We start from the raw sequence: 142,459 nt of genomic DNA on the forward strand, positions 1-142,459 counted from the left end.
TAAAACTTGGTATTTATTACGGAATAAAGTATAAGGGATAGTGTAGCTTCTTTTACTAACTAGCCGACCTAGATTAATATCTGATATGTCGATCCCTTTTAACCCTAGAGAGGAGTCTTCCTTTAGGGTTCCTCTTTTTCTAACTCCGCGCTGTCCTCCTAGATTAATAGAACCTCGTCCGCTTTTACGTTTATTAGGTAATCCTTTATATAGTGACCTTTCTATCTATAAGAAAAGCAAGCTCCTTAATTACTAAGGGCCTGTATATAGGGGTTGCTGTATATAGGCCGAGCATTCGCCGGACCTATAGTAGGGCTAGCCGCACGGCTAGCTGCTGAATTGGCGGTAGGCTGTATGGGTGGTACTGCGGGGGTTGCTGATTGTGCTAGGGTATTGCGGGCCGTTCTTGTATTGCTTGTGGTCTAATTTAAAGGGTTTCTGGCTTTATACCATTTAGCGCGTGCCTTAATTCGGTAAAGGCCTTGGTTAATAGCTAAGCACTAGTCCGTAAGTTCCTTTAGCGTTTATATAGTAGTAAAAACTAGCAGTATGGCTTGCTGTAGGTCTAGGGTAAGCTTATTAAATAGGTCTAGCATTAGATCTTCCTAGGGAATTTAAGCCTGGCCGGCTAGGTGCAGAAAGCGGGTTTAAAAAGCTAAGAAGGTCTCTGTTGTTTTTATATTTAGGCTTTTATAATTAAGTTGGGCGTTTTATACTTTAAAGGGGTCCTTATAAATAGAAGATAGGTAGACAATTATCTCTTCTTTAGAGAGGAAGGGCTTTGCTAAGTCCTATACGTACCGCAGACGTAGGTACGTTTATGCGTCCCCGCCGGTACGGCTAAAGACGTAGGCCATTTTAGCCTAAGTAGTAGGGAAGTGGTCCGTATTAACTTTAAGCTTATCCTGTAATTAAAGCTTCCAATTGTTAAATATAGGGTTGGTTCCGTCTGTAAGTAATAGGGGGTCCACGACCTTTGCGGACCGTAATAATGCTAATACTGTATATTGGGCTAGAGCCTTAAGGACTATAGCAAGTCTTTAGGTGTCTAATAATTCCTCGCTAGGCGTAGGGGGTTCTCTGGCTTTAAGCAGCTCTTAAAGTTATTTAATTTTAGCATTGGCTGCTGCGAGCTCCGCTTAGGAGTTTAAGTTAGTTACTATTTTACTATCGGAGGTATTCAAGGGTTCTACGGCTGCTTTGCCGGCTGCTATATTTCTTAGCATCGTGGTACGGTTATTAGGGTAACCTTTAGTAGGATTCTACAGGGGTTCTAGTCTGTGCGTATTCTATAAGTCTTATTATTCTTTTCTATTCTTCTAGTTCTAGTAATATTCTTTAGGTCTAATTCTGTGTTCTATTCTAGTTTGTGGTCTGTAGATATATTTAAGTTCCTTCTTAGGAAGAAAGGGTAGTTAAGCTTTAGATAATATTAGTAACTTAGTTAATTAAGGCACGAGCACGGTAAGAGGGACGCGTAAGCCTATATAATTGGTAGTTTATAAACGAGGATCTAAAGCTAGAGAAAGGAAAGGAGAAGAAGAGCAGCGCTAGTTGAAGTAGGGCGGTCTTCTAGTCACGTGACCGCGAAGTTCTGCCAAGTTCTGCTAACCAAGTTCTGCCAAGTTCTGCTAGGTTCTGCCAGCGAGGTCGCAAGGTCGCGGTATCGCGGTAGGCCTGCAGAGCCTGCAGAGCTCCGTGCACGGCTCCGTGCGGCTACCCCTAAGCTTTCCGCAGACTCTTAAAGCTCTATATTATTAGTTATCCTTAGGATATTTAGATAAAAGTGGTAGTATTTTAAAGCGCTGCGTAAGCTCTATAAATCTATATAAATAGAAAGTTTATTTACGTACTATTAGGGGGTGCATTATAAGTGTCAGTTGGTCGCGAATTTGATGGGGTAATTAGGTGACCCGTTTTTTTAAAAGTAGAATTAAACCAATCCAAACTGTCGCTCAAAATTAATTTAGTACAATAGAGATTACTATATAGCGGCAACTTGTTAAAGAATAGATTAAGTAGTTATACCTAATAGTTTAGTTAATTATAAGTGTTAAGACTCGCCACCACTATATATTAAGGTAAAAGGAACGCCGAAGTAGTTAACCCGCATTAAATACTAATTATAATAGCACCTTAATAACTCACTATATTAAGAAGATTGGTTTAACGTTCCTCTATTAAATAAACTGGTAGTAGTTAGGTAAATATGCTTAAGGCTGCGCTATAAGACACTGGAGCACTATAACTACAACTAGTTAATATTAGAGTACCCCTACTAGTTAATATTTAACCTATAGAAAAGGTATATAGCTATTATTGCCTCTCTCTAAGAGGTATAAGTTCCTTATTATCCGATAGCTTAATAGGGTTAGACTACTATAACTTCTATAAGGTATATAAACATTATTATCTCTCCCTAAAAAGCGGGGGCTACTTATTATCTAACTACTGTAACTACTACGACTACTAAAACTGCTAAGACTACTCCTAGCTAGTATTACCCTTATCCTTATTACTACTAATTATAATTAATTTACCAGTATCTTTACCACTCTTATTACTACTAATTTAAGTTAGCCTACTTAAGGAGCTAAAGCGGATAGTATATAATTAAAGAGGCTAGTAACAGTTAACTAGGTCGCGGTTTATGTCCTAGGTTAACTACTAGCCTACTTAACCCCTATAAGCGACTACTACCCACCTATCTATAGCGACAGTATTAGAGGTGCCTATTAACCAGTCCTTAATATTATTTAGAGTTACTATATCTATGCCCTTAGGTGGAGTCTAGTCGTGGAGCCTGTTAGGGTAGAGGTAAAGCAACAGCTATTACGGAGGATTGCGCGAAAAGAGATTTCTCCTTCCTTTTTGGGAAAAGCGCGGTTTTGGTGCCAAGACCCCACTAAAAATCAGCTCAGTTAACTTAATTAAAGCTTTTGACACTAATATATTATCTATATAGCTTCCAAATCGTGGTGTTCTACCGTTTAACATTTACGTAATTTACCTCGTTCTATCGCACCTTATATTCTATAGGCTTTCGAGGTTTTTAAGGCCGTAACTGCCTCTGTTGCTCTTGACTTTCCGCCTAGCTCTCTACCCGTTTAACTACCTGATTGCGATTATTCCTCTAGCGTCTTTGATTGTAAAGCTGTCGATCTACAATTAAGCTAGGGCCTTAAGTATTTTAACGTGGATTTAGAACGATTATATTAACCAATTTTTGCCACTCTTCCTTAGTAATTTCCTTAATTTCCTTACGGCTTTGCGTAGGAAGGAAGAATTATAGGTAGGTGTTAGGTAAACTATAGTGATTACGCAACGTCTTATAGCCCGTTTAAAGCACCTTAACAATTATAGGAAGCTTGCGATTGGCTTCTTTATAGAGCTGCTTCTAGCTTTACTACCTTTCCTTTACTCCCTCTCTATAATTATTACCTCCTTTAAGTTCTATAATCTTTTAAATATAGTAAGGGATCCTCTCGATCTACTATTAAATTCGCTACTACTTAAGATCTTGCTAAGCTCTAAGCTAAGCCTTCTCTACAGCTGCATAAGAGGTAGGTGGGCCCCTTTTTATAGTGACTCGTTTTAAGTAGCCCTAGTAAGGCTTAATTATATTTAGATTAGGCGAATTACCTAGCTAAAGAAGACGTTAAATCTCGCAGGCGTTAAAGTAGGTTTAGTAAATCTTTATAATATAAGAAGTAGCCTTATCTTCCTATATAATTGTATTAGGATTTAAGCATATAAGGCTCTAGGTAAACAGAAGAAGTTTTAGTATTAGGATATTTATTAAATATTACTACTAGTTAATTCTACCTCTATCTAATTAAGTAAAAGCTCTGTATAATATTATAAACTTTTACTTAGTACGTGCTTCGCTTATGCACCTATTATAATATAGTTCGTATACTCTTCTTTTAGCGTTTTATTATTTCTTTTAAGCCTTATATAGTAGTAACTCTTTAATTAACGTCTGATACGGATCCTATCTAGGCCCACGCAGACTACTCCGTTACAGGGGGAAAACTTATAGTTTACATAAAGAAAACCCTGTAGTTAGGGGAAGGAAAAACCCTATGAGCCACCTTAGTCGGATGAAAAACCCCGAATTACTATGTTTGCACGTAGTGCGGCCCTACAGGCCTACAGCTACGTCCTCCTCCTTAGATGTTTTAAACTCCTTAGAAACCACTACTTCCTTCTCTAGCTTATCCAAAGCTAGGGTTCACTACGTCCTAGCTAGGCCTTGCTAATCGATTGCCGTACGCTTATAGTTGTGTCCCGTATCTTAGCCACCCCCTATATACTATCTCTTATTAACCATTACCAATACGCCTTGCCTCCCCCCCCCTAAGGCCTATCAAAGGCGTAAGGGGAATTCATCCATTCTACCATCCTAATACTAAAAGACGAAAGCGGGATATATATATGTGTATCTGGGTATCTTTTATGCCTAGGCCCCAGTCACTCGGCCCTCTCTAAGGGCACTACTCCGTTAAGAGGAGACAAGGAAAACCGTACGGGGTTATCCAGCTGCCTTTTAGTAGTATTATGGTAGTACGGTAAGTAACCGCATGCTCCGCGGGCGATTGCCTTAGGGGTTAGGAGGGGCCGTATATTTGCTTATCCGTTCGTTCGCGCTTATCTGTTTGTCAATATGAGGTTATTAATGCTTTCTATTGGGGTTTTTGGGGATATTATCGAAAACTACTTATCCATGTTAGATTATACAGGTGCCCTGGATAGAACAGTATAGTAGTCGTCGTATTGTAAAGGGCCAACAGTAGTGGTTTTCAAGATCTCACCATCCGAAAATTTTTTACCACCGCCCTCGACGCCCACAACCACCACCAGGTCCTATCCGCACGCTATGCGACGTCTCTGCGTTGGCTCTGGATCTGAACTTCAAAGACTAGGTTCGTAGCCGTCACCACGTATAGGTGCAGAGTCCGATTTTGACGGCCTTAAGCCTTATATACCTTTAGCTCTAAAGCCTAATTCCAGATCTTAATAATTAATTTTAATTTATCTAATTCCTTCTTTATTTAAGGCTTTTAAATATAATAAGGACCTTTAAAGTTATACGTAAAGCAACCCCAAAATATAAACTTAGAGTACCCCTTCTATCATTTTTGTACATAGCTGCGTACGTAAGCCTTGTAAGGACGTCGCTATACCTAATAGCCCCCTCGGCGGTGGCCTAAAATAATACTTATCTTATCCAACTAAATTACAGCCTTCTAATCTTCTAAGGTCTAATAACGGTAGGCTAATATAAACTTATATCATTCGCTCTTTATAGCTGCAGTTAATCCAGGCTTCCTTATTGGCTTTGTTTTACAGTAGCCGTATTTTTTAAGTATAGCTTAAATAGACGATGTAGAGAGGCCTATTTTATAAGCAATCCTTCTAGTACTTTTTTCACGTCCGTAACGATTGCATGTGACAGCGTTGATAACTTTTTACTTAAGATTAGGAGTAATCTTTTTCTTACGCCCTACGCGGGGCTTATCCCTAAGGTAGTTATTAAGGAGGACCCAATCTGCACGCTAGCCATTCTCTACTGCCTTTTTTAGTAGGTTGCTAATGTGCTTAGTGCTAATTCCAGTAACTTAAGCGATCGCTTTTAGAGGAGTACCTAGAGCTCTTATTACTATAGCCTACGCTCTTATTTTAAGGCTGTAGTAAGGCATTTTGGGCTTAAAAAAGCGTAAGAGATATATAGAATATAAGGTGCGATGGAATGAGGTAAATTACGTAAATGTCAAATAGTAAAACACTACGATTTGGAAGCTATATAGATGATATATTAGTGTCAAAAGCTTTAATTAAGTTGACTAAGCTGGTTTTTGGTGGGGTCTTGGCACCAAAACCGCGCTTTTCCCAAAAAGGAAGGAGAAATCTCTTTTTGCGCAATCCTCCGTAAATCTATAACTTTAGAAACCTAGTAGTATATATCTTAAACGGGTTAAGATAGAGGATATTAAAAAAGTTAACGTTAAGAAGAAAGGAGTTAGGATAGCTAGCGAAGCTATTAAAATTATAAATACTAACTATAATAAGTAATCTACTATAAGCAGCTAGTAAGACGGTTTTCTTAAGATAATAATATAAGAAATATTAGGTATAAACTATATAGTAACTTAAAGGGGTAAACTTTAAGGAGTAAGAAGTTAGTAAGTAGTTATTAACTATAATAAATAAGGCAAAGAGAGTAGAAATAAGGGTAGTCTTTAACTAGTAGTTATAGAAGAAGTAGTTAACAATAAGCTAAATGTTACGGACGCTTTAAGTATAATGTTACGACTACTTAGAGAAGAGTTGAAGGAAGCTAGTTGGTTAATACAGGCACGGACTAGGATGGAACCCGTGGAACTATGTAACGAGGAATAGTAAGCGAGTTATATAATGGTTAAACGTGTTGGCTGCATTAAACGTAAGGGACGTCACGTCTAATATAGATAAGACGTATATTACGTATAAGAAGGATTTTATAGGAGTACGGTTGTGTATTTAAGGACCCTTAGTCCCTACCTAGATAGTTCCTTCCTTGTAGTAATTCTTAGAATATAATTAGAGTTAATCTATTAGGCAACCACTCTACCAATTGTTATTATGTTGTTAACTATTATCTTTACATTTCCTATATACCTAGCCTATTAACAGAACCCACCGTAGTTCCTACTATAAGGTTCCATTATATAATTACTACCTAGTTATAGTATTAAATATAGAAAGTTAAATAATATACTACTAAAAGCAGCTACTACAACGCCATTAATGGCGGCAACTACTTTAAGGTTAGGGGGTGACACCAGTATGGCGGACACTAACTCGCAATAACCTGTGACGGTAGGATAATTACAGGAAATAGTGGATTGATTAATAGAAAATAATATGGTACTTAAGAACAGACTTAACGGAATTAAAGCGGTAAAGGTTAAGTTACCATTAATTAAACAATTCTTAGAAGAGAGATTAAAGCTTAAAGGATTTCTAATGTAAATGCATTTTAAAGTTATGTAAGAAGGGGCTAAGTTAGCTATAACAATGGACTAGATAGCCTATGCAGGACTATTCCTAACGGGTTAGGCACTTAAATAGTTTAAACCCTACTTAATAGAAATATAGACTAACGGAATAACTACTACTAATTAAGAGGTACGATTTGTGTTTTTTAGCTAAACAGGATTCGCGGAATAATTAATATAGATATTTAGGGACCCAGAAGCAACAACTATAGTAAAGAGAAAGCTTTAGGACCTAATATAGCGAACTTTAGCAATTAAGTATATAATATAGTTTTAAATACTTATAATATAGATTAAATAGAACAATAAGGCGCTTATAGCATAGTATAAATAAGGACTTAAGGCTAAAGTCTAGGACGTAATTATTCTAATAGAAGATGTGGACACCCTAAGGGAATTAATAGATTAAGCGATTAAGATTAATAATAGGATCTTCTAAAGGAAATAGGCTAAGAAAGGCTAGGATAGAGTTTTATAGTTGTATAAGACGTAGAGTACGTAATAACTAAAGCTAAGTTAGAAACTATGGTATGGCGTAGAGTTAATGGACCTAAGTGGTACTAAAGAAGCCTATAAGAGATAGAGTAAGAAACTATAGAAACCTAGAGGTTAAGGATTTAGTGATTATAGGACTAAGGAGTAGAGGCTAAACCAGGGATCTTAATAGCAGAAGATATTTAGGCGGACTCTATAATAAAGTTAATAGTTTAGAGACGGAGCTTATATAAATTGTGGAAAATAGGGTTACTTTATAAGGGATTATAAAGATGGTTAGAGTTACTATATAATAAAGGGAACTAGACTAATAGTATATAACACATATGTATAGAGGGATAATAGTATACTGCGAGGAACAAAAGAGTGTTTAATTAAAAGTTTTATGTTTTGTTATAATAACGTATACCAAATTTATAAAGACGCTAAGTACGGCATAAGCTATTAGCCATAAAAGCCAGAGTTAAAAGGACTTAAAGAAACTAAAGAGTTAGATAAAGAATAAGATTAACTCTATAAGCTAGATTAAGATATTACAGCAATATACGGATAATAATTAGTAATAATAATAATGGAGTTAGAGTACTTATTAATTAATAGCGATAAGGACAGTAAAGAAACTAACTAGGGGTATCTAAACCTTAATAACGCAATAGAAGTAGAGACTAAGACCGCTATAGAGTAAGGTTTAGTAACAGGTATTATAACACTATTAGACACGGCGTCCATCGCTTTATAAGACGGAAGGAGTAATATTTAGGGATAATTAAGCAAGTAGATAACTGCTAGTGCTAGCTTACCACTTAATAAAGGTAAAAGGCCANAGNCTTAAGATTCTTAANANNAGATAANAGANNNNTAAGATTCNTAANACNNGATAAGNTAAGCTTAANGACNTATAATAGACANNAACNAATAGAGTAGAGCAGTAGCTTAGTTTAAAGATATATAAATAAGCTTAGGGCAAGAATTCCTAATAATATAAGATTCTTAAGATGAGATAAGTAAGATTTAGGACTCTTAAGATAAGATAAGGATACTAGTTAAGCTTAGTTAGACTAAGGCTAGAGCTAAGCTTAAGTTAGAAGTAAGCTTAGGATTAAAGAATCTAAAGGGTTAAGAATTTGGAGCACGAATTAGAATACCTATAAGTAAAAGGCAAAAAGCTTCTTTATAGATTAGAGAATCTGTAGTATAAATAGTGATTAGACTAGGAGATAGATATATAGACCTAGAAGACTTACTAGGGGAATATAGTGTTTAGTCTAAAGATTAAAAAGTTAATACCAAGATTAAGAAGCATGAAGACTTTAAGAATTTACTTATAAGACGTAATATAAAGGAAACTATAGAGGAATTTAAGGCAAGAATTACCTTATGGCAAGAACAGAAACTAAATAAGAGGTTTAGTATATTAAGATGTATAAGGGACAGAGCGCTAATATGAAGGATTACTAATAGGCTTAGAGTAGGCATACTAAGAGCTAAGTGGCTTACTAAACTGGAATAAGAAAAGGATCTAGGGATTTCTACTAAGTTTAAGAAATAATATACTAAAGGCTGTTATAACGTAGTAATAAAGAGATATTTCCTTACGGACGAGCCATATATACTTAAGTAGCTGTACTAAAAGTGGTATAGATAACGACACAATAATAAGTAAGAAGATTTCTATATATAGTTGGACGAAAAAGTTATCTAAAACTACCCGATTATAGAGAAGGCTATAACTTATATTAAAGGGGCCTTAATTATAATATTAAAGGATTTAGAGGAGTAATTAAAGGATTAGAAAAGTAAAAGGCGAATCTTAGTACCCGTAAATAAAGTTGCAATGCTTAGATTAATATAAGAAAGGTTTAAACTTAAGAATAAAGACGAGCCGAGAGTTAACCTAAGATATTAGGCATATTATATACTATTATAGATAGTATACGTGGATGATATGTGTAACATATATAGAGCACTAAAAGATAAAAATTGGAAGTATTTAATAAGGATATATTAGATAACGGATAAAGTAAAGTATTAAAATGCTAAGTATATGCATAGTTAGCACCTAGTAGAAGTTTAAGAATAAGGGGACTTAATACTTTAACCAGGAAAATTCCTTATGGAAGAATGCCTAGAAGGATAACAATAGTAGGAATATCTAGAGAATACCTATTTATGGCACATTAAAGATAAAAAATAAACTAAGTATTGGCCTAAGTTGGACTAAGTATAAATAGGATCTAGTAGCTAGTAGTTAGGAAAAGTAGAGGCCTACAGGACTAGAGGGAGCTAGTGGTAGAGCCTTAGACCCTTAAAGGAATTTAAGGATAACACCTAAATTTATAAGTAAAATGGCAAGATTAACAGTTTAAGGTATTAGTAGATAGTGGAGCAATAAGAAACTATATCTCGCTAGCAACGGTTAAAAGAATAGGGATACTATATAGATAGAAGGAATATTCTTACCTATTAGTAATAATTTTAGGAGATCTAATAGCCTATAAAGGAGGCATTATTAATCTTAAAATAGGACCTATTTAGTTAACCATTAAAGGAAGATAAGTCGAGATATCTTTTAATATATTACTATTAGGGAATAATAAGGTAGTATTAGGAATGCCTTAGTTATAGGAATATAATCTAAAGATTGATTAAGTTATAGGTTAGGTTAATATTAGAGATATACAACGCTATAAGATGCGATAATAAGCTAAGTTGGTATAGTACTAAGTAGGAGTAACCTATAAAGAAATAGAAAAAGGGCTAAGCTATATACTGAAAAGATACCACAAATATGGTAAGAAACTATGGTTACCTAAGAGCGAAAAGCTGTTAGAGTATATAGTATAGGACTATAAAATAGAATTAGAACCAGGAATAAGTTTAAGGTTTTTTCTAATCTATAAGCTTACTAAAGAGGAAGGTAGAGCATTAAAAGAGTTTATCTAAGAAAACTTATAAAAGGGATACATTAGACTATTATAGTTATTAGTAGGTTATCCAGTACTATTTATACCAAAAAAAATAGTAAACTAAGACTGTGTATTAACTATAAATAGTTAAACAGCATTATTAGAAAGGATAGGTATTTTTTACCCTTAATTAGCGAAATCTAAGATAGGATAGATAATATATAAATCTTTACGAAAATAAATCTAAGATAGGTGTACTATTAGATTAGGATTAAGGAAGGCAATAAATAGAAGGTAGCCTTTAGATTAAAGGAAGGACTATATAAACTATTAGTTATATAATTCGGGCTTATAAACACACTAGTAATATTCTAGAAGCGTATTAATAATATATTAGGAGAATATTTAGATGAATTTGTTATAGTATACCTTAATAATATTATTATCTACTTAATAAATAAGGAAGAATATGGAGAATACGTTAAATAGGTCTTAAAGAGACTATAGGAAGAATAGATGCTAGTAGTAATTAAGAAATGCGAGTTCTTCACTAGGAAGACTAATTTTGTTAAATTTATTATTAAACTAGGCTAACTTAGTATAGATCTAAAGAAGATTAAGGCTATAGTAAATTAGTAAGAACTAGAGAATGTTATGTAATTAAGATTGTTTTTAGGATTTTGTAATTACTGTAGAAGGTTTATAGCGCAATAGTTAAAGAATATTAAACTATTTACGCGATTAACAAAGAAAGAAGAACTATAGGTATGGGGAGAGGAATAGCGAGAACTCTTTAAGAAAGTTAAAGAGTTGTTTACCCAGGAGCCAGTTTTTAAGATCTATTAACTAGGACTAGAGACGGTTGTGGAAATAGATGTATTAGACTTTATACTAGAAGTATATTTTATATAAAGGCATCTAGACGGATGGCATCTAGTGGTATATTATAGTCGGAAGATAACACCACTAGAGTTAAACTATGACATCTATAATAAGGAGTTATTAGGTATAGTTATAGCACTAAAGGAATAAAAAGCATTCTTATAAGGCATAGAAAAACTATTTATGGTTAAAACGGATTATAAAAACCTAACAGAATTTCTAATAATAAAGGAACTTAACTAAAGATAGATTAAATGGGTAGAGATGCTTATAGAATACTATTTTAAGATTTAGTATACTAAGGGTATAGATAATACGTAAGCCAATACGTTAAGTTAAAAAGCTAAACTATAAAATAACGATAAGCTATTAGGGGCTTTACTATAAAAAGATATAGATAGACTAATTAGGTATAATTATCCAAAAATTGCAGCAACTTAAGAGAATAAGTTAGAAAAGGTCTATAAGACACTAAAAAGCTTTTAGGTATAAAGAATTCTAGAAGTATAACTAGAAGATCTACAGTCAGATATATATAAAAATTAAGAAGTAAAGTATATCCTAAGAAGTATAGCGAAGTAGTTCGTGGAGGACTTCTATAAGGGACTAACTTAAGGATATAATAGAGCTATAGGCTTAGTATTAAGACTTTAGAAGGAGTATATTATTAATAGAATCTAGAAAATAGCTAGAAGAGTTACTAAAGAGTATTTAGATTGCTAAAGGAATAAATTAATAAGGTATAAGCCGTATAGAGGGCTATAACCTATTAAAATACTAGAGAGACTATAGGAGGTTATATTATAGGACTTTATTATTAAGTTACTAAAGTTAAGAGATTCTATTACCGGATAAAATTATAATATAATCTTAGTAATAGTAGATAAGCTTATAAAGTGGGGATACTTTATAGTATATATAGAGGAAATCTTAGCGGAAGATGTTGCTAGAATCTATATTAAGGAAGTATTTATAAAATATAGAGTACTAAGTAAAATCATATTAGATAGAGATCTAAGATTTATAGTAGCATTTTAGGAGGTATTCTTGGCGGAATAAGGAGTTTAAGTAGCAACTTCTAATGTATATTATCCGCAGACAGATGGTTAAATGGAAAGATTAAATTAGACACTAGAGCAGTATCTAAGGCATTATGTTAATTATGTATAAAATAATTGGGTATCGCTATTATTAGTTATATAGTTTGTATATAATATAATACTACAAGAAGGAATAGGTATATTACTATTTAAGGCGAATTATAGATATAAGCTAAGAACATTATTATCGCTATATTAAGTAAAGAATGGAGACTTTAATAAATCTTTATGCAAACCTTACGGAAATAGCTAAGGCAGTATAGTAAAGAATAAAAAGGTACTATGACGCTAAGAGATCTAAGGGACCAGATCTTAAGGAGGGAGATAAAGTATGGCTACTATATAAAAATTTTAAAAGTTAACGACCGAGTAAGAAATTGGACTACGTTAGATTAGGACCTTTTGAAATTATATAGAAGATTTCACTAGTTATGTTTAAGTTAAACTTACTAGCTAAAATAAAGATCTACCCTATATAGCATATCGCGATGCTAGAGCCAGTATATAGGAATATTAAGCTACTAGTTTACGAGGCAGACACGTATAGAGGTTAGGAAAAAGACGAATAGTAAGTTTTAAGGATTATTGGTTATAAGGACATCGACAATAAAATATAGTATAAGGTTAAGTAGATAGGCTATACTAAGACTACCTAGGAGCTACTAGAAAATTTAAAGAACGCTATAGGAAAGGTATAGGAGTATTGGAAGAGAATAGGTTAGGCAATATTAATAAAGAAGGATTGTTAAAGAATAAGTTACCTAAGGGGGACCTAGGAAGAGCGACTGCTAAACTACTTGGAGTTGTTCCCCTTACTATAGGAGGAGAATTAGTTCTCTTATTACCTAGTTCCTAAAGACCTTATTAAATAAGTTTTTACTCCTTTAAATAAACTTTCTTACGGATATGTTCTAAACGCTAAAGATAAGCGTAAGCTAGACGCTAAGCTTTAAGGATACGTGTAAACTTTTCTAAGGCACGCTAAACCTTAAGCAGCGTAGAGGCCGGCTTACTATTAAGCTTTATAGCGGTAGATTAAATACGAGACCCTATAACAAATTACTTAGGGAACTTAAAAACTATTAAGAACAATAGGACGTGTATACTTAATATTAGATATAGAACGAATGTTATATAATAAACGCATATTAGCGTAAGTGCATTTAGAGTAAGAGAAAGGCTAGCGATCGGAAGGACTTACAATTGTAATATAACTTAACCCCTCTTTCGCATAATAAGAGTAAGGAATTGCTATTATTTTACCCAGCGATAGTATTAAGGAGATGGTATAAAGGCGACGCTTAATCTAGGAGAGAGAAGAAATTGCTTTAGGTATAATAAGTAATAATATTAACCAAATTAATTAGATGGATATTATACCTTTAGTAAATAACCTAGAGATACTAGGTATCTTTAAGGACAAAGATAAAGAGGAGGGAGATGGTGTTACGGACGCTTTAAGTATGATGTTATAACTACTTAGAGAAGAGTTAGAGAAAGCTAGTTAGTTAATATAGGTATGGACTAGGATAGAACCCGTGGAACTATATGACGAGGAATAATAAGCGAGTTATATAATGGTTAAACGTGTTAGCTGTATTAAATATAAGGGACGTCACGTCTAATATAGATAAGACGTATATTACGTATAAGAAGGATTTTATAGGAGTACAGTTGTGTATTTAAGGACCCTTAGTCCCTACCTAGATAGTTCCTTCCTTGTAGTAATTCTTAGAATATAATTGGAGTTAATCTGTTAGGCAACCACTCCACCAGTTATTATTACGTTGTTGACTACTATCTTTGCATTTCCTATACACCTAGCCCATTAACAGAACCCACCGTAGTTCCTGCTATAAGGTTCCGTTACACTAAATAAGTAGTTAGGGGGGTGGTAAGCGATAAGCTAAATAGGTAGTTAAGGGGTTAAAGGGGTAAATTGCAGTAGTTAATAACCTCTATCTTTAGTATAAAATATATTATTTATTGCCTTTATATAATATCTAAGTACTAATAGCTTAATAGTAGTAGTAAATTGCTCCTTATCTTTAGATAAAATAGAAATAATCTTATTAGGTATAGCAACATTTTAAATATTAAATAAGTAAATCTTTTCTTTAAGAAGCTCTATACTATTAGCAAAAATATTAGCAGACTTAAATTAACTGTTATAATTACTATTAACTGCTTAAATATGTATATAACCCTTAGCCTAGAAATAGTATATAAGACTAAATATATTAGCAAGTGCTGACTTTTTACTATATTTAAAATTGGCTCTTTAACTAAATAAAGTCTCTAGTATAGCGCATAGTTAAGAAATATATAAATTAGAAAGCGCAACCCATTTAAATATCTTTTTAATATTGTAAGTGGAGTTCTTATATAGTTTTATATTAACGGTATAGAAGTAGGTAATATACTCTAGGGCAAGATTAATTGCTTTAAAGGTATTTAGTTAACCTACTAGATTTACTAGACTTAATAATAAAATTAATTATTAAAGCTTAGTAGTCGCGATTTAATTTATAAGAAGCCATTAAAGATAAAGCATCTTGTACCCATACTATAACTACTTAGCCCTATAGAACTAGATAAAGAGTAAATTAATAAGTTAGCGGATTAAACTAATATTACTATAATGGATAGTATGCTGTAGAACTATAAAAGCTTTAACCTATTAGAGATACCAATATATACTAAAAAAAACTCCTTATTATTATGCCCTTAACCAGTTTAAGCAAAGTAGGTAAATACTTATTATTATATATGTTTAATTAACTAAAGAAATTAAGATAGAGTTAGCTATATAATAGTATTATTATAGGATTCTTTCCTATTATTTTTCTTGCTATTAACCCTTTACAACTATCCCTTAGTACTAAGTATGTTATACTAAAGTGCAACTACTTAAGCCGTCTAGCCTTATATAATTAATAGCTTAACAAAATTAATTTTAGCATTTTTTATAAGATTCTATGCCGGTCCTAGTAGCTAATATTATAACGGAGTATAGCCTTTAAGTAAGTGCTAGGAGGACTTTCCTAATAAGTGCAAACTATAAGGTAGAGGAAACTTTAAAGGATAAAAAAAAAATATAGGTAGCCTAAGTAACTAGTCCTAATAGTTAAAAGCTTAACTAGTAAGAGACTGCTTAGTTTTTACGCTTTTAATATACTTAACGGTCTTCTAATCGCCCTAGGTAAGCTAAAGGCGCTAAGTAAAATAACCTAACTCGTTGTCCTCTTTAAGACTAAGTTTATAGATCTAGATATCTTAATAGATACTATATATACCTTCAATTATACCCTTATTATAAAAGATCGCACCTAGCTATTATAGAGTAGCCTTTTAAGAAGATAGCAAGTTAAGCTTTAGTACTATAGGAAAAAGACCTAGCTTAATACTAAAAATATATTTAACTGCTTATAAATAAAGCCTATAGATAGCAGTAGTAATAAAGTATATTAACAACTGCTATAAGATCTAATCCCATTAAAGACCTAGAGATAAGATAATATTATTAAGAAGAAGCGGTTATAATAAGTTAAATATTAACTGCTTAAGGCTAGTAGTTAGAATCTTAAGATAAAGGATAAGAAGCACAGTAGTTATGTTATATATTTTTATTCTAGAATATCTAAGCACTTAATCTCTAATATTGTCTTTAAAAGTAAAATTATTATAGACTAGTAGCGCTTAAGGATTAGCTATAAGGGTTAGTGGCTTATTCTTTTATTAGTTAGTTATATAAAATATAGGCTAAGGGGTTAAGCCTTCCTTTATATTATTAGCAATATCTATAAAGTATTAATTATTATATTTATAACTATTATAGAGACCTAGCCTAGCTAATACTTTAATAACTTAACGCTTAATACCACTCTTAATTAAGTAAATTCCTAACATTTTTATAAAGAAATTGGCAGTAGACCGCGTATAACTCCTATAGATAATAGAAGTAATTAAATATAATTACTACTAAATAATCTTAGAATTGCCTAACCCTTTATAACTACTCTAGCCCTAGCGTTAATTGCTTATAAGCTTTTTAAGTAGAGCAGTTTATTTAGAAGTAGTTAATTTAATTTTTTCTAATACTTAAGAGAAGTTAACCTTCTCTATAGAGGTAAAGTGGTTAAACTTATTAAAATATAGCTGCCTAAGCAGCGTATTAAGTTCTTAGATAAGTTTTATTGAGGAAATATCCCCTACTAATACGTAACTAGTTAATTAAAGGGCTATATAAACTTCCGCTTGTTTTAAAGCAGAATATAATAATAAGATCCGCTAACTAATATAAAGGCCACCTAATCTATTATTAACACCCTCTATAACCCATGCCTTAAAGAATTACTTTATATTAAAGTTATTCTACTACTATAATATTTATATCGCTTAGAGCTTTTAGCGCTAAAAAAACGGTTTTGCTATTTCCTAATTTATCTTTAAGATAATAGAGGTATAGAGGACAGTATTAAGGGGGAAAGGAAGTTAATATTAGAGAGTGGGGAGGATAAGAACGCGTTAGTATTTACCTAAATACTAAAAGCGCATAACTTGGGAGGAAGTAGTATTCCTATTATAAAAAAGTAATCGATTATAAAGGAGACTGATCTAGCTTAACTTATTAGTTTATTAGGTTAAATAGGTATTATTAAGGGGTTAAATATATAGGTAAAAGTGTCTCTTATATAAAATTATAAAAATTAAAGTTAAGCCTTACTAAAACTTGCACTAAAGGCCCTTAGATAGTAGGACGAACTTAAGGTTAGTAGATAGCTAATTGGTTAAAAAAAAAGTGGCGTTTTTTAGGATAAAAACTAGTAATACTTTAGTATTAGTAAGTGCGCCTTTAGTTTGCCCTTGTCGTCTAAGTCACTTACTAAAATAATCTAAGAATGCAATAATTCCCAACTAAGAACCCTCTTTCTAGCCTTATAGTCTTACTTAGTTACCCTAGCGGCTATATAAGGTATTTTATATACATCTAATAAAGCCCTTTACGGGCACGCTTAGCTATACCTCTAATATTAATAAAATTAGTAAGAAGTAGTTAATTTTTTTAGTTGTTTTTCCCTAATTAAATTTTTTTTTACGCGACTACGCTAACTAATTCTATTATATAATACTACTTAGAACCGCATATTAGCAGCTACGGCTTCTCTATACTATAGTTAAGATTTTATATATACTATACCTAGAGCTACTTAGAATAACAATTACCTATAAATCTGCTAATTTATAAATTAAAAATTAGACGTAGTTAGAGCTATTAGTAGGGGTTATTAATTACACTCTCCGTAATAAAATTTTAGATTTTAGTAATCTAAAATCTAGATTATTAAATATTTAAGGCGTCTCTACTACTATAGTAGCCACTATAGTAATAGAGATACCCTATATTTTAGTAAGCAATTAAGCCCATCCTATACGAGAATCTTATGCTATTAGTACCTACTAAATTATATACTCGCAAGGCCTCCTCACGTTTATAAATACTCCCTTCTTTATACCTTCCTCTCTTTTTTTTTCTTCTTCCTTATAGGAGCTAAAGATGCTCTAATACTCCTTCCTAGTCTCTACTAAGGGATTTATTAGTTAATGTAGTAATATAAATAGCATTAGACGAGACGGGCGAGAAAGAAGATAGAAAAAACGGAGGAACCTTTGGTAAGTATTAGTCAAGCAATATTAACGGCTAGTTTTTGTTACCAAAAATTGCGTTATATAATGATATTTAGGAACGCAAATATATACCCCATCCTATACTTATACCACCACTAAATATTCTAGATTTCGCACTTAGAGCTGCTTATAATAGGCATTCCTATAAAATCTACTAATTTAAAGCTCTATAATTAAACTTTGTTAACATTTTATATAGGGGTTGTTAATTAAGCTCCCGGGATATAATTTTTAAAGTTTAACACCACACTAATATTATAACCTTCTTATAGTGGCCAAGCCACCCCTAATCTCCTCCCCCTCCTCCCCTCCCTCCTATTACTTAGCGCTGAGCTATTACGTCGTCGCCAAGCTATTGCGTCGTTATACGTCCGAACTGGGTAGGCAACAACATAGTTAATTAGATCCTACGTAAGGGGCTCTGTATTAAAGCTCTGCAGTCTAAATATATACTAGATCCGTGACCAATATAATCTTTAAGCCTAGCTTAGGTAGGGCGCCTTAGTTACTATAGTAGATCCTTACCCAGCGGTAACCAAGGCGCCTTAATCTTACTACTACTTCTAAATTAAGCAAAAGCTCTATATAGGGGGGTCCCAGGGGGTCTCCCCCTGGAAAACCTTATCTCTATATATAATAAAGCTCTAAATTAAAGCTTTGGGTTAATTGGCTTATTACTTATAAGCTCGGGTCAAAATTTTCGTTGGGGGGTACTAACGATCCGCATGTTAGTATATATTTGCATTGGATTCCCTTGGAGCTCCAGGAGCCAAATTCTAAAAGAATTGGATGGACTGGATTTGAGCTCAAATCCAGTCCAGTCCAATACAATCACTGCCTCCCTCATGTATATATAGTCTCTTTCTTTATAGATCAATCGACACACGAGTTCCTGATCTGGTATTTCCGGTCAACAAAATGCTTTGAACCATTTCAACTAGCACAGGCGGACGAGTGTTGGACCGGTACGGACAGTTGGTCCAGTACGGAACATTGGACTAGCATTGAGCATTGAACTAGTACGAAGCGTTGAATAGAGCTTAGCAAAGCGTCCGGGATAGTGCACCGGCTACCTTAGAGATTCTACTTAAGAAATCAAGTTCCGTAGATTCTTCCTCCTTGAGCTCCACATCCATTTTCTCGTCCGCGCCTATTCAGTGATCTAGTACCTTCCCGTCGATCGGTAGTCCGTGCACCGATTGTAAGAAAAGAATGATGACTCTGTCTATTGAATGTGGCTCTAAGAGCCTCTATATATACATAGGAAAGGTGTAGGAAATGAGAACGAGAAGGGGGTATGGGGGTGGCAATGGAAACAAGGGGTAGGTGACCGAGTCAATGACCGAGTCAATGACTGAGTCAATGGGAGGTAGCTGAGTCGGTGATAAAATAACCTGATTCAGGTCGACACTTCTACTTCTCCTTCGCCCCGGCTTCTACCTCCTTTTCCTTAGCCTTAACTCTCAAATACCGCAAAAACAGCACCAAATAACACCCCAGTAATCCCGCCGCAAACCCATTCCGCCACCTCTTCTCCTCCAGCAAATCCACCCATCCCCCATCCCCACCCTGTCTCCCCCGCCCCAACTCCTCCCTCAACAGCCCCACCTCCACCCAAACCCCCACCACAAGCTGCAGCATTCCGGTTCACGGCAACACCGGCCTTGTCCAGCTTGCCGCCACGCCGCCGAAATACGCATACATGAGCACATGGTGCGCGCAGTTCAGCGCCGCGAAGACGCTCCACCCCCTGGTCGACGGCAGGTCGGGTACTACCCGAAAAAGCGTCAGGTACGGCGTCGTGAGATGGTAGAACGCGAAGTGCAGGTCGACAGCGCCGCCGGCCGCGAGGACGTTGAAGATGTCGACATACTCGTATAGCTTGGAGAGGTGGTAGGCGGTGCGTTGGTAGCTATCATTTTGGCCATTGCTAAGAAGGAGTTTGGGGAGGGGAGAGGGGGTTAGAGAGGCTGGGAGGGCGATGCTGAGCAAGAGGTAGAGAGAGATGATGGCGTAGAGGCGGCTGTTTAGTTTTATGGCTGTGGAGGCGCTGGGGATGGGGCCGTGGGTGCGGATGTAGTGGTGCAGGAGGAGGGATGTGGGGACGAAGATGATAGTGGAAATTAGGACACCGGGGAGGCTGCAGAGGGTGGTGATTATCCTGGCTAGAGATGGTGGCATCGTGGAGCATTGTTTGAAGGTGGTGTAAGGGATGAAGATAGTTTTGACGGCTTAAGAAGCATAACTTTGCGTGTTATCAGGCTTGACGGGCTATAGCCTTTTTTTTTGTACTGCGGGGAGTAAGTGGGTGCCTGGTGTTGACACGAGGTATGCAGGAAGTCGTTCCCGAATTTAGCCAACGATCGACAATACTCCCACCATTGTTGCAGCGACTTGATCAATTTTCACCGTCTCATACCGAATCAAACATTCAATCGCCGCTAATGTTTCCAGTTCTGTACGATGGTTGTATTATTTAAATGTAGTAATATCTCTGCAGGTGGACTGCCTGTTCATGTTTAGTCCGTATTGTCTGTAAGTCTTTACTCTCATTTCCACCTTTTCACTCGCCTGACCTCTGCCAATTAGCGAATATCTCGTCAAGTATTGGTAACACTTAGAGCACATCGCTAGCTTTGTGAGTTACCTGGCGGCTCTGCGAGGAAGGATTGAGAATCTTGAGAACTCTGCTTCACACATAGGGTAGAGCCTCGTACCCCAGAATGTAGATGTTATATTATCAAGACGATCATCAGCTCATCACCGAAGGCATCAGGATAGAGAGTACCTACTCTAATTTCTGCCACTAAACTTAGCCTTGACAACGAGTGGCTAATAGAACAATCCAACGAAGCAAAAATGATTTGCTTTGAAACCATGTGAGCTGAATAAAGGAAATGACTCGAGGAAAAATTATGCGACTATGGAAGTGGCTTGTAAATTTCTGATACCGGCCGCTAAAGGTTAGACATAGAAGATTAAGTAAGACAACGAATATGGACAATGGCGACCAGGGGAGCACGGGAAGAGATGCAGGATGGGGGAAGGATGCAAGAACGGGAGCATGGGTTGTTATGCAACATGCATCTCAGCCACCACACGATTTGAGAAGCGGAGCGTACGTGCCGAGAGGTGCGTACCTCTTTAGGAATTTATTCCGCGCCGCCATACTATATGCTAACTTCCACCTCTGCTCTATGAATATAAATGCGCTGCAACAATTAGGGAAGCGGAAGAAGCTCAGACTGATGCTTGGCCGCGTGGTGGAAGCCAAGTCCCGCTTCGAGAGCACGGCATACCCCATGGGTTCGGTCCGGCTTTCAAGGGGGGCTCGGCTTATCGAACAGCTAAGTTAAATGCGGTTATGCTGCAGGGACACATCCTGGATTATTAGATTCGTGATCCATAGGTTTGCGTGTTCCAGGGTCGGTCCAGGCCCCGCCCACGCCCCGCCTCTAGGATATCGGAATATCCCAAGAGCCCAAAATTCGGGTGCAAACACACAGACCGCTCTGAGAACATGCTGGTAAACCATCTCGCGCCTCATTGGGGTGTTTCACCAACTTCGCTGTCAGCTGGCAAGACTAGGCCAGCACGCGCGGCCGGAAGGATCTGTTCGCAGACAGCCTTGCGAACCACCTGTTTGACCCAGGAAAAAGGGCCCCCCTGAGTGAAGTCTTTCCCATCTGCATCCGGTGTTGATCGCGCAGATCAAACTACACGTATTCATACCCAATATGTTAAAATACGTCAAAATGGTCGTGCTTATTGCTTTAAAGGTATAAAATGGTGCCGTTTGATCGCTAAGATCAACACGCGCCTTCAGCTGGATGCGCCAAGGGTATAACGGCACCAGTATAGCGGCCGTCATCCTAAAACAGCCACAATTTTTATCAAATGCCGCTCGATATCAGCATCCGCTCAGTCATAGAATCCTTCTCTCTGCATCTAAAATGCTACGTACGCCCTAGTCTGACTTAGACATGACTTAAGAAATTTTCTCACTCTTTTGTCGAGCATGGGTCAGTCTCCTACCCAGCTTTATAATATTGACATCTCACAATTCGACTTTGGTGATCACTCTACAAACAAAGGAGCAATACTCAAAGTCACAATTACGTCTATCATCCTCGTCAGCCTAGTTGTCGTAGTGCGTGCTCTCGTCCGAGCCTACATAGTGCGACGTGTCTTCTTAGACGATGGTATGTGGCATCACGAATCCTTCAAATTTACCTGCTCATGATAAGCTGATCTTGTTTACTGTGGCCCAGTCCTCATTATCTTTGGGGCGGTCTTTACCGTAGCGTTGTCTGCAACTACACTGGCTGGTATGAACCCACGAGTCTTTTATGAACGAACGCATTCTGATGATGGCATGGAGAAATAGCTACAAAATATGGCCTGGGACAGCACGTGTGGAACTTAGATCTTACCAACATCCTGAGCGAAACCAAGCACTGCATTCAGGTTCGTCGTTTCATCACTGCTATCACCCCGTCTACGCTGGAAACATATTTCGAATTTAGTGTCTAGACTTTGACACACCGTTTTTGTTTTATATGGAGAGAAAAACTCCGCGTCATCTTCAATCACTCATTCAATGGCATGATTACCCTTAGAAGAACGCACTTACTGATCATTCCAGCTCCTCTTCGTCTGCTACTTATTCTACGCCTGCGCCATCTCCTTCACCAAGCTCTCTATTGTCGTATCGTACGTCCGGATCCTGCCAAATAGAAGCCTTCGCCTGGTAATGTACGCAACGGGTGTCGTGGTTGGTCTTCTCTGGCTATGTTCCGTTTTCGCCACGATTTTCCAATGCAGCCCTGTGAAGGCGGCATGGGACTTTACGATTACCAATCGCAGATGCTATCCATATGTGCACTACCTATACGCAAGTGCGGCGATCACCATTGCAACCGATGTTATGCTCTGCACGATACCACTGCCGTATTTCTGGCGCCTGCAGCTGCCCAGAAGACAGAAATTGGTCATTTGCTTTTTGTTTTTGGTGGGCGCAGTGTCCGTCTCCCCAATCCAGGACTGGCTATCGGAAATTGCTAATGGAATACAGTGCGTGCATAGCGAGCGTATTCCGGATCGCAAATTTGCACATGTTGACGAGGGCTGACATTACATGTAAGTTCTTACTCTTCCTTTTCTGCTATATGGCCAGCGTGCTGACGCTAAACCTCACGTCTAGACGATGTTGTCTCATCCCTCAATTGGTCAATCGTGGAGTGCTCTTTAGGAATTATCTGCGTCTCCGTCCCGCCCCTTCGTCCACTAGCCTCCTGGTTTCTTCCCAATGACTTCCTAAGCCAATGTCAGTCGAGCGCCCCGCAATCTGTCCCAAAACGGTTTACCGTTGGCTCGACTCTGCGGAATACTTCCGGCTCCGCTCAATCACCAAATAGGACTGTGGATATGTACTCGGAAATGGATAGGCAATTGTTGGAGATGGAGCTGTCGGAAAGGAAACAGCCGATATCTCGAGAAAGAAGGGCGGACGCGAGCTCGGAGAGTGGAAGAGAAAATAATTCAGCGAATTCAATGGAAGAGTTGGCACCAGCATATTTGGGCGAAGGAAGGAAAACAGTAGATGGTTAATCCCACAATTTCAATCTCATGTCATGATTATGAGTGCTTTTGGAAAATTTTCGCAGTTTATATTCCGAATATATCAGCTTAGGAAAATATAGTAATTTTATTAATGCCGCTAGCGAGCAATAACACAGCGGGCCAAGAAATTCTCATCCTCCCATCTCCCGGAAATATTTAGTGTAAGTTATATAAAAATAATTAAATTAAATTAAGACATTTCATTTAATATAATATATTTATATATATTTGTTCTATTAATGTCTGATGCGGTCCCTATCTAGGTCCATGCAGACGAACGCCGTTCTTGTTAGGTACAAAAAAAACCTCCAAGGGAGACGAGTGGTAATACAGCATGTACCCCTCTAGGTAGCATGCCCGTACTACATCAACGGGAGGAAAAAGCACCGTAGGTCACCGCTTGGAGACAGTCTTCTGAACTAAGACTTGATCTTCAGATTGCCTATCTTGCCCTGTCTGCCGATCGTACCATGCTTCCATTGAATTGAGAATACTGTGAAATTGATGTTATCCTGCCCTTGCTCCCATTTGAATGCCCTGTGTGTTATAATATATTTATACATATAACTAGCTGTCGAACGTTGAGGTCACTGTCAAGTACCACCTTATGACTCACACCCTGTTTCTTGCCATCGTATGTCTTACTATCTATTTTCTATTACCTATTCATTACCTATCACCGACTGAGTGGCAATATCGACCTGATGGCGATTGAGTAATAGCTCCAAAATCGTCGTCAGCGTCGTCGTCAGTCGTTTGCCCCGACCTCATGTATATAGAGAGCTTCTAGAGCCAGCTTCAATCGACAGAGTTCTTATGAGTGACTTGTCCGTCTTACACTAGCGTAGTTAAAAGTTATAGATATGTTTAGATTTTTAGTTAGGCGTTGACAAATGACTTTCTATAGGTGACTGCACAAGGGGTTCAGCACCCCAAATTAATAATAAATAAATCTTACAAACTAGTAATGTATTTACTTCCAACCAAGCACCTACTTAATATCCCTTAGTCGATGAACCTAGAGCCACATATGGAAACAGTCCAAAAACCAGTACTTTGGCTTGGTTTTGTACAAATAATTTTACGGTAACTCCTCTAGTCCATTTCTAGCCAAAATCCTCCCATGCAATCCTCAAGCCCTGACCCTAGCAGCCGACTCATCCTTTTCGGGCTGCATCCCAAAGCCATATGCACTCTTCTTCCTTCTGCCCTTGCGATCACCAAACTGCTCATCGAACTTCTTGATTGCAGACAACGATGACATATCCTCGGATATACTCGCGCTGATCTCCTGCATCGCCTTGTCGAAATGGCGCGCATGCAGCGTACGCTTCTCCGGGAATTCGTACTTCTGCCCCGGGACGAGTTTCGGTGCATCTTGTTCTGCCTGGTTTGCCTGCTCACCGTCTTCTGGTTTCGAGGTGTCCGCAGTAGATAGTGCCTTTGCAGCAGCTGTCGCCGCGTTCTCGTTCTCCTCTCGTACGCAGGCTAAAGCGGCCGCAACCGCCATGTTCTTCAAATCGCTACCACTGTATAATGGCGTCCGTCTTGCCAGCTCCTCAAGATTCACATTTTTATTGAGCAGTTCATCCTTGAGATGGATTGCTAGGATCTTTTGCCGATCAGCTTGCGTAGGCAGATCCACTAAAAGACGCCTGGGAAGCCGGCGTAGCACAGCGTCATCTAGGTCGAACGGGCGGTTCGTGGCGACCATAATGAAGACGCTGAGATCATTCATGCCATCCCATTCCTTCAAGAATTGGTTGATGATTTCGCGATGTGAGGTGCGCTGACGGCCACCATCACGGGAACCAAAAATCGCATCGGCTTCGTCGATGAACACGACGCACGGAGAGAGCTTGCGGGCAAGAGAGAAGATGGCGCGGACGTTCTTTTCCCCTTCACCGACATACATATCGTAGACTTCGCTGCCGGACACTTCTAGGACGGTTGCTCCGCTCTCTTTCGCAACCGCTTTGGCCAGGAGAGTCTTTCCTGTGCCCGGTGGACCGTAGAGGAGTAGACCTGGAATTTTATCTGTAGCGAGAACGCCATATTGGAAGGCTTCTGGTCGGAGCAACGAGAGTGAGGTTAGAGTGCGTAACGCTTCAATGGTTTCCTTGGGCGCGTGTACATCGGAGAAAGTCGTGTTGATCTTTTCAGGATTGATAACGCCACCGAGGAGTCGTTTTTCATGCTTGTTAGCTTTACTGATTCGGTCTCGCCGCACTTCATGAGTTGATTTAATAACCGAAGAGGCAGTTTTGCTTTCCCTCGTACGCTCCAGAGTCTCTTGCGTAGCCCAATTAAACTTGACTTCGTCGCTCAGATCTAGCAGCGACATAGCCAGTGAGAGATGCGCGTTTGAGAGGAGACTAGGTTTTGGTCGAGAAAGATGGATTCCGATAGCTGCAAGTGCGATACGATGGACTTCGTCAAAAGATAGGACTCTGTCCATAAAGACCTCTTGATTGGTAGGAGGAAATGGGAGGTGTAAAGCGCATTCAGGATCTATTAAGTCGGCAGTAACAGCAGGATCGAGCCGCCTCAACATGTCCTGAATGTGGCGGAAGTTGATATCTGCATTTCTCTGCATTTCGGTCCCCATCCTCAAGTCCGCACCGTCCGAGCGTTTAGGAAGGAAGCTGTACCAGGAATTTGCATTTTTGGCGTTGAGCGGCGGCACCACAATCGTCCTTGAGTAGGAATCGTTGCCTTCCGACTGCAGACTTTTTATACCGCTTTTTGATACCTCGGGAACCAGATCCGGCGAGGAAGTTGTGCCTACGACCATAATTTGTTCCCCTTCGGCCCTTCGTTTTCGAATGATATCCTGTAACTTTTGAAGTATTTGACTGCCACGGCGAGTAGCTCCAAGCTCTTTGATATCTCTGATTAGAATAATCTTTTTATTTTGAGGTCTAGAGTGTTTGAGGTAACTTTGCTGTGAAGGCTGAATTTGTAATGTGAGTGAGATCTTCGACTGCGCATTTTTAGAGAGCATAGGACTCAGATCCACGTCTACGGGTGGTGTAGCATTGAGAGAGAAATCGAAAAATTTAGGCGCATCTGTTGCGACTGGCTTGGCTTCGGAAGTTCCTTGTTCATTAACACCTGACTCAGCCGCTATAATACTCCGCTTGAGCTCGTCAGAGTCTATAAGGGCCTCAAGTAAAGCGGTCAATTTCATGTCTTCCAATTGCACCTCGTTTTGAGACTGAAGTCTGCCGTAAAATGGATTTGATGATGATATCATGGTCCCCCTATCTCGTCCACCACTCTGCATGCTAAGAGCCTTGAGTATAGGTGACTTCGCGAGATTTTCCAGGTTAAATACGTGCACAGCTCCAGCCATTAGGTTTGGAGGTTTCGCACTCCTGGGAAAGGGTTTAGGGCTGGGAAAACCAAACGACGGAGGGGAGTTTTCAGGCGTATCCTCCTCGTCCAAACCTTCTTCATTTTCTTCTATCTCTTCGATATCTTCCTGAAGCTCGGACTTGAAACGGTATGTCTCATAACCTAGAGAGCGAATGGAATCTGACGACGGTTCCAGGCCCTCGCCCAAATAATCTCCTGCTATTTCAGCAAAATCCTGAGCATCTAATTGAACAACATCTACCCCAATTTCGCCTGCAATCGAATGCACGAGTTCGGGAAGGAATCCACTATTTCCTTCGGCAGGACAGTGTAACGTTATATTAGTTTTCGCGGCTGGGAATGATACGCCGAGCTCAGGTCGCACAACGGAGAGGCATGCGGCTATCGTAGCTGTGATTTCGGCAAGTATCCAAAAATGGAGGTGAGAGCTAACCGGATCTCTAAGGATATTGGTAGAAGCATCCAAGCCGTTCTCATGTATTTGCTTTCCCGGTGGCAAAGGCTCTTGCGCGAGCCTCATTATTCCTTTAGGCATCATATCCTTCTTTTCAAGCCTTTGTGAAAGAGCCTCGGTGTAGGTTTTAGGATCGCCATCAGGAGGCCATAACCTCCGTTTCTGTTCTTGAACCCATGCGACCTCCCCGATTGTGCTGGATAAGTCCTCCAGGATCCGCATAATGTGGGGTAGTGGAGCTGGAAACGGGAAAGCCGCGTACGTCTCTCCACTCTCTTTATCTTTCACCGTCAGGGCGCACTCCCTACAGATTAGCCAGTTCTTCTGCATCCTCTGATACTCTTTGTCTAGCACCACATTCCTCCTCAGAAACCAATTGGGTATGTATATGGGTGGGAGATCCTGAGAACGATTATTCCGCTGTGAACGCTTCAACGCGGAGCCGTAGTGCCGTACCATCTCCTTTGATCGTTGCAGTTTCTTCGCGATGACTTCTGGTTCCTCGGGCTTGGCCGCGTCTCCAGAAGCCTCCGCCGCCGCGGGGTTATCCCGATCATGATCAGTCCGGCCATTTTGTTCTATTGTAGGATTTTGCGGATCTGTCGGTGGCGTGGATGTTTGCGAGTATTTGCGAGTGGAGTGGAAAGGTCGCGTTCGCGGCGCATGGGGATATCGACGGCCGCTGATGACTCTGGCAGGACACCTGGATTTAGACGCCGAGCGCAGTGTCCGCCACGCTACAGCATGCATCCGGCGGTAAAGGTGCTCGAGAGAGCGGTGAGAAATATAGGACCTGAGATGGTGGAGGACAATGGCTGAAATGTTGCGCAGTGGACTTGGAACAATTTCTCGAAGATCTTCTCGCTTAAGTCTGCCGCTTCGGGATGCGAATGACGCCATCCAGAGTACGTGGGAAGACTACTGTCTTACATACTGTTTACAACTCTATCGGCAATGAATAAATGGATGAGTGTGAAGTTTCAGCTTATTCATAACCCATGCGCCGCGGCCAACCTGGCAAGCTCCGTGACATGGACTAGTATACTTGGGCTTTTCTGGGCCTGACTGGCCATGGAATTAATCAAATTGAGTGCTAAGAGGTTAATATTCATAACACACCAACTCGTGCCTTGTATCATGTTAGCATTCTGAGTAGTGTATTTTTTTTTCCGCCACATATGGTGGGTTTATTAATTAAGCTTGCTTCGAGGCGCCCATCGTAAAAACACTTTGACGGTAACTAGAATCAAGGACTCAGATCTTTTGGGTACAGCGTGAACGCTATGGATCATAAATCATGAAATGGTTAACTGTAAGCTGAACGGTGGTCCGCGTAAGTGTCGAAGTGAGCTTTAGCACCCTGACGACAAAAGCATGTGCCTCATTCCATCATACTGGGTTCAAGATAGTTGTGTGTTGTAGTGGGCCTCCAAAATTCACACTTTGTTGGGAGGAGACAGCTATACCATATCTAGAACTTTATCAGACTTACTTTTTGAATTAAAATTATTGCTCGTGTAAGATGGAAGTGCGATATGTATCACGATGCAATGTGAGGACGGTTGGCGTGTAAGTGACTTCATACTAGTTATCACGTGGTCGCAGGAAGCGCCTGTGAACGTCACCTTCACCCCTCCCGCCAACAATATGCATAGATATCTTCATATGCCTCTTTTCTCTCCGGCTTACAAGCTAAAAGCTTCGGAATGAATGAATGTGGTAAATCTTCCTTTGCATCGTATTGCTTTCCCGGAGCCGACAGGCGTTGGAGATGTTGCAACTAGCGCCGCAAAAGCCCGGATATCAGAGTCAATTGATTCAGAAAGATCTCTGCAAATCGACTGTTCGGTAGAAGCTAGAAATACATATGTGGAGTCTAAGAAGGTGCTGGAGAGGCTTCCTCTACAGTGACAGAGGATGAGGGAGCGCCCCAAGAGGAGGGAAAGTAGATCAAACACAGCAGACCATTGTTATATTGACAACCTTTGTCGCTATTTTCCAAATACCTGGTAAGGAACCTTACGAAAGTCCAGGAGAGTTGAAAACTTACTGACTAAGCAACAGGGTTCTCCCAAGCATTTGGTGTACTTCAGGCCTACTACACAAAATAGCGCCTCGACGTCGCAAGGTATTACGCTGGCAAACGAGGCTAGAGATAGAGCAGGGTTGGCAGCAATAGGTAGTATAGCCGGAGGCGGTGTTGTAGCGCTTTTTGGATTTATGCTCACACCTGCGATGAGAAATAAAAAGGGTGTCAGGTTAATGGTCATGGCTGGCGCCTTGCTTTATGGGCTTGGTTTGGGAACGGCAGCAGCCAGTACGAGAGTAGGTTGCTTTGACTCTTACAAAGAGTAGTTGCTCATCTTGCACTCATCTAGTATTGGCATCTACTCCTCACGCAAGGCGTTATTGCTGGAGTCGGAAATGGCCTCCTGCAGTACCCTCTTTCAAATATCGTGCCGGAATAGTTCTCACAGCGGTCAGGGAAAGCGATGGGGGTGATTATCGCCGGTAAGTTGTTTTTTTGTGATTTGAGAATCTTAGGCTAGCCTGAAAGCGTCCGGTCTTGGGAGGCTGGCTTATGCATCGATAATACGAGTAATGCTTAAAGAATTAGGCCCTCGCAAGACGTTAGGTGTCCTATGCTCCATCAATCTAATCACTTGCGATATCGTCGCCTTGGAAGTTGAAGAAGGAGCCGGTTTTCATTTTGACCATCCTCATTAACCTCCTCAGCGCCCTTACAATGAATACTCCAATGAGATTAGAACCCGATCTCAGCAGAGCCCTTGGATATAGTGCCGGAACAAGCGCTTTTCTCTTGGCTTTAAACAATGATATAGGATCGCCTTCCAGAATCGCAATAGGACACATCGCAGATAAGATAACCATCAGAATACCCTTCCATTGCTATGGTAATAACAACATTAAGCACATGGATCCTCTGGCTTATTGGGGCGAAGACTGGTACCAAGTGCATGTGGTTAACATTCATCATTCTTCATGGCCTAGCTGGCGGAGTGTTCCCGACATTGTATGGTAGTGTGAGTGTCCAATTATTTAGTCATGAGATGTATTTTGCATCTACGGGTGTCTTCAGCTATGCGCGGGGAGTAGGTTATCTCGTCGGCATTCCTATAGCTGGTGCGATTCTCAGAGATGTGAAAAATCGCGATGTTGCTCCCCAAGACCTCACCGGGATGATAATTTACATTGGCTTCCTCATGCTCGTGTGCACTTCTTGCGCCTTTGCAGTTCGGATACTGGATGGGAGGGGGAAAGGCTGGAAATCGATTGCATGATCAACTTGAAGGTGGATGCAGGCCCTAAGAATCATATTCGGTAGTGTATCTACTCGTGTGAGTGACTTCTAGAAACTTATCTGATTACCCCCTGGCATTCACACACTAAGCCTTGGTTGAATTTGCTTAGTCTTGGTAGTGAGCATACTTGGAGTACAGGTGATTCCGGAAGTTTACAATTAATGGGAGGATTTGAGAAAGCACCTACTCACTTCTTGAGCAGAGTAGAGGAGGTTCCAAATTGTCGCCGTACACAAATATGCGCGCTTCGGCGTTGTCAAAGCACCGAACGAAGCATTAGGAATTTCTTCATAGTATTAAATGAATTTAGGCGCGTATGTGCAAATTTCTAGCGTGAATCCAAAGAAGTCCTGACAATATCAGTCACTGACTCTCCAAAAATAGAACTTGAGTACAGGTTCAACGGTCGGGCGAGTTCGTGATCTTCATTCGGAGGCCTAGGAGGTGGCAGTCAAATTGGACCCTCCGGTATTCGCGATTCAGTTCGTTCCAGTGTGTCTTTTAAATGGCCCATATCCCTTCCAAGGGGTAAGTTGGTGGTTGTAAACGCAGACACATCTCAAGGGATCGCTCACTCTACTGTTGCGTTCAAGGCAACGGCCATACGCATTCGCAACGTCTCTACCCGCCTGACCGATTCTTCGAGGTCTTTTCTCTTGAAGATCCACAAATTTCTATGCCAGTTGAAAAGTGAATTAACTTTGTCGCTTTCCCGATTGATTTTAGACAATTCTTCATCCAATTCCAGGTGAGCGTTGTAGTACTCCTGGAGCATTTCCGTCCACCTTCCTTTGGTGTAGCCATCCTTTCCGATGTCTACGCTAATAGGCCCAAAGATATGACCTGTTCGTGATCGGTGGGAATTTTCATCGATTGTATTAGATATTGACGATGTAGTCTGTTCAGTTCCGCCGGAGCATCTCTGTATGCTGCGAAGTAGGTGACAAGAGCCTGGATGGTTGAAAAGCTGCAACAATGCCGACAATACTCCCTGTTACTGGTAAGGGCTGTCCCCACTAGCAATGCTTCCCATGAGAACGAATACCACCCTTGGAGGAGTAGGCTGGTAAACGTTCTGCGGATCGTTGACAAGTCCGATCAGCTCCCAACTAAACAAGACGGTGGGTTGAGGGTACGCAAGGCACTTAGCCGTGCCAGCTAGCCAGGCGGATATCTTAAGCAAATTCTCGTAAACAGCTTGGCAATACTTGTGAAATTGAGTAGAAGATGTTCTGAGCGAGGCGAAGGAACTTTGAACGCCGGACTCGGTCAGCATCTTCGGCTTGATGAAGTGGGTGCCGCAACTGGGACTGTGCCGCCTTACGCACAGTGCAGCGTGATGACCTTGTCCAGATGCGATGCGAGGATACAGTTGTTCCTGGTTATGCCCTTGTCCTTGACCCCCTCTGGTTAAGGGCCTTGTCGAAATAGTCGTGTCTACGGCAACAAAGGCTCTCTTGGAGAGCCGAAGCACACCACCAGCTTCACTCCCAAGGCACACAGGCCCAATTGATGGACCTAACATTGCCTATTTCTTTATTCGCTCTGCTGTAACGTAATCTACTGTATCCGCAAGATTTGCCGACGAGCTTGGGGTGAAAAATTGCGGAGGTTGGAACGGTTATTTATTCTCCGCTAGCCCTGTCTATTTACTTTCTCGCCCGTGCTTTTCTCTCAACGCGGGAGCCAACCTTCACATCGCATGAGACGAAACCACACACCTGCATTAACACCCCCGAGCTTCAAGGCCGTGAGTGAGATCACAGTTCCATCGTGCATCTCATTATGTGTGAATTTTTACCCCTAATATGATTGAAGTCCCTATCACGCGCATGAGCAGCCGTAACAAAACACTCTTCAGCTCTGCCTCTCATTTCTCCATCACCTCACCGACGACTACCCAATTGATACGGCAAGCGCGACTGCGATGAAGCATTGATGAGATGTCCCTCATGCTCAGCTATCATACCCTTCGACTTCCATGGTATGAGAGATGTCGCTCACTCCATCCAACTCCCGGATGATCAGCCCGGCATGGGGACTAAAGCTTACTCCGTCAAACTCGCCCTTCGTCAAAAGCGCTTCCCTTAGATCTCCTGTGAAGTCGAATCGCCAGGAGCTTAATCTGTCGCTACGACAAGTCATTGGAACTACAACAAACACCGCCAATGGGTTCGACAGCCTTCCGTCCGGCAGGTCTTTTGCGTTCACCGCCGGTGCCGCAGCAGTCATTGCGACTGTCGACGACAACCAACAAGTCTCTCAGCGATTCTACCGGGCTCGGCCGACTGCGAATCCCCTCAACCCCTCTTCCTCTATATACGGTGGCCCATCAACACCTACAAATAACGAGAGCCGGAGTCGGACGGCAGTCTCACTACGAGATGCGGGGATTGGGGCTTCTCCACTCGCCTCACCTGGAGGCGACTGGGGCGATTCTCCTGGGAACAGGACGTGGACAGCCCGAGAAAGGATAAAGGCCGCGACCTGTGTCTCATTCAGCCCGGACGGGAAATACTTAGCCATTGGAGAGGTAAGATTGGGCCCGCCTCTACGCATTATCGCGCTGACAACTAAGCAGACCGGCTACAAACCACGAGTATTAGTCTTTTCTACATCAAAAGATGCTCCATCTGATACCCCATTAACATGTCTCTCTGATCATACATTCGGCGTTCGATGCGTTTCCTTCAGCCCTGATTCTCAATATCTTGCCAGCTTAGGCTCAGCCAATGACGGCTTTCTATACATTTGGAGTATAAATTCTCGGACCGGGTCCGCGACATTATTTGCAAGCAACAAATGCACCAGCAATATTAATAAGATGGCTTGGCTAGGTTCAAGTCTAATCACGTACGTCATTCACTCTTGCGCATCTTCTTACACGAAATATTCCCCGAATGTCTGGTGTCATGTAGAACGTCGGCAATCTTTGAAGAATCAATAACTAAACGCAGCGACATCATTTTATTATTTTAACTGGGATTAACAAAGCTGACAAATTCTCTAGAGTGGGCACAAGACATGTCAAAATATGGCGGACTGAGGATCCGAGTTTACTCTCACCAACTGCAAAATCGCGACAAAGCGACATAACATTCATTTTAACAAGTACTACACATAAAACATTACCTGGACGAAATTGCCTTCTCGGATCTTTACTTGAAGCCACGTTCACAAGCGTGGTAGCTGTTGCTCCAAGCAAAGCTATAGTCTGCTCAGATAAAGGCGATATCTGTTTGATTGACGATTCTGATGGAACCCAGCGGTTCTCCAAGATTGCCGATGCCGGATTCGGAGTTACCGCGTTAGCCGTTGATTCAAAAGGCCGCCTCCACCTTGCTGGTAACCAGGGGGGCCTTAAGACATTGAATATTAACAACATTCTTGCTGTACATACTCCTCCTCCTTCACCCCCTCCGCGAGTGGAGTCTCCGGCTGTTGCTTTAACTACCGATTCGGTCCAAGTAGAAGCCGTGGTTCCTCTTATCGATTACTTAGTGACCGTGGACTCTCGGCATTCCATTCGATTATCGAGCCTTACCCTGCAGGGCGACGAATCATCTCTCGGGAATGTAGTTCAGAAGTTACCGGCTCACGGAGAACCTGTTCTTGGAGTAGACGCCTTAAACTTTCCAAATTCCTTCGACGCTTCATTTTTCACTTGGTCCGCTGGTGGGTCGATTCTTTTCTGGAGCCAGGATGGTGTATGCAAAGATAATCTTCAGCTCCCATTGGAGCAAATAGAAGGAGGCGAAGACGACCCCAATGAACTGAAAACAGTGTGCGCGTCTTCCGGAGTCAAATATCTACTGTCGGGGGACAAATACGGAATCTTCAGGTAAGCAATTTGAATGGCGCGAGTGAACACCGGTAGAAACCACGCATAGAAGGATGATGAGGAGTGTTTTCAACCGTCAATGAACGGCTTTCTAGCATCTCTCCTTCAAAAGGTTTAAAAGACCATCAAATTTACTGTGTCCCTTACAATATCTTGCTAGAGCAAATGTTAGATATAGGACAACAGCTAACACCACCATAGGGTGATCGACGGCGAAACGAAAGAGAGTGCCTTCGACTTCAAAGCTCATGCTGGAGAAATCACCGACATAGCAATTTACGAAGAGAAGACGCCTACATATGTAGCATGCGCAGGACGAGACCGAACTGTTCAAGTGTTCACAAAGAAAAACGATACCTGGGATCTTCTCCAGACTCTCGATGAGCATATCGGAGCAGTCACCAGGGTTTTATTCTCAAGAAATGGGAATCGGCTCGTTTCTTGCTCTTCGGATCGCACGGTTGTTGTTCGGGAGTTGGTTTCAAGAGAAGAGGATGGAGAGACTATGAGCGCATTCTTAATTCTCCGTACTATCACCTTGAAAGCAACACCAGTCTCGATGATACTGGATGCGGACCAGGACGACGTTCTTCTTGTCTCCACAATCGACAGACAGGTCCACAAATATGACCTACGGAACGGACATTTACTTAGCAGCTTTCGAGCATCCGACTCTGAGGGTGGGGACGCCGTCGTCGTGTCATCCTTAGTCCATATCCCAACATCACGAGGATCTCCACTCATTGCAGGCGTATCTAGCACAGATAAATCAATTCGATTGTACGAAGAAGGTGGGACGCTAGTTGGACGTGACTGGGGTCATACAGAAGGCGTCACAGACATAGCCCTTGTCGGATCAAAACTGGAGGGCGAGCCCGAGTCACTCAACAATCAAAGATCTCTTGTTACGGTTGCCGTTGACGGTACAATATTCATCTGGAACCTCGATATGAAATTGTCCCCGCCTCGAAATGATTTGTCAAAGTCCATGGATCTCTTAGGAGCATCAACCCCCACAAACAAGGACTTACTGGCTAGTAAGCCACCTCTACGGCGTGTTTTCTCGCAGTCGGAGCTGGCTCGCTTTCAAAGATCTCCAGACGAGGAGGTCGCAACACCCACTAGCGGCAGATCTCCCAGGCTGCGCAAGAAAGTATCCAAGTTCTCCTTAGCACAAGCACCGAAGCTAGATCCGTCGCCTATGCCAAGCATTCCGCGCGAATTTCAGACATCGGGACCCTCATTCGCACAGCCTTTAAGTCGAAAGTCTTACAGGAATAGGTCTCCATCACCACCCAGTCCGCGTAATACGCAGCTCTCAAAGTCAAGGCGCCCATCGCTGGATACACGATCCCGGACGAAGAGTGGAGGTCCTGTTCACGAATTTGGCAGCCTAGGTGCCTCGACAGAGCAGGTCTGCCGCACGCTTCGTGCATATCGGAAGCGGCTAGCAAATTCTTCAGACAACCTGACTTCTGAAGCGGTGCGTGAACTCGAACGAGAGCTAGCGCTGACGGCTCGCGCTGTTGGAGAAAAGGCCATCAAATCCAAGACCGTGGACGAGAGTGTCATGNTCAAGCTATTAGATCAGTATTCTGAACGGCTGGTGCAGATGCTCGATGAGAAGATTGCTGCAACCATCGCACTACAAGTCCGGCAGAATAGCGACAGTGGACTCTCGGGTCCAAACACAGCTGTCGGCTCCGGGGCAAGTGGGGACGAGACGGAGAAAGAAACAGAGAATGAAGCCAGCGCTACAAATACCAGCGCCACTACGTCTGGAGCAGAAGACAATTAAGGGGGAGGGGTTACATATGCGGGGGGTGCGGACACGGCGTATTGGAGGGTTTGAGAGGTCCTTCTATTCTGGATAATAGGGTTTGGTGTTTGGTGGATTGCATTTGGTGCTAACTGACTGGGCATCATAGTTTCTTTTTGGGGGAAATGGGGCTTGCTAGGAACCGGGACTTCTTTTCTTCTCTATACACCGGTTTTGGTCCGTCGACTATTTTTCTTTTTGGAAGCTCAATACCAATAGCAAGATCAATTCAGCGTTCACCACAATCAAAGCGTTAAAGTTAAAACCTATCTTGTTTGCAGATATATGTTACTTTTCTCTTTTATGGATAAAGCGCTATGGAGTTTTTCATACATTCCCACGCCCCAGCCTTTCACATCCGTTATTTCCATGCCCGACGATGCACTGCTTGACCAACGCTGTATCCGTCCGGGGGCCGCCCGAACGTGTCGGGGTCTCGGTCGGTTCTACTTGCCGGCGCGTGTAGTAAATATAAGGGGTATATAGCTGGTATGGCCTTCGCCCTTAAATTTAAAGGTAAATAGATCTAAAATCTTAGCGGAGTGCCTATCGCCGCCGCGGGTAAGCATATAGTAGCCTAGCAGGATATCCACGAGCGTACGGAAGTAGCACTCTGGCGAAGAGTATCTGCGGGACTATAGCTCGTGGCAGACGCTCTTAAACTCGTCCTCCGTATACCCATTGAGTAGCGTGTCCCTACCCTTATCCGCGAACTACTCCTTATCGCGCTACGCGTCCCTCCGCTATAGAAGCTTTAGATACTCCCTAACGTTATCCTCCTGCGGGGACTAGTAGCTATTTATACCTATAGCCTTCTACACCCGGTATAGGTCCCTTATAGCCGTAATATAGCCGCCAACTAAATACTATAATAGCCGCGTTTTACCCTAGGGTATATTATCGCTAGCCTTACGGCTTTTTACTTTTAATAGCCGGCCTATAACCTCCTTAATAAGGAAAAGGAGTAGTTTCTCCTTCGTAATAGTATTACTATTATAGTACTACTTCTACTTATAAAAGGCCTAGGAAGAGTAAGTATACTACTTTATAAAGCACCTACCTACCTACCTAAAACTCTTTTTACTTTAGCTTGCTAGAGATATATTTTTAGGCCTTTTCGCACGCGTAAGGGCGAGAACACTCTGCGCGTTAGCGTGTAGTTCGGCATTATTCGCGATATTAATCTCTACGCGACTAATTAATGCCATTTTTAAAATAGAACGCTGCTAGTATTATAGAAGCCGCCCTAGGGGGGTTCTATTTTTTTTTTTATATACGCAGACGCAGACTGGGGAGGAGAGGTAGAGAAAGCATACCTACTGGCCGCTTAGCGAGCGGATAAGTAACCTTACCGCATAGGGTAAATATATGGGCGCACGGCTGGACCAATAGGCCAATAGTACGCGCGCATCAGCGGCTCGATCAGTTGGGGTAAGATTCGAGTATATCCACGGCTTGGCTGCAGGCTTGGCTGTGGATACTCGCGAATATTTGTTGGTGCACGGTCACGTGCGGCTCAGCGACTCAGCGGGCGCTCAGCCGAGACGGAACGTCACCTCCAAGCGCCACCGGCAGGGGCACCTCGGCGCGGGCCAGCCTTGCGTTCAGCCTTGCGTTCAGCCTTGCGTTAGACGACCGCTCTCCCAGCCAGTCGGCAGCGCTACAACAACTACTACTACTACAACTACAGCAGGCGGAGGTCTGGCCGGCAGAACGAGCTGCAGCGGTACTTGATCCGGTTCAAGGTCATCAGGGAGATCAAACGGATGGCGAAGACATAGCGAGAAGTATGCCACGTTGTAAGCTTTGCAGTGTGGGGAAATGAACGAGCGACTTGATTGTAAATGTAGCTCTAGAGTCTCTGTATATACACGAGGTAGGTGGCAAGAAAATGACGACGATGATCCACAATTGCCACTGTAGACAACGTCACTCAGTCAGTGATAGGTAATAGAAATAGGTAATGAAAATAAGTAGTAAGACATATGATGTCAAGAAACGGGGTGGTGAGTCATAAGGTAGCGCAAGCTTTGGTACTGGTAGTCGGTTACACACGTGGACTTATCGTAGAAAAACATGGTCACAAATCGCCGAAAATAGAGGTCCGTTTGCCGTCGGATTATTTAAAGTAGATACTCATTCGACAATATACTTTGCATAAACGTTATCACCAAATAATATTCATGAAACTGCTCTGTTTTCGCATTGCAAAAGCATGACGCTGCTCTTGATACCTCCTACGAATGGTCTTGACCGTTCACGTCTTGCACCGCAATCTTCTCTTCATCTGTTACATCTCCACTCTCGACGTTTCCGTTGATATATTTCCTCCTCCTGTGTGATTAGCTTCCATTGTCTCTTGATCTTCTATGGTTACAGTAAAGACATCCTTAACCTTCTGTATACGAGGACCCCAAGCCAAATCCGTCTTAAAGTCAACTAAAATGAATCAGCCGCTAGTCGAGATTATGTACCACGTCGGTCAAAGAGAGTTCTTACATGTCCAAGGTTCTCGCAGGCCTTCGTCAACCGGAACAAGCCGTCCTCTAGAGGTAAGGCGTAGAAGAAAGAAGATCCCGTTGATGGTAACATAGGTCAAAATACCACTAAGTAAGGATTAGAAGTTAGCCGACAGCAAGAACATCGGCAGAGCATTCACTGACGCGACCAAGCCATAGGCAATGGAGTAGCTGAACGGCATGAAAATTAAAGTGACAAATGCCGGCATTGCGTCACCAATGCATTTCCAATTGATGCTTACAATCTGTCGCATCATCATACATCCGATCTGCCAGGAATTAGTCTCCGATTTCGTTCTTCAATAGATTTTTTGCGGATTGGGGATAATCCCCACTCGTAATTACTCACTATGATCAAGGTGCAACCCGTGGCCCATGGTGGGATGGACGCAAAAATAGGGGCAAAGAATATCGACAAAAGGAAACACAATCCAGTGACTACGGCCGTTAGCCCTGTCCTACCCCCTTCCGCAATTCCGGCTCCGGACTCGATGAATGCCGTTACTGCTAAAAGTTAGCGAACCACGGACCAGGTCATGACGGCGTGGTAGGCTTTTGCTTGCCTGGCGAAGTTCCGAGAATAGCGCCTATGCTAATCGAAAATGCATCCGTGCAATACGCAATGGTCGAGCGTGGGAAGGTACCAGTTTCTGGATCGACAACTCCAGCAAATTTTGCCATACTTGGACAGGATCAGGATGCATTAGAGTGGAGTGAAAGGCTCGGTCCACTCACCTGTATAGAGTTGCAGTACAGTCAAGAATGTCCACATACAAGAATGTGATAAGTGCGAGGATAAATTGACCCGGATTCGTACTCGCCTGCCAATCAATCACATTCAAAACATTCCGAATTGGATGGACGCCAGCCACATTTTTGAAGAAATCAAATCGCTGGTTCCCTGCATCTGTGTATGGAAAGTATGTAAAAGGGGTTGTACGCCTAATAAGTATTAGCAGTTCGTCCCTTGGGGCCTCGAGTATTTAGATTCATATTTACGGCCAAGATATTATGGACACCAGGATAATCCCAATAATCATAGCGCTCTTCACCTTGTAAGCCATTAGAATTATGGTAAGCATGCCACCACAAAATACTCCAATCCACAGCTATCTCCGCTGTTAGTAATGCTGGACCATCAATGAGTATGCAATGGCTTACAGCCGGATTCTGCATCTTGTGGCTTGCACAATGCCCAACGTCGTCCAAATATTGAAGTGGGCAACCACCGAGATCAAGCGGCGCAGGGTACGATCCAGTGATGGCACCAATTCCAGCCGAAGACGACAGTCCAATCAGGGCCAGAAATAGTCCGATTCCACATGCGCTCGCAATCTTGATAGATGTTGGGATGGTTTTGACCAACCATTGACGCATCCCCAGTAAAGATAAGAGTATAAAGATCCACCCTTCAGTAAAAATGGCTGCGAGGGCGAGCTGATAGGAGATATTGCCAGTCCCGTGGTAACCGACAACTTGGTAAGCAAAATATGCGTTTAATCCCATTCCTGGAGCGAGTGCAACGGGTAGGTTGGTCGTCAGTCCAAACAGACAGCTTGCAAACCCTGAGATGGCTGCAGTTGCAGTAATCAGATCTCGTTGGACATCTGATATAGAGAAAATCAGTAAACCCAGGTCCAAGGAGAGATGGATTGTTGTGATATTTCATACCGATCAAGCAGTTAGAATACTCTAAGCTATTCTGGCACGTTGGATCATCTGCGTTGTGAGGACAAACACATGTTGCCCCAGAGTCGGTCAAGATGGCGGCGTTGACCGAAATAATGTATGCCATAGTAACAAATGTTGTCAATCCCGCTCGGACTTCGGTTAAAAAATAGGTGTTTTTGATCTCTTTGCTCTAAAAAAAGCTTGTCAATAGCTAGAGGCTGCTAAGCAATTGGGCTGACCATACATGGCTACTCCCCTCTAAACGAAACAACCTTCCAAACGTTGTTTGCGCCACATGCTGGTTGATTTTGTGTCCCAAGGCACTGAAATACCTCATTTTCACGGTTTGAGCCGGAAATGAAAGCTGGGTATAAGCTGGGTGTGAAGCAACTTAGAGCGTAGTGGAAAGGGGAGCAACGGCTTTTCAGCGAGAAGCAATGAAGACATTATAGGTTATTCAGCCTAGCAGCTAGAAAAAGGCCTACATCTATTGAGGCCGAACTTTGCTGCCGTTTCCGGCGAGTCGAGACCTCGTCATCAGGATCAAGCTGAAACACCTGATAAAATTTGGCGATTGCCAGCTGCCTGCAATTGGCACACATAAGTCCTCATGTGCGGGGTCAATGAGACAAAGAGGCGTAACTACTGTTATCCTGAATCTATTGGCACTCCAGCCTGTTGAACAGCACATTATCGGCTTGGCATCGCACCATTAGAATATATGTTGCTGCGTCAGTCGCGCACACCGTTCTTAGCCTGCCTCCGTTCTGGTGGGGTCTTCGCGTGTCCTGTCACATATTTTTTTTTTGGTTCCTTTTCCTTGCCAATCCGATGACATGCGGCTTGGCTCAATACACGTTCCTAATATGCCATCCGAATCAATAACAAGAAGAACACGACGGCATTAATGAAAATGGCGATAAAAGCTCAACTATTGTGAGAGTCGACTGAGCTGATGACCTTTAAGTGCCTGCTGCCTTGCTCCGCGTAAGGCGCATTCCACGGCTCAAACGCTCTTGTACGCTCAGATTTTCCAGTCCGCGCTTCCTACTCGACCTCCACGCGCGAGCACTGAATCCCATTTACCAGCATTGTAATTATGTTTAGCGCAGATCTCACATGGACCCCCGTTGCGGAGGCGCGACCGGAACCTAGAAGGAAAGAGTCTAAAGATGAGCCTGACAATAGATCAGCGAGGAGTTCAGATACGAAGGGATCTTCTCGACGCTTGCGATGGCCTCTTTCAAGGAAGGCAAAGAGTACAACCCGCGATATCCAGGCATCTGCGGAAAACATGATGCATGCCAGTGCAGTGCACTCCCCCACAAATTCCTCTTTGCTCACACACCCCCCTCAGTATGATAGCATAAGTGCTCCACCTCCACCCAAAAACACAAATGCTGCTGTAAAAAGCTCAAACCCGGCAATTGATCCAACTTCAATAGCTCACAAATACCAAGTGTACGAGCTTCCCGGAACCAATGTAATGGAGAAAACACCAGTTCGAACGCAATCAAATATTGTTTCACCGGCGCCAAGACCAACATCCTCACTGCCAGGTGTCACAGAGGTAAATGTTTGAAGATTTACTTCAGTTCAAGGTACTGACCATTCAGGTCTCTTTGGTCCAGCATTCGCCGGCATCGGTTGTTCACCAGATACACAAATTAGAGGGGCAAGTATTTATCCCTTTCTTTGCAGATACGTCCCCTGATAACCGGCAGTGAATTTGTTACGACGAGAGCGGCCCTCTCCCATCGAGACTTTCAGTCAATCGATCCAGCGAATTCCGATCATGGCTCTCCTCCGTCATCCCCTCCACGCCTTATACCCAGTCATATCGACACCCAGTTTCAACCCCTATCATGTCGGAAGAGTTTATCAAGAAAGCGAATAGGGTCTCAGAAGAGCAGAGCATCTACCCTTACCGTCCGTTCTGACATGTCGAGCGTCCAACGATTGATTTTACGAATGGATCGAGCCTCAAGAGAAACTATGCTTCAACGCATTCAAGAAGCTTGGATTGTGCCGCTGGACGAAAGCCAGCAGTACGAAATCGAGTTGGAAAAGTTTCTTTGGGTGCTCGCTGCTCTTAACCTCCGGTGTTACGAGCCCACCTTACGCATTCCCACCGCTACTCCTTCAACAGACCTGACCTCCTTCCCCCACAGATCTGGTAACCTCCTTGAGCTTGCCCATGGAATAGGTGAGCCGATGAAGCCCCAGACCATAAAATGCTGGCTGATAGAAGAAAGCGGACGTCCACCAACTTGCGGCTTTCCAACCAACAGCAAGGATAACATACGCCTTCACTGGCAGCGCCAACCTTGCCTTTCCCTTCCCGAATGTCACGCCAGTGATGATATCGGACAACGATTTCGAGGGACTACCAATTCCAGATGCTTCAACAGACCACATTAGATCTAATTCCTTGTCATCTGTCTTTCCAGCTTTGCAGCTCAAACGGGTTCTGTCGGAGTGTAATAGAGTGCTTGTTCCGGGAGGTACTATTGAGCTTCGAGTAATTGACCCAAGCCCGGATCCGAAAGAACCAGTGCACAAGCTGCAATCGTGGATGGATCAGTACCTTATTTTCAACCTCGAAAAGTGTTTTAGGTGTCTAAGACCAAATAGGTTGATTCCCGTTTGGCTAGAAGAGGCTGGATTTGAAATTGACAGTAGGACTCTAGAGAACACTCCACGGCGGCTCAGATTTCCTTGCTTTATTAAAGAAGATAGTTGTACTGTTGAGCATCGACTTGCCTGTGAGATTGGTAGGCGGCTATGGAATGACGTTTGGGGGAATTATATCGAATCAGGGGCGCGTCACTGGTGGGAAGATGAAAGTATCATTAATGAATCGAAGGATATGGATGTTGGGATAATAGTAGATATTATCCTAGCTAGAAAAGCTTGAATAATTAAGAGCTAGTTGGTTTGATATCATGAAGCCAGTTCCCTCAACAATGGACCGCTCAGCATAAAACCACACGCTCAATCCTTGCTTCGCCTTTCTTCACCTTCTCTTCGACTTCACCTCTCATAAGCCCATGCACGTAGCACTCACTCACCACTTTGTACCAGACCACGAACGGCACCTTTGCCCCTACCAACACAACTCACCAGTCTCCAGACCGAGTGATACGTGGTCCTTGCCCAAAGTATCCGGCTTTTGTAAGGAAGAATCTGCGGCCTGACAAGCCGTCGGTACGTCCACCCGGAATTTCTCAACGTCGCTGAAACTCGAAGCTTCTTCCTGGCTCGAATATGTTGAGAAAGTCGTCGGCGAACACCTTCAGGATTGGCTCTTTTAACTGCTTCAAATAAACGCCTTTGTGTTATAACGACGTCGCGATGGTCAAGAGTGCGGAAGTGGCAGTAGAGATGTGTCCGGCCAAAGTCCATAATTGTACCTTTCTCTAACTCTTCATCAACGATTTCTTGTAGCTTGACCGTCTGTGCTTCCTCGTCGGCTTAATTCATCCATCGCGTTGAATGTAATAGACGTACACCTTCCTCCAAACGAATCTTCTGAAGACGACGGGGCTCAACTGTGAAACCATCCTGACGGAATATGCGAAGCATATCACGCTCGCTTGTTCCCAAGAGAAAAAGGGTTACAATGCGCTCTCGCAGCTCATCTGTAACCGCTGACTTCTTCAGGTGACGAGGGACTTCCCACTCTGATAACCGACGATATGTTCAGTGATCTTGTTGGATTGGCGTGGCGTGGATCCGGACGGGATCCGGGCAGTAACTCTTGGCAGTAACTTTACTGCCTGAATCTTTTGCTCAGCGGCGGCTTAGAAGGCACTACTCGGGCACCTATTTTACTAGTAAAAGCCATACAAATGCAATGTTCACCAATACCCCACCACCCCCGGCATGCCCCGCAGGCTGCCGCATGGTTAAACGGAGGTGCACGTACATTTGTCACCGCCAAGGTCAACGTCACATCAATCAACACCGCCACCCAAATACGTGGCAATGGTTCCCTATGATCTACACCAGGATTCTTACCCAAAATGGACGCTCCTACCCCTGCCGCCACGCCTCAGGAAACTCAGTCAGTCAAATGGAAGGCTCATGAGAAGCTAAGAAATAAGAACGCGATTGCGGTAATACCGGCAGCTATTTAATTAATCTCTCCTAAACACTTACTCGAACCGGAAGCTAATAAGCAAGACTTAGAAGAATAGGAAAGGAATAAGTTGCCGCAGTGGATTTGGGTCCATTATATGAACGACCTCCCCCAAATTGCCTCCCTCGGCCCCTCTCCCGACAGCACAGATAATGTGGCATTTTCTAGTATATCTAAGTTACAAATTAGTATTGCGGGACCCACAAATATAATAATATAACCGTGCGGTGACATGTCTCGGAGTACTTCGGTGTTAAAGCGCCCGGGATATTTATTTATTATCTGCCACTAACCCAACACTAACTTGCTCTTCTCCCTAGGCGACCCTACCTCTTAAGTCCTTATTTAAATTACCTTTACAACTCCCAAACAAATTGCTTTTACATGTCGATTTGCCTCTAGTATAATATTAGTAGGGGGCAGTCGGATTACGTTCCCTAATAAGATTTTAGGTAACTGGATTTTTGGCAATCGCGATCAATATAGTAGCCACTATAGTGACAAAGGCACCCCATATTTTAGTAAGCAGTTAATCTACTGCAGTCCAAAATCTTAATTATCAGAAATTTGGTGTGCACTGCAGTGGCAGAGGCACCCTAAGTTCAACGCCATGCCAAGCATTATGACTTTCCTGCAGTGACCGAGCAACCCTAAATCTTATTAGGCTAGCTCCAGATCAAAGTAATTAGAACTTACTATACCACTGCGCTGCAAGGACTTTTGTAATCTTATAATTGAATATTTCCACGTGAAACACTATGCCAAGGATCACGATATAGATTGCTTAGACTTAGCTTTACTATAATGCAACGGCTCTACGCCAATCGGTTGATCTACGGCTCTAAAATCTAGATCTACAACACTAAAAACAAGCTCCAAGCCATTGATTTTACACTGGTAGAACGAGGCTTGGCAAGAGATTCGGGTAAAGTTACTGCCAAGAGTTACTGCCCGGATCCTGTCCGCTTCTCCTCCTGCTTCTACTGCGCTAAGGATTCCAGCTCTTTGTATATCTAAAAGCTCTACTCCAGACCTTCAATTTCCACTAATTTCCGTGCCAAACGAGCGTTGCATTGTAATGTAGTAACTGATTGAATTTGGTGACAAATCTTGCGATTGTGTGGTATTGGCTCGCGTGTGCACAGACCAATGTCTTGGCACTGTAAGTGAGCCCTTGCAAAATGGTTGGGCTGTATTATTCTGCTGGCATACTAGCAGGGAGGGCGTCCGACCCGTTCGTGGTACTTGTACGCGCGCGTTCATTACATGACTGTAACGAGTGCTGGCGTCCGTGGGGAATCTAAAACTGTGACTATAGCGCGAGTTTCGCTGAGATGGACTGCGTGGCATAAACAATATCATTGTGGCCTCTCCACCAGTTGCATAGGCCGCCACATTCATTGCCGGTCATTTATCTTTCATACCATCGCCTCAGCTACGCCAGTAACCCCTAGATCTTGCTATTCTATCCTCTCTATTGAAACGCATTCCATTACCATCATGTCCAACGTCGAAGACAAGGCTAATGGATTGAGGGACCAGCCACCAGCGGCCTCGAACTCCACTATGGCCCAGCAGCTGGATGCTCAGCACCCAAGCGAGGGCTTCGGCGCCTGGATGCAAGCCCTCGGCGCCTTCCTCGTCTACGCCGCAACGTGGGGCCTGCTCAGCACCTACGGCTTCTACCAGTCTTACTACGAGCGCACCCTCCCAGATGTCTCTACAGACACCATTGCCTGGGTAGGGACTATCGAGGGCGTCCTCCTGATCATGGGCGGCGTGATCACGGGGCCCATCTACGATCGCGGGCACATCCGCTCGCTGCTCTACGTCGGCACCTTTCTCACCGTCTTTGGTGTCATGATGCTCTCGCTCTGCACCACTTACTGGCAGATCATGCTGGCCCAAGGCTGGTGCGTCGGTATCGGCTCCGGCATCCTCTACACCCCGAGCATCGCCCTCGTCGCTATGACCTTCACCAAGCGGCGCGCCCTGGCCGTCTGCTTCGCCACCTCCGGTACCGCCGTCGGCGGCATCCTCTACCCCATTGTCTTCGTGCGCCTGCTGCCTACCGTCGGCTTCGCCTGGGCCACCCGCATCCTCGGTTTTCTCACCTTCGCCGAGCTCGCCGTCGCCCTTGCCATCATCCTCCCCCACGCCGCGACCCCAGTCAAGAACAAGACTGGCCCCCCACGCGCCCTATTCGAGCCCCGCGCGCTGATGGAGCCGGCGTTCGGTGTCTTTTGCCTCGCCCTCTTCTTTATGTGGATCGCGTACTGGGTCCCTTTCTTCTTCATTCCTACTTTCGCCGAGTTCCGCCTTGGCGCTACCCCAGCGTGGTCCTTCTACCTCCTCGTCATCACCAACGCCGCCACCGTCCCGGGCCGCCTCCTCGCCGTCTTCATCATTCCGCGCGCTGGAGTCGCTGGTGGAATGTTCGGCTTCGCCTTCATCTCGGGCGTCCTGCTCTATGCCTGGACGGCCGTGGTCTCGCTGCCGGGCTTCGAGGCGTGGATCGTGCTGCTGGGCTTGTTCATGGCGCCGCTGGCGGTGTTTTACCCGGCCATCATCCCACTGCTGTGTCCGTCCAAGGAGCTCGTGGGGACGCGGATGGGGATGGCGTCAGCCGCAGCGGCATTAGGAGTGGTACTGGGGGCACCGGTGAGTAGCAAGCTGATTGACCTGGCGACGGGGGAGTTTTGGAAAATGCAGGTGCTGATTGGGAGCTGCATGATGGCGGGGGCGGGGTGTCAGGCGTTTGTGTGGTGGTCTTTAAGGAGGCAGCAGCAGAGGGCGGAGGGAAAGGGTTAAGGGCGCAAAAAAAGTCAATCGATGGTAGATAGGCATAGACAGGCCATTTATCAGTATTCAATATCAATATAAGGCCGTATTGGAATTGGTATTGAAGCCGAATTTAGTATTGGAAGTTTACTGAAAGTGATGTAGTTGTAGTCAAGCTCCGTATGGCTCTAGGCCTTGGTAGAGCTCCAGAATACAGCAGCCCTCTCACCTCTACTCTTACCACTATCGTCAACTTCACGATCCTTGGCTTGGTGTAGTTGGTAGTGGCTCCTTAAGTTCTTCTTAATTTGCCAAGACGTCAAGAGCTTCTTCTACTACGCTCGTCGCCACAAGCCCCCTGAAGCCGCAATATTACTGAGCAACCAACTCTTCAAGCACTCCGTACGCTCAATATTCGTACTTCTGAGTAAATACGGTCCCATGAGACCGTTCGCCGTGCGCCTAAAAACACTCGCTCAGCCTCTTCCAACATAGATAGAATAGATAATATATCAATAAGATAAGGCGGCCAAAGACTAAGTGTATATAGGGCGCGTAAAAACTAACAATATGGTATACGATATTCTGTAAAATCACGTTCAATGCTTGTGTATTTTAACTTTATATGGGTTTACCTAAAATACGCACGTATCACTTAGGGGCCAGAGCCATCTACCGAGGCATCCATATCTTATTTTTACTACCTCAACTCCAAAAATCGTCAATATTCAATAACTTTCAGTATTAAACATGTCGTATTGATATTGCATATTGAGCGTCAATATCCAATATTCAATAATCGTTAATCAATACTGAATATGAATAAAGCACTGCACATAGATGAGCATATTTAGACAAAAAATGATAAAATTTTATACAGAAAACAAGGAAGTAGCATTTTTGAAAATATCAAGCTATGTCTAGACACTAGCAGATTACTCAATGATCCTCCATCTTAAAAGCCTTGACCCTCTCCACAAACTAGTTCGGTTTCTCCTTGTCCTCTGCCGCCAGAGTGAGTCATGCTCGTCTTCCCGTCCTGCATGTGCACCCACGCATTTACCACCAAACTCCCTCCCTGCTAGTATGTTTTCAAAATAAGCGAGCCCTTGGGCTGAATTCTTCGGCTAGTGTACTACCAGGGACGGCGTCTGACCCCTTGTACGGCCTTATTTCGGAGTGAATGACTACTTTTGTTAACACTTGCGCAACACATCCCTGGACGGCCACATCTACTATATACGACTGCTCAGTCAAAGAATACCTAAGTTTCACAACACTCCGGTAAAGGAAACAGAGGATGACTCCTTGCTTGTCTAGATTGGATTGTATCGCACAATATTCATTTTAAACCCTGCGCTGTCATGCGCTTGCACCACATTTATTCCCTGAGCGTACGGTTGAAACGACGCGAGGACTTGCTCTGCACGGCCGCCCTCCGAGCTCACGTCGAGAGGATACCCCAAGCCAGGATGGCCGCGACGGATGCGTGCCCCTGTCGGTGCTGTGGACAACACGTGAAAAGCACGCCTGATATCAAGATGGAGATCATCGAGTCGCCATAAGGGCTGTTCTGGCGGTGAGTGATGGCTTCATGCCTCGTTCTACGCTCTACGCTTGCACTGTCGTGCGGCATATGCGTCTCACAAGAGTTGGTGATCGGCTGGGGGGGGGGGATTTGCCTTAAATGAGGTCATGAGAAAACGTTGAAGAAGCCTCGCCAGGTGCGTGAAGCGAGATCGGTAGGCTTTTCGTGGTTCGAAAAGGTGCTAGTGCTTCCTATGCTCAGAGCCAGCTCCCCTCTTTTCCTTCACCTCACTGTTTAAAACAGAAGGCTTCTATCTCAGCATCCAAGAAATTCACTCAATAGCTTTTGTATAACGCCAAAATGCTGGGAGTGTTCGCGAACATTAGCCCTCTCCTTCTCTTCGCCTGGCTCTGTGCCTCCTGGATCGTGTGGTATGCAATCGCCGTCATCCATCGCCTCTTCTTCCACCCTCTCGCCAAAGTTCCTGGCCCCAGGCTTGCAGCAGCAACGCTCTTCTATCAAACATGGTACTGTTTCGTCGGTGGTAGCCGCTTCTACATCAAGATTGAAAAGCTCCATGAGCAATACGGCCCTGTCATTCGCATCGGCCCCGACGAAGTGCACCTTTCTGACCCGGACAACTATGACAAGATCAACCGCGTTGGCACAAAGTTTAGCAAGGATGGAACCTTCTACGGAGCGTTTGGCAACCCAAACTCCTCATTCACGACTCCTAGCAACGAGCTTCATCGCTTGCGTCGCGGCGGGCTGAATTCATTCTTCTCGCGGAAAGTCGTACTCCAGCTGGAGGACATTGTGCATCAGAAGACCGAGCTTCTCGCCGCCCTGGTTAGTAAAGCGCTTGAAACAGGCGGCGAGGTCGACATGCNCCACGGCCTGCGCGCCGTCTCCACCGACGTCGTGACTGACTACGCCTTCGGCGCCTGCTACGATCTCCTCAAGGAGCCTGACCTCGGCCTCAAGTTCTTCACCCTTGTGCACAAGATTGGTCCTGCCGCCTGGATCTTCCGGCAGTGGCCCTGGCTCAAGTCGCTTGCCATGTCCATCCCGAAGCCCATCATTAAGCTAATCAGCGAGCCAATCGGGCAGGTGCGCGACATGCAGAACCACTGCCACAAGCAGCTGCTCGAAGTCAAAGAAAACCGCGACGCTGGGCTTGTCAAGGACGACGCCCGTCCGACCATCTTCTCCGCGCTCATGGACCCGCAGGAAGGGTTCTCCAAGGGTGCGGTCGACAACCTCGAGGACGAAGCCTACACCGTCATCACCGCCGCAGCAGACACTACAGGCAATGCCATGACCACCATGACGCGCTGCGTCGTCGAAAACCCGACCATCTACCGCCGCCTGCACGCCGAGCTATGCGAAGCCTTCCCGGACCCAAACACCGACCTCACCTACGCCGCGCTCGAGAAACTGCCCTACCTCGTTCGTCTCCCCCCTCCCCTCTCTCCACAGCAACTAACCGTGCCCAGACCATGGTCATCAAAGAAGGCCTCCGCCTCTCCTTCGGCGTCCCCGGCCGCCTCCCCCGCGTCGTCCCCGCCGGTGGCGCCACCTTCAACGGCCACAGCCTCCCCCCCAACACCATCGTCTCCATGTCCTCCTGGATCCTGCACCAGGACGAGCACTACTTCCCCCGCCCGACCGCCTTCGACCCCGAGCGCTGGGCGGACCCGCGCGAGGCGCAGCGCCTGGAGCGGGCGTTCGTCCCCTTTGGCAAGGGGAGCCGCGCGTGCGTCGGCATGAACCTGGCGTACTGCGAGCTGTACGTGGTGATCGGGACGCTGTTCCGGCGGTTCGCGAACCTGAAGGGGAACCATTTGACGGCCGAGGACTTGGCGTATGACGATTACTTCTCAAGCTATAATCCGCTGGAGGCGACAAAGTTTCACGTAAGTCGGGCAGAGAAGAGCATCATGGAGACATAAGGAGTGGCGTCGTTGGGAGATGTCGGCTGAGAGTCTGTTCCTGGGTTTCTCGGGTACTGCCGTACCACGCATCTTCTTGGCTGGCTGCTGCAATGGGGAATGGGCTCCTTGGTAGTGTAAGATTGATAGCTAGGATTTTCTCCCATAGCCTTTATATCCAGCTATTCTGAGGCTGTATTGCAAATGCCTCTAGATGAGGTAGAAGCTGTCTAGTTTGATATAGTCTTTACAACCCTTTCCACATCAGCTTCCTCAGATCATCCGCCCTTTTGCGGCTATTCTTAATCATACCTAGGTACTTTAGCTTCGCTAGTGCGCGATAGAACAGCGCTAGCAGCTCGTTCTCTTCCTGCTCCTCCATAACGGCCTGGAACGAATTCCACATGTCCTGCACATTGACCACCGCGCCGCTCTCCAGATATAGCTGATACACCAGCGCCGTCGTCGGCTGGCTCGCGGCTAGCTGCACCTCCACCCGGTCGCAGCATTCGCACGCCAGGTAGTCGTGCGGGCGGGAGAGCGCGCGCTCGATGGCGGCGCGCGGCGACCCGCCCAGCGCCTCGCGGCACGCGGCGATCTTGGCGTCGAAGACGAGCACCTCGTAGAAGGGGAGCTCCTTCGGCCGGGCGAGCGTCTTGGCGAGGGCGAGGAGCGCGAGGTCGACGCGGTCGACGAGCTGCGAGTACGCGGCCTCGTCGGCGGAGAGCTCGGCCTTTCGAGGATGACGCGCTAGGCGCGGATGGTTGCGCGGGTGACCTCGTGCGCGGAGTGGTAGGTGCTGCGGTGTTGGAATTACAAGGTCATGGGGTCACAGCGGAGCTATCTTGAGGGTCTTATTGATGATAGAGATGACGCAGACGATGAATATTGATTGATTCGTGATGCAGTAGATGCGGTTGATGTCTATATAGATTGCATGCGGACTTCGTCCTCGCAATGTGTCCAGAGCTTAGTCAGCACCTCTCGCTTAATTCTGACACTCCCCCATGCTGACGACGCTCTTCTCGTCTGCTCGTCTGTTTCCTAAATAGGCAATTATGAAGCTATTCCCAAGTACCTTGCAAGCGCCATTTGGCCTACGTACGGAGGGAAAACCTATAGTAGGCGAAAAACCTCTGTCACTTGCTCCGTCTCCGTCCGTTACCGTCTCCGTCAGTTACCGATTCCTAGCGTTACACAGTGCTTCGTAAATTGGTCGATCGGTAGCTGTTTCGTGAGCATATCTCCAGGTTGATCTTTACCTGGTATATGTACCACTTCGAGACGATCTCGCTGGACCATGTCGTTTCGTACGAAGAGGTATCGAGTCTCGATATGCTTAGCTTTCTGGTGGTGTTTCGTGTCGTACGAAAGGTTGACCGTACCCTTATTGTCATAGTAGAGCGTAGGGATAAAAGGGTTGTCGTCGTCGTCGTCTCTCTCCCCCAGATCTCTCGTTAGCTTTTTAAGCCATACTGCTGACCTTGCTCCTTCTGACGCTGCCATAATCTCTACTTCCATTGAACTTAAGGCCGTTAACTTCTGCCTTTGAGCCATCTAAATTACGACTCCCCCATAGCGTATGACTGCTATACCTTAGAATAATATCCGATCGTGTTCTATTCCCCACGTGGCGTTAGTAAAGATACTGTAGCTAGTAGGTAAGTTAGTTAACGTAAGCTTGCATAAGGTAAGGTGGATCTTTTAATTTAAGTAGGTAATTCCAATTTTAAGAGTGCCGTTTAGATATCGTAGTAGCTGCTCGCTTAAGCGGTAATGCAATTCTCCTAGTGCTGCCATAAACCTGGCTAGCTAACCAACAGCATAGCTAATATCAGGACGTGTGTAGTTTGACAGGTAGATCGTAGAGCCAATGATCTATCGGTACACCGTCGCATCGTTATACTTAAGGAGACTTTTAATATTAGGCTTTAGAACAGTACCTGTTGGTATTAGTAGCTTAACCGGATTACAGTTGTCTATTTTCAGCCGTTCAAGTAGCTTCTTAGTATACATCATCTAATATAGTTTAAGGGTTCGATTTGTACGATCTCAATTAATTTGGAAGCCTATAAATACCTCTACAGGGCCTAGGTCTTTGCATCTCCATTCTCTTAGAATTCTTATCTTCGTAATATTAAGGTCTTAGCGCTTTCCTACAATCAGCATATCGTTAACCAGGCCTGGCAATAATCAAATAATTATAATCATCGACCTGATTCTGATTATCATATAATCACCGACCCTGATTTTGATTGATTATATTAATTATATAATTATACCTTAATTACCTAATATAGAAGTTAGTGAGATTTTTGGTGTAGTAGGGGCCTCGGAAGTCTCACCAAAATACTTAATGCCGCGTGCCTGCCTAATTCCCGCATTAGAAAGTCGGCGATAGCTTTCTAGAGTTTATTCGTACTCCAAATCCTCATCTACTGCCTTATTATTGCCCAAATTATTATCCTATACCTGATCAAGCCCTTTTTCAATAGCCTCCATATTAAGCGCGATATCTGCCGTTGTAAAGCCTCCTAATTTAACTACCTCCCAAATCCAGCTCTTTAAGCACTCCGTTTGTTCTACCACCGTTACTCCAAGGCTTAAACGCTCCCATAAGATTGTACAACATGCGCCTAAAAAGACTTATTCGGACTCAGCTAATATGGCTAGTATAGAGAGGATATTAATGGCCATACGTAAGAGACGTAGATAGAGGCTTCGTTAAGACGGTTCGAGCCACCAGCTAAGGGAGGTATTAGCAATTAATTACAGAGGCGTTGCCTATAAAATTAAAACCAAATATTAGCAATATTATAAATACTAGGATAGTGCTTACATCAATAAAGCGCTCAAATTCATCATCAAAAGATGCTCGTTTAAGTTCCTAAATATACTTATAGCGTAGATACAAGTTCTTAATAAGATCTAGGTCCTTCTGCTACGTCATCTCACCATTAATAGGCTTAAATTTATACTCCTTCTGCTATAGCTTTCGTGCAGCATTAATTGCTCATTTAATTATCCCTTCTAAGCGCCGCTCCAGATACTACCAGTAATCATTAAAGTACTGTCTTTAATAAGTAGGGTTAAAGAGCAGCGCCGCAGCATACGCAGGAGTCTTATTAGTTAGCTAGTAGTACTTATTAAAGGCAAACCACATCGTTAAAAGAGACGCTAAAAGGTTCTAATTGGCGGCGTGTTCTTCCTACATATTTTTAACGTGGTTAATAAGGAAATCCATACTTTAAAAAACCTTATTAAGCGTTGTCTTATTACCTTCTAAAGCCTTCGTCGTGTCTTAAAAAGGCTATAGTATATTAATTATCTCGCGGATAGTCTCCCATTTATTAGAATTAAGGTTATTCTTTAATATAAGCTTGTAATTCTTATCAATAAAGACTCAAATTTAGTTTTTAAGGTTAATCGCTAACTCCAGCATAACAAGCCACGAATTCCATCTAGTATCGTTATCGCGTTTAAGCATCTTCTTTACGAGCTTTAGGAAGGCTTAATAGCGCTCAGTTAAACTTCTTAACCAGACGGCAATATTATATATCTTTCCAAGCGCTCCAATCTCTCGCCATTTAGCCTGCGTAGCCTTATTCTAATTATACTCATATTCCAAATAAATATTAAGGCGTTCCTCCTTACGCTAGAGTTCCTCTACTGCCTAAATCGCAACCTTAACAGCTTTTTTGTCTTTGTAGAATAGGAAGGCTTATACAGCAAGATTAATAATATGGCCGATACATTAAATTCGGTGCTAAACGGCGTCCCATTTTTTAAAGCGTTTTTAAATAAACCGGCAGAGTTTATCATTACTGCCGTAATTATCACCTTTATATAGTAGAGTTAGTAGAGGATTAAGTAAAGGTAGAGGCGCTTAATTAAAGCTTACCAGTAATATAGCCAATTTAACTCTCTTCAATCTTATACTCATCAATCACTTTAAGTAGCACCTCTACCTACTACTCACCACCGTGTTCCTCCTTATACTCTCTTAGAGCTAGTATAGCCTTTAACATCTAGCCAAATTCGTCCACAAAATAAACAGTAATAGCTTAGTAGGCTGTTTTATTTAGAGATGTCCAGCAGTTAGTAGTAAAGTGCAGCTTTAATAAGGCCTTTTTAAGCTTTCCTTTAATCATCTCTTTATATACAACGAACGTCTTACCAATAAGAAGAGGCATCAATCTGCGTAATTTATAAAGAAGGCCTCCTTTACTAGTAAGCGTGTAGTTGCAGATATATAGAAAGGCCCTAAACTCTAGCCATTTAATAATTAGATAAGGGAGATTTCGGGTAATAATAAGGTAGCAGAGGGCGTTAAAAAAGGCGCATTTATCGACGAGTTCTTTAAGAATCTTTATAACCTTTAGGTCTAGTTCTTTAGCCTATTACTCCGCCTATTTCTTAAATAGAGCTCTAAGTATAGCTTTAGCTTTAATATCAACTTCTAAGCGCCTTAATTCGACGTAAATTCCATACCGGCCTTTTAAATAACGTCAAAAATAAGTAGCGCTGCTAAAGGCTTTTAGGGTACATCTTTTGCAATAAAAGAGTTCTTAGTTTAAATTCCCTCGTTCTAGCAGGCCCTTAGGAGGCTTCTCAAGGGCATAGAACCAGAGCTCCTTATCCTCGCGTGGCTTCTTACGCTTTTCTTCTGGTATACTAACTTAGTAGTAAGGATCGTTACGCGCAAGCGTTATATCGTCAAACTCGCGCAAATCATACTCACTAAGGCTAGAACCCGCGTCGTCTTCTTCTTCTTAATATTTACGCTTTTAGACACGGGTGCAATTAGGGGGTAAGGAAGGCATCATTAGTAAGGTTTAAGGGAGGGTGGTAATAGTAATAGAGGGTAGTAGTAGTAATAGAGGGTAGTATTAACAATAAGGGACAATAGAATACGGGCCTATAGCTAGGTACCTTAACGGGGGCGCGCACGGCTTTTATTTATATGTATTCTAGTACCTATTTCGCGTTTTAGAAGTACCGCAGCACATCTACTAATAATCGCCAAATTAACTAAACTACCGCTCACTACCCAAGTTCTATCACTACTTCCTCCCCTTCTTACCCTAGGTGATTATATAATTATATTAATATAATATAATTAAGACCTTAATTCTAATTATATTAGTTATGATTATATAATAATTATAATTAATGTAACTAACTAACTAATTATTACCACCCCTATTGTTAACAAATAACAAGATATATACTTTATTTCCTATAAATGTTACGGACGCTTTAAGTACGGTGTTACGACTACTTGGAGAAGAGACGGAAGAAGCTAGTTGGTTAATTTAGGCATGGTTTGGAATAGAGCCGATAGAACTATGTGACGAGGAATAGTAACTAAGGTTATATGATGTGCTACGTATTAAACGAGAGGAATGAGAGGAACTCACGTACCTTACGTATAAGACGTACATTATGTATAAGAAGGATTTCATAGGAGTACGGTTGTGTATTTAAGGACCCTTAGTCTCTACCTAGATAGTTCCTTCTTTATAGTAATTCTTAGAATATAATTAGAGTTAATCTATTAGGCAACTACTCCACCAGTTATTATTACGTTGTTGACTTTTATACTTGCATTTCCTATATACCTAGCCTAATAACGAGCCTACTGTAGTTCTTGCTATAAGGTTCTGTTATATAATTACTACCTAGTTATAGTATTAATATAAGAAGTTAAATAATATGCTACTAAAAGTAGCTACTACGACGCTATTAATGGCAGCAACTACTTTAAGGATAGGAGGTAATACTAGTATGGTAGATACTAACTTATAGCAACCTATAACGGTTAGACAGCTATAGGAAATAGTTAACTAGCTAATAGCTAATAATATAGTGTTAGAAGAAAGACTTAATAGGATAGGAGTAGTAAAGATTAAGCTACTATTAATTAAGAGATTTATAGGAGAGAGGTTAAAGCTTAAAGGATTCCTTATATAGATATATTTTAAGGTCTTACAGGAGGGAGTAAAGTTACCTATACCTGTGGATTGGATAGCCTATATAGGACTATTCTTATTAGGAAAAGCACTTAAGTGGTTTAAACCTTACCTTACGGAGATATAGGCAAATAGAATGACGACCACTAACTAAGACATGCGATTTATATTCTTAAGTTGGGAAGGATTTATAGAATGACTTATGTAGATATTTAGAGACCTAGAAGAAATAACTATAGTAAAAAGAAAACTCTAGAACCTTATGTAACAAACTTTAGCAATTAAGTATATAATATAGTTCTAGACACTAGCAATATAAGTAGAGTGGAATAATAGGGCGCTTATNGNANAGTANAANNANGGACTTAAGGCTAAAGTNTANGANNNNATTATNCTAATNGAAGATNCGGANACCCTAANNGANCTAATAGATTAGGCGATTAAGATTAATAATTAGATCTACTAAAGGGAATAGGCTAAGAAAGGCTAGGATAGAGTTCTATAGTTATATAAGGCGTAGAGTATATAATAATAGAAGCCAAGTTAGAAAATATAGTATAGCGTAGAGCTAATAGACCTAAGTGGTACTAAAGAAGCCTATAAGAGATGGAGCAAACTATAAAAACCTAGAGGATAAGGATTAAGTAATTAAAGGTCTAAGGAGCAGAGGCTAAATTAGGGATCTTAATAGCAGAAGACATTTAGGCGGACTCTATAATAAGAGAAATGGTTTAAAGAAGGAGCTTATATAAATTGCGGAAAATAGGGTTATTATATTAGAGACTATAGAAGTGGGTAGAGTTACTATATAGTAAAGGGTATAAGACTAGTAGATGATATATATGTATAGAGGGACGATAATATGCTATAAGGAACAAAAGAATGTTTAATTAGAAGTTTTGCGTTTTGTTATAACAACGTATACTAAATTTATAAGGACGCTAAGTATGGCGTAAGCTATTAGCTATAAGAGCTAGTACCTATAGGATATAGAGGAACTAATAAACTAGTTCGTAGATTGGATATTAAGGATAATAAATTTAACCTAGGCAAAACATTCCGTAACAATGAGGTAATAAGGGCCGCTTACTAGGAGCGAGTAGACCTTAAAGATGTTATACTAGAGGTAGAGAATAATTCCACTATAGAATAGGGAATATTAGTAGGGATCGAAACCCCACTAAATACGATGTTTATCGCTTTGTAAGACGTAAGAGAAATAAAATAGCAAACTACTTTAGCACTTAATAAAGGCAAAAGGCCAAAGGCTTAAGATTCTTAAGATAAGATAAGAGATAACTAAGATTCTTAAGACAAGATAAGGCAAGCTTAAGGACCTATAACGGACAATAACTAATGGAGCAGAGTAGTAGCTTAGTTTAAAGACATACGAATAAGCTTGGGATAGAAGTTCCTATAGGCACAAGATTCTTAAGACGAGATAAGTAAGATTTAAGATTCTTAAAATGAGATAAGAGATAACTAAGATTCTTAAAACAAGATAAGGCAAGCTTAAGGACCTATAATGAATAAAAACCGATAGAGTAGAGTAGTGGCTTAGTTTAAAGATATACGAATGAGCTTGGGATAAGAATTCCCAATAGTATAAGATTTTTAAGACAAGATAAGTGAGATCTAGGACTCTTAAGACGAGACGAGGACATTAGTTAAGCCTAGTTAGACTAAGGTAGGGGCTAAGCTTAAGTTAGAAGCAAGCTCGGGATTAAAAAACCTAAGGGGTTAAGAATTTGGGGTATAAATTAGGACACCTATAAACAAGAGGCAAGGAGCTTCTTTATAGATTAGAGAATCTGCGGTATAAACAGTAATTAGACTAGGAGACAAATATATAGACCTAGAGAATTTACTAGTTAAACGAAGTGTTTAGACTAAAGATTAAAAAGTTAATACTAGGATTAAGAAGTAAGACGACTTTAAGGATTAGAGCGTAAGGCGCAAACTAAAAGAAACTATAAAAGAGTTTAGGTAAAGAATTATCGCATAGCAAGAACAGAAACTAGATAAGAGATTTAGCATATTAGGACGTATAAAGGACAGAGCACTAGTATAAAGAATTACTAATAGGCTAAGAGTAGGCATACTAAGAGCTAAGTGGCTTACTAAACTAGAAGATAAAGAAGATCTAGGGATTCTAATTAGGTTTAAGGAACGACATATAAAGGGCTGTTATAATATAGTAATAAGAAGATACTTCCTTATGGATAAACCGTATACACTTTAGCAGCTATACTAAAAGTGGTATAGGCAAAGGTATAATAATAAGTGGGAAGATTTCTATATATAGTTAGATAAAAAAGTTATTTAGGACCACCTAATTATAGAGAAGGCTATAACGCATATTAAAGGAGCCTTAATTATAACGTTAAAGGATCTAGAGGAATATTTAGAGGATTGGAGAAGTAAGAAACGTATCTTAGTACCTATAAATAAAGTTATAACGTTTAGATTAGCATAATAAAGGTTTAAACTTAAGGATAAAGACGAGCTAAGAGTTAACCTAAAGCACCTAGCACACTATACGTTATTATGGATTGCGTGTGTGGACGATATATACGAAATATATAAGAATCTAAAGGAAAAGAATCGGAAATACCCTATAAGGATGTACTGGATGACGGACGAGCAATAGTATAGGAATGCTAAATATATATATAGATGGTATCTAGCAGAGGTCTAAGAGAAAGGAAGTTTAGTACTTTAACTAGGAAGATTCCTTACGGAAGAATGCTTAGATAGACAATAGTAGTAAAAATGCTTAAAAAACACGTGTTTATAGTATATTAAAGATAAAAAGCGAACTAGGTATTAGCTAAAGAGCGAGCTAAATACACTAGGATTAAGTAGCCAATAGTTAGGAAAAGTAGAGGCCTATAGGACCAGAGGGAGCTAGTAGTAAAGCCTTAGACCCTTAAAGGAATTTAAGGATAATATCTAAATTTATAAGTTAGTTAGTAAGATTAGCAGTTTAAAGTGCTAATAGATAGTGGAGTAACGCAAAACTATATCTTACTAGTAGCAGTTAAGAGAATAGGGCTACCTTATAGATAAAAGGAGTAACCTTACCTATTAGTTATAATTTTAGAAGATCTAATAACCTATAGAGGAGGGATTATTAATCTTAAAATAGGACCTATTTAAATAACTATTAAAGGGAGATAAATTAAGATATCTTTTAATATCCTACTATTAGGATAGGACAAGGCAGTATTAGGCATGCCTTAGTTATAGGAATATAATCTAAGGATTGATTAGATTATAGGTTAGGTTAATATTAGAGATACTTAACGCTATAAGATGCAATAATAAGCTAAGTTAGTATGGTACTAAGTAAGAGCAACCTATAAAGAAATAGAAAAAGGACTAAATTATATATTAAAGAGATACTATAAGTATGGCAAGAAACTATAGTTACTAGAAAGTAAAAAGTTATTAAAATATGTAGTATAGGACTATAAGATAGAGTTAAAACTAGGAATAAGTCTAAAGTTTTTTCCAATCTATAAGCTTACTAAAGAAGAAGGTAGAGCGTTAAAAGAGTTTATCTAGGAAAATCTATAAAAGGGATATATTAGACTATCGCAGTTATTAGCGGGTTATCTAGTACTATTTATACTAAAGAAGAATAGTAAACTAAGGCTGTATATTAACTATAGATAGTTAAACAGTATTACCAGGAAGGATAGGTATTCTTTACCCTTAATTAGCGAAATCTAAGACAGGATAGGCAATGCGCAAATCTTTATAAAGATAGATCTAAGATAGGCGTACTATTAGATTAGGATTAAGAAAGGTAATAAATAAAAGGCAGCCTTTAGGTTAAAGAAAGGACTATATAAACCATTAGTTATATAATTTGGGCTTATAAACGCACTAGCAACGTTCCAGAAGCGTATTAATAACGTATTAGGGGAACACTTAGATGAATTTATTATGGTATATCTCGATAATATTATTATCTACTTAATAACTAAGGAAGAATATAGGGAACACGTTAAATAAGTCTTAAAGAGACTATAAGAAGAATAGATGCTAGTAGCAATTAAGAAATGCGAGTTCTTTACTAGGAAGACCGATTTTGTTAGATTTATTATTAAACTAGGCTAACTTAGCATAGATCTAAAAAGGATTAAGGCTATAGTAAATTAGTAGGAACTAGAGAACGTTATATAGTTAAGATTGTTCCTAGGGTTTTATAATTACTACAGAAGGTTTATAGCGCAGTAGTTAAAGGATATTAAGCTATTTACGCGGTTAATAAAGAAAGAAGAACTATAGGCATAGGGGGAAGAGTAAAGAGAACTCTTTAAAAAAGTTAAAGAGTTATTTACCTAGGAGCCAGTTCTTAAGATCTATTAACTAGGACTAGAGACGGTTATAGAAATAGATGCATTAGACTATATACTAGGGGCGTGCTTTATATAAAGGCATTAAAATAGATAGCACCTAGTGGCATATTATAGTCGGAGGATAATACCACTAGAGTTAAACTATAATATTTATAACAAGGGGTTGTTAGGTATAGTTACAGCATTAAAGGAATAGAGAGCATTCTTATAAGGTATAGAGAAACCATTTATAGTTAAGACGGATTATAAGAACCTAATAAGATTTCTAATAATAAAGGAACTTAACTAAAGACAGGTTAGATGGGTAGAGATGCTTATAGAATACTATTTTAAGATTTAGTATACTAAGGGTATAGACAATACAAGGGTAGATGCTCTAAGCTATAAAGCTAAACTATAAAATAAGGAAAAGCCATTAGGGGCTTTATTACGAAAAGATATAGATAGATTAATTAGGTACAATTATCCGAAAATTACAGCAACTTAAAAAGATAATAAACTAGAGAAAGTCTATAAAACACTAGAAAGCTTTTAGGTATAAAGAATTCTAGAAATATAGCTAGAAGATCTATAGACGGATATATACGAAAATTGAGAAGTAAAGTATATCCTAAAAAGCATAGTAGAGCAGTTTATAGAGGACTTCTATAAGGGATTAACCTAAGGACATAATGGAGCTATAGGCTTAGTGTTAAGACTTTAAAAGGAGTATATTATTAATGGAATCTAGAGGATAGCCAGAAAGGTTATAAAGGAATATCTAGATTACTAAAGAAATAAACTGATAAGGCATAAGCTATATAGAGGGCTACAACCTATTAAAATACTAGAGAGACCATAGGAGGTTATATTATAGGACTTTATTATTAAGTTGCTAAAATTAAAAGATCCTATTACTAGATAAGATTATAACGCGATCTTAGTAATAGTAGATAAGCTTATAAAGTAGGGATACTTTATAGCATATATAGAAGAAATCTCAGCGGAAGATGTCGCTAGAATCTACGTTAAAGAAGTATTTATAAGACATAGAGCACTAAGTAAAATTATATTAGATAGAGATTTAAGATTCGTAGCAGTATTCTAGGAAGTATTTTTAGCAGAGCAAGGAGTTTAAGCAGCAACTTTTACCGTATATTATCTGTAGACAGACGGTTAAATAGAAAGATTAAATTAGACACTAGAGCAGTATCTAAGATATTATATTAATTATATATAGAATAATTGGGTATTACTATTACTAGTTATATAGTTCGCATATAATATAATACCTTAAGAAGGAACAGGCACATTACTATTTAAGGTAAATTACGGATACGAGCTAAAAATATCGTTGTTACTACGGCAAGTAAAGAAAACGAGTAGTACAGCTAAAAAGAGAATGAAGATGTTAATAAATCTTTATATAGACCTTATAGAATTAGCAAAGAAAGTATAAGAGAAAATAAAAAAGTACTATAATGCTAAGAGATCTAAGGGACTAGATCTTAAGGAGGGAGATAAAGTGTAGTTACTATATAAAAATTTCAAGAGTTAACGACTAAGTAAGAAATTAGACTATGTTAGACTAGGACCTTTTAAAATTATATAGAGAATTTCACTAGTTATATTTAAGTTAAACCTACTAGCTAAAATAAAGATCTACCCTATATAGCATATCGCAATACTAGAGCTAGTATATAGGAATATTAAGCCACTGGTCTATAAAGCAGACACGTATAGAGGATAAGAAGAAGATAAATAGTAAGTTTTAAAGATCGTTAATTATAAGGACATTAACGACGAAATATAGTATAAGGTTAAGTGGATAGGCTATACTAAGACTACTTAGGAGCTACTAGAAAATTTAAAGAACGCTATAGGAAAGGTATAGAAGTATCGGAAGAGATTAGGTTAGGCAGTATTAATAAAAAAGGATCGCTAAAGAACGAGTCACCTAAGGGGGACCTAAGAAGAGCAGTTGCTGAACTACTTAGATCTATTTCCTTCTCTATTAGAGGAAAATTTATTCTTTTATTGCCTAGTTCCTATAAACCTTATTTTATAAGTTTCTACTTCTTAAAATAAACCTTTTTACGAACCTTCTTAAGATAAAGCAGATAAGTAAATGCCGCAATCCGAGTATCTAGGGCCTTCTATTCCGCGTTACGGGAATATTCTAACTTAGTAAGGGCTTACAACAGTTTACTATTAAGCTTTATAGTAGTAAATTAAATATAAGACCCTAAGATAAATTAATTAGGGAACTAGATAACTATTAAGAGTAATAGGTCGCGTATATTTAGTATTAGAAGTAGAGTAAACGTTACAGGACGAATAAATATTTGCTTTAGTACACTCCAAATAAGAAGATAGTTATTGTGAAGATGGGTTCGCTAATATAACATAAACTAACCCCTCTTTTAAATAACAAGAATATAGAGACGGTATAATCTTACCAAGAGACAATATTGTAGCGACAGTGCGAGCATAACGTTGGGCGTGTAAAGAAGAAATTGCTTTAGGTATAATAAGCAATAATATTAACTAAATTAATTAAATAAATATTATACCTCTAGTAAACAACTTAAAGATATTTTGAATCTTTAAGGATAAAGATAAAGAGGAGGGAAATAGTGTTACGGACGCTTTAAATACAGTATTATAACTACTTAGAGAAGAGACGGAAGAAGCTAGTTAGTTAATTTAGGTATAGTCCGGAATGGAGCCGATAGAACTATATAATAAGGAATGGTAACCGAGGTTATATAATGTGCTACGTATTAAACGAGAGGAATAAGAGGAACTTACGTACCTTATGTATAAGACGTATATTATATATAAGAAGGATTTTATAGGAGTACGGTTGTGTATTTAAGGACCCTTAGTCCCTACCTAGATAGTTCCTTCCTTATAGTAATTCTTAGAATATAATTAGAGTTAATCTATTAGGCAACCACTCCACCAGTTATTATTACGTTGTTGACTTTTATACTTGCATTTCCTACACACCTAGCCTAATAACGAGCCCACCGTAGTTCTTGCTATAAGGTTCTGTTATAATAAAGAGATTAGGGTTAGCTTCAGCTGATTTTAAACCTATACTATTAAAGAACTTCTTAACTATCTAAAACCATTCTCTTAGTGCCTGCTTTAGGCCGTACAATAACTTATTTAGCTTTAAGTAGACGTCTCTTACCCCCTTAAGGTTAGGTTTAAAGTCTTTTAATAGGTTAGGAATCTATATATAGATCTATTCTTATAACGGCGGGTTTAAAAATGCAGTTTTAACGTTAATATGGTTAAGCTTAAGGTCTTCTACTGCTACCTTTGCCATTAAGAACCTAAAGGTGTCGTATTATATAACTGACGCAAATGTCTTAAAATAGTCGATATTGGGGGTCTGCTTATCTCCCCAGATGTACAGTCTTGCCTTCTTGCGAATTACTTCTCCCTTAGCGTTATACTTATACTTTAGAACTAGCTTACTCGGGAGTAACAACCTTCCTTCTAGTACTCTCCCCCTTATAATAGTATAGGTATGCATTCTCTTATATAGGCGTCCCACCCTTAGCATTACCTTAAAGATTTAAGTGTCCCACTTAATCTTGACCTGGGCTTCCTACTTAACTTAAGCGGCCTACTTAGTCTTAACCTGGGCTTCCCACTCAATTTAAGCGGCCCACTCGGTCACTATCTAGCCTACTTATAGTTCCCGCTACTAAAGTCTTTGTCGGCACTTAGTCTTAACCTAGGCTTCCCACTTAACTTAAGCGGCCCACTTAGTTACTGTCTTGCCTACTTGTAGTTCTCATAACTAGAGTCTCTGTCGGCGTTTAAGGTAGTAGGGGGAGGTATAGGTTGGGTCGCAGCTTAATTTAAGCGTCCCGCTTGACCTTAATTTAAGCGTCCCGCTTAATTTTAACCTAGGCTTCCCACTTAATCTAAGCGGCCTACTCGGTTACCATGTCTCGTAGCTTAGCTTATAGTATACACCTAACGTGCTCTATAAGGGAGCCTATACTCGTTATAAGTATAGCACGTTTAGGGTCAGGGGTAGATTAAATCGCTGTCGAATTCTTCCTTAGCTATTGCTATATTCCCTACTTCCTCTGCCTTAAAAGCACCTTAATCTTTCTTCTTAGCGTTATTAAAGCGGAATTGTTTAAGGAGGGGACAGTTTTCCTGGTAGTGGCCTTCCTAATAGTATACTCTGCACTTGTCTTTCTCTGGTGGCCTTGGCTCCTTGCTATAGCTATAGCTCTTGCTTACTCGAGACGACGAGCTATGACGTGATGAGGAATAATCGAATCTACTAGCACGGCCTCTGCTCCTTATTCGACCTCGGTTTCCCCTTCTCCCCCTAGGTTCGTCTTTCCTTTCTTGTACAAGTACTGCATTTTGTACCTATATAGGGCGAGCAGTCTTATACTCCTGAAGAAGGGTAATGCAACTCTTGAGGTCTCGTTTGTCTCGTAGACACCAGGTCTTCGCATTCTGCCACGTAACATCGCTTGGTAGGGCTAGGAGGAGTTGCTCTTTAATATCGTTGTTAGTAAGTGCTTAAGATGTTAAGGCTAGATTAATCTTAAATCGATTTAGTATATAAAGGAACTCAATAATTCGCATCTTCGTAGGGTCAAATATAGTGCTATAGAACTCCCTGCGAAGTCTAGAGATGTAGACCTCGTCATTAGCCTTATTGAACTTCTTCATTCCTTCCCATATTCCCTAAATATCGTACGCCTTCATTATCGCACGCATCTCTTCCTGACGGTTGTCTCCTATCGAATTGTAGATAATCTTATTTGCTTCCCCTCGTCTTCTTCTCCCATCAGCTAAATTAACTCGAGCTGGGTCTTCTGTACCAGTGACGAAATCCCATCCTTCTGCCATAATTAGGGCTGCCTCGCAGGTACGCTCCCAGTCTGCAAAGTTGTCTCCATTGAAAATGACGATTTTACCGGCCTTGTGATCGTACGTAGGTGTCGTTGAGGTTGAGGTAGAGGAGGTCATTTTGGGGGTCGATTTTCGAGTCAGGAGAGGTGTTGCTACCCGGGCTCATAACCTGTTGGAATTACAAGGTCATGGGGTCACAGCGGAGCTATCTTGAGGGTCTTATTGATGATAGAGATGACGCAGACGATGAATATTGATTGATTCGTGATGCAGTAGATGCGGTTGATGTCTATATAGATTGCATGCGGACTTACCTCAGCGAGCTCAGACGCGATTTTTTAGCTAGCATCGGAATAACCTACGCCGTCTTCCGAATTGCAAAATCACGTCTGAGAGGCTTTGGCGAGTTTTGTTAAAAGCATAAGCAAAATCCGCAAAACGGATATTGCGGATATCTAATTCATTCATTCATATAACGCGTTATTATTACCAAAAGTTAATACAATATTTTTAAGAACTAGGGCTTCTAAATGGTACGAATTTTATAATACGGCTATTACTTAGTCTTAATATTAATTTTATTAAAGTTAAAAAACGCGTTGTTAAAAGCATAAGCATATATTGTATCTTATTGAATAGTCTGCTAATATAGATAAAACTATATAGATATATAGACATCTACTACTTAAAGCCATTGTAACACTTAGTAGGTGCTATAGTTAGGTCCTTTTTTAAAAACATCCTCCCTTAGCCTAGAGTGCCTCCACTACTACTAGGCGTTATATCCGCATAGAAAACCCACTATAGCTTAGAAGAAAAGCACTAGCTGTTAGGGTTGGAAGACTATAGTTAAATAAGAACGCTAGGAGGTCTCGTAGAGCTTATAGGAGCTAGATAATCGTTTATAGGAAGATCTTATATCCCTAGTAGAGAGGCAGTTATAGGATATATAAGATAGGCTTCTGGCCTTACAGGAGGCAAGTAAAGATAAATAGTTAAGCTTAATAGATAGAGCTATTAAGCTTCTATATCCGTATAGCGGATGACCTAGTTAAATTAAGGTATTAAGACGGGTAATATATAGGCGGAGGGACTTGTTCCTAGTGGTAAAGACATTATAGGGTAAGAGTATAATAATATAGGCGATTCTATTACTAATTCGAGCTTCTGTTACTATTATTATATTACCTTTAAACGCAATTAGAGAGGAGCAGCTGTTAAAGATATAGGCCATTCTAGGAGTAAATCCCGTATTTATATATGCGGAGGTGATAAAAGCGTATACGGATATCCTAAAATATATTAAGGTGGGTTAGTTTACATATATTCTAGTATCGCCAGAGTTACTATTAAGTAAACGGTTCTACTATATCCTTACTTAGCCTGCTTTTCGCTTATATATTTTCTTAGTTATAATTAATAAGTATTATCTAGTTGCTAACTAGGGTAAGAGCTTCCGGCCCTATTACGCACAGCTCTTTAAGGTCTAATCACTGCTTAGTCTAATAGTGTTATGGTTTGCATATACTATAACACTTAATAAGGAGATATATGCGAAGGTAATAAAGCTAGTGGGGTTTTATTAGAGTATAACGGATCTTAAATAAATAAATATTAATTGGCCTGACCTATCTATTATTAGGGGCTATATTAAAAGGAGGGATAAGAATAATTATAAGGCACTATTCTTTGTTATTAAAGAGGTATTTAAGGAGGCAGTAGTAGAGGAGGATTATATATCCGCAACCCTTGGCCAGATATCCGTAGGGTCTAGTAAAATATCTATATTATTTAGCCAAACGCCCGCAGCGCCTAGTAGGATATCCGCATCTTTTAGTTAAATACCCGCTACCTCTATTTATTAACTAGTTGGGTAGATCTAAAATCTGGTAGGAGGTACTATATAACTAAAGGGATAAAAGGTTCTAAGCCCCAAATTAATTCCTAAGACGATTATCTTTCTTTATACTAAAAATTATATCTGTAAGTGTCTAAATATAATCCATTTATAGCTTATAATTAAGGGCTATACTATAAAGTAGGCTAAAATAGCAGTATAGAGTTATTATGCGACATTATCTAAATATAATAAGAGCAGAGAGTATTAAAATTTCTATACAGAAGACTTACCTACCCGCATTCTTATTATATCGGACGCCCTAGCCTATAGTGCGGATATTCTAGATATTGTCCATTCTATTATATACGGTTATTATCCTAATAAAAGCCTAAATATAATACTATAGCGATTTAGACGGGCTGCCTGACGCGATAGTATTACCGAATATATAATTATCCTTATTAAAGACTGGTATAAGGGCGCTTTTATAGATATTATACTACTAAAGCGAAAGTCTTAAAAATCTACAGCCCCTCTATCTACCCGACTCGGCCGTAACTTTATTACTATTAGTGACTTAGTTAATTAAGATATAAGTACGGCAAAAGGGTCGCGTAAGCCTATATAATTGGATTGTTTATAAACGAGAATCTAAAGCTAAAGAAAGGAAAGGAGAAGAAGGGGAGCGCCGCTCGAAGCTATATACGATCTTCGCGTCACGTGACCGCAATATACGGCAATCTGTGGCAACTTGCCGGTGCGTAGTTCTGCTAAGTTCTGCCAGTACTGTAATATTACCTCCCCCTCTAAAAAAGCCTGCTCTTAGGCTTTGCCGCTAAAAGTCTTAGTAAGAGAATCTAACTAATTAGATAACTTTAACCGCCGGTTAAAGTTCCTGGATATCTTAACACCTTATATAACTAAGAAATTTCTAGGGTATTTTTATCCTTATATTCTTCTAGTAGCTTATCGTTTTTGTTATACTAGTATTCTATCTACTTATCTAGGTACTTTAGCGGTCTGGGTTTATTAGGGTAATAGCTATAGAACTCCTAAAGCTTATAGGGGCTACCTATAAAGTTCTATATAGGGTACTAAGTAGGGTTTAGGTTATATCCTTTCTAACTAATATAATACTTTAACGTTCCCTTTACAAGTTTATAGGCCAGTATTTCTTTAATTTCCCATTTATTATTATTGTTAACTTAAATTAGTAGGGGAGGTTTATTCTTTTATCCGGGCAGTAGTTTATTTATAGCTTTCTATAGCTTATCCGGTAAGAAGATAGGGTAGACTTTAATTAAGTCTAGGAGCTTAACCTTATACAAGTTGCCTATTTTATTAAGAATCTTATATAGTCCTACTATCTTATAGTCTAGCTTACAGCTAGGCCGTTCTGTCTTTTAGTTCTTTATTATAACCTAGACCATATCGCCTATAGTAAAGTCAGGCTCGCGCCTATACTTATTTACCTGCTATTTTATTAATTTCTAGGCCTTTTCTAGGTTTATATAGGCTACTTTCTAAACTTCTTCTAAGCGCTTAGCGTACTGCTAGGCTTCCTTATAAGATAGTTTTTCGTGTATAGTCTAGGGCCCTTCTAGTCTTTCTTAGTTAAAGCTTATATAGGGTAAGTAACCTATTTCTAGTTAAATAGGGGCAAATCCGGTAGAGTTATGGGGTAGGGTCGCTTGGGCGTAGTCTATTAAGGGTAATAGTTTAGCCCAGTTATCCTAGAAGTAGTTAATAAAAGGCCGGAGTCTCTAGTCTAAGTATTAATTTATAATCTCCGTTTAACCGTCTGTCTAGGGGTAATATGCCGTAAAAAGCTTTAGCTTAATGCCTAAAATCTAGGTAAACTTATTCTAAAAGGCTAATATAAACTACGGCCTATAGTTAGATATAATAGTATCTAGTAGTCCGTAAATTTAGTAGATATAGTAGATATACAATCGGGCTGCCTCTTTAGTATTAATATTTTTATAATAGGGAATTAAGAACGGGCGCTTACTAAAGCGGTTAACTAAGATTATAACTATATTATATCTGTTACGGTCTAAAGGTAGCTTATAGAAGTCTATAGAGACATATTACTAAGGGCGGTCGGGTATTAGGAGGGGTTTTAATAGTCCTAGGGTCTTATCTTGTGGGATTATAGACCTACGGCAGTTGTTATAGTTCCATATATAGCGGTCGATATCTATAACTATTCTAGGCCAGTAATAGCGGTCGCCAATAATCCTATAGGTCTTATTCTTTCTAGGGTAGGCCGTAAAAACCTAGGTATATACTTTAGTAATAAGCTAAGTCCATAAGTTCTATTCCTCTACCACTACCAGCTATTCCTAATACTTAAGTAATTTATTTTTAAGGGACTATAGGCTAGTAACGTTCTTTGCCTTTTTATAGTACTCCTGTAGAGAAAGGGCCGTATAGTTTATCTGTAGTAATTTATTAATTAAGTTAAGTTCTAAAGGGTTAATAGGATATATCTTAGCGCCTAAGGAGTCTGTACTTAGTTTTGCCTATATTTAGGGGTTAAGGTACTCTAGTTATAGTAGCGTCTAGGTCTATAATAAGATCTTTATAGCCGTATAGTCACCTAGGTCTTATTTACGCCTAGTAAAAGTATCCGCACGGTTTATAGCGCCTAGTCTATATATAATTAAGAAGTTAAACTAAGATAGGATATCCGCCTAGCGTGCCTACTAGGCTATAAGGGCCTTAATTATTATAAAGTATTCTAGGGCCTTATAATCTAATACTACTTTAATAGGTTTAGGGGTCCCCTCTAGCTGTATACGCCAGTGCTAAAAGCTAGAGATAATAGCCAGCATTTCTTTATCATAGATATAGTAGTTTAGTTTAGCATTTATTATAGTCTTTAAATAGTATATAATAGGGTACTATTCTCCATCCGGTTACTTCTAGGAAAAAACACTAGCTATTACGCCATCTAAGGCATTAGTTTCTAGCATTAAGGGCCATTCTAAGTTAAAGTAGGCAAGTAGGGGGGCCAATACTAGCCGTTTTTTAAGCTTATTAAAGGCCTGTATATATATAGCGTTAAAGTAAAAGGGCTAGTCTTTCCTAGTAAGGCGGTTAAGAGGCTAGGCAATCCTACTATAGTTTTTAATAAAGCGTTAGTAGAAGTTACAGAAACCTAAAAACAATTACACCCCCTTTACAGTCCGTAGGGGCGTCTACTAGTTAATTACGGTTATTTTCTCTAGGTCGGCCTTAATTCCGTCCGTGCTAATAATAAAACCTAGGTACTTTATACGCTTAACACTAAATTCTAACTTCTTAATATTAGCCTAGAGGCTAGCTTCGCGGAGCCGTTATAGGACTTTATAGATATACTCCTCGTATTCTAGTTTGTTCTCTAAGTAAATTATAATATTATCTAGATAGGCCGTATAGAAGTTGTTAAGGTAGTTAAAGAGTATATTATTTATATACTGCTAGTACGTAGCTAGTCCGTTGGTTAGTCTAAAAGGAAGTACCTTATATTTATACGTTCTGTAATAGGTCCGGAATATAATAAGATCCTTAGACCTAGGGTTTATCCTAATTTAGTAAAAGGCCTAGCGGATATTAAGCTTTATAAAAACCTTAGCTCTACTTATTTAGGTAAGAGTCTTATTAAGTAAGGGTAATAGGTAGCGGTCCTTGCGGGTTATATTATTTAGCTTATAGTAGTTAATGCAGAAGCGCAGTCTTCTATTTAGCTTTTTAATAAAGAGAATAGGTAAGTTAAAAGGGGCTTAGCTAGGCTTAATAAAGCCCTTATTTAGGTTATTAATAAGGTACTACTTTATAGCCTATAATTCGGCAATAGACTATAGGTAGAGAGGGCTAAAGCTAAGGGTACTTCCCTTATCTTACTTAATCTCGATCTTATAGTTATACGGTTAGTAAGGTAAAAGTATATTAGACGCTGCCTTAGAGAATATATCCTTAAATTTCCGGTATTAATCGGGCAGTTTTTACTTCACTAGTTCTTTATCCGTAAGCCTACTTTTCTATCCGCTAAGCTTACTTTCCTTTTCCTTAATTATTTGGTTAATTTCGTATAGGCTAGTTATAAAGGTAATAGTATTAGGCTAAACCAGGTTCTAGTAGAATCCTACAGCGCTAATATAGTAGATATTAACTAGTAGGAGGTCCGTAGGTTTCTTTAGCGTCTATTAGGCCGTAGTTTACAGTATAGGGTTTATAGTCTTCCTTAGCTTACGTTCTATTTTCCATAAGTTATCCTTTCTATCTATTAGTTTAGTGTGGCGTCTAATATCTCTAGCTTTCCTTTATAGCTTTATAGGGTTCTCTATAGGGAACTTAGCTAGGTTATTACTAACTTCCTAGGTCTTTAGTGCGGGTAGCGTAATATAGGTAGTCTAAGGGCGGCGTAGTATACGGATCCGTTGCGGGTTAAGCTATATGTCCTTTTTAAAGGCCTAGTCTCTGCGCATAGCATCAGCCTAGTAAATGGTATTAATCTAGGGCCGTATAAGATTTTCTATTATAATACTAATTTCTTTTATAAAGGAAGGGGTTAGGGGTAAAGTTTTGGGCTAGATAAGCCGTCTACTCCGTACTTTAAGCTGTAAGCCTAAATAGGCTAACTATTTTCTTTTTAAGATTATATTGTGGCTTCCTAAGTCCGTAATAAGAAAGGGGATATTATACTACCTTTATCTATTAACGCGGAGGTAAATCTATAAGATAGTTATAATAGGTAGCCCTATCCGTCCGTTATAACCGTAAATAGGGATTAGTTTAGGCAGTTCTTTAAAGGGTATATTTAAAAAGTTAGCCAGTTTTACAGCGCACTTTATATTAATTAAGGTAAAGGCATTTACTCCTAAGTTAGCTAAAGTAAAGGTTAAAACTTAATATCTATTGCGAAATAAAGTATAAGGAATAGTGCAGCTTCTTCTACTAACTAGCTAACCTAGATTAATATATAATATATTAATCCCTTTTAACCCTAGAGAGGAGTCTTCCTCTAGGGTTCCTCTTTTTCTGGCTCTATACTATCCTCCTAAATTAACAGGACCTTATTTATCTTTGCCTTTATTAGGCAGTTCCTTATAAGGTAGCCTATTTAACCGTATAAGAAGTAAGCTCCTTAATCGCTAAGGGCCTATATATAGGGGTCACTATATATAGGCTAGGTATACACTAGGCCTATAGTAGGGGTAGCTGCGCGGCTAGCTACTAGGTTAGCTATAGGAGTTACTAATTATGCTAGGGCACTACGGGCCGTACTTATAGTACTTACGGCCTAATTTATAAGGTTTCTAGTTTTTAGCCGGTTAGCGCGTGCCTTAATTTAATAGAGGCCTTAGTTAATAGCTAGGCAATAGTCTATAAGTTCCTTTAACGTCTATGCCGTAGTATAAGCTAGTAATACGGCCCACTATAGGTCTAGGGTAAGCTTATTAAAAAGGTCTAGTAGTAGGTCTTTTTAGGGAATCTAGGCCTATCCGGCCAGGTATAAAAAGCGGGTTTAAAAGGCCGAAAAGGTCTCCGTTGTTTTTATATTTAGGCTTTTATAGCCTAGGTAGGCGTTTTATACTTTAAAAGGGTCTTTATAAATAGAAGATAAGTATTTAATCATTTCTTCTTTAGAGATAAAGGGGTCTGCTAAGTCTTTAGTGTATCGCGAGCGTAAATACGTCTAGGCGTCTTCGCTAGTATAGCTAAAGATATAGGCCATTCTGGCTTAGGCGTTAGGGAAGTAGTCTGTATTAACTTTAAGCTTATCCCGTAATTAAAGCTTCTAATTATTAAATATAGGGTTGGTTCCGTCTATAAGTAGTAGGGGGTCCGCGACCTTTACTAACCGCTTCGGTGCTATATAGGCCTTAGTAGATCTACTAAGGCGCTAGGATAGGGCCTAAAGGACTATAGTAAGTCTTTAATTGTTTAATAATGACTTATTATTAGATATAGGGGTATCTCTAGCTTTAAGCAGCTCTCGCAATTGTTTAATTTCGGTATTGGCAGCCGTAAGCTCCGCCTAGGGGGTTAAAACGTTAATTATTTCTTTATCTAAAGTATTTAAGGGTCCTGCAGCTGCTTTACCTACTACTGTGGTTCGTGGTATAGTAGTAGGGGTATTAGGTAATTCTAGGTAATTTCTTTAGGGGTTCTAGTCTGTATATATCTTATAGGTCCTTTCCTTAGGATTCTATTCTTTTTTTTTAGGTCCTGTCCTTATGGTCCTAATAATATCCTTAGGGTCCTATTCTGTGTTCTTATAGATATATTTAAGTTCCTTCTTAGGAAGAAAGAGTAGAGTAAGCTTTAGATAATGTTAGCGACTTAGTTAATNNAGACATAAGNACGGCAAAANGGTCGCGNAAGCCTNTACNATTNGATTGTCTATAAACGAGAATCTAAAGCTAAAGAAAGGAAAGGAGAAGAAGGGGAGCGCCGCTCGAAGCTATATACGATCTTCGCGTCACGTGACCGCAATATGCGGCAATCTGTGGTAACTTGCCGGTGCGTAGTTCTGCCAAGTTCTGCTAGTGCCGTAACAATTACTACTAGGATGGCGGTATAGGAGGATAGGGTAGCGGATTTCGCCAGCAATCTGGCTTTATTTGTTATAATTAATAGTAATATTATCTCGTAGGTATCTACTTAAGAGGAGGAGGATTAAATACTTAATAAGAATATAACATTATTAGCCCTGCCGATTAAGTATATAGAAAAATAAAAGAGGGTAAAGACTAATACAGAGAAACGGGTGGTACTTCCAGATATATTATACGAGCTCGTAAATAAAGCTACTAGATGTCTATATAATATTCTACTTAAGCCATATAAGGAGATAAGTCCGTTATCTAGAGGTCTACGCTATTACTTTAATTGTGATAATTTATTGCAGGCTTATAAGGAGTATGATATTATCGCACTATATATTAGGAATATTGCGAAGAGTAAGTACTTAAAGGATCTATTTATAAGTGTTAAGAAGTAGATTAAAGGATGGCTTAATATAATATACTAGGATGCAGTTTAGAGTCTAATTTCCAGTTATATTATATCCAACAATTAAATCCGTATACTCTATATCTAACCTCCACTAACTTATAAGGGCCTTAAGCGGATATTGCCTAAATGGGATTATAGCTTCCTAGGAGATAAAGTGGACGCGCTTATCCGCTTTATTTGTAAGGAAGGAACGCGATATTTTAGTACTAGCGTCTTATAGGCTGCGTCGCAATTTAGTAGACGTGTTGCCGTATCTAGAAGCTCGTCACAGACGTCTTTACTATTAGTGGGTCAATGGGGACCTATTAGTGCATTAACTATAAAGAGTGCTGGCCTTAATTAACCGTTGTAAACTAAAGTATTACCGCCCTTATAGCTATTATTAGTATCTAGCTTATAAACGGATATAACTAAGTCTTAAAGAACTTAGCTTATATTAACCTAAGACTTATAGGCGAACTGGTCCTAGACTATATATACCACTCTATTACAGTCATCTTAACAGCTAGATGTTTAATATCCGTATACTCTAGATATATAGCTACCTACTTAAAAATCGTCTAGTGTATATCTACAGAACCCTTAACTTAACCTTTAGTATCCTAATAACTCCCCACAGCGCCTTTATTATTCCCAACAGCTTTTTAATATAGCTTTATATAATTTTTACAATTCTCTGCTACCTTAGTTTATATCTTAGAACAACCTAGGTGTTAGTCTATAGTGTAGCCCTTAAGCTCCGTAGTAGAGGTCTAATAGTATCATTGGCTTAAATATAGGTGGCGCTAGTTTATAGCGTAGTGTTTAATCTCCGTAGCGATCTTCGCGTGCGGTTATTACAAATTAATATAGCCTTATTAATGATCCTACTGGCAATAGTCTATTATTAGCAGCAATCTATAGTAATCTAGTGTTAACGGCGATGGCAAACTACCGCATTACGGCACCCTCTATAGTAACTTAGTAGTAGGATACTAGAAGGGAATTAGCTTATATAGCAGGTGTGGACGGATATCTATAGGGTTAGTGTAGTAGTTTAATAGCTTATCTATTAACCCAGGCTCGTCACTTATAGTGGCTTTTAAATAGTTTATCTAACTAACCGTATACTAGTACTTAATAACCGTATGCTTTACCTAGTGGCTTACTAGTATGGTTAGGAAGCTTATCCTAACGCGTAGACTTATAGGCTAATATATTAATAACTATAGAGTTAGCTTCCTTCTAGCGGGTAGAATTAACTAGAGGTAAATCTAGCACTTACCGCCGCTCTACTTAAGTAAAAAGTACTACCTCTACTTATATAGCTAGTGCTAATATAACTCTAAGCTAGTCTCTTTAGCCAATCCTCCCCTCTAGTACTATACTAGCTAGCAGTATAACCTTAAAAAAGACATAGAGACGTTTATTTACTAATATTAGTGGTAATATAAGTGTAAATAGGCCGCGGCTAAAACGCCGGATATTAGAGCTTATAGCGCAGTATTAGGTCTTAGCCCTTAGAGCAATCCGGATATTAAAGCTTATAGCGCAGTATTAAATTTAAATCTTTAGGGCAGCCTAAGTGTTAGAGCTTATAGTATACTACTAAGTCTTAACTTTTGGACAAGCCTAAGGTTTAATATTCGCAATATAGCATTAGATCTCCAATTATAAAAAATTCTAAAGTTTAATATCCGCGGCGTAGTACTAGTTCCTAGGTAGTAGGAAATCTGGAAATTTAGAATTTGTAATATAGTATTAGACCTCCGCTTCTAGAAAATCCTAAGGCTTAGGATTTAAGTTATAATACTAGATCTCCGCTCCTAGGAAACTCTAAGGCTTAGGGTTTATAGGCTAATACTTAATCTCTGCCCTCTAAACTAGGCGCAGTTTAAAATTCGCGTGCTAATACTTAATCCCCGCCTTCTAAATTGGGTGTAGCTTAGAATTTACAGTCTAATATTTAATCTCCGCTCTCTGAACTAAGCGCAGCTTAAAACCTATAGCCTAGTACTTAATCTCCGCCCTCGGTTTTAGATATAATATAGCTTTAGTAGGTTAGTATTTAATATTCCTTGGCGTTTTACTTATTTATTAACTTAACTAAGACTTAGGTAGAGCTCTAATTAATATTTAGGTATTAAGTGTCGATCTCCGCATGCGTATTTAAATAGTCTATTAGATTCTTATTTAAAGAGATACTAAGATTTGTACCTAAAGCTCCTAAAACCTATAGAACCTTATATTAGCTATTTAGTTTAAGTGTTATATAAGAGGTAGTTAATATTTACTAAGGTAAGTTACTATAATAGTGATTATTTGTTAGTAAGCTAATTCGATAAAATCTATAGCGCGGATATTTACCTTTAATTAACCTCCGCACCTTTTACCTTATAGTATTATACCGCAAACTTTATTATTATTGTTTTATCTACTATTTATTAGTATACTACTATCTATAATACCTTCCTTTATACCTCTAAATATGTCCAACAGTTATTTAGTTAAGGAACTTAATACGCGCGATATTAATAATAAAATAATTAAGGACGCTTTTAAGGACGCTCTTTCTTTTACTAATCCTTTAGAATTTTTACCTAGAGAGTAAGCTTTCTAATACTAAATTATGCCTACAGCTAATATAATTTTAGGAAATATGTACTAAAGCACTCTTTATTGGATCTAGCAGAGCACTATAATAAGGTTATTGCGAAATCCGCTAGAAATCCGCTTACCTCTTTACTACCTACCTCTTTGCCGCCTACTTTTTTACTACTTACCTCTTTGCCGCCTACCTTTAAGCCGCTTATTTTTTTGTCGCCTACTACTTCTAAGAAGTTTAATCCTTATTATGCTTCTACTTCTCTTAAGAGGTAGGCTAATAAAATTGCTATGTAAAATGTTTAGTATAAGATAGCCTTTAAATCGTATGTGTTAACTATACTCTTTTAATATCTTGTCTACTAATTTACCTCTTATAGTAACCTAATAGAACTGTTAGAGATTTTAGATAATAATAAAGAGAATAGCCTTAATAACGCCGACTCTTCTAAAAGCCCTCCTCTATCCTCTTATAATCTCCGCAGCTTTTATAAGCTTTATAGTATATAGACGGCCCAAGCTATAATATTAGATATTAATATAAATGAGCGCCTTCCTATTTAAGTACTGTTAGTAAATAAATAGTATACCCTAAAAGCTGGTGCTTAGGAGAATATAAAGGAAGCTCGCTAGTGGATATATACCCACGTCTAGAATATTAAGGGTAGCTCTAGTATACTATATAATCTGCTATACGCTCTATACGTTAAGCAAGACTATAAATGTCGCGTTTATAAGCAGAACTCTAGGTTATATTTTAGAGGTGTGTGCTTAAGATATCGCTTAAGTAGCAGGTTATGCGAAAAGGTATATACTAATAGTATACTATTATTCTATTAGCTAATACGCATATAGGATAGTTCGCTAAAACTAGAGCTGGTTATACCTTAGTGCAAAAAATATATATAATTAGCTTCTGCTAATAGTCCAGCTAAAACGCCTACTAAGAAGGTATAATATCCGCATCTTAATAATATAGATATTACTAATATCCGCATAGCTTCGTACCCGCACTATCCCCCCTTTAGAGACCTCCCCTTCCCCTAAGACTCTTACTTATAGTGATATACACAGCCGTAGGGGCACTAGTTCCACCGCCGCTTCTTTTACTCTTTTACTAATTCCTAGCATACCTAGTGCTACTTCTAGTACTACTGCCGCTCCCGTTGGCACGGAAAATATTAGGGTATATTTGGCAATTACTATTTCCGTATACGTTAATATAGTTTATAAGTAGGTGACTAAGATGGTAAAAGATGTTTGGGCTATAGATCGCCGGTTAAGTAAGCTTAAAGATTCTCTAAATAAGATAAAGGATAAGCTTGCATTTATAAGGCGTAGTATTATAGCACTTATACGCAACGCCGGGTTACTTAATATAGAATTTAAGTAGATATTAGTTGGCTGTTGCTATGGGTTAACTGTTATTATAGGTTTAAAGTAATAAAATAGTAGCTCTTACCTCTTTGCTACTACGTATATACTTAGGAATTAAGTCTCTACCTTATATTTAATAGATATAATTAATATTATAATATCCGTATAAGCTAAGATAAAGATATCCGTATAAGCTAAGATGAAGATATTTATATATCCGCACCGTTAATAATTACTAAGGTAAGTTATTATAGTAGCAGTTATTTATTAGTGAGCTAATTTAATAAAATCGGTAGCGTAGATATTCACCTTTAATCAACCTCTGTACCTCTTCTTCTACTAACCTTCTACCTTATAGCACCGCACTACAAACTTTATTATTATTATTTTATCTACTATCCCTTAGCGTTCTACTATCTGCAATGCCTTTATTTACACCTATAAACGACATTAATGCGAATAATAGTAGCTAGGTAGTTAAGGAACTTAATATACGCGAAGTGAATAAGGATGCTATTGAGTACGCCATGGCTACTCTTACTAAGCCTTTAGACTCTATTCCTAAAGAGTAAGCTTTCTAATACTAAATTGTGCCTATAGCTAATGTAATTTTAGAAAATATATACCGAAGCGCTCTTTGTAGGATTTAGTAGACGACAAAAATATAGATAGAGCGAAATCTGCTAAAAATCCGTGCACTTTTTTGCTGCCTGCCTTTCCGTTACCTACATCTTTACTATAGACCACTTTACTATTAGTTTCTTCGCCGTCTACTTCTCTACTACCGCTACCTAATACTTCTAAAAAGAGGCTTAATAAGGCTCGTTTATCTTCTTTTCTTAAAAAGTAGGCTAAAAAGGCTACTAATATAAATCTAAAGGCTAAGATAGCCATTAAATTGTATATATTAGTTATACTATTTTAATATCTTATTTACTAATTTACCTCTTATAGTAACCTAAACATTTATAAGGTTTCTTTAGATAGTAAATCTTTAGACAGCGGCAAAGATAAAGATCTTAATAACGCCGACTCTTATAATTTTTGTAGCCCTTATAATCTCCGCAGCCCTTATAATCTTTACAGTACCATAAATACAAATAAGCGCCTTCCTATCTAAGTGCCGTTAGTGAATAAATAGTATACTCTAAAAGCTGGTATTTGGGAGAATATAAAGGAAAGCCGCTAGTAGATATTAACACACGTCCAGAATATTAAGGGTAGCTTTAGTAAGCTGCGTAACCCGCTATATGCTCTATGCAAGAAGTATAGCTATAAATATCGCGTTTATAAGAAGGACTCTGGGCCTTATTTTAGGGGTGCGTGCTTAAGATATTATATAGGTGGTAGGTTATGCGGAAAGGTACGTGCTAATAGTATACTATTATTCTATTAGCTAATACGCGTATAGAAAAGTTTACTAGATCTAGAGCCGGTTATACCTTAGTATAAAAAATATATAAAGTTAGCTTCTGCTAATAATCCAGCCGAAACGCCTACTAAGAAGGTATAATATCCGCGTGTTAATAATACGGATATTGCTAATATCCGCATAGCTTCGTTCTCGCACTATCCCCGCCTACGCCACTACGCCTCCCCCTACTAAGACCTCCCCTCCCATTAAGACTCCTATTTGTAGTAGTATATACGGCCGTAAAGGCACCCGCTTTACTGCTGCTCCTCTAACTCTTTTACTAATTGCTAGCACGCCGGGTGCTGCCATTACTGTTACTACTTCCGCTAGCACGGAATCTATTAGGGTATATTTAGTAATTGCTATTTCTACGCGTGTTAATATAGTTTATAAATGGGTAACTAATATAGCGAAAGATATTTAAGCTATAGATCGCTAGTTTAGTAAGTTTAAAGATTCTTTAAGTAAGATAAAGGATAAGCTTGCGTTTCTAAGGCGTAGTGTTATTACGCTTGTATATAATACTAGGCTACTAGATATCGAATATAGGTAGATATAAGTTAGCTATTACTGCGGGCTGGCTATTGTTGCTAGTTTATAATAATAAAATAGTAGCTTATACCTTTTTGCTACTATATATATAGGAATTAAGTCTCTGCCTTATATTTAATAGATATACTTAATTAATATTATAATATCCGTATAAGCTAAGATAACGATATCCGCGTAAGCTAATATAAAGATATCCGCATAAGCTAAGATACAGATATTTATATATCTGCACTATAAAACAGCCCACTGCTATATTATATACTATATACTAAGAAGATTATACGCTGGCTAGAGTTAATATTAATAAAAAGAACTTAATTAATATATTAAGATAGAAACGTACTAAAAGCCTAAGTATTTAAAAGTCCTCCAGTATATTATCTGTAGCCTTATTAAATCCGTCCTTATAAGGGTTGTATAGTAAACCGCTAATATAAGACATCTGCATATTAAAATTAGTAATGCTACCCTATAAGAGCCGCTCTAATCTAAGTTAAAAAATAGTAGGTGCCTTAAACCTAATGTCTTATACACGCTAACGCATAATAAAAGTATATCCGTAATTAAAATAATATATTACTGTTACTCTTAGTATTTATTAAGCAACTTATACACTAACTATTATATATATTAGCAGAGGTATAGGTGTAATATTAGGACAATAAACTATGTAAATATATTTAGCAGCTTTCCCTAGTACCTCTATATTCTTATTAGTATTACTAAAGCTGCATATAAGGGGATTAAATGGCAAACCGGCTGTAGTTAATAGAAAGGCGTTAAATGTATTTACGCCGTCCTTTATAAGTTTCTTATATCCGCGCTATAGAAGCGAAGGAGCCTTAAAATCCGCCGAGCGCCGTATATATTGTATAATTAAATCCTTCCTAATCTAATCTATAAGATAGCGGATATTTAGCGCTAAAAACTTAGTCGTATGTTCGCTGTTTGTACGTTTACTAAATATATATTTAAAAATATCGCGGAGCGCGCTAGTGTAACTTATTATAAGAATACTTTATTTAAACAGCTCGTCTATGCTAAACGTCGAATTCCTATGCGTCTAGAGCAACTCCTTGAGTTAAAAATTCAGCAGTTTATTAAGGCGATCCGTCTCGAAGAAGCTATCTAGCCGCCCTTGGAGGTTAACTAAACTATTAGTAAGGATAGCCTATTAAAGCACTAGATTATAAGCGCTTGTTCTAACTAGTTGCTATAGGATTAGCATATTATATGTATAGTTCTTTAATAAGCTTCCAGCAAAGTATAAGCAAAGGTGGGAGATTATATGCTTTAGTAGTCCGATATCTATATACTTAATAGCATATTTTAGAAGCTTGTAAGTATTAATAACCTATAGGAACTAGATATAATTAAAGAACTCTATATTATAGTTATTAGCGGTGGAGCTTAATGTACCTGTAGAGGACAATATTACTACTAGTTAATATGCGTTAGCAGGTGGCTCTAAGCGCTAATTTGCATCGCGGCATACATCTCTTAAAAAAGTTGCTGTGCGGATATCCTTAATATACTCCAGAAATTGCTGCGGAGATAGGTTTTATATATATCGCTCAGCCTCACTATCTGCCTTAATATTACACTTATTGCGGATATAGAGTAGGAATAACGCAATAATATAAGTGTTAAAGCTTTAGAGGATTAGCTCTTCTATATAATAAAATAGGGCCTTTTCCCTAGGAATATTATGCCGTCCTAGGTGGTTTATATAGGCGTAAAGCGCTAAAAACTGTTGCGTAGCTTCCTTACCCCTATAGAATGTACGCATAATTATATATAGGAAGTTCAATCGTATATGCTATAGCCCTAGAATAGGTAATACCCACTTATAGCTATTATATACACCTTCTGCCTTAACCCGCTCCTCTTTATATAATTAGATAAGCTTTGCGGTTTTCTAATCTCCGTATACTAGGAAAAGCTAGTTATTAAAAGCGGTTTTGCGATTATACTATAGTTATTTTAGGAAGATATTCTCTATTACGCGATAGTTGCCGTTAATAGAAGCCTTGCTATCTAAAATAGGTCCTAAAGTTATATACTCTATCCTTTTATAAGGGAGAATATTAACTGCTGGTATACGCGGATATTTAATATCCGCGTTAGAGTTAAATATGCTATTAACTATAGTAGAATACGCGTATTAGATGGCGTCTGTAATAAAACTTATAGATATTTGCTTTTAAAGGTTATTAAACCTATTCCTAGCTGCATTAATAACCTTATCTAGCTTAAGTTAACGGGTGTTATTTAGCATTGACTGTTTAAGGCCCCCTTCAGGCATACAAACTCCGCGTAAAATCTTTCCTATAGTATGTAAATTAAACTTACTAATCTCGCTAATAACCTAATATTAAGTCTTTTGGTAATAGTTAAAGTTATTATAAATAATATAGATATTATTATAAATAGATAGAGACTTAATTAGTTTTTTAAGGGTTATTAGCGTTAGAAGGGCTATTAGAATTAATAGGACCTTCCTTAGAACGTTTAGCTAGCCTAAGCTTTTTAGCGTTAAGAGTTTTGTAACTATTAATTAGACTAAGGCTATATAGGAAAGANAGTATANNGCGCTTTATACNAAGCGCCTAAAGATATAGACTAAGTAGACGGGNGAAACNATTTNTNNAGTTNTAGGTAAACCCTAGGAGGAATATAGAGGTAACTATAACTATATATCCGCCATGCGGATCCTAACTATATTCCTCTCTATTTAGTGCGGATATCCCTTTAATAAGCTAGAATAGCAGCGGACCGTACTACTAAATAAACTAGGCTGTATTCTTAAGGTTAATATCCTAAAACTCTATATCTAGAGTCTATATGTTAAAGGGGCCGCGTTATAATTATAGTTGGCGGAGTTCTTTCCGGATATAGCGGGTAGTATAGGTTACTAGCGTTATATAAATTTTAGCCCTATTAATAAGCTCTTTTTATATTTCCTTTTCCTCTAGCAAAGTAATAAGTAGGTCCCTTACTTTTTTTTTCTTCCTATTACCTTTATACCCGTTCTCGCTTTCTAAGTACTTAAAGATTAGCCTACAAAAAGACCAGCCCTATTAATGTAGAAGGTCCTTTACAATGTTAACCTTCTCTTCCTTTAATATCTTTGTCTAACTGGCAGATGGAATATCTACTGGAATATCCGCTAGAATATCCGCTAGAATATTTGCTGGCTGTGCAGAGGGCTGGCGGCGTGGATGTAAGCGTTTAGCGTTAGTGTTTACTGCACGGCTTGGCGGTATAGAGGTAGAATTAGGGCCTCTATGGCGACGAATTCCTCTTAACGTTGTGTGTATATAAGGAGCTAAAGATCTTATAACTTATAGAGTAGGCTTTTCTCTATAATTTGGTGTAATTTTTATATTAACAGGTATTGTGGGAGGGTAGATTAATTTCGTTAAAGTTAATAAGGTCTTCTTATATAAACCGTGTTTAGGTTTTCTATAAAGCTCGCCAAAGTGCCTTAGACTAAGAAAACGATTGCCGTCCTAAATCAGCTTAGCGGACGGTGCGGATATTCCTATATCCGCACAATCGATTTCTTAGTCTAAGCTCGCTGAGGTAATATGCGGACTTTGTCCTCGCAATGTGTCCAGAGCTTAGTCAGCACCTCTCGCTTAATTCTGACATGCGGAGCGGGCCGTCGGCGCGGGCGGCGGTGGTGTGGAGGAAGTCGAGGTTGGAGGCAACGTCGGCAGCGGGGAAGCACGGGATGGCTTGCAGGCGCTTGAGGAGCTGGAGCATTCGGTCCGAGGGCAGCTTGCGGACCTCCTAAATGATGGCAGATTCCGGATAGGATCCGCATACTCCTTAGGTAGGATCTATCGCTGCGGCTGAAGGCATGAAAAGCTTAGTAGATTAGTGAGAAAGTGTTTCAAGTACATGTTCTGCTGGTGTTAGCTAGGTGTATGTGCATGTGCTAACTATACGCTAACCTTAAGAGATGAGATGTAGCCCTTAACACTAGCAATATGCTCTGTCTGCCTATTTAGCAGAAGTTTGGAGGCGGCAGAGCCCATAGACAGGAAATCATTATTATCGCTGCGTGAAGCATAAGGTCTAATATCTCTGTTGCGGTTTTTGACTCAAATATTGCTCCGTAAAGCTTATTAATAGTTTTACAAAAGAGTTATTCTTAAAAAAATCAATAGAGATGGTCATCTTAAAGAGGAGAATAAATAGTATACGGTTCTGCCAAGAACTAAAATTGTTTAGAGAAGCTTAAGTAAAGATATATAAATTAACCTCAAGATATCTATTACCTCAGCTAGGTGTTACAAGGCCTTATAGGTAATACTATAGTAGACTTGTAAATAGGCTGGGTATATAGGTAAACAAGCAACAAATATAATACCAAGTAGAGTGTATATCTAATAGATTAACTCTAATTGTATTCTAAGACTTACTACAAGGAGAGAGATATCTAAAGCAGGGACTATAGGTCCTTAATGTGAGGCTATTTGCCCAGGTGTACGGTAGGGAGCAGGCAAGCCGAGCATGAGTCACAGGAGAGTCGATGGAAGAGGACGATATGGTAAAGAGGATAGGCATAGCCTTCGTGCAGAGACGAACCGATGAAGAGGACAGGAGGGCTGCAACCCCGAGGAGCTTATAAGGCTTAGCCGACCCTAAGAGCTCCCGGGCGTGCACCCGTAAGTTACGTTCAGTCAATAAATTTCCTTACACGTTGGCCCAGCTTTCTGGCCGTCGGCAGTCTAACCTCTCCTGGGCGAAGCAAAATACCCTACGTGCTGAAAAGAAACATCGGCCACCTTGCGGCGCCTCTTGCCATGTCCGCTTTCTTCAACATAGAAAGTTCAATGACGCGCTGTTGGAGCTGTGGTGATCTCCCATCACCATTCCCATTTTCTGTTCTACAAGACTTCTCGAAATATCTTCCGAAGTAGATGTCTCAGGACAACATTGCTGTCTTCTTGATCGAATGTGTTGCGAAATATCTTGCCTGTCCCCTTGCCATAAGCTCGCAGCTCTGCTTCAGTCCGAAAGGTCTGTACTCTTTCATCGGTGTTTCCACGTTTCCGTCCCCACTCAATTAAATCAACAATATTGACATGTGTGTTTCGCACAGCCTATAATCTGAGTCAACACAAGTGCACTGAGTTTCGTTTGACGGTCTCGTACTTTCTCGCATGATCGTGGAAGCGGCTCAATACTAATGGCACGACAGAGGGCATGCCACGCAGTCAAATCGTTCTCTGCACCATACCACATCCGCAGTTCGCCTTCTAATGCGTCTTGATACCTATCCCAGGCATCGTTTGACGCGGCCTCGCCGCGCTGCCAACCTTCGTGTTCCCGTAAGTAGGCGTATGACGTAGCTGGTGGTAGAGAGGGGTCATAATCTGTAACCGACTACCGAGGCTCGCATCACCTTGTGACTCACCACCTCGTATGTCTCACTACCTATGTCTCACTACCTATTTCCATTACCTATTGCCGACTGTAAGCGCAGTCCCCTTGCCACCATTTCATGTATCCCTTGACACGGCAGGGTCCTTTGCCAAGTTCGCTTATATTGACGACTGGATTCAATTGGATATTTATATTAACCCAGCTTTTCCGATTGGTTGATTCTTATCGATAACCTGAGGACCCAAATTGCCGTGTCAAGGGATATATACCTCTTGATTTCCATAGATTTACAATCAAGTCGCTCGTTCAATTCCCACACTGCAAAAGCTTACATAATCAAAGGTTGGGAAAGAGCGGAAAAAGACATCCAAAGGAGTTTGGAGAACCTGTCGGTGAGCCCGGGAGTCTCGCAGGTGCTGCTGCAGAGCCTCGTCGCTGCCGAAGGATCGATCGCAGGTTTCACAGTCGAAGGACGGAGCATGTATGGGAGAGTCTGCATGTACGAGAGAGTCTCGTAGGTGCTGCTACTGTAGTAGTACTCTTCATCTTTCGCGGCTGCACTTAATCCCAAAAGCCCGCTTTAAGAATCAGCATTGGCTTCAGAGAATTCGGTGCTCCGGTCCGATGTAAGCATTTGCCATACTTCCCGACTTACAGCGTCCAGGCGCATCCGGTGGTTAGCGCCTTACTAGTGACGCCTCTCGGGCGGAGACCCTCATACGGATTAGTATGAGGTTCCCCGTCTTGGCAGCGAGCTTCATAATACCTCAATATTAAAAATATATGAAGCTTTTCAAAATCAATGATTGTATGCCAGATTGCCTATATACGAATATTTCTGAAGTCACAGTAGCCAAATGAGTGTTAAAATCAACGCTTAGCAATCAAACGAGTGTCCAAATGTCTCCTCCAAGCCCCTAATCTTCCAAGCTTTCTACTGTTCTCTACCACTTAGTAGGTCCCCCTTCTGCTTTAATTACTGCCTGCAGGCGTGCAGGCATAGAAGTAACTAGGTTCTTAAAGAAGCTAGCCTCTAGGTTCTCCCATGCAGATTAAATTGCTGCCTATATCGCTTCTTTTAAGGTTAGGCGAGGCTTCTGTAGAGCTATTTAAGCCTTTATCCGATTCTAAACGCCCTTAATTAGATTAAGATCTGGGCTGTTTGCTAGCCACTTAAGTAACTTAATATCGTCTTCCTGGAATTAGGTAATGGTAATACGAGCTTTATAGTAGGGAGCGTTGTCTATTTATATAATTGTTAAAGTAGTTCTAAATTCATAATTTGGGAAATATGCAGCGTACTTAATGTTATAGAAGTTGTAGAACTCTTTAAGCTTTGGATAGATATGATCTAGGAAGCCTTAAGCGGTGATATTACCCTATTCTTCCTTATTCCAGAATAGTAGAGGGCCTTTTTCTGTACCGCAGAATGCAGCCTATACTATCGTATGAGGTATATTACTGAATTTAGGACGGAGGTAAGCAGGGTTAAATTATTTGTTAGGTTTTCTGAAGACATAGAGTCGCTAGTAGCCCCTACGGTATATAGCTGCCTTATCTATCTACATAACTCTCCACTAATCCTTAACTTGGAAGTGACGGTAAGCTAATATAAACGCTAATCGGGTGCGGTAGTGAGCTATAGTAAGCTAGGGCTTAGCTTAGGCAATATATTAACGGAAGCCTTCCTTCTTAAGATATTAAGCAACTGTAGAATTAGAATAAGGTACTTCCGCGTAAAAGGAAAGCTCCGAGTAGGTAAGATAATGCGCCTAGGTATTTGACTTTAGGAAATTAACTAGACGACGTTAAATTAGCGAGCTATATATAAGAGCATTACGGTAGCCTCCACGCGTTAGGGTATGCGCTTTATTAATAATACGGTAGACAGTAGAATATAGTTGCTTAACTAATATAGCAATGCAAGAGATAGGTTCTTAAAGGTAACGATAGAGGCCTTTAATTGTGTATCTTAGGGAGTAAGGAATAAGTACTTAAGTGTTACTTTCCTTAAGCCGTTAGCGACGTTAAATGCGTTCTATAGCTTACTCCTCCTATTTCTATTTCTTATGTCTTTCCCGTTAATTAAGATGAGTAATTGCTCGACAAATACGACGGTTTGGGGTAGTAGGCGTTAGAGTAGGACTAGATGCAGTGGAGCGAGCAGAGGGAGTATTTAGTATAGTTATATTGCTAAAGAAGCTAAAGAAGCTTCTAAAGCTAGGAAGGCGTAGTAGAGCTCTAGGAGGATTAGGTAAAGTAGGTTCTAGAGTTCCTTTTATATAAGAAGGATTATACCTAGGAGAAGGCATAGTGAATACCTTTAAGGATAGAGTCTAAAAGATTTTAGTTAGAACTTGTTATAGGAATATATAAATTTAGTATAAAAAGTGGTAAGGATGGTATTAACTTATAATAGGCGCAGATAAATATCTTTATACTTAAATCTGTAGAGCTATCTTATAATCACGCTAAGACCTAATATTCACCTAAACTTAGAAACCTTATCTATAACTACCGCCATTAATATCCGTCTTAATAGCGTGATTAATATATCTGAGGGCCCATTTCTAACTTCTACAAAGTTACTAGGGACGAAGGTAAGCCATTTTTAAACTTTGTTACCACTAAAAAGGTTATTTAGACGCTAGAATAGGTAAAGGTCGTAATAGAGGCTTAAGGAAGTTAAGGATTGTCATAAATAACGCGTCGGTGGCTTAGAAGAGGGGTAAGAAACTAGAAAACGTGTTATTAATTAGTAGAGACTTCCTGAGTTAGGTTCCTTACCGCGTGAAGTTCACCAATACACCTGATTACGACGCGGCTGGCAAAGGCGTCGAAAAGCTTCAAATTGACTATCAGGTGAGGTTGTTTGGCAGTCTCTTTTTGATATTCAGCTGCCAAGACGGAATCACTGAATTCGGGTTAGTTGGTGGCTTAATTATAAGCGCTAACCACCGGAATTGAAGAGACGCTGTAGTGCGGCAATGGTGCCCCTCCGAGAGCATCAGGTAACCATTTGCTGATCCAATCGCAAACTACATACGCCTTAGGGCCAAGAAAACCGCGTTCGCCTACAAACAACTACTTAACGACTACACGTCAATAAACAAACAACATTACATCTATTACAAGGAGAAGAGCATGCTCAAAATCCATAGCAGCCAAAAAAAAACCTGCACATCCTTATAGCCGTTAATTCCAGGGCAACCGGAAGTCTTTCTGGTTGGACAAGAAGGGGTTGATGTGTCATTGAGTTCGTAAGGATTGTTTTGGTACCACGTGTAGTTGATGGACGGACAATTGAAATGCACAAGCTCGTTGTCGTTATAAGAGCTTGGATTGGGCTTGAAACAAACCATATCGTAGCCGCGTGCAATAAGATCGTTGTCTGTTCTCTGATTGAAGGGGGAATCGGCTGGAGCCTCCTGGACAGAAGTGAGGACATTGAATCCCATCGAGTCATACGGGTGTGTGTCATTAATGTAGGTGATAGTGACGTACAACTCGCCAGGACATATAGCGCTGTTCAGCCAAGGATCGCCTGTTGGATCTTCGACTTGACCTAATATTTGGGTCAACCAAGTACCTGAGTGGTTGCCAAATGGTTGGAATCCGAGTGACCCATAGCCTGTCAAATAGCCCCCACCATTGACAGAACAATCATTCGCCCAGACTTTCGTACCATCTGAGCCGTCGCAAGCCATTGTTGCATCAAAATCCGTAAGGGTGCCATTTTTCACACGATCGATCGTTGCCAAGACCAGATCACGTATAGGAGGGGTGACCCAACTCGGGACAGACTGAGAGCTTGTGTATATTGTGGAGTTTAGGTTGCACCTATACGACTGAGAGCAAGCATTGACCGGCGGAAGACAGATGCATTTTGAATTGAGGGAGACACTTGCTGAGAGCGTCTCGATAAAAAGGAAGAGCGCAGCGCATACAAAGATCGGACGGTTCAAGAAACGCATGACTAGCATATTCGTCGCCGCGCGACAAGCACTGATGCAAATATGCGATTGATCCCTTCGTCTGGTAAAACGGACTTTTCGTACTGGGCGCTTTAGGCGCTCCTGCCTGGGTTAGCATGCTGCAGGCACCCTAGCTAGCGTGATTTTATTAGCAAGCCTCACCAAAGCGCGTTAATATTGCGATGCCGATAAAATACTACAGAAGGCCACCACCAAAAACACCTATATATATATATATTTTTTTAAGGAAGTTAGGTAAAAAGTCGCGATATATGACGTTATAACTGTAGGTTTCCGCCCTTCCTCTATTAACTAGCTACTAACTATATAGGAAAATCCCCTACTAAAGTCCTCCCCTAAACTACCGCTACCTATCCACTTTATACGCGTTTTTAACGTTAATAAGGATAAGCTAGTAAAGAACTAGCTTAAGGTTATAAGGGAGGACGTGCAGTATACGTTAAATGAGATATATTAAGTGCTGTAGGTTATTAAACAGTTTAATTAGCGGTTATTTAGTATAGAGGATCAATTAAAGGCGGTAGAGAAGGACTTAAAGGAGGCTAAGTAGGACGCTGCACTAAAGGCTTAATTAGCTTTAGAGTCTCAATATTAGGGGCGTAAGGAAGTGGAGGGCTTAAAATAGTTACCTAGTTATCGCCTATTAAATGGAAGTTGTTAAAGCACCAAAGGCATAGAGGAAGCCTATAAGCCTCGCATTTATATACTATTTGCCTAACCTTTACTATAAGCTTCTTTACCTTCTTCTATCTACACATCTAGTACTTTAGTGGGCTCTTATAGCCTTACTTCCTTATAAAGCTTTTAATAGAATAGTAAGTTCGCGTCTTACACCGTCAAATTATAGGTAGTAGGGTTTTAGTAGTAACGTAGGTGGTGTTACGGACGCTTTAAGTACAATGTTACGGCTACTTGGAGAAGAGACGGAAGAAGCTAGTTAGTTAATATAGGCACAGTCCAGAATGGAGCCGATAGAGCTATATGACAAGGAATGGTAACTAAGGTCACATAATGTTATACGCAGTGTACGTAGTATACGAAGGAAACGTATATATAATACGTATAACACATACCTTACGTATAAAGGGGATTTCTTAAGAGTACGGTTGTGTATTTAAAGGACCACAGTCCCTACCTAGATAGTTCTTTCCTTTGTAGTAAATCTTAGAATATAATTAAAGTTAATCTATTAGGTAACTACTCCACTAGTTATTATTATATTGTTAACTTCTTATTTACCTATATACCTAGCCTATTAATAAGTTTACTGTAGTCCCTACTATAAGGCTTTATTATATATTCACTACTAAGGTTATAGTATTAATAAAGTTAAATAATATACCACCAAAAGCAGCTACTATAACGCCATTAACGGCGGCAACTACTTTAAGGTTAGATAACGACACTAGTATAATAAACACTAACTTATAGCAACCTATAACGGTTAGATAACTATAAGAGATAGTTAACTAGTTAATAGAAAATAATGCGACGTTAAAAAATAGGATTAATAGGATAGGAGTAGTAAAGATTAAGTTACTATTAATTAAAAAGTACTTAGGAGAAAGATTAAAACTTAAAGGGTTCCTTACGTAAATGCACTTTAAGGTTATGTAAGAAGGGGTAAAGCTACTAATACCTATAGATCGAATAGCGTATACGGGACTATTCCTATTAAAAAGGGCACTTAAATAGTTTAAACCTTATTTTATAGAAATATAAGTAAATAAAATAACAACTACTAATTAAGAAGTACGGTTTATATTTATAAGCTAGGAAGGGTTTACGGAGCAACTTATATATATATTTAGAGACCTAAAGGCAGTAACTATAGCAGAAAGAAAACTCTAAGATATTATGTAATAAACCTTAGTAATTAAGTATATAACGTAGTTCTAGACGTTAGTAATATAAGTTAAGTGGAATAATAAGGCGCTTATAGTATAGTATAAATAAGGACTTAAGGCTAAAGTCTAGGATATAATTATCCTAATAGAAGATATAGAAACTCTATAGGAACTAATAAATTAAGCAATTAAGATTAACAATTAGATCTACTAAAGGGAGTAGGCTAAGAGAGGCTAAGATAAAGTTTTATAGTTATATAAGGCGTAAAGCACGTAATAACTAAAGCTAAGTTAGAAACTATAGTATAGCGCAGAGCTAATAGACCTAAGTAGTACTAAAGAATTTAGAAGATAAAATAAGAAATTATAGAAACCTAAAGGATAAGGATTAAGTAATTAAAGGTTTAAGAAGTAAAGGCTAAACTAAAAATCTTAGCAGTAGAAGACGTTTAGGCGGACTCTATAATAGAAAAAATAGTTTAAAGAAGGAGCTTATATAAATTACAGAAAATAAGGTTATTACGTTAAAGACTATAAAAGTAGGTAAAGTTACTATATAGTAAAAGGGATAAGACTAGTAGACGATATATATATATAGAGGGACAATAATATACTGCGAGGAATAAAAGAATATTTAATTAAAAGTTTTGCGTTTTATTATAATAATGTATACTAAATTTATAAGGACGCTAAGTATAGCGTAAGCTATTAGCTATAAAAGCCACACTTAGTAGAATATAAAGGAACTAATAAACTAGTTTATAGATTGGATATTAAGGACGATGAATTTAATATAGGTAAAACATTCCGTAATAATAAGGCAATAAAGGCGGCTTACTAGGAGCGCGTAGACCTAAGAGATGTTATATAAAAGGTAGAGGATAATTCCACTATAGAATAGGAAATATTAGTAGGAATTAAGACCCCACTAAATATATTGTCTATCGCTTTATAAGATATAAAAGAAGTAGGATAGCGAACTACTTTAGTACTTAATAAAGGTAAAAGGCTATAAGCTTAAGATTCTTAAGATAAGATATAAGATAACTAAGATTCTTAAGATAAGATAAGGCAAGCTTAAGAACCTATAATAGATAATAACTAATAGAGCAGAGTAATAGCTTAGTTTAGTAATATATAAATAAGCTTAGTGTAACGGAACCTTGTAGTAAGAACTACGGTGGGTCCTGTTATTAGGCTAGGTGTGTAGGAAATGCAAGTATAAGTTAATAACGTAATAACAACTGGTAGAGTGGTTGCCCAACAGATTAACTCTAATTATATTCTGAGAATTACTATAAGGAAGGAACTATCTAGGTAGGGACTAAGGGTCCTTAAATATACAACTGTACTCCTATAAAATCCTTCTTATATATAATATACGTCTTATACATAAGGTACGTAAGTTCCTCTTATTCCTTCCGTTTAATACGTAGCATATTATATAACCTTAGTTACTATTTCTCGTTACATAGTTCTATCGGCTCTATCCTAGACCGTGCCTAAATTAACCAACTAGCTTCTTTTATCTCTTTCCTAAGTAAACGTAGTATTGTACTTAAAGCGTCTATAACACTATCTCCCTCCTCTCTATCTTTGTCCTTAAAGATTTAAAATATCTCTAAGTTGTTTACTAGAGGTATAATATCCGTTTAATTAATTTAGTTAATATTATTGCTTATTATACCTAAAGCAATTTCTTCTTTATACGCCCAACGTCGTGCTTACACTATTACTACAATATTATCTCTTAGTGAGATTATACCGTCTCCATGTTCTTATTATTTAAAAAAGGGGTTAGTTTATGTTACGTTAGCAAACCCATCTTTATAACAACTATTCTCTTACTTAGAGTGCACTAAAGCGAATATTTATTTATTCTATAACGTTTACTTTACTTCTAATACTAAATATACGTAACCTATTACTCTTAATAGTCGTTTAATTCCCTAATTAATTTATCTTAGGGTTTTATATTTAATCTGCTACTACGCAGCTAAATAGTAAACTGTCTTAAGCCCTTACTAAATTAAAACGTTCTTGTAATGCGGAATAAAAGGCCCTAAATGCTTAGATTGCAGCATCTGCCTATTTACTTCATCTTAAGAAGGTTTATAAGAAGGTTTATTTTAAGGAGTAGAAACTTATAAAATAAGGTTTATAGGAACTTAGTAATAAAAGAATAGATTCTCTTCTAATAGAGAAGGAAATAGATCTAAGTAGTTCGGCAACTACTCTTCCTAGGTCCCCCTTAGGTGACTTATTTTTTAGCGATCTTTTTTTTTTTAATACTACCTAACCTAATCTCTTCCGATACTCCTATACCTTTCTTATAACGTTCTTTAAATTTTCTAGTAGTTCCTAGGTAGTCTTATTATAGCCTATCTACTTAACCTTATACTATGTTTTATTGTTAACGTCCTTATAGCTAACAATCTTTAAAACTTGCTATTTATCTTCTTCTTATCCTCTATACGTGTCTACCTTATAGACTAATAGCTTAATATTCCTATATGCTGGCTCTAGCATCGCAATATACTATATAGGGTAGATCTTTATTTTAGCTGGTAGGTTTAACTTATATATAACCGGTAAAATCCTCTATATAATTTTAAAAGGTCTTAGTTTAATATAGTCCAACTTCTTACTTAGTTGTTAACTTTTAAAATTTTTATATAGTAGCTATACTTTATCTCCCTCCTTAAGATCTAGTCCCTTAGATCTCCTAGCATTATAGTACTTTTTTATTCTCTCTTATACTTTCTTTACTAATTCTATAAGGTCTACATAAAGATTTATTAATATTTTTATTCTTTCTTTAGCTATACTACTCGTCTTCTTTACTTATCTTAGTGATAATAATATTCTTAGCTTATATCTATAATTTGCCTTAAATAGTAATATGCCTATTCCCTTTTAAGGTGTTATATTATATGCAAACTATATAATTAGTAATAGCGATACCTAATTATTCTATACGTAATTAATATAATGCCTTAGATACTACTCTAGTATCTAATTTAATCTTTCTGTTTAACCGTCTGTCTGCGGATAATATATAGTAGAAGTTACTGCTCTAACTCCTTACTCCGCTAAGAATACCTCCTAGAATACTGCTATAAATCTTAAATCTCTATCCAATATAATTTTACTTAGTACTCTATATCTTACAAATACTTCTTTAATATAGATTCTAGCGACATCTTCCGCTAAGATTTCTTTTATATATACTATAAAGTATCCCCACTTTGTAAGCTTATCTACTATTACTAAGATCGCGTTATAATCTTATCCAGTAATAGGATTTCTTAACTTTAGTAACTTAATAATAAAGTCCTATAATATAACCTCCTATAGTCTCTCTAGTGTTTTAATAGGTTATAGCCCTCTATATAGCTTATGCCTCGCCAGTTTATTCCTTTAATAATTTAGGCATTCTTTTATAACCCTCCTAGCTATTTTTTAAATTCTATTAATAATATACTCCTCTTAGAGTCTTAACACTAAGCCTATAGCTCTATTATATCCTTAAGTTAATCCCTTATAGAATTCTTCTATAAATTACTCTGCTATACTTCTTGGGATATACTTTACTTCTTAATTTTCGTATATATCCGTCTATAGATCTTCTAGTTATGCTTTTAGAATCCTTTATACCTAAAAGCTTTCTAGTATCTTATAGACTTTCTCTAGTTCGTTACTCTCTTAAGTTACTATAATTTTTAGATAATTGTACCTAATTAATCCGTCTATATCTTTTCGCAGTAAAGCCCCTAATGGCTTTTCATCGTTTTATAGTTTAGCTTTTTAACTTAGAGCATCTACTTGCGTGTTGTCTGTACCCTTAATATACTAAATCTTAAAATAGTACTCTATAAGCATCTCTACCTATCTAACCTATCTTTAGTTAAGTTCCTTTATTATTAGAAATCCTATTAGGTTCTTATAATCCATCTTAACTATAAATAGTTTCTCTATACCTTATAAGAATGCTCTCTATTCCTTTAATGCTGCAACTATACCTAATAACTCCTTATTATAGATGTTATAGTTTAACTCTAGTAGTGTTATCTTCTAACTATAGTATGCTACTAGGTGCTATCTATCTTAATATTTTTATATAAAGTATGCCCCTAGTGTATAGTCTAATACATCTATTTTTACAACCGTCTCTAGTTCTAGTTAATAGATCTTAAGAACTAGCTCCTAGGTAAATAACTCTTTAACTTTCCTAAAGAGTTCTTATTACTCCTTTCCCTATACCTATAGTTCTTCTTTCTTTATTAGTCGCGTAAATAGTTTAATATTCTTTAACTACTATACTATAAACCTTCTATAGTAATTACAAAACCCTAAGAATAATCTTAACTACGTAATATTCTCTAGTTCTTACTAATTCACTATAGCCTTAATCTTCTTTAAATCTATACTAAGTTAGCCTAGTTTAATAATAAATCTAACAAAATCGGTCTTCCTAATAAAGAACTCGCATTTCTTAATTACTACTAGCATCTATTCTTCTTATAGTCTCTTTAAAACCCATTTAACGTATTCCCTATATTCTTCCTTAGTTATTAAGTAGATAATAATATTGTTAAGATATACTATAACAAATTTATCTAAGTGTTTCCCTAATATATTATTAATACGCTTCTAGAATATTACTAGTGCGTTTATAAGCCTAAATTGCATAACTAATAGTTTATATAGTCCTTCCTTTAACCTAAAGGCTGCCTTTTATTTATTATCTTCCTTAATTCTAATCTAATGGTACGCCTATCTTAGATCTATCTTTGTAAAGATTTACGCGTTACCTATCCTGTTTTAGATTTCGCTAATTAAGGGTAAAGGATACCTATCCTTTCTCGTAATACTGTTTAACTGTTTATAGTTAATATATAGCCTTAGCTTACTATTCTTTTTTAGTATAAATAGTACTAGATATCCTGCTAATAATTACGATGGTCTAATATATCCCTTTTATAAATTCTCCTAGATAAACTCTTTTAATGCTCTTCCTTCTTCTTTAGTAAGCTTATAGATTAGAAAGAACTTTAGATTTATTCCTAGTTCTAACTCTATCTTATAGTCCTATACTATATACTTTAATAGCTTTTTACTTTCTAGTAACCATAGTTTCTTACTATACTTATGGTATCTCTTTAGTATATAACTTAAGCCTTACTTAGTCTCTTTATATGTCGCTTTAACTTAGTACCATACTAACTTAGCTTATTATTGCATTTTGCGGCGTTAAGTATCTCTAATATTAACCTAACCTATAACCTAATTAATCCTTAAATTATATTTCTGTAACTAAGGCATTCCTAATACTGCCTTATTCTGTCCTAATAGTAGGATATTAAAAAACATCTTAATTTGCCTTCCTTTAATAGTTAACTAAATAGGTCCTGTTTTAAGACTAATAATCCCTCCTCTATAGGCTATTAGATCTCCTAAAATCGTAACTAATAAATAAGATTATTCCTTCTATCTATGCGGTAGTCCTATCCTCTTAACTATTACTAGTAAGATATAGTTTCGTGTTACTCCACTATCTATTAGCGCTTTAAACTGTTAATCTTACTATTTAACTTATAAATTTAGGTATTGTCCTTAAATTCCTTTAAGGGTCTAAGGCTCTACTACTAGCTCCCTTTAGTCCTATAGGCCTCTACTTTTCCTAACTATTAGCTACTTAATCCTATTATACTTAGCTTACTCTTTAGCTAATGCCTAGTTCGCTTTTTATCTTTAATATACTATAAATACGTATTCTCTAGGTATTCCTACCACTATTATCCGTCTAAGTATTTTTCTATAAGAAATCTTCCTAGTTAAAGTATTAAATCTCCTTCCTCTTAGACTTCTGCTGGATGCCATCTGTGTATATATTTAGCATTTCTATACTATTACTTGTCCGTTATCCAGTATATCCTTATAAAGTATTTCTAATTCTTTTCTTTTAGATTCTTATATATCTCGCATATATCGTCCACGCACGCAATCTATAATAACGTGTAGTATACTAGGTGCTTTAAGTTAACTCTTAACTCGTCTTTATCTTTAAGTTTAAACCTTTATTATACTAATCTAAACGTTATAACTTCGTTTATAGGTACTAAAATACGTCTCTTACTTCTCTAGTTCTCTAATCGTTCCTCTAGATCCTTTAACGTTATAATTAAGGCTCCTTTAATATAAGTTATAGCCTTTTCTATAATTGGGTGGTCCTAGATAACTCATTTATTTAGTGTAAGAGATAGATAGATTGGATCTAGATCCAAATCCAAATCTATTAAATCTATTGGATCTGGATCGAGATCCAAACTTTATCTATTCTTAATAGGTTGCCTAGGGCCTAGGCTTCAATTTTGCCGTATATTAAGCTAATTCTGGCGATTTTCGCCACTTACGTTATATAACGGCACAGTATGGTTTTTATTATAATCTTTAAGTTATATAACTATAGCTATTTGCTAAGCTCTACCGCAGCTATCTACTGAGTTCTACCGTAACTATCCACTGAGTTCTACTGTTTACTAAGTTCCACCACAACTGTCTACTAAGTTCCACCGTAACTGTCCGCTGAGTTCTACCGCAACTGTCTACTAATTTCTACCGTAACTGTCTACTAAGTTCCACCATAACTGTCTACTAAGTTCTACCGTAACTGTCTACTAAGTTCCACCGTAACTGTCTACTAAGTTCTACTATAACTATTTACTAAATTCTACCGTAACTATCTACTAAGTTCTACTATAACCTGCGGACCCTAGCTTCTACTAACTAATTAGGATTTTCTATGCCCGGTATAGAAAATCGCTATTAGCTTGCTTACCACTAGCGCCTTAGCGGCGCTCGCGAGGATTGCTTAAAATAATAACCTCCGCCTCTTAGACCTAATTAACTCTAGAGAAATTAATTTTATAGGCTTAAGTGGAGTTATATTAAGTCTTAAATTAATAATCTTATTCTTGTCCTAGGAGTAGAGATATAAAGTTACCTAGATCGTACTCTACTTAAGGTAGTTATGGCGATTTATAACTATCTGGCTAAGACGGCTAAAGATACGTTCTGGCTTATCGCTTATAGCTGGAATTAATAGGAGATTAATAGCCATTTAAGTAAGGTGCGGGTACTATTCGCGGCCGATAGTTCTCTACCACTTAATTGGAGTCTCGCAATCTTTAACTTAATTCTGCGTACAATAGTAATTATATTTATCCTATACGGCAGTAGAATAACGTTAATAGCCGCTCTTCTAAAGACCTTTTATCCTATAGGCCTCCATAATATTAAGCTTACGCCTAGGCTTTTTCTTCTCTAGGGATAGAGCTTCCGAGATAGGCTATTGCTTATAGTCTATTAGCTATAGACGTTTAACTAATTTACGGGTAGACGTAATCTAAGTCTTCTTATGCTCCCACTGAGCTTCTATATACTGCCAATTGTATCTAGGATGGAGGATGACTGCGGCGATATAGGCTACTAACTTATTAATCTTTGCATAGTACCGTTGAGCCTTATTAAGTGCGAACTTAATTTATATAGCGAAATGCTATTCTCCTTTAATTAATAAGGGCGGTGCGGATTTAAAGCGTTCGTACATAGAGGTAAGTTCTTTAGTAATGCATTTAATATCCTACTAAACATTGACTAGCCCGCATAACTTACTATTACCTAGTTAGCCTTATAGGTCCATAGTTACAACCTAGTATAGTTTAAGTAAATTTTTATACTATATTAGAACCTCCCAATCGTCCGTAGTAAGTATATCTTTAAAGATTATATTTTAAGCGTTGTCCTAGTCTTCTAGCTAAGTAGATTCTGGCCTCTTTTTTAGTTGTCTTACGCGTTGCTGCTCTAACTATATAAAGTCTTTAAATGGCGCGCGAGGCTAATTTAGTGTATAGAATTCCTTATAAGTACTATTTTAGCGGGTAACGTTAGATCGGGAGAGGTTTTGGGTTGTTATTATATCCTATTAGTCCTCTAGGAGGATGCTCTAAAGATATGTCTTTTGGCCTAATAATTTATTAGCACTATTAACTAATTTATACTTTTAGAACTACTTACTTTTATACCACTAATGTCTTCTCTAAGGGCTCGTATACACCTATATAATTAAGTTATAAGCTTTACTAACTGGTCCTTACTTCCTCTATATCTGTAACTGCGCTTTTATATCCTTAGGTACTACATCCTCCGCTTTAAATAAATTTAGGTTATAGCCGTATAAGAAGTAGTAGGTAATAATATTAATAATATAGCCTAAACAACATAGCCGGCGCTTAATTGGATTAAAGTTAAACTCCTTTATAATGGCCGTCATCGCCGTATCGTTATTAGCCGCGTTATCTAGCATAAAATACCTAATCTGCTTATTCTTAATGCCAAAGTCTTTAATTACGGCAATTATGCCTTCTATAATATTAACGCTAGTATATAAACTAGTCTGCTCTAAAATAGCAAGAAGAATTGCTTAAGGCTTAAAATCTTTATTAAGAAAGTAGGCAATAATACTATTAAGCGAAAGAAGGTTGCCTAATGTCCATAGGTTAAAAAATAGATAGATCTTACTAACTACGCGTTATAGCTCTCTCTTTACTACCGCCTTATAGTAAGTATAGCCCTTAATAATCCAAGATCTGACTGACTATTTACTAGGCATACATTCTGCTGCTTAAGGCGATAGATATTTAATAAACTCGCGAAAGACCGGCCTATTAACTTGCCTAAAAGACACGTTATTATAGATGATCTATTAAAGAAAGAGTTGCCTAAATGTCTTCTTATTAAACGTACGCGCCAACTTATTAAAAACCTGCTGCTATTACGGACGCTTTAAGTACAATATTATAACTACTTGGAGAAGAGTCGGAGGAAGCTAGTTGGTTAATATAAGCACGGTCTAGGATGGAACCCGTGGAACTATATAACGAGGAATAGTAAGCAGAGTCACATAATGTGATCTGTGTAATCTGTATAATCTATAAGATCTATCGCAGAGCGAGTAGAGCAGACAGAGCAGATAGAGCAATAACTTTCTTAGGAGTACGGTTGTGTATTTAAGGACCCTTAGTCCTTACCTAGATAGTTCCTTCCTTATAGTAATTCTCAGAATATAATTAGAGTTAATCTGTTAGGCAACCACTCCACCAGTTATTATTACGTTGTTAACTATTATACTTACATTTCCTATACACCTAGCCTAATAACGAGCCTATTATAGTTCTTGCTATAAGGTTCTGTTACATAATTACTACCTAGTTATAGTATTAATATAAGAGGTCGAATAACATGCCACTAAAAGCAGCCACTATGACGCCATTGACGGCAGTAACTACTTTAGGGATAGGAGGTAATATTAGTATGGTAGATACTAACTTATAACAACCTATAACGGTTAGACAACTATAGGAAATAGTTAACTAGCTAACAGCTAATAATATAGTGTTAGAAGAAAAACTTAACGGGATAGGAGCGGTAAAGATTAAGCTACTATTAATTGAGAGATTTATAGGAGAAAGGTTAAAGCTTAAAGGATTCCTTACGCAGATATACTTTAAGGTCTCGCAAGAGGGAGTAAAGTTACCTATACCCGTGGATCGGATAGCCTACGCAGGACTATTCTTATTAGGAAAAGCACTTAAGTAGTTTAAACCTTACCTTATAGAGATATAGGTAAACGGAATAATAACCACTAACCAAGACGTGCGATTTATATTCTTAAGTTGGGAAGAATTCGTAGAACGACTTATGCAGATGTTTAGAGACCCGGAAGAAATAACTATAGTAGAAAGAAAACTCCAGAACCTTATGCAACGAACTTTAGCAATTAAGTATATAATATAGTTCCAGACACTAGCAATATAAGTAGAGTAGAATAATAGGGCGCTTATAGCATAGTATAAACAGGGACTTAAGGCTAAAGTTTAAGACGTAATTATCCTAATAAAAGATGCGGATACCCTAAGGGAACTAATAAATTAGGCAATTAAGATTAATAATTAGATCTACTAAAGGGAATAGGCTAAGAGAGGCTAGGATAGAGTTTTATAGTTATATAAGGCGCAAAGTACGCAATAATAAAAGCTAAGCTAGAAACTATAGTATGGCGCAGAGCTAATAGACCTAAGTGGCATTAAAGAAACCTATAAGAGAGGGAGCAAATTATAGAAACCTAGAGGACAAGGATTAGGTAATTAAAAGTTTAAGGAGTAAAGGCCAAATTAGGGATCTTAATAGCAGAAGACATTCAGGCGGACTCTATAATAAGAAAAATGGTTTAAAGAAGGAGCTTATATAAATTGCGGAAAATAGGGTTATTATGTTAGAGATTATAAAAGTAGGTAGAGTTACTACGTAGTAAAAGGCATAAGACTAGCAGACAATATACACGTATAAAGGGATAATAATATACTGCGAGGAACAAAAGAGTGTTTAATTAGAAGTTTTGCGTTCTATTATAACAACGTATACCAAATTTATAAGGACGCTAAGTATAGCGCAAGCTATTGGCTATAGGAGCTAGAGTTAAAGGGACTTAGAGGAACTATAGAGTTAGATAAAAAACAAGATCGACTTTATAAGCTAAATTAGGATGTTATAGTAACATATAGATAATAATTAGTAATAATAACAATAGAGTTAGAGTACTTATTAATTAATAGCGATAAGGACAATAAAGGAACTAACTAGGGGTATCTAAACCTTAATAACGCAATAGAAGTAGAAACTAAGACCGCCATAGAGTAAGGTTTAGTAATAGGTATTATAACACCGTTGGATACAGTATCCATCGCTTTATAAGACGGAAGAAGTAATATCTAAAAACGATTAAGCAAGTAGACAACTACTAGTGCTAGCTTACCACTCGATAAAGGTAAAAGGCTAAAGGCTTAAGATTCTTATAGTAAGATAAGAGACAACTAAGATTCTTAAAACAAGATAAGGTAAGCTTAAAGACCTATAATGGATAAAAACCGATAGAGCAGAGTAGTAGCTTAGTTTAAAAATATACGAATAAGCTCGGGATAGAAGTTCCTATAGGCACAAAATTCTTAAGACAAGACGAGTAAGATTTAAGACTCTTAAGATAAGATAAGAACACTAAGTAAGCCTAGTTAAACTAAGGCTAGAGCGTAGCTTAAGACAAAAGCAAGCTTAGGATTAAGGAATCCAAGGGGTTAAAAATTTGGAGTATAAATTAGGACACCCATAGATAAGAGGTAAGGAGCTTTATTATAGATTAGAGAATCTATAGTATAAATAGCAATTAGACTAGGAGACGAATATATAGACCTAGAGGATTTACTAGTTAAATAAAGTATTTAAACTAAAGATTAAAAAGTTAATACTAGGATTAAGAAGTAAGATAACTTTAAGGACTAGAGCGCAAGGCGCAAACCAAAAGAAACCATAGAAGAGTTTAGATAAAGAATTATCATATAGCAAGAATAGAAACTAGACAAAAAATCTAGCATATTGGGACGTATAAAGGATAGAGTACTGGTATAAAGAATTACTAATAGGCTAAGAGTAGGTATACTAAGAGCTAAGTAGCTTATTAAACTAGAATAAGAAGAGGATCTAGGGATTCTAATTAGGTTTAAAGAACAATATATAAAAGGCTATTACAATATAGTAATAAGAAGATACTTCCTTACGGACAGACCGTATACACTTTAGTAGCTATACTAAAAGTGGTATAGACAAAGGCATAATAATAAGTAGGAAGATTTCTATATATGGTTAGATAAAAAAGTTATTTAGGACCACCTAATTATAGAAAAGGCCATAACATATATTAAAGGAGCCTTAATTATAACGTTAAAGGATCTAAAGGAACGTTTAGAGGACTAGAGAAGCAAAAGGCGCATCTTAATACCTATAAATAAAGTTATAACGTTTAGATTAGTATGATAAAGGTTTAAACTTAGGGATAAAGATAAGCTAAGAGTTAACCTAAAACACCTAGCATACTATATATTATTATAGATTACGTATATAGACGATATATATAAAATGCACAAGAATCCGAAAGAAAAGAATCGGAAATACCTTATAAGAATGTACTAGATAACGGACAAATAATAGTATAGGAATGCCAGATATATATATAGATGGTATCCAGCAGAGGTCTAAAAGGAAGGAAGTTTAGTACTTTAACTAGGAAGATTCCTTATAGAAGAATGCTTAGACGGATAATAGTAGTAGGAATGCCTAGAAAACATATATCTATGGTATATTAAAGATAAAAAGCGAACTAGGTATTAGCTAAAGAGTAAGCTAAGCGCACTAGGATTAAGTAGCTAATAGTTAGGAAAAGTAGAGGCCTACGGGACCAAAGGGAGCCAGTAGTAGAGCCTTAGACCCTTAAAGGAATTTAAGGATAACACCTAAATTTACAAGCTAATTAGTAAGATTAGCAGTTTAAAGCGCTAATAGATAGTAGAGTAATGCAAAACTATATCTTACTAGTAGTAGTTAAGAGAATGGGACTACCTTATAGATAAAAGGAGCAACCTTACCTATTAGTTACAATTTTAGGAGATCTAATAACCTATAGAGGAGGGATTATTAATCTTAAAATAGGACCTATTTAGATAACTATTAAAGAAAGATAAATTAAGATATCTTTTAATATCCTACTATTAGGACGGGATGAGGCAGTATTAGATATACCTTAGTTATAGGAATATAATCTAAGGATCGATTGGATTACAAGCCAAGTTAATATTAGAGATACTTAACGCCGTAAGATGTAATAATAAGCTAAGATAGTATGGTACTAAGTAGGAGCAACCTACAAAGAAATAGAAAAAGGACTAAATTATGTACTAAAGAGATACTATAAGTATAGTAAGAAACTATAGTCACCTAAAAGTAAAAAGCTATTAAAATATACAGCATGGGATTATAAGATAGAGTTGGAACCGGGAATAAGTCTAAAGTTCTTTCTAATCTATAAGCTTACCAAAGAAAAGGGTAGAGCGTTAAAAGAGTTTATCTAAAAAAATCTATAAAAGGGATACATTAGACTATCGCAGTTATTAGCGGGTTATCTAGTACTATTCGTACCAAAAAAGAATAGCAAACTAAGGCTATATATTAACTATAGACAGTTAAACAGTATTACTAGGAAGGATAGGTATCCTTTATCCTTAATTAGTGAAATTTAAGACAGGATAGGTAATACGTAAATCTTTACAAAGATAGATCTAAGATGGGCGTACTATTAGATTAGGATTAAGGAAGGCGACGAATAAAAAGCGGCCTTTAGGTTAAAGGAAGGACTATATAAACCATTAGTTATATAATTCGGGCTTATAAACGCACTAGTAACGTTTTAAAAGCGTATTAACAACGTATTAGAAGAATACTTAGATGAATTTATTATAGTATATCTTAATAATATTATTATCTACTTAATAACTAAGGAAGAATATAAGGAATATATTAAATAGGTTTTAAAGAGACTATAAGAAGAACAAATGCTAATAATAATTAAGAAATGCGAGTTCTTTACTAGGAAGACCAATTTCGTTAAATTTATTATTAAACTAGGCTAACTTAGTATAGATCTAAAGAAGATTAAGGCTATAGTAAATTGGCAAAAACTGGAGAACGTTATATAGTTAAAATCGTTTCTAGGGTTTTATAATTACTATAAAAGGTTTATAGCGTAGTGGTTAAAAAATATTAAACCACTTACGCGATTAATAAAGAAAGAAGAACTATAGATATAGGGAGAGGAACAGTAGAGACTCTTTAAGAAAATTAAAGAGTTATTTACCTAGAAGCCAGTTTTTAAGATTTATTAACTAGGACTAGAGACGGTTATAAAGACGGATATATTAGACTATATACTAAGGGCGTACTTTATATAAAGGCATTAAGATAGATAATACCCAGTAGCATACTACAGTTAGAAGATAATACCACTAGAGTTAAACTATAACATCTATAATAAGGAGTTATTAGGTATAGTTATAGTATTAAAGAAATAGAGAGTATTCTTACAAGGTATAAAGAGACTATTTATAGTTAAGATGGATTATAAAAACCTAATAGGATTCCTAATAATAAAGGAACTTAACTAAAGATAGGTTAGATAGGTAGAGATGTTTATAGAATACTATTTTAAGATTTAGTATACTAAAGGTATAGATAATACGTAGGCAGATGCTCTAAGCCGTAAAGCTAAACTATAAAATAAGGAAAAGCCATTAGGGGCTTTATTGCGAAAAGATACAGACGGATTAATTAGGTATAATTATCCGAGAATTATAGCAACTTAAGAAGATAATAAACTAGGGAAAGTCTACAAGACACTAGAAAGCTTTTAGGTATAAAGAATTTTAAAGGCATAGCTAGAAGATCTACAGACGGATATATACGAAAATTAAAAAATAAAGTATATCCTAAAAGGTATAGCAGAGCAGTTTATAGAAGACTTCTATAAGGGACTAACTTAAGGATATAATAGAGCTATAGGCTTAGTATTAAGACTCTAGGAGGAGTATATTATTAACGAAATCTAGAGGATAGCCAGAAAAGTTATAAAGGAATATCCAGATTACTAAAGAAATAAACTAATAAGGTATAAGCTATATAGAGGGCTACAACCTATTGAAATACTAAAAAGACCATAGGAGGTTATATTATAGGACTTTATTATTAAGTTGCTAAAATTAAAAGATCCTATTACCGGATAAGATTATAACATAATCTTAGTAATAGTAGATAAGCTTATAAAGTAGGGATACTTTATAGTATATACAGAAGAAATCTTAGCGGAAGATATTGCTAGAATCTATATTAAAGAAGTATTTATAAGATATGGAGCACTAAGCAAGATTATATTAGATAGAGATTTAAGATTTATAGCAGTATTCTAAAAAGTGTTTTTAGCGGAGTAAGGAGTTTAAGCAGTAACCTCTACCGTATATTATCCATAGACAGATAAACAAACAGAAAGACTAAACTAGACACTAAAGTAGTATCTAAGGCATTATATTAATTATACATAAAATAATTAGGTATTACTATTACTAGTTATATAGTTTACGTATAATATAACACCTTAAGAAGGAATAGGCATATTACCATTTAAGGCAAATTACGGATATAAGCTAAGAATATCGTTGTTACTACGGTAAGCGAAGAAAATAAGTAGTACAGCTAAAGAAAGAATAAAGACGTTAATAAATCTTTATATAGACCTTATAGAATTAGTAAAGAAAGTATAAGAGAAAATAAAAAAATACTATAATGTTAAGAGATCTAAGGGACTAGATCTTAAGGAAGGAGATAAAGTATGGTTACTATACAAAAATTTTAAGAGTTAACGACTAAGCAAGAAGTTAGACTATATTAGACTAGAACCTTTTAAAATTATATAGAGAATTTCACCGGTTACGTTTAAGTTAAACCTACTAGCTAAAATAAAGATCTACCCTATACAACATATCGCAATATTAAAGCCAGCACACGGAAATATTAAGCTATTAGGCTATAAAGTAGACACGTATAAAGAATAGGAAGAGGATAAATAGCAAGTATTAAAGATCGTTAATTATAAGAACATTAATAACGAAATATAGTATAAGGTTAAGTAGATAGGCTATATTAAGACTACCTAAAAGCCACTAGAGAATTTAAAAAACGCTATAGGAAAGGTTTAGGAGTATTAAAAAAGATTAGGTTAGGCAGTATTAATAAAGAAGGATCGCTAAAGAACGAGTTACCTAAGGGGGACCTAAGAAGAGCAGTTGCTAAACTACTTAAATCTATTTTCTTCTCTATTGGAAGAGAATCTATTCTTTTATTACCCAGTTCCTACAAACCTTATTCTATAAGCTTCCACTCCTTAGAATAAACCTTCTTATAAACACGTTAAAGATATTAAACTTTTATAAAGGCAGACTGCTAAGCCTTAAGGGCATAAGCAGATTCTTTAGAACAACGATAGGCTTCCGCTAGTGCTATGGCAAGATTACCCTTAAGTTTTTCTACCTTAAATTAAACACGAGACCCTATAATAAATTACTTAGGGAACTTAAAGACTACTAAGGGTTATAGAACGCGTATACTTAGCATTAGAAACAAAGCATATATCGCAAGATAATCGGACGTTCGCTTTAGTGCACTCTAAGTAAAAGAAGGGTTATTAAGACGAAGGACTTACTAACATAATATAAACTAACCCCTCTTTCGCACAATAAGAACACGGAGATAGTATTATTTCACTAAGAGATAATATTATAGCAACGGTACGAGACCAACGAGCTATAGAAGAAAAAGAAGGTGCTTTAGGTATTATAAGTAACAATATTAACTAAATTAATTAGACGGATATTATACCTCTAGTAAACAACCTAAAGATACTAGGTATCTTTAAGGACGAAGATAAAGAGGAAGGAGATAGTGTTACGGACGCTTTAAGTACGATATTATAACTACTTAGAGAAGAGTTAGAGGAAGCTAGTTAGTTAATATAAATATAGTCTAAAATAGAACCCGTGGAACTATATAATGAGGAATAGTAAGTAGAGTTATATAATATAATCTATGTAATCTATATAATCTATAAGATCTATTATAAAGTAAGTAGAGTAAACAAAGCAGATAGAGCAACAACTTTCTTAAGAGTACGGTTGTGTATTTAAGGACCCTTAGTCCCTACCTAGATAGTTCCTTTCTTATAGTGATTCTTAAAATATAATTAGAGTTAATCTATTAGGTAACCACTCCACCAGTTATTATTACGTTGTTAACTATTATACTTGCATTTCCTACACACCTAGCCCAATAACGAGCCCATCGTAGTTCTTACTATAAGGTTCCGTTACAGCTGCTCCTAGGGATTATTTATATTAAGACCTTTAAGTATAGAGATTAACTTTAACGCGTACGGCACCTCCTTACCCTTCTTATTAAATGTATAACTATAAACCACTTAAATATGCTTTATAATATTAGAGTTTCCTTTATAGGTGTTTTAGGAGTGGGCCTTAATACTATACTTATAATGACACTCCTTATAGAGCCACTATTGGTCGCTAGTCTTATGGTTCTCTATTAGTACGCCTAGCCGCCAAATTAGGGAGGAAAGCTTGCTATTACCTTTAGAGATTGGGATAATATAGCTAGGTAATCTATTCTAGTCGACCCAGGACTAATTAAACTAACTCTTATCTTTAGGAGGAGCCTTGCTAGCGCGCGCTTTAGTAAACTAATCAGCGCTAAACGTATTAGACGTTGGAGCTGTTATAAGAGTTAAGATCTTAGGTATATTGGGATCAGGCGTTGGCGTTATTTAAATTATAGTAGATTAATCGGGCTCGGTTATATTAGAGACTTAATCTTCTGGCCTTACTACTATATCCGATAAGTTAGGAGACCAGGTAGTACGGCGGTAAGGCTACTAGGTAGGGCTATCTCGTGGCTAGAGGTATGGAGGTACGTTCGAGGGAGGTAGTGGTAGTAGAGGTGGTAAAGGTGGTTTGGCAACAGCCTTCTTCTTTTTTAGCTTTAGAGGTATAGTTAATAGTAATAATAAGAATAAGAGGTAAGAGACTTTATTATTTTTACTACTATCTTACTAGCTTACCCCTTTTACGCCATCTAATAGTTAGTGCAGTAATTAATGCATTACGGCGTTGCCTTAATAACGCCACAAATGGATAACTATTGGATCTAGATCTATATCCACGCCACTAATGGATTAAGCGTGGATTAGTGGATTAATAGATCCCGATCCAATCTCGATCCATCCATCTCTTACACTGCGTTTATCTAACCATATATAGAAATCTTTCCACTTATTATTATGCCTTTGCCTATACTACTTTTAGTACAGCTGCTAGAGTATATATAGCTTGTCCGTAAGGAAGTATCTTCTTATTACTACATTATAACAGCTCTTAGTATGTTATTCCTTAAACCTAGTAGGAATTTCTAAGTCCTCTTTATTTTCCAGTTCGGTAAGCTACTTAGCTCTTAGTATACCTACTCTCGGCCTATTAGTAATCCTTTATACTAGTGCTCTATTCTTTATATATCCTAATATACTAGATCTCTTATCTAGTTTCTGTTCTTGCTATATAATAATTCTTTACCTAAATTCTTCTATAGTTTCCTTTGGTTTGCGTCTTACACTTTAATCCTTAAAGTCTTCTTACTTCTTAATCTTAGTATTAACTTTTTAATCTTTAGTCTAAATACTGCGTTCTACTAGTAAGTCCTCTAGGTTTATATATCTGTTTCCTAGTCTAGTTACTATTTATATTACAGATTCTCTAATCTATAAAGAAGCTCCTTACTTTTTACCTATAGGTATCCTAATTTATACTCCGAATTCTTAGTCCCTTAGATTCTTTAATCCCGAGCTTACTTCTAACTTAAGCTTAGCTCTAGCCTTAGTCCAACTAGGCTTACTTAGTATTCTCATCTTATCTTAAGAGTCTTAAATCTTACTTATCTTGTCTTAAGAATCTTATATCTATAGGAAACTTCGTCCTAAGTTTATTTGTATATCTTTAAACTAAGCTACTACTCTACTCTATCGGTTTTCGTCTATTGTGGGTCCTTAAGCTTACCTCATCTCATCTTAAGAATCTTAAGCCTTTGGCTTCTTGCCTTTATTAAGTGCTAAAGTAGCTCGCTATCCTACTTCTTTTGCGTCTTATAAAGCGATAGACATCGTATCTAGTAGGGTCTTAATTCCTACTAATATTCCCTATTCTGTAGTAGAATTATCCTCTGCCTTTAGTGTAATATCTCTAATAGCTATGTATTCCTAATAAACCGCTCTTATTACCTTATCGTCACAGAATGTTTCGCCTGCGTTAAATTTATTATCCTTAATATCCGATTTATAAACTGGTTCGTTAGTACCTCTATATCCTATAGGTGCTAGCTCCTATAGCTAGTAGCTTACGCCGTACTTGGCGTCCTTATAAATTCGGTATATATTATTATAATAAAACGCAAAACTCTTAATTAAATACTCTTTTGTTCCTCATAGTATATTATTATCCCTCTATATATATATATTGTCTGCTATTAGTCTAGTTCCCTTTATTATATAGTAACTCTAACTATCTTTATAATCCCTTACGAAGTAACCCTATTTTCCGCAATTTATATAAGCTCCCTCTCTAAACTATTACTTTTGCTATAGAGTCTACCTAAACGTCTTCTACTACTAAGATCCTTAGTTTAGCCTCTGCTCCTTAGTCCTATAATTACTAGATCCTTAACCTCTAGGTTTTTACGGTTTCTTACTCCATCTCTTATAGGCTTCTTTAGTACCACTTAGGTCTATTAACTCTACGCCATACCATAGTTTCTAACTTAGCTTTAGTTATTGCGTACTCTGCGTCTTATATAACTATAGAACTTTATCCTAACCTCTCTTAGTCTGTTCCCTTTAGTAGATCCTATTATTAATCCTTATCGCTTAATCTATTAATTCCCTTAGGGTGTCCGCATCTTCTATTAGGATAATTACGTCCTAGACTTTAGCCTTAAGTCCTTACTTATACTGTGCTATAAGCGCCCTATTATTTTACTCTACTTATATCGCTAACGTCTGGAACTACGTTATATACTTAATTACTAAGGTTTACTATACAATGTCTTAGAGTTTTCTTTCCGCCGTAGTTACTGCCTCTAGGTCTCTAAATATTTGCGTAAGTCACTCTATAAATCCATTCTAGCTTAAGAACATAAACCGTACCTCTTAGTTTATAGTTGTTATTTCGTTTACCTAGATCTCTATAAGGTAAGGCTCAAACTATTTAAGTGCTCTTCCTGTTAAAAACAATCCTGCATATACTATTTAATCCATAGGTATTACCAGCTTTGCTCCCTCCTATACTACCTTAAAGTGCATCTATATAAGGAATCCTTTAAGCTTTGATCTCTCTCCTAAATACCTTTTAATCGATAGTAACTTAACCTTTACTGCGCCTATCCCGTTAATCCTATTTTCCAACGTTGCATTATTTTCTATTAACTGGTCGACTATTTCTTGTAACTGTCCGACCGTCATAGGTTGCTATAAGTTAGTGTCTACTATACTAGTGTCGTTACCTAACCTCGAAGTAGTTGCCGCCGTTAATAGCGTTATAGTAGCTGCTTTTAGTGGCATATTGTTTAACTCTCTATATTTAATACTATAACTAGGTAGTAATTATATAACGGAACCTTATAGCAAGAACTACGGTGGGTCCTATTATTGGGCTAGGTGTATAGGAAATGTAAGTATAAAGTCAACAACGTAATAATAACTAGTGGAGTGGTTGCCTAATAGATTAACTCTAATTATATTCTAAAAATCACTATAAGGAAGGAACTATCTAGGTAGGGACTAAGGGTCCTTAAATACACAACCGTACTCCTATAAAATCCTTCTTATACATAATATACGTCTTATACATAAGGTATATAAGTTCCTCTTATTTCTCCCGTTTAATACGTAGCATATTATATAACCTTAGTTACTATTCCTTATTACATAGTTCTATCGGCTCCATCCTAGACCGTGCCTAAATTAACTAACTAGCTTCTTCCGTCTCTTTCCCAAGTAGATATAGCATTGTACTTAAAGCGTCCGTAATACTTAGGACGAAGTTTCCTAAAAATATAAGACTCTTAAGATAAGATAAGTAAGATTTAAGACTTTTAAGACGAGATAAGAACACTAGTAAAGCCTAGTTAGACTAAGGCTAGAGCTAAGCTTAAGATAAAAGTAAGCTTAGGATTAAAAATCTTATAAAACTAAGATTTTAGCAACAGAATAAGGACTATTAAAGAAACTGTAAGTAAGACTTAGTAATAGGATTGAAATATTAATACCAAGATTAAGAAGTAAGAAGACTTTAAGGATTTAAGCGTAAGGCGCAAACCAAAAGAAACTATAGAAGAATTTAGGTAAAGAATTATTGTATAGTAAGAATAGAAACTAGATAAGAGATCTAGTATAGTAGGACGTACTAGGGACAGAGCGCTAGTATAAAAAATCACTAATAGGCCTAGAGCAGGCATATTAAGAGCTAAGTGGCTTACTAAACTAGAAGATAAAGAGGATTTAGGGATCTTTACTAGGTTTAAAGAATGATATATAAAGGGCTATTATAACGTAGTAATAAGAAGATACTTTCTTACGAACAAGCCGTATATACTTTAACAGCTATACTAAAAGTAGTATAGGCAGCGATATAATGATAAGTGGAAAGATTTTTATATATAGTTAGATAAAAGAGTTATTTAAGACTACCCTATTATAGAGAAGGCCATAACTTATATTAAAGGAGCCTTAATTATAATATTAAAGGATCTAAAGGAATAATTAAAGGACTAAAGAAGCGAGAGGCGTATCTTAATACCCGTAAATAAAGTTATAACATTTAGATTAGTATAATAAAGGTTTAAACTTAAAGATAAAGACGAGTTAAGAGTTAACCTAAAGCACCTAGTATACTATACGCTATTATAGATTGTATATATAGACGATATATGTAAAATACACAAGAATCTAAAGGAAAAAAAAAATCGGAAATACCTTATAAGGATATATTAGGCGCTAGATAAGCAATAGTATAGAAATGCTAAGTATATACACAGCTGGCATCTAATAGAAGTTTAGGAGTTAGGAGACTTAATACTTAGACGGATAATAGTGGTGGGAATGCCTAGAGAATATATATCTATAGTATATTAAAGATAAAAAGCAAACTAGGCATTAGCTAAAGAGTAAGCTAAGTATATAAGGATTAAGTAGCTAATAGTTAGGAAAAGTAGAGGCCTATAGGACTAAAGGGAGCTAGTGGTAGAGCCTTAGACCCTTAAAGGAATTTAAGGACAATACCTAAATTTACGCGTTAAATAGTAAGATTAGTAGTTTAAAGTACTAATAGATAGTAGAGTAATATAGAACCACATTTTACTAGTAGTAGTTAAGAGAATAGGATTATCTTATAGATAAAAGGAATAATCTTACCTATTAGTTATAATTTTAGTAACGCTAATATGGTATCCCTTTTTATATCTTAAACCTAGAGTCCTATAATATAATCCTTAGCTAAAAATAAATGTCGTATTTTAATATTTGGCTAAATATATAATAAAGATAATTTATCTAGCCGAAGGATAGACTAAAAGTATCCTCCTTTATTAGGGAAATCCACACTAATTATAAGACACTAGCTATAAAAGCTAACCCTACCTACTAATAGGACGTCCGGGCCTATAACTTAGCCTTTATTTAAGAAAACGCCCGCTATAAAGCTAGAAAGAACTCTATACCAATAAAAATAATCTCCTAAAGTATTACGTTTAAAAAGGACTCTATATATAATAGTAGGATAAATAGTAATATAGACGACGTCTAAATTATATAAATTTAACTGGTATAGAAAAGAACGTATTAACAGAATATAAGGGATAACCTTTAAAAGATATAATAGGAGCTAAAAAAAGTAATAATAACGCTAGTACCCTAAAAGCCCCTAAAGTTATATACGCCCCTATTATTATATAACTCCTATATAGTAGATATTACCGTAATTAGCGCTATAGTGTTTTACTTTAATATATACCAGAAGGACAATAAGGTCTTTATAATAAGCCTATATAAGATTAACCAAATTATTAATAATAGGGAGAAAAAGCTAGCTAAGGAAACTAATAAGGAACTAGTTAAACGCCTTCTTTTTACTATTTATATAAATTATAAGGATATATTCTTAAAAACGGCCTTAAATAAGTTTCCCCTTTACTAGATATATTGTTACGGCACTAGCAGAACTTGGCAGAACTACGCACTGGCAAGTTACCACAGATTGCCGCATATTGCGGTCATGTGACGCGAAGATCGTATATAGCTTCGAGCGGCGCTCCCCTTCTTCTCCTTTCCTTTCTTTAGCTTTAGATTCTCGTTTATAGACAATCTAATTATATAGGCTTACGCGACCCTTTTACCGTGCTTATATCTTAATTAACTAAGTTACTAATATTATCTAAAGCTTACTCTACTCTTTCTTCCTAAGAAGGAACTTAAATATATTTATAAGAATATAAAATAGGACCCTAAGGATATTACTAGGACTATAAGGACAGGACCTAAAAGAAAAGAATAGAACCCTAAGGAAAGGACTTATAAGATACGCACAGACTAGAACCCCTAAAGAAATTACCTAGAATTACCTAATACCCCTACTACTATACCACAAACTATAGTAGCAGGTAAAGCAGCTGTAGGACCCTTAAATACTTCAGATAAAGAAATAATTAACGTTTTAACCCCCTAGGCGGAGCTTGCGGCTGCTAATATTAAAATTAAACGATTACGAGAGCTGCTTAAAGCTAGAGATACCCCTATATCTAATAATAAGTCATTATTAGACAACCAAAGACTTACTATAGTCCTTTAGGCCCTATTTTAGCCCCTTAGTAGATCTATTAAGGCCTATATAGCACCAAAGCGGTCAGTAAAGGTCGCGGACCCTCTACTACTTATAAACAGAACCAACCCTATATTTAATAATTGAAAGCTTTAATTACGGGATAAGCTTAAAGTTAATATAGACTACTTCCCTAACGCCTAAGCTAGAATAGCCTATGTTTTCGGCCGTACTAGCGGAGACGCCTAGACGTATTTACGCCCGCAATACATAGAAGACTTAATAAACCCCTTTATCTCTAAAGAAGAAATAATTAAATACTTATCTTCTATTTATAAAGACCCTTTTAAAGTATAAAACGCCCGCCTTAGCTATAAAAGCCTAAATATAAAAATAACGGAGACCTTTTTGGCCTTCTAAACCCACTTTTTATACCTGGCCAGATAGGCCTAGATCCCCTAAGAAGACCTACTGCTAGACCTCTTTAATAAGCTTACCCTAAACTTATAGCAGGCCGTATTACCAGCTTATACTACGGTATAGACGTTAAAGGAACTTATAGACTATTACCTAGCTATTAACTAAGGCCTCCGTTAAATTAAGGCACGCGCTAACTAGCTAAAAACTAGAAACCTTACAAACTAGGCCGCAAGTACTACGAGTACGGCCTATAGTACCCTAGTATAATTAGCAACTCCTACAGCTAACCTAGTAGCTAGCTGCGCAGCTACCCCTACTACGGGCCTAGTATACACCTAGCCTATATATAGCGACCCCTATATACAGGCCCTTAGTAATTAAGGAGCTTACTTCTCGTGTGGTTAAATAGGCTACCCTATAAGAAACTGCCTAATAAAGGTAAGGATAAATAAGGTCCTATTAATTTAGGAGGATAGTATAGAGCCGGAAAAAGAGGAACCCTAGAGAAAGACTCCTCTCTAGAGTTAAAAGGGATTAATATATTATATATCAATCTGGGTTAGCTAGTTAGTAGAAAAAGCTATACTATCCCTTATACTTTATTTCGCAATAGATATTAAGTTTTAATCTCTGCTTTAGCTAACTTAGGAGTAAATGCCTTTACCTTAATTAATACAAAGTACGCTGTAAAACTAGCTAATTTTTTAAATATACCCTTTAAAGAACTACCTAAACTAATCCCTATTCGCGGTTATAATGGATAAATAGGGCCACCTATTATAACTATCTTGCGGATCTACCTCCGCGTTAACAGATAAAGGTAGTATAATATCCCCTTTCTTATTACGGACTTAGGAAGCCATAATATAATCTTAAAAAGAAAATGGCTAGCCTATTTAGGCTTACAGCTTAAAGTACGGAGTAAACGGCTTATCTAGCCCAAAACTCTACCCCTAACCCCTTCCTTTATAAAAGAAATTAGCATTATAATAGAAAACCTTATATAGCCCTAGATTAATACCATTTACTAGGCTAATACTATACGCAGAGACTAGGCCTTTAAGAAGGATATATAGCTTAACCCGCAATAGATCTATATACTACACCGCCCTTAAACTACCTATATTATACTACCCGCACTAAAGACCTAGAAAGTTAGTAGTAACCTAGCTAAGTTCCCTATAGAGAACCCTATAAAGCTATAAAGGAAAGCTAGGGATATCGGACGCTACACTAAACTAATAGATAGGAAGGACAACTTACGGAAAATAGAACGTAAGCTAAGGAAGACTATAAACCCTATACCGCAAACCACAGCCTAATAAACGCCAAAGAAACCTACAGACCTCCCACTAGTTAATGTCTGCTATATTAGCGCTATAGGATTCTACTAAAACCTGGTTTAGCCTAATACTATTACCTTTATAACTAGCCTATACAAAATTAACCAAATAATTAAGGAAAAGAAAAGTAAGCTTAGTAGATAGGAAAGCGGGCTTACGGATAAAGAACTAGTAGAGTAAAAACTACCTAATTAATACCGGAAATTCAAGGATATATTCTCTAAGGCAGCGTCTAATATGCTTTTACCCTACTAACTATATAACTATAAGATTAAGATTAAGCAAGATAAGGAAAGCACCCTTAGCTTTAGCCCTCTCTACCTATAGTCTATTGCCAAATTATAGGCTATAAAGTAGTACCTTATTAATAACCTAAATAAGGGCTTTATTAAGCCTAGCTAAGCCCCTTTTAACTTACCTATTCTCTTTATTAAAAAGCTAAATAGAGGACTACGCTTCTATATTAACTACCGTAAGCTAAATAATATAACCCGTAAGGACCGCTACCCGCTGCCCTTACTTAATAAGACTTTTACCTAAATAAGTAGAGCTAAGGTTTTTATAAAGCTTGATATCCGCTAGGCTTTTTACCAAATTAGGATAGACCCTAGGTCTAAGGATTTTACTATATTTTAGACCTATTACGGGACGTATAAATATAAGGTACTTCCTTTTAGACTAACTAACGGACTAGCTACGTACTAGCGGTATATAAATAATGTACTCTTTAACTACCTTAATAACTTCTATACGGCCTATTTAGATAATATTATAATCTACTTAGAGAACGAACTAGAATATAAGGAGTATGTCTATAAAGTCCTATAACGGCTTCGCGAAGCTAGCCTCTAGGCCAATATTAAGAAGTTAAAATTTAGTGTTAAGCGTATAAAGTACCTAGGTTTTATTATTAGTATAGACGGAATTAAGGCTAACCTAGAGAAAATAACTGTAATTAACTAGTAGACGCCCCCATAGACCATAAAGGGGGTATAATTGTTTTTAGGTTTCTGTAACTTCTACTAATACTTTATTAAGAACTACAGCAGGATTACCCGGCCTCTTAACCGCCTTATTAAGAAAGACTAGCCCTTTTACTTTAACGCTATATATATGCAGGCCTTTAATAAGCTTAAAAAACAGCTAGTATCGGCCCTCCTACTTACCTACTTTAACCTAGAACGGCCCTTAATACTAGAAACTAATGCCTTAGATAGCGTAATAGCTAGTATTTTTTTCCCAGAAGCAACTAGATGGAGAATGGCACCCTATTATATACTATTTAAAGACTATAATAGATGCTAAACTAAACTACTATATCTATAATAAAGAAATGCTGGCTATTATCTTTAGCTTTTAGCACTAGCGTATACAGCTAGAGGGGACCCCTAAACCTATTAAAGTAGTATTAGATTATAAGGCCTTAGAATACTTTATAATAACTAAGGCCCTTATAGCCTAGTAGGTACGCTAGGTAGATATCCTATCTTAGTTTAACTTCTTAATTATATATAGACTAGGTGCTACAAACCGTATAGATACTCTTACTAGGTGTAAATAAGACCTAGGTAACTATATGGCTGTAAATATCTTATTATAGACCTAGACGCTACTATAACTAAAGCACCTTAACCCCTAAATATAGGCAGAACTAAGTATAGACTCCTTAGGCGCCGAGATATATTCTATTAACCCTTTAGGACTTAACTTAATTAACGAATTGCTGCAGATAAACTGTACGGCCCCTTCTCTATAGGAGTACCGTAAAAAGGCAAAGAATGTTACTAGCCCATAGTCCCTTAAAAATGGATTACTTAAGTATTAAAAACGGCTAGTAGTGGTAGAGGAATAAAACTTATAGACTTAGCTTATTGCTAAAGCATATTCCTAAGTCTCTATAGCTTACCCTAGAAAGAATAAGACCCGTAGGATTATTAGTAACCGCTACTACTGGCCCGGAATAGTTATAGATATTAACCGTTATATACGGAACTGCAATAACTGCTATAGGTCTATAATCCTATAAGATAAAACCCTAGGATTATTAAAACCCCTCCTAATACCTAACCGTCCCTAGTAATATATCTCTATAGACTTTTATAAGCTACCTCTAGACCGTAATGGATATAATATAGTTATAATCCTAGTTAACTGCTTTGGCAAGCGCCTGTTCTTAATTCCCTATTATAAGAATATTAATGCTAAAGAGGCAGCCGAACTATATATTTACTATATCTACCGAATTTATAAACTACTAGATACTATTATATCCGACTATAGGCCGTAGTTTATATTAGCCTTTTAGAATAAGTTTACCTAGATCCTAGGTATTAAGCTAAAGCTTTTTATAGTATATTACCCCTAGATAGACGGTTAAACGGAGATTATAAATTAATACTTAGACTAAAGACTCCGGCCTTTTATTAACTACTTTTAGAATAACTAGGCTAAACTATTACCCTTAATAGACTACGCCTAAGCGACCCTACCCCATAACTCTACCGGATTTGCCCCTATTTAACTAGAAATGGGTTACCTACCCCGTATAAGCTTTAACTGGGAAGGACTAGAAGGGCCCCAGACTATATATGAAAAACTATCTTATAAGGAAGCCTAGCAGTACGCTAAGCGCTTAGAAGAAGCCTAGAAAGTAGCCTATATAAACCTAAAAAAGGCCTAAAAGTTAATAAAACAGTAGGTAAATAAGTATAGGCGTAAGCCTAACTTTACTATAGGCGATATAGTCTAGGTTATAATAAAGAACTAGAAGATAGAATGGCCTAGCTGTAAGCTAGACTATAAGATAATAGGACCGTATAAGATTCTTAATAAAGTAGGCAACTTATATAAGGTTAAGCTCCCAGACTTAATTAAAGTCTACCCTATTTTTTTACCGGATAAGCTACGGAAAGCTATAAATAACCTACTACCCGGATAAAAGAATAAAACTCCCCTACTAATTTAAGTTAACGATAATAATAAATAGGAAATTAAAGAAATACTAGCCTATAAACTTATAAAGGGAACATTAAAGTATTATATTAGTTGGAAAGGATATAACCTAGACCCCACTTAGTACCCTATATAGAACTTTATAGGTAGCCCCTATAAGCTTTAGAAGTTCTATAGCTATTACCCTAATAAACCCGGACCGCTAAAGTACTTAAATAAGTGGATAGAATGCTAGTATAACGAAGATAATAAGCTACTAAAAGAATATAAGGATAAGAATACCCTAGAAATTTCTTAGTTACGTAAGGTGTTAAAATATTTAGGAACTTTAACCGGCGGTTAAAGTTATCTAATTAGTTAGATTCTCTTACTAAGACTTTTAGTGGTAAAGCCTAAGGGCAGGCTTTTTTGGAGGGGGGGGTAATGTTACAGCACTAGTAGAACTTAGCAGAACTACGCACCAGCAAGTTGCCACAGATTGCCGTATATTGCGGTTACGTAACGCGAAGATTGTATATAGCTTCGAGCGGCGCTCCCCTTCTTCTCCTTTCCTTTCTTTAGCTTTAGATTCTCGTTTATAGACAATCTAATCGTACAGGCTTACGCGACCCTTTTGCTGTGCTTATATCTCGATTGACTAAGTCGCTAACACCTACTATAGTTCCTATAAATATAAAGTTCTTCCTTTTATACTAATAAATGGACTGGCTATATACTAAAAGTATATAAATAATGTTCTTTTTAATTACCTTAATAAATTCTATACGGTATACCTAGACGATATTTTTATATACTTAAACAATAAATTTAAGTATTAAATTTATATTAAAAATGTCCTAAAGAGACTACGGAACGCGGGCTTATAAGTTAATATTAAAAAATATAAGTTTGGGGTAAAACGTATAAATACCTTAGGTTTATTATAACTATAGAAGGAATTAAGGTTAACCTTAAAAAGGTAGAGGCAATCCGTAACTAAAGGCCCCCTTATATAGTAAAAGGGATCTAATCCTTCCTTAGCTTTTATAACTTCTACTACTAATTTATCTATAACTACGGAATTATAGTAAAACCTCTTATACAACTAACCAGGAAGGACATACCTTTTATCTTTAATAATTACTATATAAAAGCCTTTAAAAAGATAAAAAAAAATTAGCTTACCTCTTCCCTAATTCTTTATTACTATAACCTAGACCTTAAATTAATGCTAGAAATAGACGCTTTTAATATAATTATAGCGGGAATCCTATTATAGTTATATCTAGATAGCGAATAGTACCCTATTACCTTCTTTTTATAAATAATAAACCTAGCTAAGTATAACTACGAAGTATATAATAAAAAAATGCTAGCTATTATTTAATTACTCTTCTAATAGTGTATAGAGCTTAAAGGTACAAACTCCTAAATTAAGATATATATAGATTATAAAGCCCTAAAGTACTTTATAACTATAAAGCAGCTTACTAAATAATAGGCCTAGTAGGCTAAAATACTCTCCTAATTCTTCTTTATAATTATATATTATTTTAATAAGTAAAACTTTAAGGCTAATACCCTAACCTAAAGAGAATAAGACGTAGGACCCTAGGATAAGCTAAAGACCCAATATTAAACGCGCGCCCTCCTCTATCTAAAATAGCTTAACCTATAAATTCTTAAGAAGTTAAACTTTTAGTAAAATAAGCTAGTACTAATAGAGGAGTCCTTAGATAAACTAATAGGGCTAATTAACCGCCTCCTAACTATAAACCGCATGGCTAACGCCTTAAGGGCCCTCCGCAATTAAGCTATAAAAAAAGAACCTAATTTTAAAATAGAGGAAGGATTACTCCTATATTAGGAGCGGCTTATAGTCCCTAATATTAATAATCTATAGACGGAACTAATCCGCGAAGCTTATTGCTAAATCTTTATAGCATACCCTAGTAAAAATAAGACCCGTAAAATTATTAACTACTACTACTACTAGCTAAGGATAGTTGCGGATATTAATTAATATATATAGAACTGCGAGGACTGCTAGAAAGCTATAACCCTACGAGATAAAACCCTAGGACTACTTAAGCCACTCCTAATACTAGAGCGCCCTTAGCAGTATATCTTTATAGACTTTTATAAACTACCTATAGACCGTAACGGATATAATATAATTATAGTTATAGTTAACCGCTTTAGCAAACGCCTATTCTTAATTCCCTGTTATAAAAACTTTAATACTAAAGAGGTAGCCTAGCTATATATCTACTACGTCTATTAAATTTATAGACTACTAGATACTATTATATCTAATTATAGGCTATAGTTTATATTAGCCTTCTAGAATAAGTTTACCTAGATTTTAGATATTAAGCTAAAGCTTTCTATAGCTTACTACCCCTAAATAGACGGTTAGACAGATATTATAAATTAGTACCTAGACTAGAGACTTAGGCCCTTTATTAACTACTTCTAGGATAATTAGTCTAAACTACTACCCTTAATAGACTACGCCTAAATAGCCCTACCCTATAACTCTATAGGGTTTGCCCTAATTTAGCTAGAAATAGGATACTTACCCTATATAAGCTTTAACTAGAAAAGGCTAAAAAAACCCTAAACTATATAAAAAAAAGCTATTATATAGCGAGGCCTAATAGTACGCTAAACGCTTAGAGGAAGCCTAAATAGTAGCCTATAAGAACTTAGGAAAAGCCTAAATATTAATAAAATAGTAGGCGAATAAACACTATTAAAAGCCTAACTTTACCCCTAGTAATATAGTCTAGGTTATAATAAGGAATTAAAAGACTAAACGACCTAGCTATAAGCTAGACTACTAGATAGTAGGGCCGTATAAGGTCCTTAAAAAGTTAGGTAACTTATATAAGGTAAAGCTCCTAGATTTAATTAGGGTATACCTTATTTTCTTACTAGATAAGCTACGGAAAGCTATAAATAACCTATTACCTAGACAAAAAAATAAGCCTTCTCTACTAATTTAAGTAAACAGTAATAATAAATAGGAAGTTAATAAAATACTAGCCTATAAAATAGTATATAGAATATTAAAATACTATATCTAATAGAAGGGCTATAACCTAGACCTAGCCTAGTATCCTATATAGAACTTTATAGGCTGCCCTTAAAAGCTTAAAAAGTTTTATAATTAATACCCTAATATATCTAAACCCCTAAAGTACCTAAATAAGTAGATAAAATACTAGTATAATAAAGATAATAAGTTACCGGAGAAGTATAGGGATAAGAACGCCCTAAGGCCCTAATATAGCTATCTGCCAAATCCTGCTATATTCTGCCGTTTTCTGCTAGTACTATAAAATTTCAAATATCTAGGAACTTTAACCACCGGTTAAAGTTATCTAATTAGTTAGATCCTTATAAGACTTTTAGCAGCTACTCTTTTTAGCCTAGTACTTCTACTTAACCTATAATTACCTTTTATACTTAGTCCGGACGTACTTATATCCCTTTTTTCTCCTTATCTTATATTTTATAATTTTATATTTTATAAGCCTAGTGCTATCTTATTTCTAACTAAGCCTAAGGGTAGGCTTTCTTTTAAAAAGGGGGGTAATATAACGGCGCTATCGCACATTACCTACCAAATTCTGCTATATTCTACTAACCTATAATTAGCTCGCCCAGAGCTAGCGCCTTAGCGGCTCACCCTATATATTTGTTTACATTAGTCCTAGCAACCCCCTTTTTGTGACGGCGCTGGAGCGCGTCACCTAGTTAGGGGTTCGCGTAAGACTTGGCATGTGTATATAGACGTCGCCTCACCACCTTCTCTTGCTCCTTAGCTTAATATCTTTATAATACAGCATTCGTTCGCTTCATCTTGCAAGTATTTATTTAAGTCTCTGTTGAGACATTTGTTTAATAGTTCGAGCCGTTACACTTTTCCTTCTCCTTAACTTAATATCTTTGTAATATAGTATTCTATAAGCTTTGGTTTAAAGGCATTTATATAAGCTGTAATAATATTACAGCTATCTATATAGCCTATAATTTTTAATAAGCTAGCTAGTAACGCCTAATAAGGGAGTAAGGTTAGTATACTAAGGATAGGGTAAGAGATAGGGGTAATAAGAAGAAGGTTGCCGTCTACTATAAAAAGGAGTTCGTGTATACGCGTTAAGTTTTAAAAGAGTATAATATAATACGTTATTAGGTAGGTTACCCTTTAAGTACCTAGCGGATAGGTAACTAGTAGTTACTATAGTAAGGTTTTAGTAGTTCTAGATTATACTAGCTAGCTAATATTTCTGTTTATTCTAGGCTTAAGTATATCTTTATTAACCATAAGCTTATGCCCTAAGAGCTTTATTAGTATTGATTTAGACCTAATATTTGTTAGCGACTTAGTCAATCAAGGCACGAGCACGGCATAAGGGACGCGCAAGCCTATACGAATGGTAGTCTATAAACGAGGATCTAAAGCTAGAGAAAGGAAAGGAGAAGAGGAGCAGCGCCGCTCAATGTTTTATAAGATCTTCGCGTCACGTGACCGCAAAGTTCTGCCAAGTTCTGCCAACCAAGTTCTGCTGTTTTCTGCCAATATTAGTATTAAGCGTTTAGGAATCTCTGCTCCTGCTATACCTTATTATCCTACCCCTGTTTTTATACCTACTAATATACCTATAAAGGGATCTTATTCCCATTAGCTATCCCTTAAAGGGCCAATAGATACTAATCCTAATCCTAAGGATATAGTATAGTGGCTTTTTAGATTAGATATTTAGGATTTATTCTTATATATAGTAGCATTTAAAAACCTTAATTAGGTGCTCGGAAAGGCCTTATAGGGCTTTTAAAAAGGGCTTAAACGCCTATAGGAATAGTATTCCTAATATAGATTAATAAATAGGGATGCAATTCTAGCAAAATGCACTGTTAACTCTATACTATATACGTAAAAAGGCTAAGGACCCATTCTACCTTGGGCTATGGCCATAATCCTTATAGTTTCCGGAGCCTATAGGAGTAAAAACTGTTCCAAAGCACTTCTGCCACCCATCGCCTCCCCGTCCATAACTCCATGAACATAGCACTCGCTAAGAAACCTACACTCCCTCCCCTCTCCATCCTCAGCAGCTCTCACCAAGAACGGTACTTCTCCCCCAGAGAAAATGCACACCGTGGCTCCCACGCCAAAGCCCTCGTGTCCAAGACCGAGATACCCCTTCCGCGTCACAAAAATGTCCTTGTCCTCGACGATGGTGTCCACCGCTTCGGAAATCTCCTCCCAGAGAGACGACGGCAGGTTCGTAGGGACTTTAGTCGAGTCCTGCAAATATAAATCAGAGAATCGGACGAAGAACTGGGACCTGTACTTGTCATCGATTCGAGGCGATAGAACGGTGCGGTCTGCGGTGAGGGTGCGGAAGTAGGCTATCCACGCCGGCTCGTCTGTGAAGCGGTACGTCTCCGTAGAGATCGCATCCGCGGCAAGTTCCCGCAGCACCGGCTCCGTTACTGTCATGCGACCGTCCTGCCCTGCTGTTAAGAGAGATTTGATGGGAATGACGCGCGAGATAGTGTCCAGACGCAGCCCCTCTATACTGATTTTGTCAGTGCCGTCGTCCATGGTCACTCGAGACTTCGTCCCACCAGACGCACGAAACAGATGCGTGGGTTTGAAGCGGTAATAACGCTGTAGAAAGCCACCTCCATGCTTCGGTCGAGCCCAGTCCGGCACGTAGGAAGGGAGTTCATGAACAGAGTTAGTCTTGTGCCGGAGCATGACAGCGGAGAGGATCTGAAGGTCGAGGCGGATTTTCAACATATGCTTCGAGAAGTCCGTGTAGACCTTCCTAACAGAGTCGTTATAATCGACTTTAATCCCAGCCGTGATTCTCTCCTTTGCGATGCCCCGCAGAGAGAAGATTTTGTCCCTTGGGTCTGTCGCACATCTGTCGCGCGTGTCTAGGAAGAGCCTTAGGTCTAGCTCCTCCTCGTCGGAAATAGCGAGCCCATGGTACGCGTCTCTCCAGTACGAGACGTACGTCAGATTGGCGGCAGCTCCCGAGAAGGGATAGAACCCCGAGCCGGTAATTCGTCTCATTGTCGCGCACATGGCCTCGAAGTCAATAGACAGAGGTCCGCAGAAAACGATGACTTTTTTGGCGGCGACCACCTCTTGCACAATCCACATGCGGAAGAAATACGGCCGCTCGATAAAGCGCTGGATCGCCGCCCGTCTCTCCTCCATCTCCTCGTGCAACTCGCGACAGGTCGCGCTTCCATCATGCTTGCCATCGTCAAGAGAAAACCGACGGAGCGTATCGAAAGCCAAAGGACTAAACTCATCAACCTCACCAATCCAAGCGAGAACTGTCTTGGCGTTGGCGTAGATATCCCTCATCAGCATCACTTGATGGGACTTTTCCGTGTTGTCCCTCTGATTGATGCAGATTGCGTCAATCCACAGCTTCCTCGCAGTTCCGGCCTTTTGCTGATCGGCGCAAATTTGGTGCAGTGCCACAAGCAGATTCTTCGAGACGGGAACTTTTCATCGTTGAGCGTTACGTGCTCCAACACCTCTGGCGTCCCCCAACAATAAGAGAGAGCGTCGTAATCGACATCACATGGATCTTTCAGGTCGTAAGTGTCCACCCGGCCTCGCAGCTCGTCTCCTCCACCAAGGAGATCAAGCTCCAAGAGCCGGAAGCAGGGCTGCTCTGTTGAGAGCGGAAGCTGTTGGTAGAACCTCATTGTTAGCCGTTAGTTCCAGAGACGAGTCCATGGGTCCAGAGCCCCTGTTTTATTTCCGCCGGCCACGGCTGGATGAAAACTCACCTCACCGACATGCCCGTGCAGAGAAGGACCCTGCAGACTGGTTGGCGAGTAATCGGAAGAGTCCATTACAGGCGTGATAGTGGCGTCTTGGGTGGCTTGATGTGGTGGCTGGCAGATACCTGAGAAATTAAATCGGACGTTACCGAATTCGTGGCTGCTGTGTATAATTGTTATCTACAGTAACGCCCTGTTTCTCCACTCGACTGTGCGTAAGCGTAAACAAAATCGTAGTTGTCGAGTAATTAGGCTTTCTTGTACCCAGGCGATCATCCAATTACAAGCTGCTTACATAACGCTTACCTCAGCTTGGATAATGATCGTCTGGTATTGTAAAAAGCTTGTGATTGGCTTCCTTATAAAGATGCTTTTAGCTTCGCTGCTTTTCCTCCGCTCCCTCTCTATAATCGCTGCCTCCTTTGAGTTCTGTAATCTTCTTAATATGGCGAGGGATCCTCTCAATCCGCCGCTAAATTCGCTACTGCTTAAGATCTTGCCAAGCTCTTAAAATCTTCATCGGACTGGGAAGCTGCCCTATCTATACTACCCTTGAGATAGGAGCAAGTCATGCTCTATGCGTCCCATGGTGGATATCCCAGCCGGTGAAAACTCTTGACGCTAACCCAGTGCGGATATTCGGCATAAATGAAGTTGTGTGATACGTTTTCTTCGTAGTTCTAGATGACTTAGACATACCTCTAACAGCCTCGCTACTCTCTTTGAAATCATGCGAAAGTCAACACTTCACAATTTCTTCTCTGGCAGCTCCCTAGGCATACGTCCTCTAACTAAGTCTGAATTCATAGACAAACGACTACCTCACGAGCTTTGCGCGGATCCCTGCTCTTATAACCAGCTCATCACTTGATTCACGCAACTTTTAGCCTTTTATTCAACGCATATCGTAGACCTCTGCATTTCATTAATGTTGGTGAAGCATCTTATCTACCGTGCAATTGGAATGTGTTTCTCTATACCCCCTAACTCTATCTTTTCTTCGGGTCATTCTTAAAGAATCCTGTGTATATGCGTTTTCCGTGACGATGACTCGGAAGAACCTGAATAACGTTCTTCTACCAAATGACTGACCATGGGTGTAGTAGGTGAAACAGATCATGGAGATAAGCTATTTAAGGATCCAGATGACATCGTTGGAGGTGACGGTGAGCTTGCCATTACTGCTGGCGCCGGTATTGAAGGGGGCCAGTGATGTCACTGGTTAGGTTACTTTATTGGATCGGTTCGGTTATACCAAAATTCAAAGCCTAACCGGTTAGACGATTTTATTGGCTTAATCTGGATCGGTTCTGAAGCTTTAGCGATAACCAGGTAACCAGGAACCAGTAAGGCCTTAGTGGTAAGGATTTGGGTAAGGGCGAACGTCACCTAAGGGAGCCAAGCCTCGTCTATTGGCTTAAAATTGCCGTGTAGCAACGCCCGAGTTAATCCGTTTGAGGCTTTGTAGATGATCAGATTGATTGGATGTAGTTAATTTGATGGAGTTGATGAAGTTAAGGTGGTTATTCCTAACCGCGTTATCCCTATCGCGTCGCCTATATTACGTCGCCCATAACGCGTCGTCTTTATTATTACTACCCTTATTACTGCCCTTATCGCGTTACCCTTATTACTGCCCATATACTGCCCTCATTGTTTTATAATTGACGACTAATCGTCGTTTAACACCATGCCAAGACTCGCGATAGTAAGTACGATGTTCTAATTTGCTTATTAATCGCTAATATCACTGCTGACGTCCTGTAAGCTTTATAGGATCTCTATATACTATTTCATTACTTTATACAACTCCTCCGTACCTTCCTTAAGCACCTTTACCGCTTTATACACTATATTACTCCAAAATCTATATATTTTATCCGGTTGATCTGGTTTAACCGGTTACATAACCGGTTAGTAGCCTAAATCCGAATTTTGGATCGGTTTTGGCCTCATTTTTGTAACCTAACCTAACCGCTGACATCACTGAAGGGGGCTGATACTGACGCCCAGCTAACTCTTCGGAGTTGAAGATTGCTTTGGAGTCTGACGGCTGCCAGTAGAACCACTTCCCGCCGGTTTTCAAGGAGATTTCTGCTAATTGGAGGCAATAGGCAGAATTAAAGAGGTGCAAATCATAAGCCCATTCCACTTCAGTGACAACACAGTGAACAGGGATCCCTTCTGACAAAGACCATCCTAAAGGAACAGAGCCATTGTCATAGTAGCCGTAATAGTCCATCAGACCATCTAGAAGAATAATCCGCCGTTGTGCCCTCGGGTGAGTGCTATAATAGTCACCCAGCATTTCATGGGCGGACGACATTGCATCTTCGTACCACCTGTAAGAGAACTGCCCAGTCATATTGTCAAGAATTTGTCCTGTCCGAGCTTGGATCTTGCTAATGGCCAGATGCTTTCTTGTGCTTCCAAGGCCATCATCGTTCCCGCCAGTCACAATACCAATCTGTGTAGTAGGATTCCTGAGCCAAATTGCAGCGACAATACCTTGGAAGACCTCAGGGTGTTTTGAACGGAAGCAGAGATGGATGCAAATTACAACAACCTCTTCTAAGAAAGCAACATTATGTAAGACTTCCTCATGTCCGTGATCCTGTTTGTCAACCAAGTTCGATAGAAGTAGAGATTCTCGACCATTTGTTGTTCCAATGGTAGATTCGTATCCAATTAACTCTGGGTTCCACAGGATATCGGAATTAGTATTTGAATCTCCCAACCAGAAAACTTTGCCGCCTGTATTTGCCGCTATGTGTACCTCCACATCCCTTGGTTGCCACGCTGAGGCAATAAGGCAATGTACTGGAATACCTGTAGATTGGAGCCTTTCGAAGACAGCATCTCTACTTTGATCATGTTCAGTGATCGCGTCACCAATTACGTCACTAATTAGGATGATGCGTTGCGAGCGGTAAAAAGACCCTTGCTTGACGTCAAATGGTTCCAACATTTTCTGTGCCTCTTCCAGAAGACTGTGCTGGCTTACATTTCGGAAGCATGGCCAGCTACCATACACTCGCATCGTCCCTGTGATCCTTTGGGGTTGAACTGGTTGCACGGCAGAATTATTCCCATTCCCTCCTATATGCTCGAGCACCCCAACGCAGGTATCAGGGGAATAAACAGTAATGCGAGCAATAAGACAGAGGTAAGCGTTCTGGATTTGTGACCATGAACTCCCGCCGGTGGTGTGAATAATAATGACAACCACATCAGGTAAACGGTGAAGCTCGGCAGGTGTACCTTCGGTTCCGGCCTTATTAATGTCAGCCACTGTAGACGATGCCATTACCTCTTCGAACTTCTTGTATTTCAGCAGCAGCTCCATCTTCTTCTCCAATTCGCATTGAAGGGCTGAGTTGCCACTACTGGCTTGGTGCTTGGCCGTGTGCAAATCACGCTCAAGACGGGTCGCTTCTACCTCCTTGCCTCGTACACTGTTCTCTAGTGTTTTTATCCGCTCGGACAAGGTCTTATCATCCTTCTTATGTTTTTCGAGCATGTGCTCTTGCACTTGCAAATAATATCTTTCCATTTCGTCGAGCGCATTCCGACGTGCTTCCTTCTGTGCATTAATTTCATTGTCCGCTGCACGCCGGAACCCTGCCAAGGACCTGGTCCACCTGAATTCGAGTTCATTTGTCTCGTGTTCATGAGCGGTATATATCCTGTCTAGCTCATCCTTATGGGCAGCCTTCAGCTCTTCAATCTGACGCTCTAGATCCTCGATACTGGCGTTCATCTTCATCATGGCAGACTTCGAAATTTCAATGTCCTCCGTGAGTTTCCGGACCTCCGCCTCCAGCATCTGTTTCTTAGATGATAGCTGTTGTCGTTCTGAAACAAGCAATTGATGCGGAGCCTCCAGTTTGCTAATCTCTCTTGCTTTCTCTTCGCTAAGACGGTAACATGCCACCAGCTCCTGACTCGTGCTTGTTAATTTTCTTTCTGCTTTCTCCAGCTCGGCCTCGACTGCGTCGCATTTCGTTCTTAGGCAGGCTATGACTGCTTTATTCTCAAAAATGACTGTCTGGCTTTGTGTAAGCTCCGTTTGCGCACCAGAAAGGCTCGACTCAGCAATTTGGGCCCGCTCTTCCATTGAGGCAAGATTCTGTTGGCAAGTCATTAACTGCTCGCCCAACCCGGTGATCTCTCTGCGATGCTGTTGTAAATTTGCGTCCAGGTCTTCCAAACACTGCTCCCTGTTCTTCGAGTCGTGCACTTTCTCCTCCAATTCCTGCTCGGCCTCCACCAGATCCTGGAATCTTTCGTCCAAAGCTTGCAGTGCCTGATTCTGAATCAACTTACTTCTCTCCAACTCCTCGGTGAGGGATTTCTTCTGATTTTGCTCGATATTAAGAAGTTTAGTGAGGTCCGCTACCTCATCCTGCAATCGCTTCACTTTTGCAGTAGTCGATTTGGTCATCTCTTCGGTTGAGGACTGCAGAGTCATAGCAGCAACCATATCAGCACTCCGGCACATAGTCATACTCGTACCCACAGCTACACCCATGCCCATATCAATCCCTGTGGATTTTTCGGTACCGGTAGCAATGGATATCTGGGATTCGGCCTCTCTTGAGTTCTCGGTAGTAGCTCCCATCGTTGCCTCCATGCGCCATCGTCCTTGTAAAGTTGCCTGCTTGGATGCTCTGAGATCTTTCGCGCGGGGTTGGCGACTTGTGCGGATGCCACGTTCGGCATCGGACGCCTTTGGAACTTCATCACTACCTACGACAATCGCCTCGGCGTTCCTGGCCGACGCTTGCGAGTCTTTGTTAGCATTCATCTCGTCAAGAGGTAAATGTCTGTTTGCGTTGTTGTTGGTGTAGATAATATTCCTCGTCTTTTCGAATGCCCTAGAAGGTGGAAAAACGAAGCTGAAACGAAGGCAAGCCCGAAGAGGCTCAATTCATTCCAAGCCCCTCACAGCAAATATTACTGTCAGCCACCATCACATGAATCTAATACGCCAAAAACACGACTGGAACCACGTCACCCGGCCATTACGACGCCATGTTTCTGAAGTTCAGTAGCCTTGCATCCCCGAGGCAGAATGAGCCTTCCTCTAGGCATTTCGGCTCCCGCTTCTGGTTTACGACTTCTCCTGATGGTCCGCAGGGTTCGATATCGGACCATGTACACAGCCTCCCAATTTTGTGGACTCTAGATTGGACGATAAGGCTTTATGTGGGGGGTAACGTTCCATGATAGTTGGATGAAAATCGCTGGAAGAGTATCGGGTGGCGTTCTGCTGAGGCGAGATATAGGAGAAGAAGATTCAGCCTAGTGCTTGGCGTTGGTACTTTTGAAAATTGCCAAGACTTCGGCGTTTATTGGGTTGGCTAGCTTTTATACTTAGGAGTTATTGCAGACCTGATTCTAATGTCAGGAGTCTGTTCTTGAGCCTTACTTGTTTAGAAATGTTTCGGGATGATGAGAAAACGATTACCTGTTCTTAGCGAGGAATCAATTCAGAAAGTTGTGAATGCTCTCGGTTGTTCGAAGGCTAGAGCAAAGACTTTACTCTATGTAAGCGCTGGATTTCTTGCTTTCAGTATTGAGATTGCTAGGGCAAGCGCTAACTGACGTTTCCTGAAGCTCAACGACAACGACGCTGATCAAGCCATTGTGCGCTATAAGTATGTACGTAGAAGATCCGATAGTTCCTTTTAGCCATCCATTGCAGTTCTGTGCTCAGCTTTAATGCCGGCCGGATCGTGTCTTCCATTTTCTATCTCCGGTAAAGAACCGTCTTTAACCCTACTCCGGGAGAAGTATTTTATCTTCTGTCGTGTCTGGTGATGGTTGTGTGCAATCTCTTTGTATTTTACCGCTGGCCAAACATTTCCTAATGAATTATGTCCGGTCTTTGACTTCTGCAGAGCCCCGTGGAATTGGACATACCTGCCCCAGTATATCCACCCCCTCCTATTCCATCACCGGAATCACCACCTTCGCCTCACTCTACAATAGCGAATAATTCCGCAACAGAATCAATCCTATTTGATACTCATCAAACAGATTCCGACCAACCAGGGAGTACGCATCGCGTATCTAGCACACCAGAGAACAACGGTCAGGAGAGAGGCCCTCAAGACGGGCCTGAGGTTAGCAGATCGGGAGCTAGTGCAGCCGGACCTAGTGATCTGGAATCCAACTTTCCCGAACCATCGCAGAATAGTTCACCAAGGAATTCCCAATCTCTACATTTCCAGTCCAATCCTTCGGGAATTTCAGATTCCCATGCAATCGTTCCCAAGCCACCTATTGTAGAGCCTTCAGAGGCGAAGTATTATCAATCACCTTCCTCTCAGTCAATGTTTCCTGGCTCCAAACCGGAGCTTTCTGTGCCTCGTAAACCTCTTCCCAAAGGTCCAAAAGAAAGCTCAGCAGAGGGTATACCACACTCGCAAGACCCAAGCTCTGGCAGCGGAACAGCACATCCAGGCAGTGGTTTGAGCGACCAGAGTTCCAATTCAAGTAGCCGTGGAGTTGTTGATCCTACTAGGACTGTGCCTGGTAGCTGGCCGACCGTCGCACAAATGGGCAACGAGCCTTCCGCGAAGCATAAGCCAAAACCAATGATCGGGCCAAAACCAATGATCCACTCGATTCCTCTGCAAAACGGTGGGCCGACCCCGCCAAACGAATATGGCTCGAAGCCTGACCCTTCCCAAAATGAGCCATCTCCACCCTCTCCTAACGGGATTCCAACCCCGCCCAAAGAGCCGGAAGATTCAATATCGGGCGGGGAAGAGCCTCCGGAAGAGGAAGATTCCGGTGACAAAGAACGTTCGGATAGGCACGGCAGTGCTCATGAGCATGAAGGCCCCAGCGAGCATGAGAGTCCTGGAAATGTTGTATTGCCGGGAGATGTCGAAGCATCAAATGAGGGAAGCCCGGCCTCATCAAAAATACCGGCATCAGTAAATAACGCAATCAAAGAGCTTTTGGACCTTGAAAATAAACGAGTACCTGAGAACGGAGCTGGACGAGCAGAGATTTTTGAACCTGAAATCGAGGCCTTGCCTAAGCCTACGCCTGAATTGGAGCCAGAGGTAGAGTGGGATTTCGTTCTACCATACATTCCAGCTCCATTCGATCTTGTTCCTGGAGGCAAAAATCTAAGCGGCACATTCAGTCTTCGAGATTTAATTGGTGCTGTGCAACGTGGAGACAGCCTTGATAAAATCGAGACATATCTTAGGTGGTACGAGGATAAAACTATCAGCAACAACATTAACGGCTCAGTAGAAGGGTTTCCCGCTATGTTCTATGCTGTTGCAACCAACAATGATCGAATCATCCGGGCTTGGGTAGACCTAGGGGGGGACGTAAATGCAACGTGTAGTCCTAGAGGTGGTCCTAAGCGCGTTCCCCTTCTAGCCTTCGCTATCATCAACAGCGAGAATATCCGAAATGAGACAACTCTCACAGTTGCAACCCTTCTGAGCCTCGGGGCACACCCGAAAGTCATTCCAAAATCATTCTTTATTCCTTTTGATAATGATCTTCCTGATAAAGGACCAGACGAAAATGACTTGAAGGATCTCAAGGATAAAAATAAAAAGTGGTGCACTCCCGCTGCTAGGGCAAAGCTCACGAGATGCCTCAATCTTTCTCAGCGTTACTTCTTAGAGAAGGCAGTCAAGACGAAGAAGCCTTCCATTAGGCATAGACAAGTAGCTATTCGGAAAAAGTCCGAAGCACTGTTGGGTATCCAGTACTTCCTTATTGGTCAAACGACAGCTGCAGCGGCGTTGATGCGAAAGTTGCTCAGCTACATGGTTATACCCAGCAAGAGGCCGCTGGTTCTTGTTTTTGCCGGTAGGTTAACCGAACTATTTTTTTCCTTCTGAAACTGCTAGACTAACGCACGCTCTGAAGGTCCTAGTGGTCACGGCAAGACAGAACTCGCAAGGCGGCTCGGGTATTTACTTTCTCTGGAGCTCGAAATTGTCGATTGCACCATTTACAGTCGTGAATCAGACCTCTTTGGTCATCGAGCGCCGTATACGGGATCAGAGAGAGGCACACCATTGAACAATTTCCTAGCTAGAAAAGCGGGACAAAGATGCGTGGTCTTTTTGGACGAGTTCGAGAAGACCACGGCGGACGTGCATAAATCGTTGCTTCTACCTTTCGACAACGGTAAGATATACTATGGTAGGGTCTGTGTTCCAATAATTAAGAAGTTTTTCCAGGCGATTACCAAGACCGACGGCATCTTACAAATGTTGATTGCTCCAAAACACTCTGGATCCTTGCCACCAATGCACTAGATCCCATCATCAAAGGCTTTTGCAAGATGCATAAGAAGATCGTTATCGACCAAACAGAAAGTCCGGAAATGCCGCGTCTCATGAAACTATTGGGTAACAAATTGAAGGACGGTTTTAAGGACCGGTTCAAAGTTAGATTATTCTTTCCTTCTTTAACCCTCTAATTGTGCCAAGGCACATCGCTAACGTATCGAATGTATACAGCCACCGCTCACCGGCCGCGTATCGGCCTTCCTACCCTTCCTTCCCTTCACTCTCGGCGAGCAGGCCGTCGTGGCGCACAAATACATCCTGGAGCTTACACAAAAGGTTCATAAAAAGATCGATCTATCCTTCGGGCCAGAGGAGCAACTTCTCGGGAACGCGTACCTCCGCGTTCGTCGTGACGGCACTGTCTGCAAGCTGCTTGCAGCAGAAGGCTATGATGAAGATCTTGGCGCGCGTAGCCTAATTGTGACTGTCAAGTCAATTGTTGAAGATGCGGTTGTGGAGGAATACCTTGAAGTTAATAAGGAAATTGTGGAGGATCAGAAATTGACTGAGTTTGTGGTCGATGTCACTCCGAAGAGGGAGGTTGTGGTTCATATGGTCAATGCGGAGCCGTTGAAGGAGATTGATGATGAAGAAGAGGAAGATGATGATAGTGACGACGACGACGGGGAGGAGGATGATGAGAGTGATGAGAGTGATGAGAGTGATGAGAGTGATGAGAGTGATTGATTATGACGAAGGGCTTGTTTGGTAACTTTTTACGCTAGGTCAGATCGGGCCAGGTGGATATCCAGCTTTTTGACACCTGTGCGCCCGATATTAAGCGCTAATAGTGGGCGCTAATAAGCTGGGTTAACGTCTTTAGTCGCCCGCGGAGGCCTAAATAGCAATCCTACCCGTCCTTATTTTACCGCGCAGAGGTACTGGTGAGATTGGGCGAAGTTCACCTTAGATGACGCGAGGGACCGACACCCCCTTTGATTTGGCTTAGTTCCCACCACATCTAGTTAGAACGTCACGTGTGTTTGGCTCGTATGCATTTACATCGCGAAAACCAAACTTTTAAAATGCAACTTTAGTGACTACACCGCCTTAATCAAGTCTTGATTTTAATTATAACGTAGGTTATGGGCTTTTGACGGTTGGGGGGTTTTTGACGGTTTTGAACATCAAAACTACCTCAAAATGCTTAATTGCAGGCATTTTCTTAATAAAAGGCATCACGCAGCATTATCCAAGATATTAAAATGAAGCTTTAGTTTTATATAATCAAGGCTCTATCGCGACATTTTATAGTATTTGTATTGGAAGCTCTACTTGATTGACTGCACGACGTTACCTATATCTATGCCAACGTCCTCATCTGACACCTCACTGTCGCTCGAATTGCTCTGCTCGTCGTCATCTACCTCTACCTGCGTATTGACCTCATCTACCTTTTTTACAGCTGCTATCAAAGCCTTTAAGTGAGCCGTTGCTGCCTCAAATATAACAGTAGATACCTCTACCGTCAATTACGCAGCGGTTGCGAGCGCTTTAGCTAATGCAGCTTAATCCTCTGCCTTCCTGAATTTCTTTTATGCCTTAGCTGTCTTCTTCTTCGTCGCTATCCTAGATGCAGTCTCTAAAGCTTTCTATGCCTTCTTTAACGCTAGCAGCGCTGCTTAAAACTGCCGCTAGTGTTACTCTGCCTTCCTCTTGGCCTCCAATGCGGCAGCCTAAGCCTCCTTCTATACCTTAACCTGTTCCTTATAGAGTATCGCTGCCTCCTCCCGCTTAATTTTAGATCGCTTCCTTTATTTCTTAGCATTCTTTTTAGCTTCTTCTACAGCCTCTCTAGCAGCGATAATAGCCTTTATAGCGTTAGTAGTAAGCACCGCTGCCGTTAATAGTACTGTCTTCTTATCCTTCTTCCTTTTCTTTTTCTCTATAACGCTATAGCGGAGGTCTTTGTTTTCAATTGCGGCAATATTATTACCAGCAATTGCACGTTCTTAATCAAGTGATCGAGCGTAGCAAACGCGAAGCTCATTCTGGTAAGTAAGAAAGGCAGTTATCTATGCTTTACCTAGCGGTGGTAGTAGTTAATAGGGAGGAAGCTTTCTTACTTGTTCTTTAAGAATCTTAATTATAATAACCTAGATCGTTTGAATTCGAGCAGGAAAGCCGCAATTTATAAGGTATATACACTATCGCACAACTATAGATTCTACAGGAGGTAGTAGTCGCTGCTAGTAAGTATGCGTGACTTTATAAGATTTATGTTTACCATTAAGTCGCCTATGCAATATATTTAGGTTAACACCATAAGACTTTATAGCATCTTCCCGGCTTTTATAGAGGCCATTCTTAAAGCTAGCAATTGCTAACTTAATCCTCTAGTCCGTATAAGGTTCGTAAGTCCAGCGGGGCATAGTAGCGTTAGTGGTAAATTTCTTAAATATAGATTAAGCATTAAGGAATTAAAAGTTTTAATTTTCGAAGCGGCAGTATAAGGGTTAGTCCGCTTAGCCGCACAGCCCGCCCACTCGCACACACCAACACCAAAATATCGCCAATTTCAATAATTAATTACTCCACCAAAATAGGTGATCTTTTAGCGCTATAAAATATGCTAGCTAATTTATATCTTTAAAAACATCTTAATATATCTAAGACGGCCTAAAGACATAGTATTAAGTAATTAAAGTTGTTAAAACATAGGCGTAGCGTTTAGGCGTTAATAAAAGAGTATTATTGTGAGGTGATAAGCTCCGCACCACTCAGCCACACAAACCCACAAAAGGTAAACGAGTGACTGGCTTGATGCCAGACACGGCTGTGCGGAACAATACATATAGGCGAGGTGACTTCGTCACCTGACAATTATAAATTTTAATGCTATATAACCAACAAACAGACTTAAAGCTTTATAAATTTTATAAATTAATTTATAAACTAAGATATTTCCCTTATACCATTAATGGTTAAATATTTCATTAAAAATATTACTAAAATTAATATTAAAAAGAGCTATATAAAAGCAATAATATTTAACTAAATTGGTTTTAAAATTATAAGCCTAAACAGTAGCCTACTTTTTTTTTTATTCTAAAAATTAAATAAACTAATAATAAAGTTGTTTGTAAATGGGTTATTCTAATATTTAATTATTATATTAAATATAAAACTAGCTTAAATTAAAAATAAAGCCTTTTAATTTATAATAGCTATAACTTTTATTTAAATATAAAAATCTTTAATTAATATTATATAAATGAATTCTCTATAGCTATATTTTATTTTTATAGTATATATAGACTTTTATCTTTTAATATTTTAATATATTTATTACTAGCAAAGTATTAGAGCTATAAATTTAATTATTATATAATATATAGCTAATAGTTTATTTTTATAGATAAATAATACTTTTAAGAGTATTTTTAGGCTATATATGTCGGGAATGAGGTAAGCGGTTGTTACGTATCGCCGCGGCACTAGCGTAGCGAGGAGTCTTAAGCTCCTCGCCTTTCCTTATTCTAATAAAATATACATTAACTAACAATTATTATACTGTCTATAACTTATAGATATGTAATATTACCTTATAAAACTAATACTAATTAGTGGTTAACTTCACTGTTATACTATAAAATAGCTAGGTATTCCACCAAGAAGAGATAAGCTACTGTACCAGTGCTACTCGTGCTAAAGGAAGCTGTCTTTTAAGGTTAGAACTGGTCCTAAACCTTAAATAGAACTCTTTTACAAATCTAAGGATCTAAAGGCTAGAACTAGTCCTAAGCCTTTCCTAGATTATAGATTCTTGCGTCTATTACGTAAAATAATACGCTTTACAAGTCTTTGCGATTTAAGGCTAGAACTAGTCCTAAGCCCTATAATTATAAATATATATTATAAACGCGTACTAAACGACAAACGCGTACTAAACGATAATCCCTATACTAATAATACTTCCCTCCCTCTAAAAATATGGCTACACCTACTTTAAACGACTAGGAAGACTCCTTACTACTAAGGGTAGCTTCGTACGTAAAACTTATTAATAAAAATTGGGACGAATTTACTTTTAATATAATAACTTATATCGCAAAATAAGTTAATAGCTTTCTCCTATACCGTATTATATTCTACTAAAGTAGATACTATACTAATTTATAGCTATAGGAATATTTTAAGAAGGATTTTATAGGATAGACTGCTAATACCTAGGCACTTAGCAATATTAATATTATTTAGAATTTTTAAGACTTCCTCTATAGGAATAGGGTATATATTACTAAAAACGGTAACCCAATTACTAGCAATATTTAGGCCGTTATTATTAATATAAAAGAACTAGTATAGACAGAAGCTAAGATTATATATTAACTATAGAAACCTAAAACTAACCTATATTCTTTAAAAGGCAACTTTAATTTAGAATAAAAACCCTAGAACGCTACTCTTCTACCTAAGGGTGCTCTTCCACCTAAAAGTGCTCTCTTACCTAGAGGTGCTCTCCTACCTAGAGGTACTCTTCCTCCAGCTCCGCTACCTTTAGCTTCTCTACTTTAGCTAACCGGTAAGCCCCTATTATAAGAAGTTACGAATTTAATAAAGGTATATTTAGACGAAGAGAAGAAGTTTAGAGGAGAATTATATAATATACTTAGAGTAAAACTATAGGTCTTCTATAACTGTTATAATAAGGTTAAAATTTAATGCTACTAGTACTACTATGCTTTCTCTATTATATTAAAGGGATAGGTAGTAACATTTTATTATAACTATATTACAGGTAAAAACTATAGCTTTAATGCAATGCTTTAGCTTATTAGAGCCTACTTTAAAACTAATAAAAATTACTAACTTTATATATCCAAATAGCGGGAGACTATATTCTAAAGAGTTATTACTTCTAACCTAATAAAGACTTATTTAGAGTGCCTTTAACTACTTTTTAATAAACTCTAAAAAATTTAATATGGCTTTACTAAAACTTACTAAAATAAGAATAGTTTAAGGGACTAGGTTATCTTAGCCTACTATAGCGTTCCTAAGTGTAACTTAGCGCTATATAAACCTATAGATATATTTAAAGGAGTATATACTAAGCTATGCTCTACTATAGGTACTATAATATAAATATAAGAATCTTAATAGTTCTATACTAAAAGCCCTACCTAACTAAGCGTTTCTAACTAATATAATTATAACTAGACTAACCGAATATATAGTAGCCGTAGTAGGGAATATAGTAAAGGGTATAATTAATATTAACTATAAGGCAATTATAAAGGTCCTTATAGAGGTTTATTCTGAAATAATCGCTAAAAAAAGTGCTATATTTATAAAAAGCCAAATTTATTAGCAACTTAGTCAATTGAGATATAAGCACGGCAAAAGGGTCGCGCAAGCCTATATAATTGGATTGTCTATAAACAAGAATCTAAAGCTAGGGAAAGGAAAAGAGAAGAAGAGCAGCGCCGTTTGATGTTTTATAAGATCTTTACGTCACGTAACCGCAATATGCGGCAATCTGTGGTAACTTGCCGGTGCGTAGTTCTGCCAAGTTCTGCCAGTGCTGTAACATTACCCCCTCCTCTAAAAAAGCCTGCCCTTAGGCTTTGCCGCTAAAAGTCTTAATAAAAGAATCTAACTAATTAGATAACTTTAACCGCCGGTTAAAGTTCCTAGATATCTTAACACCTTATATAACTAAGAAATTTCTAGGGCGTTTTTATCCTTATATTCTTCTAGTAGCTTATTATCTTTATTATACTAGCACTCTATTCACTTATCTAGGTACTTTAGCGGTTTAGGTTTATTAGGGTAACGGCTATAAAACTCCTAAAGCTTATAGGGGCTACCTATAAAGTTCTATATAGGGTACTAGGTAGGGTCTAAGTTATATCCTTTCTAGCTAATATAATACTTTAACGTTCCCTTTATAAGTTTATAGGCTAGTATTTCTTTAATTTCCTATTTATTATTATCGTTAACTTAAATTAGTAGGGGAAGTTTATTCTTTTATCTAAATAGTAGGTTATTTATAGCTTTCTATAGCTTATCCGGTAAGAAAATAGGGTAAACTTTAATTAAGTCTGGGAGCTTAACCTTATACAAGTTGCCTACTTTATTAAGAATCTTATATAGTCCTGCTATCTTATAGTTTAGCTTATAGCTAGGCCGTTCTATCTTCTAGTTCTTTATTATAACCTAGACTATATCGCCTATAGTAAAGTTAGGCTCGCGTCTATGCTTATTCACCTACTGTTCCATTAATTTTTAAGCCTTTTTTAGGTTTATATAGGCTACTTTCTAGGCTTCTTTTAAGCGCTTAGTGTACTACTAGGCTTCCTTATAAGATAGTTTTTCGCGTATAGTCTAGGGCCCTTTTAGTCTTTCCTAGTTAAAGCTTATATAGGGTAGGTAACCTATTTCTAGTTAAATAGGGGCAAATCCAGTAGAGTTGTGGGGTAGGGTGGCTTAGGCGTAGTTTATTAAGGGTAATAGTTTGGCCTAGTTATTCTAGAAGTAGTTAATAAAAGGCCAGAGTTTCTAGTCTAAGTATTAATTTATAATCTCTATTTAACCGTCTATCTAGGGGTAATATACTATAGAAAGCTTTAGCTTAATACCTAGGATTTAGGTAAACTCATTCTAAAAGGCTAATATAAACTACGGCCTATAGTTAGATATAATAGTATCTAGTAGTCCGTAAATTTGGTAGACGTAGTAGATATATAGTTAGGCTGCCTCTTTAGCATTAATATTTTTATAACAGGGAATTAAGAACGGGCGCTTACCAAAGCGGTTAACTAGGATTATAACTATATTATATCCATTACGGTCTAGAGGTAGCTTATAAAAATCTATAGAGACATATTGCTAGGGGCAG

General features: G+C 38.7%; 23 protein-coding genes across 23 annotated transcripts; 8 read left to right on the forward strand and 15 right to left on the reverse strand.

Moving 5' to 3' along the window:
- Positions 1–19,522: 19,522 nt before the first annotated feature.
- Positions 19,523–20,292, reverse strand: K441DRAFT_721421 (uncharacterized protein; the record flags this gene model as incomplete). Its single annotated transcript, XM_067654058.1, has 2 exons — positions 19,523–19,883; positions 19,985–20,292. The coding sequence occupies 2 exons, from the start codon at positions 20,290–20,292 to the stop codon at positions 19,568–19,570; spliced, it is 624 nt and encodes a 207-aa protein (XP_067503696.1). The 3' UTR covers positions 19,523–19,567.
- A 1,774-nt stretch (positions 20,293–22,066) lies between these two features.
- Positions 22,067–23,855, forward strand: K441DRAFT_637026 (uncharacterized protein). The gene is made up of 6 exons (XM_067646495.1): positions 22,067–22,313; positions 22,383–22,439; positions 22,499–22,578; positions 22,757–23,133; positions 23,186–23,250; positions 23,315–23,855. Exons 1-6 carry the CDS (start codon positions 22,130–22,132, stop codon positions 23,719–23,721), a joined length of 1,170 nt encoding a protein of 389 aa, XP_067503697.1. The 5' UTR covers positions 22,067–22,129; the 3' UTR covers positions 23,722–23,855.
- A 1,010-nt stretch (positions 23,856–24,865) lies between these two features.
- On the reverse strand, positions 24,866–28,315 carry K441DRAFT_687364 (AAA-domain-containing protein; the record flags this gene model as incomplete). Its single annotated transcript, XM_067652088.1, has 1 exon — positions 24,866–28,315. One exon carries the CDS (start codon positions 28,313–28,315, stop codon positions 24,866–24,868), a length of 3,450 nt encoding a protein of 1,149 aa, XP_067503698.1.
- A 937-nt stretch (positions 28,316–29,252) lies between these two features.
- On the reverse strand, positions 29,253–29,878 carry K441DRAFT_660503 (uncharacterized protein). Its single transcript, XM_067648710.1, has 2 exons — positions 29,630–29,878; positions 29,253–29,574 (listed from the first exon to the last, which is right to left on the reverse strand). Exons 1-2 carry the CDS (start codon positions 29,833–29,835, stop codon positions 29,442–29,444), a joined length of 339 nt encoding a protein of 112 aa, XP_067503699.1. The 5' UTR covers positions 29,836–29,878; the 3' UTR covers positions 29,253–29,441.
- A 1,258-nt stretch (positions 29,879–31,136) lies between these two features.
- On the reverse strand, positions 31,137–31,895 carry K441DRAFT_721439 (uncharacterized protein). The gene is made up of 2 exons (XM_067654059.1): positions 31,460–31,895; positions 31,137–31,406 (listed from the first exon to the last, which is right to left on the reverse strand). The coding sequence occupies exon 1, from the start codon at positions 31,661–31,663 to the stop codon at positions 31,460–31,462; it is 204 nt and encodes a 67-aa protein (XP_067503700.1). The 5' UTR covers positions 31,664–31,895; the 3' UTR covers positions 31,137–31,406.
- Positions 31,896–32,881: 986 nt separating this feature from the next.
- On the forward strand, positions 32,882–36,527 carry K441DRAFT_677698 (WD repeat protein-like protein; the record flags this gene model as incomplete). Its single annotated transcript, XM_067651094.1, has 4 exons — positions 32,882–33,421; positions 33,470–33,741; positions 33,899–34,729; positions 34,931–36,527. 4 exons carry the CDS (start codon positions 32,882–32,884, stop codon positions 36,525–36,527), a joined length of 3,240 nt encoding a protein of 1,079 aa, XP_067503701.1.
- A 2,503-nt stretch (positions 36,528–39,030) lies between these two features.
- Positions 39,031–41,075, reverse strand: K441DRAFT_687366 (purine transporter; the record flags this gene model as incomplete). Its single annotated transcript, XM_067652089.1, has 9 exons — positions 39,031–39,154; positions 39,212–39,336; positions 39,417–39,571; positions 39,631–39,749; positions 39,803–40,009; positions 40,067–40,176; positions 40,229–40,674; positions 40,739–40,928; positions 40,983–41,075. The coding sequence occupies 9 exons, from the start codon at positions 41,073–41,075 to the stop codon at positions 39,031–39,033; spliced, it is 1,569 nt and encodes a 522-aa protein (XP_067503702.1).
- A 481-nt stretch (positions 41,076–41,556) lies between these two features.
- Positions 41,557–43,680, forward strand: K441DRAFT_696679 (uncharacterized protein). The gene is made up of 4 exons (XM_067652915.1): positions 41,557–42,308; positions 42,355–42,413; positions 42,463–42,944; positions 42,994–43,680. The coding sequence occupies exons 1-4, from the start codon at positions 41,838–41,840 to the stop codon at positions 43,653–43,655; spliced, it is 1,674 nt and encodes a 557-aa protein (XP_067503703.1). The 5' UTR covers positions 41,557–41,837; the 3' UTR covers positions 43,656–43,680.
- K441DRAFT_660511 (uncharacterized protein) lies at positions 43,652–44,431 on the reverse strand (the record flags this gene model as incomplete). Its single annotated transcript, XM_067648711.1, has 1 exon — positions 43,652–44,431. A coding segment is annotated over exon 1 (338 nt), but the record flags the coding sequence as incomplete, so codon positions are not given.
- Positions 44,432–46,255: 1,824 nt separating this feature from the next.
- Positions 46,256–47,882, forward strand: K441DRAFT_660512 (MFS monocarboxylate transporter-like protein). The gene has a single exon (XM_067648712.1). It carries the CDS (start codon positions 46,380–46,382, stop codon positions 47,688–47,690), a length of 1,311 nt encoding a protein of 436 aa, XP_067503705.1. The 5' UTR covers positions 46,256–46,379; the 3' UTR covers positions 47,691–47,882.
- A 671-nt stretch (positions 47,883–48,553) lies between these two features.
- K441DRAFT_660514 (uncharacterized protein) lies at positions 48,554–49,342 on the forward strand. The gene has a single exon (XM_067648713.1). It carries the CDS (start codon positions 49,025–49,027, stop codon positions 49,223–49,225), a length of 201 nt encoding a protein of 66 aa, XP_067503706.1. The 5' UTR covers positions 48,554–49,024; the 3' UTR covers positions 49,226–49,342.
- On the forward strand, positions 49,322–51,512 carry K441DRAFT_660516 (cytochrome P450 monooxygenase-like protein). The gene is made up of 2 exons (XM_067648714.1): positions 49,322–50,637; positions 50,685–51,512. The coding sequence occupies exons 1-2, from the start codon at positions 49,549–49,551 to the stop codon at positions 51,138–51,140; spliced, it is 1,545 nt and encodes a 514-aa protein (XP_067503707.1). The 5' UTR covers positions 49,322–49,548; the 3' UTR covers positions 51,141–51,512.
- K441DRAFT_562430 (uncharacterized protein) lies at positions 51,367–51,747 on the reverse strand (the record flags this gene model as incomplete). The annotated part of the gene is made up of 1 exon (XM_067643559.1): positions 51,367–51,747. A coding segment is annotated over one exon (381 nt), but the record flags the coding sequence as incomplete, so codon positions are not given.
- Positions 51,748–53,585: 1,838 nt separating this feature from the next.
- Positions 53,586–53,765, reverse strand: K441DRAFT_721459 (uncharacterized protein; the record flags this gene model as incomplete). Its single annotated transcript, XM_067654060.1, has 1 exon — positions 53,586–53,765. A coding segment is annotated over one exon (180 nt), but the record flags the coding sequence as incomplete, so codon positions are not given.
- An 11,741-nt stretch (positions 53,766–65,506) lies between these two features.
- Positions 65,507–66,595, reverse strand: K441DRAFT_660518 (uncharacterized protein; the record flags this gene model as incomplete). Its single annotated transcript, XM_067648715.1, has 1 exon — positions 65,507–66,595. A coding segment is annotated over one exon (168 nt), but the record flags the coding sequence as incomplete, so codon positions are not given.
- Positions 65,784–66,513, reverse strand: K441DRAFT_660521 (uncharacterized protein). Its single transcript, XM_067648716.1, has one exon. It carries the CDS (start codon positions 66,451–66,453, stop codon positions 66,169–66,171), a length of 285 nt encoding a protein of 94 aa, XP_067503711.1. The 5' UTR covers positions 66,454–66,513; the 3' UTR covers positions 65,784–66,168.
- Positions 66,596–86,005: 19,410 nt separating the features above from the next.
- Positions 86,006–86,998, reverse strand: K441DRAFT_562665 (uncharacterized protein; the record flags this gene model as incomplete). The annotated part of the gene is made up of 3 exons (XM_067643570.1): positions 86,006–86,221; positions 86,274–86,504; positions 86,837–86,998. Coding segments are annotated over 3 exons (609 nt in total), but the record flags the coding sequence as incomplete, so codon positions are not given.
- Positions 86,999–88,459: 1,461 nt separating this feature from the next.
- On the reverse strand, positions 88,460–88,857 carry K441DRAFT_122822 (uncharacterized protein). Its single transcript, XM_067640022.1, has one exon. It carries the CDS (start codon positions 88,814–88,816, stop codon positions 88,586–88,588), a length of 231 nt encoding a protein of 76 aa, XP_067503713.1. The 5' UTR covers positions 88,817–88,857; the 3' UTR covers positions 88,460–88,585.
- Positions 88,858–89,409: 552 nt separating this feature from the next.
- K441DRAFT_660524 (uncharacterized protein) lies at positions 89,410–90,507 on the reverse strand. Its single transcript, XM_067648717.1, has one exon. The coding sequence runs from the start codon at positions 90,485–90,487 to the stop codon at positions 89,633–89,635; it is 855 nt and encodes a 284-aa protein (XP_067503714.1). The 5' UTR covers positions 90,488–90,507; the 3' UTR covers positions 89,410–89,632.
- Positions 90,508–118,237: 27,730 nt separating this feature from the next.
- On the forward strand, positions 118,238–118,474 carry K441DRAFT_477207 (uncharacterized protein; the record flags this gene model as incomplete). The annotated part of the gene is made up of 2 exons (XM_067641884.1): positions 118,238–118,345; positions 118,379–118,474. Coding segments are annotated over 2 exons (204 nt in total), but the record flags the coding sequence as incomplete, so codon positions are not given.
- A 7,349-nt stretch (positions 118,475–125,823) lies between these two features.
- K441DRAFT_677703 (uncharacterized protein) lies at positions 125,824–127,201 on the reverse strand (the record flags this gene model as incomplete). Its single annotated transcript, XM_067651095.1, has 3 exons — positions 125,824–125,978; positions 126,107–126,994; positions 127,075–127,201. 3 exons carry the CDS (start codon positions 127,199–127,201, stop codon positions 125,824–125,826), a joined length of 1,170 nt encoding a protein of 389 aa, XP_067503716.1.
- A 1,154-nt stretch (positions 127,202–128,355) lies between these two features.
- Positions 128,356–132,086, reverse strand: K441DRAFT_677704 (uncharacterized protein; the record flags this gene model as incomplete). Its single annotated transcript, XM_067651096.1, has 2 exons — positions 128,356–128,366; positions 129,287–132,086. The coding sequence occupies 2 exons, from the start codon at positions 132,084–132,086 to the stop codon at positions 128,356–128,358; spliced, it is 2,811 nt and encodes a 936-aa protein (XP_067503717.1).
- A 2,350-nt stretch (positions 132,087–134,436) lies between these two features.
- On the forward strand, positions 134,437–136,302 carry K441DRAFT_611756 (P-loop containing nucleoside triphosphate hydrolase protein; the record flags this gene model as incomplete). Its single annotated transcript, XM_067645589.1, has 4 exons — positions 134,437–135,127; positions 135,188–135,451; positions 135,505–135,713; positions 135,787–136,302. Exons 1-4 carry the CDS (start codon positions 134,569–134,571, stop codon positions 136,300–136,302), a joined length of 1,548 nt encoding a protein of 515 aa, XP_067503718.1. The 5' UTR covers positions 134,437–134,568.
- Between the last annotated feature and the right edge of the window lie 6,157 nt (positions 136,303–142,459).

This window comes from Cenococcum geophilum (assembly GCF_001692895.1).
Source record: "Cenococcum geophilum 1.58 unplaced genomic scaffold K441scaffold_23, whole genome shotgun sequence".
In the NCBI taxonomy this organism is placed as follows: domain Eukaryota; kingdom Fungi; phylum Ascomycota; class Dothideomycetes; order Gloniales; family Gloniaceae; genus Cenococcum; species Cenococcum geophilum.

Bases quoted from the DNA above. Each gene is read 5' to 3' on its own strand.
- K441DRAFT_660524 (XM_067648717.1), bottom strand. From the start codon at position 90,487: ATGCTAGTCATGCGTTTCTTGAACCGTCCGATCTTTGTATGCGCTGCG.
- K441DRAFT_637026 (XM_067646495.1), top strand. From the start codon at position 22,130: ATGGGTCAGTCTCCTACCCAGCTTTATAATATTGACATCTCACAATTC. The intron at 22,579-22,756 runs GTTCGTCGTTTC...TGATCATTCCAG, and splicing joins AAACCAAGCACTGCATTCAG to CTCCTCTTCGTCTGCTACTT. The intron at 23,251-23,314 runs GTAAGTTCTTAC...CCTCACGTCTAG, and splicing joins GACGAGGGCTGACATTACAT to ACGATGTTGTCTCATCCCTC.
- K441DRAFT_660521 (XM_067648716.1), bottom strand. From the start codon at position 66,453: ATGACCTCCTCTACCTCAACCTCAACGACACCTACGTACGATCACAAG.
- K441DRAFT_696679 (XM_067652915.1), top strand. From the start codon at position 41,838: ATGTTTAGCGCAGATCTCACATGGACCCCCGTTGCGGAGGCGCGACCG. The intron at 42,309-42,354 runs GTAAATGTTTGA...CTGACCATTCAG, and splicing joins CACTGCCAGGTGTCACAGAG to GTCTCTTTGGTCCAGCATTC. The intron at 42,945-42,993 runs GTGAGCCGATGA...GATAGAAGAAAG, and splicing joins TGAGCTTGCCCATGGAATAG to CGGACGTCCACCAACTTGCG.
- K441DRAFT_122822 (XM_067640022.1), bottom strand. From the start codon at position 88,816: ATGCCTTCTCCTAGGTATAATCCTTCTTATATAAAAGGAACTCTAGAA.
- K441DRAFT_660503 (XM_067648710.1), bottom strand. From the start codon at position 29,835: ATGACCATTAACCTGACACCCTTTTTATTTCTCATCGCAGGTGTGAGC. The intron at 29,575-29,629 runs CTGTTGCTTAGT...AAGGTTCCTTAC, and splicing joins ACCAAATGCTTGGGAGAACC to CAGGTATTTGGAAAATAGCG.
- K441DRAFT_721439 (XM_067654059.1), bottom strand. From the start codon at position 31,663: ATGCTCCAGGAGTACTACAACGCTCACCTGGAATTGGATGAAGAATTG.
- K441DRAFT_660514 (XM_067648713.1), top strand. From the start codon at position 49,025: ATGCGCTTGCACCACATTTATTCCCTGAGCGTACGGTTGAAACGACGC.
- K441DRAFT_660512 (XM_067648712.1), top strand. From the start codon at position 46,380: ATGTCCAACGTCGAAGACAAGGCTAATGGATTGAGGGACCAGCCACCA.